The sequence below is a fragment of the Vicugna pacos genome, unplaced genomic scaffold, assembly GCF_048564905.1.
Source record: "Vicugna pacos unplaced genomic scaffold, VicPac4 scaffold_228, whole genome shotgun sequence".
Classification (NCBI taxonomy): Eukaryota; Metazoa; Chordata; class Mammalia; order Artiodactyla; family Camelidae; genus Vicugna; species Vicugna pacos.
The window spans coordinates 1-126,162 of record NW_027328907.1 but is presented as its reverse complement, the minus strand read 5'-3'; the positions used below and the strand labels follow the sequence as shown (position 1 = coordinate 126,162).

Genomic DNA, 126,162 nt, shown 5'->3' with positions numbered 1-126,162 from the left:
GAATATTTACTCAGTATGTGCAACTGCTCTGTTTCTTGTTTTATGAGGGATCAAAAATATAATACAGGGAGGGTTTCTAGAGTTAGACTGGTTGAACATTTGAAATTACTTTTAAGGAATCATTTATTTATTTAATCATTAATTTCCTAATTTTGTGACTCATACTACTATAAATACATTTTTTACTTGTCCATTTCTAAATGGGCTTCTGGAATTTATTTCTGTACTTAATTATGTTCACCTCAGATGCTGTCTTTTTACTTGTAGAGAAACAGAGGTTAGTGCTGGACCCACCAGAAAAAAACACCTACTCCAGCAGTACCAAAGCGCTCATTGTTTTCCACAAACCTGTGTTTTGATTTATATTTTAATTCTGTTAAAATGTTAAGACTACCATAAATTTGAACAGCTGCTATGGAAAACAGTATGGAGTTTCCTCAAAAAATTAAAAATAGAACCAACATATGAGCCAGTAATTCCGCCCTGGGTGTATATTTGAAGGAAACGAAATCACTGTGTGAAAGACATCACTGCACCTTGCTGTGTATTGCAGCATTATTTATAATAACTGAGACATGGAAACAACCTAAGTGTCCATTGATGGATGAGTGGATAAAGAAAATATGATGTTATACATGCAGTGGAATACGATACAGCCATGAAAATAAAGGAAATCCTGCCATTTGCAACAATGCTTATGGACCTTGAAGACATTTTGCTACGTGAATCATACAGAGACAAATACTGTGTGACCTCACTTATATATGCAATCCAAATATCCACACTCATAGAAAAAGAAATCAGATGTCTGGTTGCCACAGGTGGGAGCTGAGAAGTAGTGAAATAATTAGGGGACAGTGGCCAAAAGGTACAAACTTCTAGTTATCAGATAAACAAGTACTAGGATATAGTGTACATAGTGACTATAATTAGAATGCTGTATTGTATGCCGCTGACACTCTGTATTTGGCAGTTCCGCATCCCTGGATCCGAAGGGCCAGCTGTACTGTGCTGCATTATACAAGGGAATTGAGCGTTTAGATTTTTATTTCAGGGAAAGGGGGTGGGGATCTGGAACCAGTCTTCCTCGCATATCAAAGGATGACTGCACTGGAAAGTTGCTAATAGTTTAGGTCTTAAATATTCTGATAATAAGAAGAAAAAGTGGGGGGTAACTATATGAGATGATAGATGTTAAAAAGTTTATTGTGGTAATCATTTCACAATATATATATTATCAAATCATGCTGGACACTTTGTACTTTCACACTGTTATGCAGGTGTACCTCGTTTTGTTGTTCTCCCCTTTACTGTGTCACATTTTGGTAATTCTTGCAATATTTCAAACTTTTGAAATGGTTATTCTTTTTGTTATGGTGATGTGTGTTCAGTTATCTTTCCCGTCACTGCTACAACTTGCTGAAGGCTCAGATGATGGCTAGCATCTTTTAGCAATAAGATATTTTTAAATTAAGGTATATACATTTTTTAGACATAATGCTATTGCACACTTAACAGACTTCAGGCTAGTGTAAATATAACTTTTATATGCACTGGAAAACCAAACAGTTCCTGTGACTCACTTTGTTGCAATGCCTACTTTAATGGGATGGTCTGGAATCAAACCTGCAATGTCTCTGGGGTATGCCTGTATGTCAACTATGTCCCGATGAAACCAGAAAGATAAAAGGGGTCTATAAAAGTTATTGTCTAGTTTCCATCACTCTCATGAATGCAACTGTAAAGTCATAATGCTAACATTTTACTGCAGCGTGAATGTAGTCGCCCTTCTTTATGTTTTTCTGAAACAGGAATTTGGGATTGAATATCTTGCCTGTTTTTCATTAAGTAACACTTGCTTATAGAGGGCGGGTCAAGTCATTCTCCCTGAATCTCTGGTAATATTAAGGTTGGAAATGTTTTGGTTTTTTTTTTAATAAAATCTCTAAACTCAGAGAAATATAACTCAAAATGATTAAATTTTCTTTGTAGAGGAAGGGACTTTGAAATCTTTTCTGTTTAAAGATTAAAGCCAACTCTTAAAATTCATTCAACAACCACAAAATGTGTTTTATATATTGTTTATCATAAGAAGCTTTTACAAATCTGTGTATACTACTTTGGCCCTGAGTCATTAAAAACAAGAACAATGAATACTGAGAATTTGAACTAGTTTGACTTCTTTAAGAGAATTACTGGAAAATACTCTCAAAGTTAATAGGGTAAAATAGTATTCTTAAGTTATTTGTCACTCCTTGATGATTTAGAGAAGCTATAAAGTTTATGTCCGGCCTTGTTCTTCATCTCTTTTCATAACGATAAGCCAGTCTGAGAAATCAAGAAGAATTCAGCCTCAGTTGCCTGCTTCTGTGAAAAGTGAGGCTCTCACACACATAACAGGAAGGCCAGCTCAGTGAGACGTGAACACTGTGGCCTTGTAGTCTTCTTAAAAAGAATTCCCCTCTTTAAGAGAATTAGAATCCACGCTGAATTCTGGCTCTAGGTCGTTTTCTCTCTCTTCTTGAGTAAGGAGATGTCAAACCCATCATCTGACGGTAGGCGGTTTTGTGGGGAGTAATTCATCAGGTAACCTCAAGTTGCATCAGGATCTTTGTCTCCGTGGCCACCTCTCCTCATCTGTAAAGGGCAGAGTAAAGATTCAGCCACGTATTTCAGAAAAGCAAACTTAACTTTGTGGACTTGCTGTTGGTCATACAAAAGGAAGGAAAGAGGAACAGCTCAGGTAGCTCTTTATCTCAGGTGGGGCAGCTCCCAGCCCCTTCTCAGTCCTCACACCAGGCAGGGCCTCTTTCCAGTGGTCAAAGAGGAGGGGCTGCCCTCTGCCCCAAATAACATTTGTACAGGTTTTGATGTACAGTTTTAGAGTTAGTAGCACAAATTGGGGCAAAGAAACATTGCCTTGAGAAGGATATGAGTGGATCAAGGGTGAACTAGAGTAAACAGTTTTACTCCCTAAGGACCTGTTTATAAGGTCCTGTAAGTGTCCCTTCCCTTTGTAATCTCTGGTGAGGCACTTTAGGAAGACAAGTTTGAACAAAAATTAACAGGAATTCTGAATTAAATTAGAGTTGAAGTTTTACTTACCCATTTTCATATAATTGTCAAGAACGTAGCACTTGCTTAGAAGAAGGGGGTGACTAAATCCTTATTTTTAAAATCTCTCAAGTAAGTATTTCAACCATAGATTATTCTGCTTGCCAAAATAAACCAACTCATAGTTGTTTCCTCTTCAGGTTTAGTTTTTCCAATGTAATATATTTATATGTGAGGTCGAAATATATGTGCAAATGTAAATGATCTTCTGTTAAAGAATTTGTCAAGTATATAGGGAAACCATCTTTCTCTAGAAATGTTTAAATGAGAGAGAAAAAAAGTATATATGAATTTGAAGGTTTCTTAAAACAGCAAGAATATGCTTTCAATAGAATGAGATGTCCCATGTCTTAATTGTTCATTTTCTGAAAATTGGATCTCCCAATCTGATGAAAAATAATAAAATAAAATGTAGTTTTGGAAAAAAATTTTTATTCATGATGATGCATTTATTTCCGTGTGTTTTATCTCAAATCAGAGCATGCTCCTAATTGGGGTCCCTCTTCTGGAAGGACTCTCCTCCCACAATCATCACTCCTATCCTCCACGTCTGAGCCTTAACTGTGTCCAGGCATCTCCCCTCCCAGCCCGTCCTGTGCCTCCCCTGCTCAAAGGTGTTCCGTCCACCACGTTACCTACAGCATGAAGTCCACATTTCTTTCATGATACTTAAAGGCTTTGTACCATTGTCCCCTTTTCTTCCCAAACCTTCTCTTTCTGCTTTACTTCAGAAAACCTGACCTGTGCTCTCTGCTGAACTCACTGTTGCCCGAAGCGCCTCTGGTCCTACCCGATCCTGGGCATCTTCCAAGGTCCATTCCGTGCAGCATTTCCTGATGTCTGCCCAGGGCTCACACCCTCGTTATCCCCTGGCCTTGAGTGGACCACATGTATAAGTGCCTACATACACGTGTGTGGTAGAAGACATGCCTGTAATGCATGGGTGTGGCTGAGTCATTGAAAACCCAAGTCCCAACCATGAAAGTGTAACATTTGATCTACGTAACTAATAAAAGGGTTCTTTATGCAGAAAAAAAATTCTTGCTGTTTGCAGATTTGTATTAAATAAGGTTGCTAAACCTCTGAGATCAGGCCTCATGGGGTTTCTGAACCATCGCTGCACACTGGGACCCCTCAGGAGTTTCATTGATGCCTGGGTCCCACCCCCCAGAGACGTGTCTTGTTGTTGACCTGGGGTGTGACCTGGGCATCAGGATTCTTTAAAGCTTCCCAGGTGATTCTAAGATGCAGCTAAGGTTGCAAACATCTGCATTACTGGTTATCAAGCCCCAGAGTCCACTTCTACATATGAACTGAAAAAGACAGAAGTAATGCCTATATTTACAAGAGAAAATTGTGGTTTTGTAATTCAGGCTATTAAAGAAATCAGAAAATGTCTGAGACTTGAATTAAGGTCTTATTGTTTGGATGACCAAACAAAGCTATCTGTGGTTTAAGAGAAAGAAACAGGAGCAAACTTTCTAGTGACAACACTGGGTGAAAATCAGGTTGGCTGTAAGAAAGAAAACATTTTATCAAATTTTATTTGACTTGAACTTGAGACTGTTTACTTTTTTCTAATGGTCATAAACTAAACCGAGCTTTTAAGATGATAATGAACGGCTTCTGCAAGAATACTGAGGATACCTGGGATAGGTAGGAAGCTGAATTTGCAGTGTTAAAGCAGATTCTAGGGTTATGGGAAATAGACAGTCTCATAGAGTACTCTAAAGCTTAGTAATGTCTCACAGCTAGTATTTTAAAAAAGAATGAAATGATACACGTATTTTTAAAAATTGCATATTTGTGTTCAAGAGCAAAACTTGACATAAACAGTTTCTTAACTTCCAGAAATGATACAAAATTGATCTGCACACAAAGATATATTTTCTTCCATTAAGTACTGCTTTCATCATTTCCAGTCTTATCCAGAAAAAGATCCCCTAGAATGAAGTGGTCAGCCTTTATAAATCATAGCACTACTGCCCTCCTGTGGACAGTTAGGGCATTTGACAGTCCCTTTCATAGTTGTTGAAACTGTCATAATTCAGAGGTTTCAGTCATTGCTGGGACTCCCAGAAGCCATTTTTAATTTCATTTTAATTAACTAGCTCTTTTCTGCTTCCCTTCTAGGAAATTAACTTTTGCCAAAGGGTTAACCTCTGTCCCTTACAGCTCACGTATGGGGGAAGCATGAAGTTGGGTTATGTGGTCAGTAAACTATTTTTCCTTCCCTCTTAAGAACAGCAGAAGGTGGACAAATTGCCTTGAGTATGAATCACATTGAGAAAGTTACCCACCAGGATTTCTCACTTGCTGGCCCAAGAAAACCTGTATGGGGTGGTAAACATATCGTAAAACTTAGGTAAGCCGGATCCACACCCGACAAAGCATTTTCTGTGTAGATGGGAAGAACAGCCTCGAAAACCAGACTCAAGATGTCTGCAGAAAAAGCATTCTGCTTAACAAGTTATTAGGGAAAACCACATGGAATGGCCGTTTTAGGTAAAGAACTGTCAGCCTCCAGATAAATAAAGAAATATAACCATGCGGAGCAGCACCTCAGTTACTTCGGGGGTGCATTTTGCTCCGCATGACCTACCCATGTGCACTGTGTAAAGTTAAGCATTCATGGGAGCACCAGAAACTACTTTTATGGAAAAGGGGTCCCAAGTCATTGTTTTTATGTGTTGACACTGAACTCCATCTTCTAGCACTTTCTCATTTGGGGGCTGGAGTCAGAGCAACCTGCTAGCAGAATCCGTGCCTTACTCACTTTGTTGGAAATTCCTAGGCTGGAGCCTGGGACACGTAGATGCATCAAAAGTTGATCAGTTTGTTACATCTGACCCAAAGCGGTTATGCCAACAGGTCTACATTTACCTCAGTGGAGAAGTGATAAAACAGTTCAGGGTCCTAACTATTCCCACCGCCACATCCTGGGGACATGTGACTCTTCAGACAACAGCCTGAAATAGCGCTGCGGCTGCAGTGTTGAGGGGGTCCCATTCACTGGGGAGCTTAACCAACAGTGCTTCACCCGTCCCACCCTCACTGCACCAGGCAGGGCAGGCATCTGGGAAGACTGGCAGGATATGGACTCAGACAGGCTTCCCAGGTGGCTGAGATGCCACCACTTATGAAGAAGCACTGGCGTGAAATAAAAGTCCTGCAGGTGCTCAGAGGTGGCCACACATCTCCTGTGCAAAAAGCTCAGTCAAGGGGACATAGAGTCCCCAAGTTTACTCCCCTGAGAAGTCGACTTTGGCTACTCTCTGAATACCTTTACTGAACTGATTTGCTTTGACTTCTAGGGTTGATAGAAACTAAGAACCAAAGTAGGGCTCCTGCATCTCCTGTTGCACCTGAATTCGTCAGTGTTCCTCCCTCTAAGAGCCGCGCAAGCACAGGTTCAGTTAAGCCCACGTTCCTGAAGGAGCGCTGACCACGGAGGTGTCCGGGCTGCAGCCCACTGAGCACCCAGGTCCGTTTCCTCATCAGCAAGTAGCCTCTTTCCCCCAGGTCTGCAGCCCTGCTCTCTTCTGTGATCTCTTCTCATTCTGTTTCATGGCTCAGAGAATTCATTCTCATCTTAAAGGGCTACATTTTTAATACCTATCTGCTGAAACTTCAGATTCTTTATGAAGTAGGTAAATCTGCACAGCAAATTAACTTTTCAGCACTCCTCTGTTCATCATCATGGAATGATGAATAGAAAATAATAAATGAAAAACAAAGACATGATAAATTGATTACAGTAAAACATTTATTAAACTTAGGATGCATGAAGTCTTCTCTTAACAGAAAGATATTTCAACATCAACCAATTTTTAGAGTTTGCAGCACTATCATATTTCAACAAAATGCATGTGAGGATAAATTACAGTGATTTTTTAAAATCCGTTAAATGATCTATTACCTGTGCATAACGTATCATGAATGCAGCTAAGGAAGTTCATAGGAAAAGCGTGATCCCCTCCCCTCTCTCTGCCCATCCATCTTCCAGGAAGCCACAGGCTGTTGCTCACCACACTTAGCATGAGACCTCGACGCTGCTGCTTTTCCCCCTACATCACAACCGATTTCAAGTGGCGCTAGACAAAAACAGACTCTGAACACCAGGAGAAATCGGTCAGCCTGTGTAAGAGATGGGTCCAGTGGTGCTCCAGGGGGTCCTGCACCTTGGCGTGCAGGTGGCAAGTCTGACTTCAGCTGCGCGGCACCTGCAGCTGAAAATTCCAGGGCATCTAGGAGCAGGCAGACGGCGCTGATGTGGGGAGACAGTCCTCCCGGGACACATACCTCCCCCTTCCCTACTGCAATCCAGTACCCAACCCAGCATTGCCCAGTCACGCGCTCAAAGCCCTGCCAAAGCCCCACCAGGTTACTGCTGGTGGCTGCTCCTACCTCTTCACAGAAAGACTATCACAATGCCCTGCTCAATCTACTCAGTTCATTTTGGACACAACCCAGTCCCTGCACTGTCGCCTCCACAACCCAACACACTCAAGAATGACTTTGCTTTTCAAGTTCATCCTTTCTTGATCCAGCTCAGGTGATAGGAGAAGGAGAGCCAGTCCCACAAGTGGCAGCTCCTCTGCAGTCGGCCCTTGGCTGTGCTGCAATTCTACTCTTAAAACACTGATTTCAAATGGTGCTAGATACAAAGATGGAAAAATCTAAGCTACCATGTGAAACCAGCTTCCAGAAGAAGAGGATCTCACTGAAGAAAGAAGGGAGTTGTGATTAGAAGACTCAGCCTCTGCCCCGAGCATAAATGTCTTCTGGCAGTTCCACTTGTGATGGGACATAATATACGGACCGATTAGAAAGCCATGGGGAGTTGCACAGAGATGTTCAAAGAACATGAAAGTTAAAGCTGCTAATTCACCTATACAGTCAAAAATACCAAAAAATCATGAATTCTAAGTTAATTTATTTAACTTCACAATGAACCTCTACAAATTATCACATATACAATGAAATAAAATAGCTAAAGCTATTATTAAACTGTGTTGATATTTACCGTAGTATTCCCTTGCTTTGTAAAATATTTCACAGTATGCAAAGCATTTTCCCATATTATCTCACTTTATCAAGAAAAAGCACCCTCCTCATGTTACACCTAAAGCAATTAGAGAAAGAAGCACAAAGCCCAAAGTTAGCAGAAGGAAAGAAATCACAAAGATCAGAGCAGAAATAAATGATATAGAGACTAAAACAACAACAGAAAAGATCAATGAAAGTAAAAGCTAGTTTCTTGAAAAGATAAACAAAATTGATAAAGCTTTAGCCAGACTCATCAAGAAAGAAAAAGAGAGGGCCCAAATTAATAAAATCAGAGATAAAAAAGAAGTTACAGCCAACACTAAAGAAATACAAAAGCTCATAAGAGGTCACCACGAGCAATTATACACCAACAAAATGGACAACCTAGAAGACATGGACAAATTCTTAGGAAGACACAATCTTCTAAGAGTGAACCAGGAAGAAACAGAAAATATGAACAGATCAATTACCAGTAGTGATATTGAATCAGTAATTTAAAAACTCCCAACAAACAGAAGTCCAGGACCAGATAAATGCTACAAAACATCTAGAGAAGAGCTAACGCCTATCCTTCTGAAACTATTCCAAAAAAGTGCAGAGGAAGGAACACTTTCAAACTCATTCTATGAGGCCCCACCACCACTCTGATTCCAAAATCAGACAAAGATATCACCAAAAAAGAAAATTACAGGCCAATATCACTAAAGAATAGTGATGCAAAATTCCTCAACAAACTAGAAAATTGAATCCAACTGCACATTAAAAGGATCAAACACCATGGCCAAGTGGGATTTATCCCAGGAGTGCAAGGATTTTTCAATATCCACAAGTCAATGTGATAATGTGATACACCATATTAACAAACTGAGGAATAAAAACCATATGAACATCTCAATAGATGCAACAAAAAAAAGCTTTTGATAAAATTCAACATACATTTATGATAGGAACTCTCTAGAAAGTGGGCATAGAGGGAGCATACCTCAACATAATAAAAGTCATAAATGATAAACCCACAGCTAACCTAAGACTCAATGGTGAAAAACTGAAAGCGTTTCCTCTAAGATCAAGAACAAGACAAGGATGCCCACGCTGGCCACTTTGATTCAACATAGTTTTGGAAGTCGTAGCCACAGCAATCAGAGAAGAAAAGGAAATAAAAGGGATCCAAATTGGAAAAGAAGTAAAACTGTCACTGTTTGCAGATGACATGATACTATAGGTACAGAATACTTAAGGCACTACCAGAAAACTATTAAAGCTCAAAAATGAATTCAGTTAAGTTGTGGGATACAAAATTAATATACAGAAATCTATTGCATTTTTATACACTAACTATGAAATACCAGAAAAAGAAATTAAGGAAATAATTCCATTTACCATTGCATCAAAGAGAATAAAATAGCTAGGAAAAAACCTACATAAGGAGTCTAAAGACTTATACTCTGAAAACTATAAGATGCTGATGAAGGAAATTGAAGATGACACAAATACATGGAAAGATACCATGTTCTAGGGCTGGAAGAATAAACATTGTTAAAATGGCCATACTACGCTAAGGAATCTACAGCCTTGATGCAATCACTATCAAGTTCCCATGGCATTTTCTACAGAACTGGAACAAAAAAAAATAGTTTATATAGAAATACAAAAGACCCCAAATAGCCAAAACAATCTTGAGAAAGAAGAATGAAGCTGGAGGAATCACCCTCCTTTGCTTGACACTGTACTACATAGTTACAGTGATCAAAACAATATGATACTGGCACAAAAACAGATATACAGATCCATGGAACAGGACAGAAAGCCCCAAAATAAACCCATGCACTTATGGTCAATTGATCTATGACAAATTGATCTATGACAAAGGAGGCAAAAATATACAATGGAGAAAAGACAGTCTCTTCAATAAGTGGTGTTGGGAAAACTGAACAACTACGTGTAAAAGAATGAAATTAGAACATTCTCTAGCACCATATACAAAGATAAACTCAAAATGGAGTAAAGACCTAAATATAAGACTGGATACTGTAAGACTTCAAGAGGAAAACATATGCATAACACTCTTTGACAGAAATTGCAGCAATATTTTTTTTCAAAGCAGCTCCTAGAATAATGGAAATGAAAACAAAAGTAATGGGACCTAATCTAACTTAAAAGCTTTTGCACAGCAAAGGAAACCACAAACAAAACAAAAAGACAAACTACAGAACAGGAGAAAATATTTGCAAACAATGCGACCGACAAGGGATTAATTTCCAAAATATACAAAGAGTTCATACAGCTTAACACCAAAAAAACAAACAAACTACACAAAACATGGGCAGAAGACCTAAACAGACATTTTTCCAAAGGAGACATCCAGATGGCCAAGGCACATGAAAAGATGCTCAATATAGCTAACTGTTAGAGAAATGCAAATCAAAATTACAGTGAGTTAGCACCTCACGCCAGTCAGAATGGTCATCATTGAAAAAGTCCACAAACAATAAATGCTGGGGAGGATCTGGAAAAAAAGGAACCCTCCTACACTGTTGGTGGGAGTGTAAATTACTGCAGCTATTAGGGGGGACAGTATGGAGGCTCCTTAAAAACTAAAAATAGAATTACCATATGATCCAGCAATGTCACTCCTGGGCATATACCCAGAGAAAACTCTAATTGGAAAAAGTACAAGCACCCCACTGTTTATAGCAGCACTATTTACAATAGCCAAGACATGGAAAAAACCTAAGTGTCCATAGACAGATGAATGGATAAAGAAGATACCTGATTTATATATACATATATAATGAAATAGTATTACTCAACTATTGAAAAGAATGAAATAACGCCATTTGCAGCAACATGGATGAACCCAGAGATTATCATGTTAAGCGGAGTAAATCAGACAGAGAAAGACAAATATCATATGATATCACTTACATGTGGAATATTAAAAAAAAAAAAGATACAAATGGACTTATTTACAAACCAGAAATAGACTCACTGACATAGAAAACAAACTTATTGTTACCAAAGGGGAAAGGTCGGGGAGGGAAAAATTAGAAGTTTGGAGTTAACATGTACACACTACTATATATAAAATAGATAAACAAGGATACAACAACTCTACAGCACAGGGAACTATATTCAATAGCTTGTAATAACCTATAATGGAAAAGAATGTGAAAAAGAATACATGTATGTATATAATCTAAAGATGTATGTGTGTCTATCTGAGTCACTTTGCTGTACACCTGGAACTTGACACAACATTGCAAACAACTATACTTCAATTTAAAAAGAAAGAAAAAAAGAACAAGCACCCCATCTGCCCGGGAGGCTCCAGCCTCTCCGCCAAGGCCGGCTGCACCTGAACAGGGCAACTCCTCCACGTGCTCTTCTGGGGAAGAGCGTGGGCCCCTCCTTCCCAGCCACAGGGAAGCGTCAGGACATCCCGGTATCACCCCATGAGCTGGCAATCTTATTCATCCTCTACTGTGACACAGAAAATTAGTGTCCTAACTTGTATTGAGCAGATAATCCTCCAATACAAGAATGGAGTTTTGTTTTGTTCTGTGTTCAAGTTTTGCCTGAAACTGAGATTGGCAAAGAGTGCTCAAATGAGATTTCCCGTCTCCTAATTGCACCATTTCTTCTGGCTGTTTGAAGCTAAGAAGACATGTCTGCATTTCCTCTGATTCCCTAACCAAGAGAAAGAAGATTCCCTACCAATTCTTCAGGCCTCTAGATTAAGTCCTGTATTTTTTATGCCTCCTGGAAATAACATTACTTGCTGCTCTACGGAAGAGAAGGAAATAAAATTTGAATACCAAGCTGTGCTCTTTAATTCTCACAACAGCCCTGTGAAGCAGGTGTTATTTTCACTTTTGAAGAAGAGGAAACTGATCTCTAGTGTGGTTCAAAAACTTGCCCACAGTCACAGGACTGGTGAGCGGTGCTGATCCCAGTGTAACTCTGACGTCCGTGTTCCTGCCCCTCTGCCCACTGCCATTTGCTCTGCAGCTGGACCATCGTCTCATTTTGTTTTTGAACTTAATTATGAGCAAGAATGAGGGCAGGTGGGAATCCCAGGCAGTATTTCTGCATGGAAGGGGGCCGTTACTGACTGTACAACATGTAAAACTTGGGTGGAGATGAGAGCACACCTGCTCTGCAAGAGGATGGGTGCTTTGGTACATGCTTTGTTCTCCTGCACCTCCGGTGCTTTCAGGGTCTCCATGGAGTGGGAGTGGGGTGGGGGGAAGCTGGGGATGAACGACTCTGCAATGCATGTGCTGATCATCTGAGTGATTCTGACACCAGCACCATGCTCTGCAGCCCATGGAATGAGAAAACAACTCTTTAGCCGTGAATGACCTTTATTTGGAGATGCAGGGTAGTCTTTTACTAAGTGGTGCTCCATTTCTGCTTGATTCTGAGGTTGTATGGCATCTCCTCAAAGGGGTCAATTATGTGGAACAATCAGAAGTATCCAGGCTGTTCAGTATGCTACACTCCAGTCCGAATCTTAGAAACAAACCCGTTTGAACTCTACACCCAGTCTGCATCTTTCATGAGAAAATCATGTGGAAACCTCCAAAACTCTTCAGTGGCATGGTGCATGTAAACACAGATACCCAGTTTGGATCAACAGTTAATTATGCTTATTATGAATGGTGAATTGGGAGCGCTATCTCTGGAATGTGAGTTCCAGAACAGCAGTGCCAACCTCCCACTCAATCTTAGATAGGCAAACCAGGCTATCAATGTCTGTACTTCAAAAAGTAAGCAATAGGAGTTCTGGGCAGGGATGGTAGCTTTAACATAAGCTTATGACCAAGGAATCTAGAAAAGGAGCAATCTGTATCTGTATTATAAACTAGGGGAGGGCACCATGCTTCTGCTGAATACGGTACATGTAAAACCTAAAAACAGATATTCATTGGATAAAAAGGACCAGCCCGCCAAATCAGTAAAAGGAAAAATGCTGGTTGAACCAGCAAACATCCTTAACTGAGATTAATGTGTGTACATCCGGGGCAGGGCTTGGGAGGGTAAACCCTAAATGTAACAGCAGCTCTAGGAAATGGATTAAAATGTACACAGAGTGGGGACTTTAATGAAGTTCTTGCTCTTGACTCTTCCCTGGGTCAGGGAACCATGCTGGAAGCCATTGCCTCAACTTGGTGAGCAGTTAAAGAATGCATACTAATTTTCAGTTATTGCTGCAATAAATTCAGGGGGGAAAAAAAGACATCTATATTAAATCTTCCTGCAAAAGTTACATCCTGATCATTGGCCCCATCCTATTCTACCAAGCTCTTGTACCTATGATTCAGCAAGTTTAAACTAAGATAAATCATTATTTGCCCCTCCTCTCTTTGTCTGAGATTAGGAGATTTTAAAGTTTTCCACAATCCCTTCTCACCTCTCATTGTGAATAAGCCTAAAGCTCTCCCTGTGGTGAGCAAACAAAACATTGCCAACCACAAGGGAAGATATAGCAACTGAAAACTTAAAAAGACAAATCTAAGAAATCAGAGACAATATTCCTCTACAAATCAGTGTTCTCCTACAAACAAAGGAATAACAAGTCCAAAACAGGATGTTAAAAATCTCTTGTTTTTTTAACATAGAATCTATGAAGCAATAAGAGGCACTTGTAAGATTTAATGACCTGATATCAATACATTTTACATATGAATATGTACATAGGGGAGTCTAAAAAGCATTAATAATCCAGAAAAAAATAAATCTAGAAAAAACCCTCAAAGAGATCGTGAGAAAATAGGATTAAATTCTCCAGAATTAACCAAAGACAAAATTGTAAATTGTACACATGCACACACACGCACACACATGCACTCACATGTGTACACACGTCTAGACATGATAAAAATAAAAGAAAGAAGGAAGAGATAAAGCATTAATTAGCATATAATGAAGACAGTTTCCCAGGCCAGAGAGAAAAAACTAGGTTGTTAGAATCTTGAAGGTTTACCAAACAAACGCAAGGTTAATGATAAGAGGCCCTGGCCGTACATGGAGGAAACTTATGAAATTCAGATACTGAAAAAATACTGTAGCTATCCAGAGATAAAATAAACAGAAAAAGAAAAGAATTCATATTTGCCACAAGTGTCTCTTCTAAACATTAAATAGCAGAGATTAGTGTTTTGAAAAAAAAGATTACGCCATACAATTTCTATATTCATACAAGGCACAGATATAAAGTCCTACATGAGCAAAAACCCAAAACATACACCAATTAGATATACTTCCTAGAAAAAGAATAATTCTTACAAACCTGTGAGTAAATTTTTAAAGAAGAAATGGATAAAATAGTAATGGGGCACAAAATTAGTTAAATAGTGTCACCAAAACTATATTTTAATATAGATCTGAAACTAAATATAATGGCAGGAATAATTCTTAGAAAAGAGAACCCATGGACTGTGGAAAGAAGAATAATAAACTTGATGTAAAATAATAGATTTTGTCACTACACGTAGGAAGTTGGGAATGAAGTAAAGAAAAAAACTAGGCTCAACCTGTAATACACAGGGGATAAGTAGATTAATATATATTATTGACATAATAAATAACAAGAAACAGTGTTCCATACTAGTATAAAATTGAAAAATGTAACTTTAAAACCCCAAGGGCAATCAAAAAAGCAAAATCACCTGGTTCCTACAACAGAAGAGAAGTGAGAGAAGGAAGAGCAAGGAAACTTCCTCCTCTCTTGCTGGAAGCAGCAGTAGCATAGCAAGAACGGAACTGGTCTGGTTCAGTGCTGGGTCCCAGCCCCTGGTATTGTTCAATAAATAAAAGGGAAAGGACACTACGAGCAAGATCAAATTCGTCAGTTACAACAGCACACGTGAATGGCTTAAATTCCCCTTTTGAAGGACAATGCTTTCTGAATACAGTCAATAAAAACTTCAAACCACGTCATATTTGAAGACACATTTCTTTAAAAATGACACAGAAAAATTCCATTTATAACACTATCAAAAAGAATAAAAGTGTTAGGGGGAACGTAGAGCTCAGTGGTAAGAGTGCGTGCTTAGCATGTATGAGGTCGTGGGATCAATCCCCCAGTGGCTAATTTCCTATAAGACCTCATTTACAAATGCACGTTGTGGGATATGTGGGGCCTGCGGAACTTAGGGAATGTACTGTGCCAACCCTGGAGAGGTGAAGGGATTATGAGCATTCTTTGTCCTCGATTCCTGTTGTTAATCAAATCAGAGAAGTTTTAGCAAGAACTACAAAGATAAATTAATAAAATAATAATAATAGTTGAAAACACCAGATTGGATAAGCAAAGGTATCAAATGTAAGATGTGGATGGATAAGGACACTTTGGGACATGTGTTTTGAACTTTGTACCTTAGAGAGAATGTAAATTCTCTCTCTCAGAACCATTTATAAGAGTTGATATCATACCACTCCGCAGCGTGTACCTCAATAAATCTGAACATAGAAGAAAACAAAAGAGCGACATACTCTCATTATAATCCAATATTACTAGGAATTACTAACAGAAGAATACATAAAAATTCAAAGTTTTGGATACTGGTCAAAGAGAAAATGAAAACCACCACTGCAGATGACCTATCGAATGACAACAAGGAATGACTGTTGAGTGCAGGCGCCCCAAGCACTCTTCTCATGCTTTACATGAATTAACTTACTTAACCTTAAAAAGTCACTCTTTGAAGTGAAAATTACAAGTAGCCTTATTTTACAGAAGAAAGAAATCAAGACAGAGAAGAACCAATTTGCCGGAATGCCCAGGCCAAAGGCTGAGGTTAGAATTTAACTGGAGGCCAGTCTGCCTCAACAGCCTGTGTTGGTTAACCTTCCATTATTCAGCTTGCTCATTATCAATGCGATGCCAACATTACTCATGAAAATTTCTGGGATACTGATGCCAAAACTGTCCTTAGAGAAATAGCCAGTACTTTGGTTATTTGATAAGAAAATTTTCAAAATACATGAACAAAACGTTTTACTTAAGAATGTTCAAATGACTTAAAACGGTAACATATAAGGGAAGCTGGATCAAGGAATTAATAAAGAAGAGAAATTAATAACAGGGAAATAAAATGAATAGAAATAATAAATAAATCTAAGATTAGTTTCTTTAAAGGAGCCAATTAAACAAGCAGAGCTTGGCCAGTTGTAATGTCACAAAATAACAAATCTGCAGTTACACATGAATTAGAAAGGAGATTTCATCATAGATACTGAAGAGACTCAATACTTTTTAAAAATAGTATACCCTCTCTATTGTATTGAAATTGAGAACATCCATCAAATATACCATTTGATAGGAAAAAATACAATTTATCAGGTTGTACTTAAAACTAGGTCAATCAGGTGATTTATCCATCTCTGTAAGTCTCTGTTTTCAATCCTTTTCAATATATAGCTAGGAATGGAAGTACTGAGTGATATGGTAATGTTACCGAGTCCAAGCTCTCACTGCTCGTCATATGATAGGCCGATAAATCGAGAGAGTTGTTAAAGCAAAGAAGTGAGTTTATTCAGAAAGCCAGCTGACGGAGAAACTGGTAGACTACTGCCCCCGAAGAACCTTCTTACCCAAGTCAGCATACATGCTTCTTTTATGCTAAAAAGGGGAGGGTATGTGGTTGATTGTTGCAAACTTCTTGACGTCAGAATCTTTTGTTCTTGCAGCTGTCCGTGTAGGTCAGGTAGGGTCAAGTCACGATGTTCCTAAAAACCTCCAAGACAAACGTTATTCTCTGTTCTGCAACTTTTTATCTCTATGGAAGTGAAAATGCATTATACTCTTAAAGGTCAAAGCCTTGAGAATGGGCTGTCCTAGACATTTCAGGCCATATGCAACATTCTTAACTTGTAGCAAAAAGAGTAGAATACAAAGGTCAAAAAAAAAAAATCTAATGTAGAATCAGACTTGTTCTTCCCCACGACAGTAATTCTATGTTTAATTTTCAAGGAATTGTCAAGCTGCTTTCCACAATGGCTTTTATGGCCTCACTAGCAATGTTCAAGGGTTCCATTTTCTCCACGTTCTCACCAACATTTTATTTTCTATTCAAGAAATACTATTATAGCCATCCTATGTGTTGTGAAGTGGGTTTGATTTGCATTTCCCTAATGACTAGTGATGTTTAGGATCTTTTCATGTGTTTATTGGCCATTCCTATGTCCTCCTTGGATAATGTAGCCTATTCAAGAACTATGGCCTTTTTAAAAATTGGGTTGTTTGTCTTTGTGTTACTGAGTTGCAGGACTTCCTTCTGTAGTCTATGTATTAAACACTGACCAGGTACTTAATATGCAAATATTTTCTCCCAGTCTGTGGGTTGTCTTTTCCCTCTCTTGATAGTGTCTTTCATGTTGATGAGGACTGTGGTCATCTAAAGGTTTGACTGGGCTGGAAGATCAACTTTCAAGAAGGCTCACTCACAGGGCTTTTAGGGAGAGACTTCAGCTCCTCACCTCATGGACCTCTCCTAAGGGCAGGTGGCTTCTAGAATGAACAGTCAGAAAGGCAGAGGAAGACATCACAGTGCCTTTTCTGATCTAATTTCTGAAGTTCCACACTATCCCTTACACTTTTATTTTATTCATTAGAATCAAGTCACTAAGCTGAATCTGTATTGAAATGGAGAGGAATCAGTTTCCACCACTTGAAGGGAGATGCATCAAAGAATTTGTGGGTATATTTAAAAGTACCACAAACAAATGCCTCCAAATAAAGAAAATAGCCTAGTTTTGTAACTTCTTTTTAACCTCAAGAATAGATAATAAAAATATTATTTAAACTGTTACAGAGTGCAGAGATAAAATTATGCCCATTCTAAAATTTGACAAAAATGGCAAATGAAAAGAAAATTTATTTCTGGCTCATTTCCTAAAATAAATGATAAATCTTAAATGAAATATTAAGTAAATGCAATATAAAAAGAATTATGCAAAATGAGTAAGTAGGACTACTCCAGAAATAGTTCAAAACTAGGAAATCCATAAATTTATCTTATAATAGTATAGAAAACCCTATCTTTCTTTAAATGTCATGTAAATATAGTCCAAGATACTACTCCCCAAAAAGCAACATTATAATCAATGGCTAAAATCTAGAGGCAAGTTTGAGGCATATATTTAAGCTAGGAGAAAGAAAAAAACACTTGACATCCTTCCTATTTTGTTAAGTTGTTGTTGAAATTCAAATCAATAAAATGATTGATCTCCTCCATATACAGATAGTGAGAGAGAGAAGAAAAACTTATTAGCTGATGAATGTTTACCCCAAAACCTAAAGGAATTAACTAAACAGTTATCAGACCTGATTGGAGATATTAGTAAGATGTCTAGTAAAAAGTAAATATTTATTAGTTAGTTACTTTCTTTATATAAGTAACAACCAAGTGGGACAAAGTGGGGGGAAAAAGTGTCACAATAGTGACAAAGTCATCTAGAAACAAATTTAATAAGAAGGATGTAGTATGTATAGTTAGAAGACTTTGGGGAGAGACAAAAATATCCTTGAAGAAATAAAGAATAAGAATTTTATTTAAAAGAGGATTTAATGTTATGGAGATGTTATCTCTGAATTAGTATGCAAATTTAATGTAATTCCAATCAGAGTTCCAACAGCATTTTCTTATAACTTGATGAGATAATTGTAAATGTCATGAAACTGACCAATAGAAATTCCTGAAATAGTAAAAGAGGGGTGTTTAGTACCAGAATAAAACAGAAGTGACTTTAAAATTAATTTAAAAGAATAAAATAATTGATATACAGAAATAGAGACATAGATCCACAGAACAGATCAGAGTCCTAGAAATAGCACAAGTTTTTGTACGAATTTGGCAGTGATAAACATGGCATTTCAAGGCATGAAAAACTGGAATGATTAATAAGGTGGCTATCTGAAAAGACAAGTTAGATCACTGCATCATGTCATTTGCCACAGTAAAGTCCATATGGATTAAAGATTAAATATTAAAAATAAGACCATAACAGAACTAGATGAATATCTAGGCAAATATGTTTCTGATTTGAGACCTCTACAGGTTTATATTTAGAAAAATTCTACTGTAAGATTGACAAAATTGAGTATCAAAAAAAACCTTTGTACATACAGAAATAATTTAACGATAATCAAGTCAGAAAAGATAAAAACACACAAGTAGAAAAATGGTAAATAATTAAGAACAAATAATTTATAAAAGAAAAATGGAAATAATAAAAATAAAAAAATTTAGCTTCACTTATAATGTGAGAAATATACTTTAAAATCAAAATGAAATGCATGCTTGCTTATTACATTGGCAAACTGACAAAATCTAGTAGTAATATAGGCTCAGGAAAGTGGGCACTGTCATGATTTACTAGTAGATCATGGTCAAAGTTTTGTGGAGGACAATTTGGAAACATGTACCAAAAGCCCTTTTAAACCTAGGCATAGCCCAAATCTATAACTCTTCTCTCTTGGGTAGTCTTTAAGATCTGAGTCCTCAAGCTTTCTTTGAGGTCTTTTAAGTTTCCATCTCATTTCTTTTCCTGGCACTTATTCTAAAGGTCGAAATGAGAAATTAATTTCCAACAATAGGAAATTAGATTATGGTTTATCCGAGTAATAACCAATCAACAGCCACTATTAGATGATATTGTGCATAATAATGGGGAAAATTTTCAAAATACAGTTCATAATGAAGATTATAAAATCATATAAGGTATGAGTGTAAAGATTTGCTTTAAATTATAACGATATATAAAAGCTAATTTTTTTGCTGAAGTATAGTCAGTTACAATGTGTCAGTTTCTAGTGTACAGCACGTCCCAGTCATGTTTAAAGAGATTAAAATTTGACCCATCATCTCTAGGTATGGAACTGAATTTGTTTTAGAAACTGCTGGAAGAAAAGGCAGAGACTAAACATAGGGAGGTCAACTCTGTTAAAGATAGGTGTGAGATATGTATTATTCCAGAGAGAGGGGCTTAAAAGAGCCAAAAAGATGGCTGGAGATGCTCTTCTGTTGCAGAAAAATGTGTTACAGCTTGGTGTTAAAGCTCAGTGTTACAAGCTCAGTTGTGACAGCAACCTGGATCCGGGCGAGAGACCAAGCAGCACTCAGAGGGTTGGAGAACTAAGGTTTATTATGCCACCCGAACCAGAGGAGTTAACACTCCAAGCTCTGGACCCCACCTGGAGGTTTACACAGGCTTTTATAGGCTGCCAGTTTTACACTTTGCAACATCATATGCAAATAAAGTATAACAGAAGTTGACCAACCAGGAACAAGCATTGTAGAAATAGCCCATTCAGGAGGGAGAGAAATAACCAATCAGGAGTGAGAGAAATAGCCAATAGGAGTGAGCTCCATGCAAATAAAGTACTACAAATGGACCAATCAGAAGTGAGAGTAATAGCCAATCAGGAGTGAAGGAAATAACCAATCAGAAGTGAGCTCAGTGAACCAATAGAATTTTAGGGGTAAGTAAGCCATTTCAGAGGCAAAAAATGAGACAGAGCTTCTGGGCCAGGGAGCTGGACGGTGCCAGCAGGAGAGTAGTGGCCCTGCTTCGGGGTCCTGCCAGTCTTTTTATGGGGCTTTCCACCTCACTTCAAAATGAGACCCCTTCAAGACCTCAGTGAAGTTAATAAAGTTATAAAGTAATTAGATGCAAGTGACTCTTTCATGAAAGTTCAAAAAGGACTTTGGCTTTGCAGGTGAATATTGTACATTGGACCCTGAGTCAGCAGATATGGACACAGAGGCATAGAAACAGAGAGGACCATGAGGAAGTAAGCCCTAGGAAATCTGAGAACTCGTGGCTGGGGGCAGGGGGGTGGGGTGGTGACGGCACCTGGGAATCTGTACTTTATAGATGTGGAGTTAGTGTTTGCGTCCAATTTAACCAGCCTCACTGTAATGGTAACTGAGCCCAGTTGACATCTGGGCAAAAGGGCTAGAAGGATTCATAGAAAAACGTTGACTATCATGAGTGGTAGAATTATGGATGGTGATCATTTTAATCTTTGGGTTATGCGTGACTTCCAAATATGTCTACAATGAATATATATCAACTTTTACAATCCAATAAAATTCTATGTTTAATTTCTTTTTTTAAAAAAAAGAGGTCTGCTACAGAATCATATCTGTGAACTGCCCTTCATAATTTTCAGCCTACCGAATATCTCTGTAGATTCCCTCTGCTGCTAAATAGTTCAAAGCACATGAACCAATAGGAAAAGATAAAAATGACACCATATCCCAGCCCTTAATTCTCCCGTCCCTGGCCTTACTTAACGGGCTCTCCAGTGCCTCAGCGTGCTTCTCCACAGTGTGCATGATGCTTATGGGGAAAGTTGTCTCATGGCTTTTCTTGCACGATGGTTTAGACTCGTGGGTAGATACTCAAATTTTTACCCAGGAGAGTGAAGTGGGTTCCAATAAAAGAACTTCACAGAGCTGGGAAATCAGGTCAGGAAAAATTACAACATAATCACTATTGCGGCATATTAGTTTCTTACAATGTATTAAAAAATAATCACTTTTTTACAGTCGTACCGATTCTGAAACCTGCTTCACATTTTCACTCCAACACTTTAGCTTAGCCATAGCAAGCACGTTAAGAGTAACCTTTATTAGGTCAAAAGTCCCTATGCTCCTAACTCAACTTTGAAATGTATTATAGGAGACAGGCAGAAGGAAACACATGCAGTGGAGGAATTATTATCTTCTTTCCTTAATCAAGTGGCTCTCAAAATGTTTGTTTGCAGAAATTTCGAAGATTAAATATTTGTTGGCACACTTAAAAGATTTTAAAACATAGCCAACTAAAAATAACAAAAACAACAATAATAAATAAAATTCAATCACTGCTTAAACATAAAAGTGACTAACTGCAAAAATATTCACTGTCACTGCGAAACCCCTATGATTCCCATCATGTTTACATATCACTGTTTGGGGAAGAGCTGGTCTATCTATTAAGATTAGATTAAGCTGTAAAAGACCAAAAAAAAAAAAAAAAACCACGAATAACAGGAGTTTCAACAAAATAGCAATTTACTTTTTCTCTCAGGTTAAGAACCATGGGCAGCCCGGGACTCGTCCAGTGGCTCCATGATCCACAGAAACCTGGGATCCTGCCGTTAGAGATCCCATCTCAACTCATGGTCCAAACTCCATTCAGCAAAGAGGAAGAATGGAGGAAAGGAACACATATGCCCATGAAGTCACTTTCCTGAAATTCCACTTTCATCCCTCTAGCCAGAAGGTAGTCACATGGCTGTAAGGGAAGCTGAGAAACAAAGTCTTCATTGAAGGTGGCCAATGGCCCAGTTCAAAATACAGGGTCCTGTTACTAACGAAGAAGAGAAAAGTGGATGCTGGAGATTCCAGCAGTCTCTGTTATGAATGGGTACATGTCTTAGGTAATAAAGAGGCAAAGTTCTCTGCTGTTCCAGTAACTATCTCACTGTTATATAACATTGCATTGTACCCTTTATCTTTTACTTTATCAGCTTTAGCCTTGCTGTATATTGGAACACATGAATAGCTTGGCTGAGTATCTTTTGTGACATTTCTCACAGTAATTGCACTGAGAGATTTAATATGTGGAAAATAAATGATGATGAAATGGTGAAATTTTGTGACCCACTCTAAATGATTTTGTGGCACAGTAAGTACTCCTGTTTTTCACATTCAAAGTGTGAAGACGGTTAGCTGTTTCCTCTGGTTCTCATCTACTGAGTCTTCAGGGTTAAGGCATCATTCTTTCCTTCAATCAACAAATATTTTTTGAGCATCCCAAGCTTAACAGTCTTTAGGCTAGCTGCTGGAGAGTGTACATCTTTCAATAAGACCCTTAAATCAAGGAGATTATAATTCCCTGGATGGAAGTACCCATGAGTAAAATAATTCTGTGAAATTGCCTAAAGACAAGTACAAAAATGTCCTGTGATGAATAAGGAAAACATTGCATTAAGCACTTAAGAGGCCAGGAAAGAAGATGAATTAAAAGAGGTGAGAATTTAAGCCTGTCCTTAGAAATAAAGGACTAATTTGCTGAGGGAGATGTGTTTTCTTCTTTGAGGTCTCCCATGTTTAAATCAGTCATTTGTAACATCCTCCTATTATTTTTCTCATGATGACTTAAGCAGGAAATATGTATAGAGTATAATCATTTTTCCTTCTTTGCTTCTAGGTGTTGACTCATTTGTCTCCCTTCTGCTGCTTGTCTCCTCTCAGGCAATGATGTCATTTGGGATAAGGAGATACCTATTTGTGAATCAGTTAAAATTTTCCCATAATTTCTTCCACATGATCCTGATTGTTCCTGGAGCTACAAAGAAAAAAAATCTAATCTGTCTCGCACAGAATAGTCTGTCAGATATTTGAAAACTGGAGTCAGGTGCTGATGGTCCTCCTGGTTTTTCTTTATTTTTAGGAGGATATTTATCTCAAAGTGGGGACTTAAACTTAGGTAAAACTGCCCAATTTCCCTACTGTGATTGTAAACCCTTCCCAGTATAAAGATCATTCTCCTTAGTGACTAAACTTAAAAGACTGAGGAAATTAAATGTGTCAGTTCTTGACATATAATCCCAGGAAGTAGATTACTTCATTCCTTATTATTCTCCTCTAAACAATGAAAGAATTTCCCCAAAGCTCAGATCATTCTGTGCTGTTTTCATTTTTCAGATTCTTATTTGGGCTCATAAGGACTCAATGCCCTTAGTTGTATTTGTTGTTGACTAGTAGACAGTCCTTCTCATCTTTTTATTTTTAATCAAAGTATATTGATTTATAATATTAACAGTTTGGGTGTACAACATTATGATTCTATGTTATAAATTATTTTATATAATTTATAAATGATTTTATATTTATAAATTATTATTTATATAGTTATTATTTTATTTATAATTTTTATAATTTATAAATTATATACACTTAGCAATATTTTGGGGATGTCTCTTCAGGTAAAGGCAACAAAAACAAAAATAAACAAATGGGACTTACACCAAACTAAAAAAGCTTTTACACAGTGAAGGAAACCAGCAACAAAACAAAAAGGCACCCTACTGTAAGCGAGAAAATATCTGCAAATCATATATATTCAATAAAGTGTTAATATCCAGACTATATGAAGAATTCACACCACTTAATATCAAAAGAACAAACAATCTGATTTTTAAAATGGGCAGAGAACCTGAACATTCTCCCAAAGAAGACAGATAGCCAGCATGAAAGATGGTCAATGTCACTAATCATCAGGGAAATGCAAATCAAAACCACTGTGCGATAGCACTTCACACTTGTCAGAATGGCTGTTACCAAAAAGACAACAAATATAGTTGGTGAGGATATGGAGAAAAAGGACGCCTCACTCACCGGTGGTGGCAGTATAAATTGGCATAGCCACCATGGAAAACCGTATGGATGTTTTTCAAAAAATTTGAAATAGAACTACCATATGATCTAGCCATTCCACTTCTGGGTATTTTCTGAAAGGAAACTAAGAACACTAGAAAAGATAAACGTACCCTATATTTACTGAAGTACTATCTGTATTAGCCCAGATATGGAAGCAACCTAAGTGTCTATCGTAGATGAACAGATAAAGATGTGATATACATGTACAATGGAATATTACTCAGTCATAAAAAATGAAATCTTGCCATTTGTGATGACATGAATGGACCTAGAGGGGATTATGCTAAGTGAAGTAAGTCAATCAGAGATTATACATAGCATATGATTTCACTTATGTGTGCAATCTTAAAAACAAAATAAGTGAACAAACAAAACAGAAATAGACTCCTAGATACAGAGAAAACTCCAGGTTGCTAGCGGGCAGGGGATTGAGGGAATGAGCAAAGTGGGTGAAGGGGATTAGGAGGTACAAACGTTCAGTAATAAAATAAATGTCACTGTGATGTCATGTACAGCATAGAGAATAAGTCAACAGTACTGTAATAAGTTGCATGGTGGCAGATGGTAAAGAGAATTTTTGTGTTGTGTATAATGTACAGCTTCCAGCCTCTGTATGATTGTAAAAAAGTGAATATTTTTTAATATATTGTAAGAAACTAATATGCCGCAATAGTGATTATGTTGTAATTTTTCCTGACCTGATTTCCCAGCTCTGTGAGGTTCTTTTATTGGAACCCACTTCACTCTCCTGGGTAAAAATTTGAGTATCTACCCACGAGTCTAAACCATCGTTCAAGAAAAGCCATGAGACAACTTTCCCCATAAGCATCATGCACACTGTGGAGAAGCACGCTGAGGCACTGGAGAGCCCGTTAAGTAAGGCCAGGGATGGGAGAATTAAGGGCTGGGATATGGTGTCATTTTTATCTTTTCCTATTGGTTCACGTGCTTTGAACTATCTAGCAGCAGGGGGAATCTACAGAGATATTCGGTAGGCTGCAAATTATGAAGGGCAGTTCACAGATAGGATTCTGTAGCAGGCCTCACTTTTTAAAAAAAAGAAATTAAACATAGAATTTTATTGGATTGTAAAAGTTGATATATATTCATTGTAGACATATTTGGAAGTCACGCATAACCCAAAGATTAAAATGATCACCATCCATAATTCTACCACTCATGATAGTTAACGTTTTTCTGTGAATCCTTCTAGCCCTTTTGCCCAGATGTCAACTGCGCTCAGTTACCATTATAGTGATAATGTAGGAAGTCATTTGATTCTTTTTATTTGTTATTTAAATTCGTAGTAAAATAATTCAGAGTTTAAAAAATTAATTATAGAAAAGGCAAAACTATGGTGATAATGAAAACCTCAGTGGTGCCCAGGGGTTAGGTAGGAGGTGGGATTAACAGGCAGAGCACTGAGGAATTTTAGGAAAATGAAAATATTCTTCCTGATCCCATAATATTGCATACATGTCATTATGTATTTGTCAAAACCCATAAAATTTGCAACACCAAGAGTGAAACCTCATATAAACCATAACTTTGAGTGATTATGACAAAGGCATAGGTTGTTTCAGGGAAATAAAAAGCAATCAACAGTGGAATTAGTATAGTGCATGGATAAGTATTTTTAATTCTGTTGTGCACCTTTGCATCAGTACCTGACATTGGGGTCATAGTGGCCAATGTCCCTGTTTCAGGTTGTATTATTAGCTGTTCATATGGCTCTAGTACTCCCGGTAGTATGCACTGTCTGTCTGTGGGAGGTGGCAAACCGAGTAATATAGTAGGGTTTTGTTTGTTTGTTTGTTTTGTTTTTGTTTTTGTTTTTGTTTTGAGCAGAGAAAGTTTTATTGCAGGGCCAAGCAAGGAGTATGTGTGGCTTGTGCACAAAAGAGCCAAACTCCTAGTTGTTTTTAATAATTTCCAGGAATCTTTGACCTTACGAAGTCTACCACCTAGAAATGATCAGCAGATTTCAAAGGGGCAACAGGATCCAATAATAATCTGGTCATTCCAGGGTGGCAGAGACTTGTATGAGCCTCTTTCTGGCCATTACAACTGCAGTGGCAAGAACAATGCCAGGTCTCTTTCCGGGTGTTCTCTGCTTTGCTCACCCAGATCAGAAGCTCTTCTTCCTCGAGACCCACTAAGGAGGATAAGAGGGATGGCAGAGGGCTGTCTGAGGGATGCGGTGTGAGTCTAGAGCACAGGGGAGAGTCCAGCTCAGTGTTCAGGGACTTCTGAGGTGACACTATAATGGCTGCTTGACTATGCAGTATGTAAGTTCTGATTGCTCTGTCTGCCACGGGATACTGTAATACTTAAGAATAATCTAGCTTCTGAGTGTCTTCCAGTTATTGAATTCAGGTCCCCAGTGAACTGAGACTTTTAGCTTGTTCTGAACCTAAGAACCAAATGGTATTTAGGCTGAAGTGAAAAAGTTGAGCATGTATCAATGAAAAGATAAAGGGAGAGATGGGCATCACTCACCCATTTGTTACCCTTTTCTACTTAGGTTCCAATTAAAAGGCAGCTCTGCTAGGCAACTGTGTCTTGGCTGGAGTGAAAAGCCTTTGGAAAAGCAATGTGTCTGTGTGTGAAGGTGACTAGAAAGAGTAACTCTGCAGCCTGGATGTCTTCCCTTATTTTTTTTCCTAGTGTGTTTCACATGTCATTTAACTAAATTATTGGTAAATGGTCCTTTGTTGGAAGAATTTTTTAAAGGTCTAACAGGTCTTATACATCATGTATTCACGTTACTTAATCTATAAGTAATTAGTTTAATGGTGGTGTTGAATTTTGTGGGGAAGATGTGGGGAGAAAGTAGATGACATACAGTTACACCAAAATGTATTTATTTATTTACTTTTTTATTTCACCATTTAGGAGTAATTTCTCTTAAAGTTTTATTCCCTCATATTTCTGAACTATTTATTCAGCATGTTATTTACTCCATAGTATTTACTGAGGAAGGTTTCCCATGTGCCAGGACGTTCCACGCAGGGAGAGGGCTCAGTAGAGAAGTCTTGTCTCTGCTCTCATGGAGTTCATTTTGTACTTGGGTAGGCAGACAATAAACAAGAAAATAAATCAGTAAACAAATTAAAAATAGAATATACAAAATAGCATGTTAAAAAGTGATTTGTTACAGAGAACAAAAACATTTCTATGATAAATTATTATGGCACAGTGAGGTGAGTCAATATTTGAAATGATGAGGTGAGGTGCCATAAATTTCCAAACTACCCATTTAAATAAAGTACACCAAAGATTCAGAAATTGATAAATAGAGAAAAATATTTTATATACCAAGACATCACTCATGTATCCTACTCTATTTACTAAGGCAAGGCAAGATTTTTTAAATTCCCTTTTTCTAATAATTAGAAAATATTTTACTTTGGATTTCATTAAATTAATTTGTTGGAAATCTATTTTGACATCTTATGGAATTAAGATGGAACTTTAAGAACACTAATACATATAAAATTCATATATACAACAAACTCAGCCTTCCCAAGACACAAAAAGTTGAAAATAAATATAGGTAAACTTTGGAAAAACATAAACACATCGCTAAAATCGAGGTAGGAGAATTTAATCATTATTTGACATACTAAGGTCCTCATTTTTTTATATACACATTGACAAGCTTGGGTATCTTCCTAAATTATTATCAGATTACAAGCATCAGATTAGTTTTAGGGAAAGAACTGCTAGAAAGAGATACACTAAAAGCAGCAAGATGTGACAGCTGATAGCTTGGAAGAATTAAAAAACAAAAGAAGAAGAAAAAAAGGCATTCCCTGGAGCTTTTAATCTGGCTACGAAGTGTCCTACGGGAATCAATGTGTTCTGGTGACACTATTGTATGTTTTGTATTGGTCCTGATGGTAATGATCTTGAGTCATCAAGAAACATTTATATCAGCTGAAAATGATAGTTCACGTTTAATAAACTTCACAAAGATTTACCTGGAACTTCAAATCTTTGAGTGCCAAAACCCTGTCTGTCCTGTTCCTCACTATCAACCCAAGACTCTTATGACGCCTGACATAAAAATAGGCAATCAAACTGTTGCTGAAAAACGAACCTAATTGCATTCCAAACTGATTAAAAACTTACCTAGCTGGAGGGTAGTTTTTACTTTTGCAATAAACTGTAATTTAAGTCTCACCCAAGTGAGTTCCCTCCCTGAAAAAGCCTTGCATATTTAAATTCCATCTACTTATGTTCTTATAGAAAAAAAAACACTATTCATAACACAGTTACAGGGCACAATTATTGTATAACCATTTTGACTGAAACTCTAAGGGAACCTAAATTTCTTGTGTTCTTTTCAGAAATTTTTTGTCCAAACCCTCAACTGTTCTTATCGGGAACCACACAGGAGCTTCTCTGAAGACCTTCCCTATGGAAAAAAGTACAACGGGCTGTCTGTATCTACAGATCCCACATCCAAGGATTCAACCAACTGAGGATTCAACCAACTAGGGATCAAAAAATTAAAAAATAAAAAAACCTCCAGAAAGCTCCAAAAGGCACAACTTGAATTTACCCCAGGCTGGCAACTATTTACACAGCATTTACATTATATTAGGTATGACAAGTAATCTAGAGATAACTTAAAGTATACAGGAAGATATGCTAGGTTACATGCAAACGCTATATAACCCATTTTATATAAGGGACTTGAGTATCCATGGATTTTGGTATCCACAGGGATTCAGGAACCAATCCCATGTGGATACCGAAGGCAACTGTATCTTACCAATGTGACCCCCACCCAGATAGAGAGATGACCTTCAGCCTCACTGGGGAGAGCACCCAGTGCGTGCTGCACAAGTGCCTGTCAAGGGAACTGGTTTTGGAGCAGCCCTGCAAATGCAAACATTCTGGTCCTGCTGGTCAGTGTACCCAACTCCCTAGAAGGATCAGCACATCTAGGTGAAAAACCTGCATATTTCTACAGTGACAGTCACTTTTGCTTGTGAACGTGACCTTGTTATGAATGTCAGAGGCAAAACTACCTGGTTCCAAATGTGCCACACTATCCTGAGATTGGCGATATTGTGATGACCCTTCCTTCTGGAGTGAGGAGTGTGGGATGGTGAGGAGAGGAGGGGGCAGAGAGTGGGGAGAATCAGTGAAGCCCAGCTTTTATACAGCATAGTTTCAAAGCACTGAAAACAAATGCCACAGAAAATGCTCTGCTTGTGCCATCTCCTTTCCTGGTTGTCTTTATACTAGATGGATGGGTGTGCAGAGCAAAAAGCCCAAGTTGATGTCAGTAATTTACTTCAGAATTGATGACATTATTGAGTGTAGGAGATGGCAGCGTAGGAAGACCCAAGGCCTATCTCCATTCACGGGCACATGAAAATTACAACTATTTACAGAGAAACTATTGATGAGAATGACCAGAACCTACCAAAAAAGACCTTCCACAACTAAAGATATAAAGAAGGAATCACAACAAGATGGGTAGGTGGGGCAGAGTTGTGATAAATTCAAGACCCACACCCCTGTGTGGTGACCCCCACAGATGCCAGAATAACTACAATTGCAGGGGTTGTCTAAGGAGTGAGGGGTCTCTTCCCACACTGGGCTCTCCAGCCTGCAGGTCCTGCACCAGGAAAACTAGCACCCAGAATGTTTGGCTTTGAAGGCCAGTGAAGTTTACTTTTGGTAGAGCCAGAGGGCTGTGGGAAACAGACTCCACTCTCAAAGGGCGCACATAAAATCTCACACCCAAGGACCCAGGGCAGAAGCAGTCGTTTGAAAGGAACTTGGGTCAGACCCACCTGCTGATCTTGGAGACTCTCCTGGAGAGGCAGGAAGCAACTGGATTCACCCTGGGGACACAGACACTGACAGTGGCCATTTTGAGGAGCTCATTCTGACACGTGGACACTGGTGCTGGCAGGTACCACGCTGGACTCCCTTACTCTAGCTTACTGGCCTCAGGACCCAACCCTGCATCCACCCACTGGCCTGCAGGCATTACTGCTGGGAGGCCTGAGGCCAAGCAACTAGCTGGGTGTGGACACAGCCCCACCCCCCAGTAGGCTGCCTGAAGATCCCCTAAACCCACATGGCCCTTGCATGCAGCCAGAGACCCGAGGACTCAGCGACACCCACCAGTGTGTGGACACCAGCCCCAGGACAGCTGCAGCCCCACAGTCTACCATGGCATGACTCAGTCTACCCACCAATAAGCTGGCACCATCCCTGGAAACCTCTGGGCCCCAGTCCTACCCACTATAATTGGCAAAAACCCTTTGAAAAACATTTATGCAATGTATGCAGAGAATAATACAAATACTCATGCCAACTAGTGCTCCTAGGAATCCAGCCGAATGAGATAATGCAAAATACAAAAATACTGCATGCATTTTGACCTAGGGTTTCATTACAAATAAAACTTGAAACAGGTTAACTCTACAGTAGAAATCTTGGGGTACACTAGGTTACACCCACTAGAATAATTTATATTAGTTTGCTTCTGTCATAATATTTATTTCTATTGTATAACTATGTAAACCTTAGATGCATGGAAAAAAGTACTGGAAGGCAAAAAAGTACCCAGCATTTATGAGTAGTAGCATTATGGATAACATTTGTCTTTTATTCTGTTTTATAGTCTTCTGTAATTATGTTATTTTTATGACAAAAATATTACAGTTTAAAGAAAAAACAGACTTATCTGAATACACAAAATGAGATTGTATAAATAAAACCAGTGACTTTTTATATTAGAAAAAAATTAAGATTGCATACAGAAAAAAATCAGGATGAACTGTCACAGCGTGAGAGCTCCTGTTTGATCATGTTGTGTGACAGACTAATGTATTTGTGGCTTTTTTCTTCCTTTTGGGAACACGTGATGGTCTCACAGTTAATAAGTTTTATGAAGGGTTTGCGAAGGAACCCTAGCATCCTTAACAGTAAGCCTCCACTTATAATAAATGAAATGTAAAAAGAGAGATTAAAACATCTTACACTGTAATTTCAATTAGAAAGAAAATAATAGTGAATTCAGGCCATAGTACAAAGTTTCTGTACTTTGAACCATTACAAAAAAGAATCATTCCTCCTGTTTTAATGTGGCTGGAGGACTAAAGTTCCCCTTTCGTTTATAACGTAATAGTCTTCAGGATGGTGGTTGTGACCATCTACAGAAATTGAAAGCCACAAAGAACAGTTTTCGAAGCCTGTTTTTGTGATCTACCTGTGTGAGGGGAATAGAGTCGGCCATGTGCCTCACACAAGAGACATGTGCAGGACCATGGAGGGCTGAGCCCAGGGCTCCAGGGCTTGTTCTGGGCAAAGGTTACAAACTGCTGTCTCCCTGCTTATTTATAACCCTGTGGTAGAAAGACTACTGCGCTAGATAGATTAAATCAGGAGCAGAGGGGAAATTGAAAGATAAGCCTGTGGGGGTGTTTTTAACAGCAGAATTTATAGTTATATTAAAAAACCTCATTGGCATCCTCTAATGGGACTAGATATTAAGAGGAGAGTTTAAAACCTGTAGGTTGGATTTTTCATGCATTCAGTGACCTTGTTTTACCACCTAGGCATGTTCTTTGCTGTGGTCTTTATCTTACCCCTCACTGTTCCCTGTTGGATAATTCTAAAGCCCCCTAAAAGGGTTAACTACAGCCTTATTCTCCTAGAAAATGTTAAAAACTGTACTTGCCTCTTCTTGGAAGCCAAAGATCAGTAAAAGAAAGCCTCCAAAAAAACCAAAAAACAAAAAACAAAAAACAAAAAGCAAAAAAACCCCGTAACTGATGGAGTCATTTTTATAAAGAAGAGCTTTGACATACATTATGGATAGAAAAGTATTTACAGTAAAATAAATATATAGGACATTAAGAACTTTGTTTTTAAAGAAGTTTAGAATTTTAAGGACTCAAGTTTTACAAAAGAAAAAGGAGGAGGAAGGGATTTTTCCGAAGCTATTAATGAGAACACTGGTATCCCAGAGTTTTGCTGGGACACTTCAGATGCTGCCCTCTATAAACTGACCCTCTAAGGGCACTAAAAGTACATAGTGTGTCCCACTGGTACACATACCACAGGCAGCCACCGTGGAAGAACTGAGACTTTGCTTTGGCTGTTTAAAAAGTAATACATCTTTTATAAACATCATTTACTAAATCAACATCTTGACTGGGAAGAGAACACACACAGCTTCTATATCAGTTGATTTAATAATAACAAAACCAGTGAAGTCGGTGTTAATGAGATCAATCAATCAAATCAATCAATCAAAAAGCTTGCGGGGCAAACTCTATACTCATGAGAAACAGCTTTTAACTTTAGATGAACAGTTTTCTAGAGCAAACATTCCCAACAAATACAGTCTCCTAGAGAGGCTTTATGGAAATTGAAGTTTTGAATTTTCACAGAGGATGCCAACATAAACTTCAAAAAAAAAAAGGCAGAATATCACAGGAGAACTTCTCACAATCTAGTCAGGAACTCAATTTCAAGGTAAAATAATGAGTAGAGAATTAAAATTAAATTAAATCTTTATCCTTCCTAATTAATGTCCTCTGTATTGTGGCTTGACACATAAATACACTATGCCCTCTTCCATTTCAAAAAAAAGTATTTTGATGCTTTATTTGGCCAAAGTCCTCATGTCAATAATCTGTTCCCCTTAATGTTCTTCATTGATGTAGGTTATTTTTTTTTTAATTTTAGGCTTTTTGAAAAATTAAGACTGAATTAAATTAGTTGAGACTTTTCATTTTCTATTTCTGTGCTAGTCTGCAGTTAATATGATCCAGGGCAAATGATTCTCTCTTCGTCTGAGAGACAGTCAAATGATCCTCCCACTCCTCCCCTTCAGCTACTTCATTCCTCATCCTTACGGACTAGACTTTGCTCGTCAACTGGATGATCAAATTCCCAAGTCTAACTATTGATTTGTTTCACCCACGGGATGCTCACATTAGTCATCCTCAAGCATAAATAGGATTCAATAACCATTTTATAAAAAATTTCTTTAGAAATTTTTATCTTGCCTAATCTGAACAATCTCAGATCATACATCATTTCTTCATGTGTTATATCTCTTAAAACCTGCCTCTTGTTTTTTCCACATTCTATAAAAGTATAATGTCCATGGCAGGAACATTTTCTCTAACTAACAGCAACCAGGGGTGTGGCTGGAAAAAGGAAAAGATCACGGTCCTCTTTCATTTTAAAGGTCAGGGAGCAAATGTTCCAAACAGGTAAGCAACTTATAATGAAACCTCTTATGTAGGTATAATTCATAAAAATTTCAAAACATTAAAAAAATTTTTATTTTTGGCTTGATTCACTTCTTGAGGTAACAAAATGCCATTTATTTGCATGTTAGAAATAATGCGTCACTAAAATTAGAGGGAAGTACTAAGTTTAAATTATCAGAATGCAGAGTCCCTCCTTTTAGAAACAATGGGGCCGAGGAATCCTTCAGTCACACTGTCCACGGGAGTGAAGCTGACAGTCAGCTAAGTAAGTGTGGTTACATACGGCGGGCTGATTATTTTTATCTGCAGCTCAAGATTTCCTCACAGAACAGAAAGACCCAAAGGTCCTTACGGTAAAGAAGAAAAAGCCATGTGAGAGACTTAGTGGTCATTTAGCCAGAAGAGCAGTTTATCTCAGAGCCAACAAGACTGATAAGAGATGGCATCGTGTGGAACAAAGTGGCCTGCTCTGTGGGAGACGCAGGACCAAGCCAAGCCTGGAAGGGCGTAGGCTGAGTCAACCTCTGATCCGGGAGACAATTCAGAAACTACTGAAGCTGTGCGTTGTGGTAACACTCTTAAGTGGTGTTCAGCACACCTTTCATTTAGTAAATATTTACGGAGCACCTCTCTGGACCAGGGGCAGTTCTAAGGCTTGCTATGTGTCCATCAGTGAAGATGGACAGAAATCCCTGCCTTGATGGAGTTTGCTTTCTAGTGAAGGAAGAGACTAGAAATAAGATAATTAATAAATTATATCACAGGGGATAAAGGCTATGAATAAATAGAGCAGAGTAAGAGCGATCAGGCATGCGGATGTGAGGGAGATACCATCTTTAACACGGTGGTTAGAGTAGGCCTCGTTGAGGAGTGTTTTTAAAGTGAGATCTTTTCTGTGTGTGTAATCTTTCTATTTTCGTCTCATTTTAATTTCCTAGTAAGTCTGCAAACTGCTTATGCTTTTTCAAAAAAAAAGAGGAGATTCTTTTTTTATGCCCTGGTTAGAGAGGGAAGTTGGAATGGGGTGGCCTGACAGTGAGACTAGCAGGGGAAGGACTAGCTAGAAATACTAGTGAAAGCGCTGAGGTGACGGTCAGTATCCAGCAGAAAGCAGCGTTGTGATCAGTTAGTGATGCCTTCCAGGGATTTTGCTGCATCAGGAAAAAGAAGGATTTTGTTGGGTAAAACTGCTGCTCGTCTCCCTCAGGGAATGCTGCCCCAGCTCTCTACCAAGTTAGATGGTGCGTCTTCACCTTGCCCTAAACTCACCCCAGGTTTCACAGTTTTAACCTCCTAACACTGAACTTGGTGAGCAAATCTGTCTTAGACTTTTATCACATAACTGATGATTTCATATGCCTCCTCAATCCTCAGCTTTCCCAAGTGCAGGATGTCTAGTTACCACATGCCTTTCCTCCCTCCCCCCACATTGTGTGCGCTTTCCCCACGCTCATTAAATCCTGTCTCATCTTGTCCTCTGAGTCTCCGCTACCTTCCTCATCACCTCCCTCCTCCAGGACAATGAGCCCACTGTGAGCAGGGACCACCTACAGGCACACAAAATAATTTGCATTGAATGATTTTTGATCCCCACTTGTACAGTAGTCAAGATTAATAATAAGAAGAGCAAGAGTCAACATGTTTGTTTGCAAAATGCTTTACCATTTACTGTCTTCTTTGTTCCCCAAAGCAACTCTGTGCAGTAGAGAGGCCCAACAGTTTTGTTTTCCCAAAGCCGAGAAGAATTTGAGGTATAGAGAAATTCAGTGACTTGCTTAAACACGTGAGTACGATGTCATTAAGAGTTAGGGCTTTAGTCCCAATTATCTAACTCAAAATTTTGAAACCACCTGCATATTCCATTGATAATTGTAGTTGCCCATTTCGGAACCTGATTCTGTATCACTAAAATTCAGGATCCAGAACTGTATAGTACAAAGCTGAAACATTTCCTTTTTCTCTTTCAATATTCCTTTTTTCTCTATTTTATTGGATTTGTTTTAGCTCCTCTGGTATATTGAGCCAGTATCCTAGAGAACAGTACGCAATCTCTCCTCTTTCACTCTGTTCTGAGTTATTAGCCTATAAGAAAATGACAATATTTCTGTAACGGTATCCGTCCATATTAAGGTTTTACGAAAACTTTCTGGTTCATTCACAAGACTTGTAAGTTTTTTCTCCAATTTAACCTCCCCAGCTTGACAACTCACGAGTGAAAAAAATATCATCTGCACATTTGATATTTTACTATGTATTTACTGCATCAATAATTGGTGATGAATGTTAAACAAGAAAGTCGTGATCACTGAGGAATAATACTGACTCCTCCCTTCAGAGCCCATTAATCCTTGCCTACTGTTTCTGCTTCTAATCCGTTCCCATTTTTGTACAGAAAGCCTCCTTGTCCACAGTCAGATAAAACCTTAAATCTTCATTGGAATTATGCATGGAGTTCAAAGCTATTAAGGCCACTCTGCTTCCTGCATTACCCTATGTTCACATTAACCACCATCAACCAACAGCACAACCGTTTCTTGCCCATATACTCACTAAGGTTGCATCCTCTCACACCCCATGGACCACTCATCATCCAAGACCACTTTCAGGCCATTAGTCATGGAACCACTTAGTCACTTTTCCTTGGAGGCCCATATCACGTGGCTGTACAACCCTCTACTCTTCCTCATGCATGAGTCTCAATGTTGCCCTTCCTCATGCTGTGAAACTTTGGTTCTGACTCAGTCTCCTCTTTGTCTCAAGTGAGGCCATCAGCTAACTTCCATGAGAAGGTAAAGACTACCTGAGGAATGAGGAAGTACTGGTAAGTGTGGAGTGAGTGAATAACCTGTGTTCCGATCTTAAATCCCTAACGCCAGCCTGTACTTGAAACCTGAAGGAACTGGTATGGTGTGACTGATCATCTCATTCACGGAAAAGAAAGTGCTCATTAAATAACCCACAAAGAGGCAGAGGCGCACTCCAGGTAAAGATCCTGGGCTTTGTAATTAGTAAGACCTGTGTCCACACTCACTTACTAGCTATGGGACCCTCAGCAAAATACTTACCCTACCGAAACTTTATTTTCCTTCTGTGTAAAATAGGGAAAATAGTAGCTTCTACCTCACTTAACACAGCACCTGATGATGAATGTCAGAAAATGTTAATTATTGTTATTTATACATGGTTATTATTTCTGACATTTAAAAGTGATTAAATACTTCTGCTTATTGTCAGGTTTCATATACTCTCCTGGGAACTACTGCTGCTCCTAATTGTGAGCATTCGCTGAACAGAAAACAGAACTTATACCTTCACTGCAGGGGAAGAAGGAAGCCTTGTGTAAGGCTGCAGTGCAAAGCTGCTCACATTGTGAAGCCTAAATGTCTCAAGGTTGTGGCAAATGATATTTACTAATCAGAATTACCAACAGGATACAGAAGTCATGAAGTAAAAATTGCATTGCTTTCTAGACTATTTTTCTCATGTTATTTCAATAGTTCAAATGGAAAACAGCAGTATTTCTGTATTAAACACAAATACATATGTGAAGAACCAGAAGCCAAACGAAGCAGGATATTTTAAGATAAATAAGACAGAGAATATTGTGCTTTCAGGGATACTTTAAGTTGTGCCTCCAAGGCTCCTGAGTGATGCATTCCTTTTCCTTTGCTATTGGGGTACGAGGATGGAAAAGTTGTACAAAACTGATTCATAGCCATTCGTGCTGCCCCCAAATATAAACAGACAAAACAATGGCAGAATGTGAAGTCAAATGGTTGTCTTTACAAGAGTTCATTTAAAAAATATTCTACAAAGTGCTTAAAATATCATTTGATGTGGCCTCATTCCTGCCAGGTTTCCTGCCTAAAACATGGTTCCACCTTTCTCCCGGTCTAGGTTGCATTCACCCAGCTGAGAATTCACTCACCCAAGAAGCTTCAGTCCAAAGTGATGTCTTTCTTTGGAACCCACAGCAGCTTCCTTTCTATGCCATTAAAAAAAATCAAATTGTTTTCTTTAAAACTAACATGAGCTCATTATTGAAAACATATGAAATACAGAAAGATATAAAGAATATTAAAATTGCCTATAAGAGCCTCAACAGTAGTTAGTATTTTACATTTGCAAGAATATACTTTGAAATTCTATTGACCATATAACATTGAATTCTGATTTTTTTCTCACCAAATGACAACCATCTCTCCCATCATTTCCCCCAAGTTTTATCTAAACACATCCCATTGTATTTGACATCTCATGTCTTGTTTTTTATCTATTAACTCTATTACATTCGTTCTCTTGCTCATTCATTCATTCTTCAAACACTGAGTAGTCACTTGTAAGGTACCAAACTTTGTGCTTATGTGTTTTCTTTCCCATACTAAATTCACTTATGAGTAAAGGCCACTTTTTAAATTCTCCCCAAATTTCTGAGTATAGACTTTATCAAATGAGAAGTATACACTAAGTATTTGAGAATGAATATCAGAATTTCATTTTTCAACTTTTTGGAAACCATATTTTACATCAAGGTGCATCTCGAATTGTGCACATTGACTACCTTCCCCCTTTTAATAAAAAAAGTAGTAAGTCTTTAAGAAATTGTCTCAAATTTTCCTTTTAAAATTGGAAGTTTGGCCACACTGTGCCACAGGAGCAAAGTTAATCATTTGTGGCAACATGTGGTAGAAACAAGAAGTCAGTTAGAGTCTGTACCGAGCTTAACAGGTGTGTACCCAGGCCAGGTGCAGGGGCAGAGAGGGCAATACAGGTAAAGAAGCAGACTCCGAAGACACAGCCCCATGCTGAAGGACATGAGAGTGTTCAAAGGTGATGCAGGTAACACGTGATGTTGGGAAGTCTTGTGAGGTAGGAGAACAATGATGAGGGATGTGGGGGTGTCAGGCGAGCAGATGAGCCTCATCAGGGTTTGTCCATTGGTGGAAGGACAGTGTTCCTATCCTTAAAAATAAAGCAGCGGCCTCAGTGTGGCCAAGGGAGCCACACTGATATCCTGGATTATACAGTAGCTTCTTTCAATCTTGACTGTGAGTAGGGAAGGAGGATATGGTATTTGAAGCTGACTCACCTCCAAACTACCAAGATCCTGTTTACTTTCTTCTGATAAAACCATCATTAAGAAAAAGAGGCTCAAGGAAATAATCTCTGTGTTATGAGAGACTTGTACGTGTTCTGAAATGAGGCTCTTTTTATTTAGTTGCTCAGCTCTGAGAACACTCTTCCTTTGATGAAGAAGCAACATGGAAAGGTCAAGTCATTCATTATTCTCACTCTTATCTACTCGGTATCTCAATTTATGCCATACTTTCTTGTGTGCAACATAGCAACCACAACAGAGGGCAATAAACACTTCTTTGGAACTTGTAATTTATGTGAAATGCTGGCATTGTGATTATCAACAAATAAATTCCGGGGAATTCAGTAATCAACCATGCTGTCATCTAAATAAAAATATCCTGTTAGTTCAGTGTCCTTCCTTGACAAAGTTACTGTAAACCTGGAGAACACCTCAATTAAAATCTTGTCTGGAAAAGGGCCAATTCATTTCAACAGAATAAGAGCTGAGACTCATAAAATCTGTCAAGTGACTTCACAGAGATTCAAACACGTGCACTTGAAGATGCTGAAGCTCCCCCAGTATCTAGCGAAGCTCCTTTCTCTTGGTTGGATTGCTGTTATTCTTACATTCTCTTCTCTTGTGCTGAAAGCACACATTATCTAGTTGGGAAAAATACACTTAGGATATATAAATAGTCTCGATTACTTAAAGAAGGAAGTTGTCACACAGTATTTCTGTTTCCAAGTTTGTCATTTTTCTTTCTTATTTTCAAATGTTTATGATATGGAACGGGCTCATTGAGGAGAATTTGGAAAATGTAGGAGGAAGATACGAAAAACTAATCAGTCACATATAATTATACTGCCTAGTGATAACTACTGTTAATATTTTAATTCTTTTTCTGCTAATCTTTCTTCATATATATTTCTATATACACACAGATAGCTTTCTTTTAAAAACACCTTCTTCTTTTATAGAACAGACCCCACTCCTTAGAGACAGACTGGAATAAAATGTATGCTATATCAGTTTTTACTTTCTCCAGGAAAAAAAATTAATTTCTGTTTATTAAAAAGGCATCAAATGACGACAGAAAGAGGGGTCAAGGGAAATGTCTAGAAGAAAATTAAGGAAATTAATATTTCCTAATCTCTATTTCCAAAAAATTTTATATTATGATCTATACAAAAAACACGCTAAAATGTAAATAAAAGAATAATTTTTATCATAGAAGTAGCTAGCTTATTTTTATATGGATTCAGAATACACTAAATGAACTAAGAAAGCACGGCTTTTAAGAATTTGTCAAATTAATAAACATATATTGATAGTTTCTAAATAAGTGGCCCTGGAGTCTCAATGGGTCCACATCTTTGTAGATCAAAAATGTATTTGGTATGATATTACGTGCCTTGCTCATGATCTCTAGAAAAATAACAGGACATTTCTGGATGTTGCACAACAGATTCACAGATGACTGTGTAATTCTGGATTTTAATAGTTGTTTTTAGATTGTATTCTGCCATATTTACCCTGATAAATATGAAGAGTAAGCTGGACATCGATTTGAATTTCAATTTAAAACCATGCAACAAAGAGGAAGAAAACAAACAAAAGCAACTGACAAACTGGGACAAATAATTGTAACTTCTATCACAAACAAGGGTAGTTGGCTTCTTTAGAATTTAAAATTCAAAGACTAACCCTCCCCTAATCACATCTCAGCTGTGAGTTTACTTTCCTGTTTAATGAAGGTATGGAACTCACAGCTCCACTACTGGCATTTATTGTGTTTGTCTTTTTCCTGTTGTCCTACTGTTTTCAAAGATTCAGGGGAATTATTCATATTAACAGGGTTACTAGAGCACCTGTTAAGAAATGCTGTAAAGCTGGTACCCCGTATCGCCCTAGAGTACCGTGGTGAGTTGAGGGCTGTGAAGATTCAGGGGGACAGACATGATTTTGTTGGATGATACATAAAGAAGTTATACCCAATCAGAAAAGGATACAAACTATCGAGTATACTACTGCTAGAAGAGCTCTTAAACACACTTAGTTTTAGGATTTATACTTGACTACTAGGATTTCCATTGTAAACTACAGTGTTGTGTTGTACATTTTATGCATTCATCCTTACCTACGTGTAAAAATGTATATTTAGACTGAATTCCTGGGAGTAAACTTGCAATCTTCTGGGTGTATGTGGACTTTTATTTTGCGAAACAATCAGTCTTTTTCTAAATCAAGCAAAAAAATGAAAGCCATAATTTTGTATTGATAAGGCTGGTGCATTGATTCAAATTTATTTCTGCAGGTAACAAGCCTCCCGCTTCAGCCAATCCTGCAGGTCCAAACTATTCAGGTACAGTATCCTTTTATCCTAATATTGTTCAGAACTTTATACGTGATGGCTACCTAATCATGCCTTATTTTAATTTGCATTTCTTCGGTTATCAGTGAGATTCAACTTTTTCTTCTCTGTATTTCTTTATATCTTATATTCTTTCTTCCTTTTTCTACTGGCTTTCTAAAATAGTTTTTTGGTGATCTGAAACTATAAAACGAAGCCCTAGTACCATGAACTGAACTTTTTTCCGACTTTTTTTTTTTGCCTTATTTTCACTAGTCAGTTTTATCTTTAAGATTTTTATACTATGCTATAAGATGTAGGTTGCTTTGTATAAAATGCAGCTACATGAGGGGTACACAAATAGAATTTTGTAAGTATTCGATCATTGCAAAAGCACGCAGAGTCAGATTAGATCCCCTGATCTTTCTCTAGCCTATTACCTCAGTTAATCACTGTTAACATTTAAGTGTCTCTATATATTTCTGTAGATCAAAATTCTTATATGTGCACATGTAGTTTGATGGATTTTTCCTCTCTTTTTCTAACACTGAAATGGTATCATTCTGTTCATGTATTTCTACAACTTACACTCTTTGAATTTAGTGTCTTCTTTGGAATTGTATTTTGATTTATTCTTATCTTTACTCAAGATGACTTCAATATACGTCGTCGTATTCGAACTCTTCTCCAATCAGCGGTCCTTCTATGTGCTAAAGTTTCACATTAACAGATAGTTGCGTGTATCAATCTGTTCCCTCCTGGCTGTGAGTGTTGTGTCCTTCTTATTAAAGCTTCTGGACTTCCCCATGCTGAAATCATAGAAACATTGCAACCATGCATCCTGATTGCGTTGCTTGCATTTAAATCTTTGGTACATTTGAAATCGTTCAGGTATGTGGGACGACCTTGTGTTCCTCTTCACTCCACCCACCCCCAGCCAATGTCAAAATAGTATCATTTGTTGAGTAAATTGTCCTCTCTCCAACACCTTTGAGGGGCCAGTTGTTGTCACCCGTTAAATCCATTGGCGTTCTCGTCTTCTGTAAGCTCCCTTGAACACTGTCCCAGTCTGTGCCAACAGGAAATCATTCTTTTCACTCTACTTGTAGAATAGGTCGTAATGTCTGGCAGGACGCTTTTGCCCTGAAATGTACAGACTACGCTAATCTTAATGTCTCCAGGTCAACTTTTATTTTCTTTTTCGGACCATCTCAGCTAATTAAGCAGCACTGGGTCCATGCACGTTCACGTCCAAGACTGTGCTCCATGTCCCAGACTGCAACCAGTTGCCTTCATTTTGCAAACTGAGACATTTCTGTTGTCCCCCCATTAAGACCAGTATTCCTACCACCCGCACCATTCTCCACCGCATAGAGTTATTATTTTTCTCTCTCCTGAGCATTCTTATTTGGCAACAGAAAGGAAACCTCATAGCCACTGAAAGGCAGGAAAAGTCTTTATCTATTGAAATGAACTGGGTGATTGCTGGCCGGGACTACTGATCAGCTGCTCTGCTTAAGTCTTGAGAGACTATTTGAATGTGATGGAAGGAATTATCTTCCTGATTTTAGGGATTGCACGTCTGGCTTCTCTTTACAGCAGCAGAAGCACGAGACAAGAGCAAGAATGGGTAGAGCACGAGCCTGGGCAGAGGGTACTCAGGGTGCTGGGGGGGCTCTGCTCACTCAAGTTAACAACACTGCTGTGAGTTTACTTTCCTGTTTAATGAAGGTGTGGAAGTCAAAGCTCCATGACTGGCCTCTGTTGTGTTTGTCTTTTTCCTTTTGAACTTATATTTCCAAAGATAGAGGGGAATTATTCATATTAACATGGTAATTAGAGCTCCTGTTTGGAAATGCTTTAAAGCTGGTACCCCGTTTCGCCCTAGAGTACCGGGGTGAGGTGAGGGCTGTGAAGATTCGGGGGACAGAGGTGATTTTGTTGGATGATACGTGAAGAAGTTGTACTCATTGGCCCATCCCTGTTTAGTCACAAGGTCCTAGTGAAAATACACACTGTGACTATGTTTGCTGGTATGCTACATTGAAACAGTGGACCGTAAACACTTCTTAAGGACTGAGAAAACATTGGTTCTTTTTCATCTTGGAAGACGAGGGGAATTAATTGTTTGTAAGACAAAGCTTACGTGGAGAAGAAACTACCGGGATTAAAAGAAACATGAAAATCAACTCTCCTTATGGGATTGTTAATCATTTTTTTATCATCAGTTTCAGATACACTATACCAAAAGCACCAGGAGCAACATAAATGATGTTAAGTGAGGTTTAAATGTGCTAATGTGAAAGAATGTCCAAGACATACTATGCCGACCAGAAAAAGATACAAACTATGCAATATACTACTACTTGAAGAGCTTTTAAACCACACTAAGTTTTAGGATTTATACTTGACTCCTACATTTCCATTATAAACTACAGATTTGTGTTGTACAACTTATGCATACCTCCTCACCTACGTGTAAAAATGTATATTTAGACTGAATTCCTGGGAGTAAACTTGCAATCTTCTGGGTGTATGTGGATTTTTATTTTGAGAAACAATCAGTCTTTTCCTAAATCAAGCAAAAAAATGAAATGCATACTTTTGTATTGATAAGGCTGGTGCATTGTTTCAAATTTCTTTCTGCAGGTACCAAGCCTCCCGCTTCAGCCAATCCTGCAGGTCCAACCTATCCAGGTACAGTAACCTTTTATCCCTCTAACATTGTTCAGAACTTTATACGTGATGGCTACCTAATCATGCCTTATTTTAATTTGCATTTCTTCGGTTCTCAGTAGATTCAACTTTTCCTTCTCTGTATTTCTTTTTTTCTTATATTGTTTCTTCCCTTTTCTACTGGCTTTTTAAAATAGGTTTTCGGTGATGTGACACTATAAAATGAAGCCCTATTACCATAAAGTGAACTTTTCTCCGGCGTTTCTATTTTTGCCTTATTTTCACTAGTCAGGTTTATCTGTAAGATTTTTCTACCATGCTATAAGATGTAGGTTGCTTTGTATAAAATGTAGCTTCATGAAGGGTACACAAATAGAATTTTGTAAGTATTCGATCATTGCAAAAGCACGCAGAGTCAAATTAGATCCCCTGATCTTTCTCTAGCCTATTATCTGAGTTAATCACTGCTAATAGTTTACAGTGTCTCTATATGTTTCTGTAGATCAAAATTCTTACATGTGTAGTTGCACATTTAGTTTGTAGATTTTTCCTCTGTTTTTATTACACAGAAATTGTATCATTATGATCATATGTTTCTAAAAACTTATTCTTTTTGAATTTAATGTCTTGTTTGGAATATAATTTGATTTATTCTTATCCTTACTCATGATGACTTCAATATACATCGTCATATTCAAACTCTTGTCCAATCAGCGGTCCTTCTAAGTGCTAAAGTTTACATCAAGAGATAGTTGTATATATCAGTCTTTTTCCTCCTGGCTATGAGTGTTGTGTCTTTCTTCTAAAATTCTCAAGACTTCCCCATGCTGAAATCATACAAACATTGCAACCATGCATCCTGATTGCATTGTTTGCATTTAAAACTTTGGTACATTTGAAATCGTTCAGGTATGTGGGATGACCATGTGTTCCTCTTCACTCCACAAACCCCCAGCCAATGGCAAAGTGGTATCATTAGTTGAGTAAATTGTCCTCCCTCCAACAGTTTTCAGGGGCCAGTTGTTGTCACCCGTTAAATCCACAGGCATTCTCGTCTTCTGAAAGCTCCCTTGAGCTCTGTCCCAGTCTGTGCCAACAGCAAATCATTCATTTCACTGTACTTCTACAGTAAGTCTTAATGTCTGGCAGAACACTTTTGTCATATATACAGGCTACGCTAATCATAATGTCTCCAGGTTAACTTTTATTTCTTTTCAGACCATTTCAGCTAATTTAGTAGCACTGAGTCCTTTCACTTTCAGGTCCAAGACTGTGCTCCATGTCCCAGACTGCAACCAGTTGGCGTCATTTTACAAACTGGGACATATCTGTTGCCCCCTTTAAGACCAGTATTCCTTCCTCCCGCACCATTCTCCACCGCATAGAGTTATTATTTTTCTCTCTCCTGGGCATTCTTATTTGGCAACAGAAAGGAAACCTCATAGCCACTGAAAGGCAGGAAAAGTCTTTATCTATTGAAATGAACTGGGTGATTGCTGGCCGGGACTACTGATCAGCTGCTCTGCTTAAGTCTTGAGAGACTATTTGAATGTGATGGAAGGAATTATCTTCCTGATTTTAGGGATTGCACGTCTGGCTTCTCTTTACAGCAGCAGAAGCACGAGACAAGAGCAAGAATGGGTAGAGCACGAGCCTGGGCAGAGGGTACTCAGGGTGCTGGGGGGGCTCTGCTCACTCAAGTTAACAACACTGCTGTGAGTTTACTTTCCTGTTTAATGAAGGTGTGGAAGTCAAAGCTCCATGACTGGCCTCTGTTGTGTTTGTCTTTTTCCTTTTGAACTTATATTTCCAAAGATAGAGGGGAATTATTCATATTAACATGGTAATTAGAGCTCCTGTTTGGAAATGCTTTAAAGCTGGTACCCCGTTTCGCCCTAGAGTACCGGGGTGAGGTGAGGGCTGTGAAGATTCGGGGGACAGAGGTGATTTTGTTGGATGATACGTGAAGAAGTTGTACTCATTGGCCCATCCCTGTTTAGTCACAAGGTCCTAGTGAAAATACACACTGTGACTATGTTTGCTGGTATGCTACATTGAAACAGTGGACCGTAAACACTTCTTAAGGACTGAGAAAACATTGATACTCTTTCAGCTTGGGAGACGAGGGGAATTAATTGTTTGTAAGACAAAGCTTATGTGGAGAAGAAACTACTGGGATTAAAAGAAACTTGAAAATCAACTCTCCTTATGCGATTGTTAATCATTGTTTAATCATCAGTTTCTGTAAGAGCATACCAAAAGCTCCAGTACTAACATGAATGTTGTTAAGTCAGGTTAAATGTGCTAATACGAAATAATGTCCAAGACATAGTATGCCAACCAGTAAAATATACAAACTATGGTATATAATACTACTTGAAGCTTTTAACGCCCACTAAGTTTTATGATTTATATTTGACTACTAGTATTTCCACTCTAAACTACAGAGTTTTTTGTACATTGTATGCATACATCCTTACCTACATGTGCAAATATATATTTAGACTGAATTCCTTGTAGTAGACTTACAAAGATGAGTGTATGCGTGTTTTTCACTTGAGTAATAATCATTTCTTTCTTAAGCAAATGATGAAATACATAATTTTGTTTTGATTAGGCTTGTGCTTTGACTCAAATTTTATTGCAGGTAGCAAGACCGCCTCTTCAGCCAATCCTGCAGGTCCGAACTATCCAGGTTCAGTAACTCTTTATCCTTCTTATATTATTAAGAACTTTATAGGTGATGTTCCAAATCATGTTTTATTTTATTTTACATTCCTTTAATATCAGTGAGATTCAACTTTTTCTTCTCTATGTTTATGTATTGTATTTTTTCTTCCTTTTTCTATTGGCTTTCTAAATTACTTTTTCAGTGATTTGACTCTATAAAATGAAGCCCCAATTACCATGAAGTGAACTTTTTTCTGTTGTTTGTATTTTTGCCTTATTTTCACTAGTCAGTTATTTTCTTCAAGTTTTTTATACTATGCTAATAGATGAAGTTTGCTTTGTGTAACATTTAGCTACATGACGGGTACACAAATATAATTTTGTAAGTTTTCAAACATTTTAAAAGTATTCAGAGTCAAATTAGATCCCCTGATCTTTCTCTAGCCTATTATCTGAGTTAATCACTGTTAATTGTTTAGAGTGTCTATATATATTTTTGTAGATCAAAATCCTTATCGTGTAGTTATACATTTAGTTTGGTAGATTTTTCCTCTGTTTTTCTTATACAGAAATTGTGTCATTCTGTTCATATGTTTCTGAAACTTATGCTTTTTCTAATTAACGTCTTGTTTGGAATTGTATTTTGATTTCTTCTTACCCTTATTGTGATGACCTTACTATATGTCGCCTATTTTATCTAACTGTTCTCCAATCAGCGGTCATTATATGTGCTAAAGTTTTACATTAACAGATAGTTGCGTGTATCAATCTGTTCCCTCCTGGCTGTGAGTGTTGTGTCCTTCTTATTAAAGCTTCTGGACTTCCCCATGCTGAAATCATAGAAACTTTGCAACCATGCATCCTGGGATTGCGTTGTTCGCATTTAAATCTTTGGTACATTTGAAATCATTCAGGTATGTGGAATGAGCTTGTGTTCCTCTTCATTCCACCCACCCCCAGCCAATGGCAAAGTAGTACCATTTGTTGAGTAAATTGTCTTCTCTCCAACTGTTTTAAGGGGCCAATTTTTGTCACCCATTAAATCCATAGGCGTTCTAGTCTTCTGTAGGCTCCCTTGAACTCTGTCCCAGTCTGTGCCAACAGCAAATCATTCTTTTCACTCTACTTCTAGAATGTGTTTTAATGTCAGGCAGAATGCTTCCTGTCCACAATTGTACAGGCTACACTCATGTTAATGTTCCCAGATCAACTTTTATTTTCTTTTTCTTACCATTTCAGCTAATTAAGCAGCTTTCAATAAATTCACTTCCAGGTCCAAAACTGTGCTTGATTTCCCAGACTGTAACCAGTTAGCTTCATTTTTCATACTGTGACATTTCTGTCATATTCCAAATAAGGCCAATATTTCCCCTATCTGCACTGTTCCCCACCTCATAGAGTTATTATTTTTCTCTCTCCTGGGCATTCTTATTTGGCAACAGAAAGGAAATCTCACAGCCACTGAAAGGCAGGAAAAGTCTTTATTTACCGAAATGATGTAGGTCCTTTCTGGCTAGGACTACTGATCAGCTCCTCTGCTTAAGTCTTTGGAAACTATTTTGACATGGTAGAAGGAATTATCTTCCTGATTTCAGGGCTTCCACCTCTTGGTTCTCTTTCAAGCAGCAGAAGCAAGAGAGAAAAGGAAGAATTGGTAGAGCCTTAGCCTGGGCAGAGAACACTCAGGGTCCTATGTTGCTACCTAAGAAATGCAGTGACGCTAGTGGGTTAAATAAAAACTTTAAATTTACCAAGGAACTCCCAGCTAACTAAACACATTGTTATAAAACTACTGAAAACAAAGCAAAAGAGAGAAAGAAATGAAGAATGGAAGGAAGGAAAGAGGGATGAAAGAAGGAAGAAAAAGAACAAAGGAAGGAAGAAAGAAAGAAATAAAAGGGAGCCAGCAAGAGTGGTAAAAGATATATTAAAGTCACAGCCACCTAACCACCACCTTACCCAACTTCACTTCTCTTAGGGAACTATAAAAAATAAGTGCTGCTAATGTGTTATAAGAAAAATTAAGCACTTAAACTAGAATTCTTTTCAGGGAGACATCTTTCAAAGCTGAAAGTGAAATAAACAAAACTTGTTTTAGATATACAAAATCTAAGGGAATTTGTTATTAGTGACTTGAACACGAGAATTGATAAACAAAGTTCACATAGTTGAAGAGAAATGATACCTGATGGAAATCTTGATCCAAGGAAAAGGAGGAAGAATACTCTTCAGGTTTAAAAGGCTTTATGTTATCTGGCCATCATCCACTTCTCAGATTTCACCTCATAAGATGTTCTCTGGAACTCACTGCCCAGCCCAGTGTTTTTTAGTTTTGGTTCTTTTTTTCCCAATTCTGCAAAAGTAATCCTGAAGTCAGTCTAGAGGGCATGACCTGTATTTTACTTCTGAACAAGTAGAGTAGAGTGCGGAATACCAGAGTACACCAGCGTGAGGCCTAAGCATTTTGCATGGCTGGACTTTTCAACTTTTAAGTTTGAGTATTTAAAGTATTACCTTCTCCAAAAAGTCTTCGCTACCTTTCTAAAAGAGTGGGGAACTCTAACTAGTGTCACCATGATCTTTAAAAAAAAAACAGTCCTAGAGCTGAAAAGTATCAAAAGTTGCTTTTGAACTCACCTTGAATTTGTATCTGGTAGTGAGATCTTCCTCAAAACTTGTCACTAATGGAAAAAAAAAAATGAAGAAAGCCAATGAACTATAATACATTCTGTTCTAGGTGGAAAAACGTTCTTAGGTTTCTCTAAATCTTTTTGCCTAGAATTCAAATGCACAAATAAAGTCTTTTTGTTTCTTCACTTAACATCTTGCCTTTCATTTCTTGCCTCTTTCCCTCCACTTGAAATTACTACTTCGCGCTAGTTTTTCTGTGTGAATGTAGCTTTCTATTAATTCTGGAATTTCTTCACTTTTCAGAAGTCACATGTAAACCTCCAGTGCTCGAGCATGGAAAAGTGATATCAGAAAGTAGAGAATTATTTTCCTACAGAGACGCGGTGATACTTGAATGCCTCCAGGGCTTTTCCCTTAATGGCAGCCACGCAGTCTTCTGTGGTGGCAACAGTACTTGGGAGCCTGAGATGCCAAAGTGCATTAAAGGTACAAATGTCTTTTCCTTCTGTCTTTTAACTTTCCCTTTTAGTTTTTATTTTTTTCTCAATGAAAAGAATAAAAGAAAAGAAGCACTCTGAGTATTTAATTCAGACTTATATTCATTTCCATGACAGATATTTGACAAAATTTACATAAAATTCTGCTGTTGTGGTTTTGCATGCTTTTAGAGAGTCAGCACATTATGTGCTAGCACATTACACAGGTATACTAATTTCTCTCCTTTGGTATTTTTATGTCTGGAAAGAGGTAAGAATCATTTTTCCGAGTAAATTGAAGCATGGGAATTTTGCCTTGAAATAAGTCAAGAATGAGAGGCACAATTCATATCACTTAAATGAGGGGAAAGCAGTACTCCCAAGTGGTTGATCCTACATTATTTTGTTTTTCAGTGCTGGTTCGTCTCTATAGACTTCCAGTATTAAGCCATTCACATTTAGTAATGTCTTGCTGATAATTTACAAAAGCATCCTTTAAGTTCCTGGGATTTACAGTCACCATTTTTAGTAACAAAAAGAGGAAGAACACACTACAAGTATGTTAGCATGATAATTAGAACACCTTTTTATAATTTCTGTAAAGCTAGTAGCCTGTAGCCTCCTAGAGTAGCTTGGTGAATGCTGGGAATTTTAGGGGGAAAGAGGTGATTTTTGTTCGATGATATGTCAAGACTGCATATAAATTTGTACTTATTGGCCCATCCCTGTTTAGTCACATGGTCCTAGTAAGAATATGCACTGTGGCAGACTATGTTTGTTGATATGCTGTTTTTAAAGGTTTGACCATAAGCATTTTTTAAGGACTTATAAAATAATGATACAGTTGAGCATTTGAAGAAGAGGGGAATTGTTTGTGAGAAAAAGCTCATGGAGAGAAGAAACTGTAGGGATCTTTTTTTTAAAAAATGAATATCAGTTCTCCTATTGGATTGTTAATCAGATTTTATCATCAGTTAGAGAAAGACTATACTAAAAGCATCAGTAGAAACATAAAATGGTGTTAAGTCAGTTTTAAAACTGCTAAGAAAAAATGTCCAAAATACTAAGTGAAATAAAAAGATACAAATTGTGGAATAAAATAGTGCTTGCATCTTTTACTCTTTCAAAAAAACAGCTTTTGGTTTGATTGACTTTTTTCTGTTGTTTTTTTAATCTCTATTTTATTTATTTCCTCCCTGATCTTCATTATTTCCTTCCTTCTGCTGACTTTTGGGTTTTTTGCTCTTCTTTTTCTAATTCTTTTAGCTGCTAGGTTAGATTGTTTATTTGACAATCTAACCCACCTTCCTTTCTTTGAGGAAGGTCTTTTTTAAAAGAATACTAAGTTTTATGATTTATAGTTACTTAACTACTAGGATATCCATTATAAAGTAAAAAGTTGTATCGAACATTTTATGCATACTTCCTTACCTACTCATGCAAATATATGTTTAGACTAAATACTCAAGAGCAGAATTGCAAAGTTCTGAGTGTATCTGTATTACTTATTTTGAGAAATAATTAAACTTTCTCTAAAATATAAAAATTAAATGCATAATTTTATATTGATAAGGCTGGTGCATTGAGTCAAATTTATTTTTTCAGGTTATGATTCTACTGATACAATCAAGGAGCCAGTTTCAAACCATCCAGGTTCAGTAACTCTGTACTTATATTGTTAAGAACTTTATCAGGTGATGGGTACAAAATCATGTCTTATTTAATTTACATTTCTTTAATTATCAATGAGGTTGAACTTTTTCTTGTCTACGTTTATTTATTCATATTCTTTTTTCCTTTTTCTAGTAGGTTTCCAAAATATTTTTCTTGTTGATTTGAATTTATTATAAATTAAACCTTTTTCATGTGAAGTGATCTATTTTCCTAAGTTTTTTTTTTTTGCCTTATTTTCACTATCAGTTTTCTTTTAAGATTTTTATACTATACTATTAGATGTAGGTTGCTTTTTATAAATTTTTGTTATATGATTGGTACACAAATATATTTTTGTAAATTTTCAAACATTGCAAAAGTATACAGAGTGAAATTAGATCCCCTGATCTCTCTCTAGCCTATTACCTGAGTTAATCACTGTTAATAGTTTAGAGTATCTCTATATATTTCTGTAGATCAAAATCCTTTTATGTGTAGTTATATATTTAGTTTGGTGGGGTTTTTTCCTCTTTTTTTCTTATACAGAAATGGTATCACTCTCTTCATATTTTTCTGAAACTTTCACTTTTTATATTTAACGTCTGGTTTGGAATTGTATTTTGATTTATTCGTATCCTTATTCTTGATGACTTTAATATATATCATCACATTTTATCTAACTATCCTCCAATCTGGTCATTTATATGTGCTAAAGTTTTATATTCATAGGGAGTTGGTTGTATCAATCTTTTCCCAAATGGCTGTGAATGTTGTGTCTTTCTTATAAAAGCTTCTGGACTTCCCCATGCTGAAATCATAGAAACATTGCAACCATGCATCCTGATTGCATTGTTTGCATTTAAATCTTTGGTACATTTGAAATCATTAAGGTATGTGGAATGAGCTTGTGTCCCTCTTCACTCCACCTACCCCCATCCAATGGCAAAGTAGTATCATTTGTTGAATAAGTTGTCTTCCCTCCAAACTGTTTTGAAAGGCTAGCTTTTATCACACGTTAAATCCATAGGCATTCTAGCCTTCTATAGGCTCTCTTGAATTCTGTGCCTGTCTGTGCCAAAACCGAATCATTTTTTTGTTGTTCTAGTAACATAATATGTTTTAATGTCTGGCAGAACACTTCTTGTTCAGAAGTGTACAGGCTACACTCATGATAATTTTTCTAGATCAATTTTTATTTAATTTTTCTTATCATTTCAGCCAACTCAGTAGCATTAAGTACATTCACATTGTTGTATAACCATCATTACTATTTATCTTTAAAACTTGTTCATTATCTCAAACTAAAACTTTATACCCATTAAGCAGTAATTCTCCATTCCCAAACCTCTTCCCAGCTTCAGTAACGTCTGTTCTCCTTTCTGTCTCTATGAATTTGACTTACCTAGGTACCTTGTATAAGTGGACTTTTATATGTGTCTTTTGTGTCTAGCTTATTTCACTTAGCATAATGTCTGCAAAGTTCATCCACAAGGTATCATGTATCAGAACTTTATTTCTTTTTATGGCTAAAAATATTCCAGTGTTTGTATATGCAACATTTTGTTTATTCATTCATCTGTTGATAGATACTCTGTTGCTTTTACCTTTTGGCTAATATTCTAAATTCTGCTTCTCAGAATATTGGCATCTAAGTATCTGTTTGAATCTTTATTTTCAACTTTTGGGGGTATATACCTAGGAATGGAATTGTTGAGTTATAGATTAGCACTTGTCTAATTTGGGGAAGGAACAGCCATACTGTCTTCCATTTTAAAAAAAAATGTTTTTAAGTGCCATCATTTTCATTCCCAACAGTGATGCACAAAGTTTCCAATTTCTTGACCTCTTTGCCAATACGTGTTAATTTATGAGTTTTGATAATAGTTATAATCTGTTAGTTAATAAATGTGAAATAGTATCTCATTGTGGCTTTTATTTACATTTCCCTAATAATTAGTGATGTTGAACATCTTTCAAGTGCTTCTTGACTATTTGCATATCTTCTTTGGAGAAATGTTTATTCAAGCCCCTTGCCTATTTGTAAAATATTTTTTGTCATTGTTGTTATTGAGTTTTAGGAGTTTTTTGCATATTTTGGATATTAATACCTTATAAGTGTAAAACTTCACTCTTTTTGATGTGAATATCCAGTTTTCCGAAATTGTTGGTTGAAAAGACCACCCTTTACCCAAGGAATGTTCTTTGCATCCTTGTAAGCAATCATTTTGTTCATATAAGTGAGGGTTTATATATGGGCTCTATATTCTATACCATTGCTCTATATGTCTGTCTTTATGCCAGTAACATTTTGTTTAATTATTGTAGCTTTTTGGTAAATTTTAAAATCAGGAAGTGTGAGTTCTCTCAACTTTTCTTTTTCAAGATTGTCTTGACTGTTAGTCCCTTAAGATTCCATGTGAATTATAGATTACATGTTTCTGTGTCTGCAAAATGCATTTTCAAGATGGTGATGGGGAGTGTAATTAATCCGTAAATAACTTCAAATTGTATATATATGTATTTGATTGAAGTATAGTCAGTTTCAAATGTTGTGTCATTTCTGATGTATAGCATAATGCTTCACTCATAAATGAACATACATGTATTCATTTTCATATTCTTTTTCACCATAAATTACTATAAAATGTTGAATATAGTTCCCTGTGCTATACAGTATGAACTTGTTGTTTATCTATTTTATGTATATTAGTATCTGCAAATCTCAAACTCCCAAATTATCCCTTCCCACCCATTGTCTCCCTGGTAACCATAAGTTTGTTTTCTATGTCTGTGAGACTGTTCCTGTTTTGAAAATAAGTTCATCTGTCCTTTTTCATTTATTTTAAGACTCCACATGTAAGTGATATCATATAGTATTTCTCTTTCTCTCTCTGGCTTACTTCACTTAGAATGATAATCTCTAGGTCCATCTATGTTGCTACAAATAGCAGTATTTTACTATTTTTGGGGGCTGAGTAGAATTTCATTGTATAAATATACTTCTTTATCCAGTCATCTCTCAATGGACATTTAGGTTGTTTCCATGTCTTAACTATTGTAAATAGTGCTGCTGTGAACATTGGGGTGCATGTATCCCAGGAGTGGGATTGCTGGATCATATGGTAAGTCTATTTTTAGTCTTTTCAGGATTCTCCATACTGTCTTCCATAACAGCTGCACCAAACTACATTCCCACCAACAGAGTAGGAGTGCTCCATTTTCTCCATACCCTCTTTGGTATTTATCATTTATGGACTTTTGAATGATGGTCATTCTGACTGGTGTGAGGTGATACCTCCTTGTAGTCTTGATTTGCATTTCTCTGATAATTAGTGATATAGAGCATTTTTTCATGTGCTTATTGGCCATTTGTATATCTTCATTGAAGAATTGCTTGTTTAGGTCTTCTGCCCACTTTTGGATTGGCTGTTTGTTTTTTCTCATTAAGTTGTATGAGCTGTTTATATATTCTGGAGATTAAGCCCTTGTCAGTCTCATCTTTTGCAAATATTTTCTCCAATTCCATAAGTTGTCTCTTTGTTTTGCTTATGATTTCTTTTGCTGTGTAAAATCTTATAAGTTGAATTAGGTCCCATTTGTTTATTTATGCTTTTATTTCTATTGTTTGGGTAGACTTCCCTATGAGAACATTGCTACAACTTATGTCAGATAATGTTTTGCATATGTTTTCTTCCAGAAGATTTATACTGTCTTGTCTTATGTTTAATTCTTTCAGTAATTTTGAGTTTATTTTTGTGTATGGTGTGAGGGAATAGTCTAAATTTATGGATTTACTTGCAGCTGTCCAGTTATACAACACCATTTGCTGAAGAGACTCTCTTTACTCCATTGTATGTTCTTGCCTCCTTTGTCAAAGATGAATTGACCAAAAGTTTGTGGATTTATTTCTGAATTCTCTATTCTATTCCATTGATCCATCTGTCTGTTTTTGTACCAATACCACACTGTTTTGATTACTGTAGCTCTGTAGTATTGTCTGAAGGCCGAGAGGGTTATTCCTCCACTTCAGTCTTTTTCCTCAGTATTGCTTTGGCAATTCTGGGTCTTTTGTTATTCCATATATATTTTAGGATTGTTTGTTCTAGTTCTGTGAAAAATGTCCTGGGTAGTTTGATAGGGATCACCTTAAATCTGTAGATTGCTATGGTAGTATAGCCATTTTAGCAATATTAATTCTTCCAATCCAAGAACATGGGATATCTTTCCATTTCTTTAAGTCATCTTTAATTTCCTTAGTCAATGTTTTGTAGTTCTCCACATATGAGTATTTAACAGCCCTGGTCAGATTTATTCCTAAGTATTTTATTTTTTGGATGCAATTTTAAAAGCAATTGTTTCTTTACTTTCCTTTTCTGATATCTACTTATTAGTGTAAAGAATTGCAACTTATTTCTGTATGTTAATCTTGTTTCCTGCTACCTTGCCAAATTCTCTTATCAGCTCTAGTAGTTTTTGTGTGGAGCCTTTAGGATTTTCTATATAAAGTATCATGTCATCCTCATATAGTGACAATTTTACCTTGTCTCTTCCAGTTTGGGTCCTTTTATTTCTTTTTTTATGTCCAATTGCAAAGGTTAGGACTTCCAGTACTGTACTGAATATTGGGCATCCTTGTCTTACTCCAGATTTTAGCAGGAAAGCTTTCAGCTTTTCACCATTGAGTATTATGCTGGCTGTAGGAGTGTCATAAATAGCTTTCATTATGTTAAGATATGCTGCTTCTATACCCATCTGTTTCCTTCTTTAGGCTTGGAAAGTTTTCAGTCATGATTTCTTTAAATACATTTTCAAATCCCCTTTCTCTTTCTTCTTCTTCTGGGATCCCTATTATGTGCAGGTTGGAATGCTGTATATTATCCTATAAGTCCGTTATATTGCTTTCATTGGTTTTTAATTGCTTTTATGTCTGTTCTGTTTGAGTGACTTCCGTTATCCTGTTTTCTAAGTCACTTATTCATTACTCTGTGTTACCTGATCTGCTTTTGACTGCCTTTAGCTTGGCTCTTACCTCAGCCATTGAGTTTTCTGCTTTTAATTGACTCCTCTTTATAGTTTCTATTTCCTGTTATAGTATTCTCTGTCTCTATCTGTAGTTTCTCTAATTTCCTTAAGTGCTTTTATCACCCCATGATCAAGCATATTGTTGAGATCTGTCTCATTGTTCTTTCAGGGGACTTCCCTTTTTTATTTTTTTTAATTGGGAGTAATTCTTCTGCTTCTTCCTTTTACTTATGTTTCTCTGGATTTATGGATTTAGCAGTATCAGTTATCTACTCTGCTCTTGAAGAGCTGTTTTTTATTTGTTTGTTTTTATTTAAAGTGGGGAAATCCCAGTGTGAGGGTGCCTTTCTTATTTTGCCACTCCCTCCCCACAGGACTGGTCCTACAGCAATTTTCTTTTTTTTTTCTTTTACTGGATTTTGCCTAAATCATCCTGTATTTCAAAGTAAGAGACACTCTGCCAGATTTCAGGAGGTGTTCTGTGTTATACAGAGGGTTTGTAGATGTAATTCTTGGTGTATATGTGGGAGAAGGAGAGCTGTGAGTCTCTTGATTCTGCCATCTTGGCACCTCCCTCCAATCTGTAAATTACTTTGTGTTATATTAACAACTTAACAATATTAAGTCTTCCAGTCCATGAACACAAGATGTCTTTTAATTCATTTATGTCTTCTTCCCTTTCTTTCAGCAATGTTTTATAATTTTTAGAGGACAAGACTTTCCCTTTTTGGTTAAATTTATTTCTGAGAATTTTATTCTTTTTGATGCTATTTCAAATGAAATTTTTTGCTTAATTTTCATTTTGGATTGTTTATTATTAGTGTGCAGAAAGATGACAGATTTTTGTGTGTTGATTTTGTGTCCTTCAATTTTGCTGAAGGTATATATTTGTTATAACAGTTGTGTGTGTGTGGTCTTTATGAATCTTTCTATATAAAAGATCATGTTATCTATAAATAGACATTATTTTAATACTCCTTTCTCATTTGGATATTTTTATTTCTTTTTTACTAAATCTTTCTGACCAAAACTTCCAATATTATGTTGAATTGAAGTGTAGAGGCAAAATTAGGCATCCTGTCTTATTTTTGATCTTATGGGAAAAAAATTTTTAACATTTCAACATTAAGTATAACATTAGCTATAAGTTTTTTACCAATGTCCTGTTTTTTGAAGAGACTTTCTATTCCAGAGTAACCACTAAATCATTTTAAACCTTCCTCTATCATTTAATTTTAAGTAGAATCACATTGAATTCAAGGCTAATTTTAAATATACACTAATGATAAGTTTGCTTATTGTACCACAGAATTTGACACAAGGAATATCAGAGGACAAGAATAAGAGTTTGATAGCATTAAATATAAATTTATATCTTATGTTGCAGATTTTAAAGAGAAATTTTAATATCATTTATAAGGAAAACTAAATTAAAATTATGAACTATAATTATGGATTATAGAAAGGCAAAAAATAAACACCAATGAATGTATAGACCTTTAAGATTTATTTAGTCTTTTTCTTTACCTATTTCCATTTTTTTTCTAGAATATTCCACTCCAAAAGAATTATCATTACTTGGGGACTTTGGCAAACTAGGTATTATTTTAATTATTAATAACCCTACATCATTAGACCTTAGAGTTCTACATGGAAATATCATGTTCCAATCATTTGTAGGTAGGAAAGAAGCAATGTGTCATAAATAATTAGTAATAGCTGACATTTACTGTTATTTTAGTAATGCAGATACCATGACAAATGCAAGTAGTAATTTCTATAGATGCATATATGTAATTTTCTCTAATCTAGTGAATTCTGTCATAGTAACCTGTACTAACTACCATGACATGATAGCTATATCACAAAACAGTGAAAAGTGAGGCTCCTGTTAAGAGCATCACAAGGTGGATCCTAACCCTGAAATCTCTTTAAAGGGGTTCTGTGATCAAAATGACTTGGATGCACTAGCAGTCATGCCAAAAGCACATTAATAAACTTGTTTGCTGTCGTTTTTAGATTCTGATCAAAATTAAAATACAGTAGCTATCTAGGACCCATACATGCTCAATATCTTCAAAATTGTTCATTTTTTTCCTCAGATTCAAGAAGCATTTCTCTGCTTATTCTAATTGCAAGTACGTATCCAAACTTCAATACCTCTTAAATCGCAATGTAGTGTGAATAAGTCCATTATTTTTTTCAGTGATTTTTCAGTTACTGTAGTTTTTTTTAATAGCTTGAAATTAAGTAAAAACAGTCTAGAAAAACCTGATCTTTTATGATATACCACTTCGTGCTGGTACATTGTACAATGTACCACTGTACCTTCTTTTATATTCTGTAACTTCACTTAGTAACAAGCCCTCAATAATAAATGTTTTTTTCAATATGAGTGGTCATATGAGTCTGCTTCTTGAATGCGCTTTGTACTATCTTCAAATTAAACAAGGACTCTGACCTACTGTGAACTGTTTAAGTGACTCCAAGGAGTTGATTTAGATCCTTAAGAGTCTAAATGGAATATAAATGTATATGGGCTTAAATAAAATTACATTTTCTAACTGCAAAAAATGTAACCAACATTTATTTCTTCTGTTAGGTTTGGAATCTTGATAATTAGCTTCAGAGTTACATATCATTTCTTTCTTCTTTTCTTTTAGTTGTTGCCATTTTATTAGTTTACATCTGCCTGTACAGATATCTTTTCACTAAGAAACAGAAGAAGAAAGAAGAGGAGGAGAAAGAGGAGAAAGAGAAGAAAGAGAAGGAAGAGAAGGAGAAGAAAGAGAAGGAAGAGAAGGAGAAGAAAGAGGAGGAGAAGAAAGAGAAGGAAGAGAAAGAGAAGAAAGAGAAGGAAGAGAAGGAGAAGAAAGAGAAAGAAAAGAAAGAGAAAGAGAACAAAGGGTAAATTACAGCTCATTTCCTCTTAGTCTAACCTTTCCACTCTTGACATGCATTTGTGCAGTTGTTTGTAGTCCATGTTGCATGCCATTTTTTTAAAAATGTGCCTGCATGAGAGTGCTGTCTGAATTGCATTTCATTACTGAAAATATTTTTAGCTACTTTTCATGTCATTGAACAGGATAAATTTATGCAGAGTTTCTTCAACTATTACAACTGCAAGAAACATTTCAGTGGCATTAGATGTTTAAGTTCTGCGGTAAACCATGGACTATTATGAGGCCTTCCCTACCCTAGTTGTATCCTACTTCCTAGATTGGGCTAGTAGCCAAGATTAAAGTTTAAATGGTTCACGGCAGAAACTCTGACATTTGCATTCACTTGCATTTTATGATGAAAATCTCCATTTGTCTGCACAGCTTAGGTAGTAGTAAGAAGCTATGTAGCCACAATTTGATTTCATTTCATTTAGAGCTGTTATCTATATAAGTTAAGCTGTGAAATTAAAAGCAGCATTATTTGATTTCCCTTTTATGTTCTCTTAATTTACTAAGCGGCAGTAAAATAGATGGGATTAAAGTTACTGAAAGGGTAATATTTACAAGGCACCTCTTTAATTTTGTCCTTCTCTTTATCTGTAAAAATGAAAAAAGTCAGGGGGGCTTAGAATAGAAAAAAAAGAATAAAAATTCATATCTACTAAGGTAAATTGGGATTTTAAACATTAAACTTAAATTTTAATGAAAAAAATTACAATTTAATAAAAGACTTAAAATAAATCAAGGCCAATAAACATAATGAACATAGACACAAAAGTCCCCCAAAAATGTCATTAATTAAGGAAATTGAGAAAGATACAAATAAATAGAAAGATATTTCATGTTGATGGATTGGAAGAATTCACATTGTTAAAATGCCCATACTACACAGAGTAATCTATGGATTCTACGCAATCCCCATCAAAATTCCATTGGCATTTTTTACAGAAACAAAACAAGCAATCTTAAAAATATCTGTATAGAACCACAAAAGACCCTAAATAGCCAAAGCACCCTTAAACTGTAAACATCATGCTCGCTGGTGTCAAACTATATTATAATGCTCAAGTAATCAAAACCATATGATATTGGCATAAAAACAACACATAGATCAATGGAACAGAATACGGAGCCCAGAAATAAACCTACATGTATAAAGTCAGTTAATTTATGACAAAGGAGGCAAGAATATATGGTGAAGAAAGAAAAGTCTCTTCAATAAATGGTGTAAGGAAAACTAGACGGCTACATGCAAAAGAATGAAAATGGACCACCATCTTACACTATATACAAAATTAACTCAAAATCTGTTGAAGACTTGAGCATAAGACCTGAAATCATAAAACTCCTAGAAGAAAACATAAGCAGAAACTCATTGATATCCATCTTGGCAATTATTATTATTATTATTATTATTATTATTATTATTATTATTATTTGGATTTGGCACCAAAAGCAAAGGCAAGAAAATCGAAAAGAAACAAGTAGCACTATGTCAAACTGAAAAAGCTTCCACACAGCAAAGGAAACCATCAACAAAATAAAAGGGCAATCTACTGAATGGAAGAAAATAATAGCAAACTATGTATTTGATAAAAGATGAATATCCAAAATATGTGACCACTCATACATCTCAATAGCAGAATATCAAACAATTTAATTAACAATGGGCAAAGGATTTAAATGGACACTTTCTAAAGAAGACATAGAGGTCTTCATCCATCAGGTACATGAAAAGATATCCAACAGGTACATGAAATGATGCTCAGCATTACTAATCATCAGGGAAGTGTGATTCAAAACCTCAATATAATATCACCCTGCAGTATTGAGGTTCCTCAAAATATCCAAACTAGAACAACCATACAATCCAGCAATTCCACTTCTGGGTATTTATCCAAAGGAAATGAAAACACTAACTTGAAAAGATATCTGCACTCCCATGTTCATTGTGGCATTATTTATAATAGCCTAAGTATGGAGACAATGTAAGTGTTCATAGTGTGGAGAGAAGGGGACCCTCCCACACAGCTGGTGGGAATGTCGTTTGGTGCAGCCATTATGGAAAACAGTATGGAAATTCCTCAAAAAACTAAAAATAGACTTACCATATGATCCTGCAATCTCACTTCTGGGTATATATATCCAGAGGCAGCTCTAATTTGAAAAGATACATTCACCCTAGTGTGCACAGCAGTGCTATTTACAATAGCCAAGACATGGAAACAACCTAAATGTCCATTGACAGATGACTGGATAAAGAAGATGTGATATATTTATACAATGGAATACTATTCAGCCATAAAATAAGAACTTTTAAGGTAGAAACTCAGCAACTATCAAACATGAAATGCAGTATTAATAATTATACTCACTCTGCTGTGCATTACATCCTCATGACTTATTTAATGAAAGTTTCTAACTTTTGACTCCTTTCACTCCCTATAAGCAATTTCTTGTTAAAAGCAAAGTTATGTCTTGATCACAGGAGTAAAGGGGAAGACAATTTTATACCAACTACAATGAGAGTCTGGGCCTATCCAGCCCAGTGTGTCTGCATGGTTCTCTTAGGATTCCTTTGAGTCTAAAGCCAACTAGGACAGTAGTTTTCAGATAGACATGAACTTCAAAGTGTCTGTAAACATTTGAAGATAACTTAATGAATGCTGAAGGTAATAACATAACTGGAATTAGTCATTCACACTCACATTTTAATCATCTTCGAATAGCTTTTTTGTTATATCTAATGAATGTTTCTTTAAAATTATATTAATGCTTATTTATTTTTCTCATATATTAAATTTCTATTTATAATTCTATTTTTTAAAAGAGTCCAGTACCACTAGAAAAAAATGAACTGATTTCAAAAAGTAGACAAATATAGTGGTTTTGGAGGATTCAGGAGGAGTCGCCCACCACAGTAGTCCTTAGGAAAATGGCTCTGTTACAAGCATAGTGCTGTGACAGTGGTGGTTCAGTGATGCCTCACCCACAGGAGAAATAGTAGAATCTCCAAAATTAACACAGTTAGCTCTGATGTGGGGTCGGCATCCCGAAGTGTTTGCTGGGGCGGGAACGCTCTGAGTAACCGACTGGTCCACATTTGGTTGTGGTCTGTCTACCCTGTTTCCTGAGGAGGAACTGGGACTGCATTTTCCAGCTCCAGACTCCTTAGCCCTGAGTGGCTGCTGTGACTTCAAACATGGCTTATCCTACGTAAGATGAGCTTGAGTGCAAAGTACACACCAGATTCAAAGACTTAGTGCAAAGAAATGTATAGTATAAGGGTACTAGGTTAAATTAAATATATTAAAACTAATCCTGCTTCTTTTCATATTTTAATGTGATGACTTCCAGAAAATTCAAAATTACCTGTGTGATGCACCTTATATTTCTTTGCATAGCACTGATTTGAATAATAGGTTTTAGAAAGATGTCTGCTTTTACAATAAAAGTGTGATGTGGATTTTACTTATTTAGGAGTCTCTCTTATTGCAACACATCATTTCCTTGACAGTGAGGGGTAAATGAGGCATTATTAAACTTGAACACTCCTGGAATTATTGTCTTTTTAAAGGTTTTATCTCAGAGCCAGATTTAAAACTCCATTATTAGGGAAAATGCATGTTTCTATTTAATCTTTCTCACTGACCCCAAACTAAAATATTTACTAAGTATATGCAACTGCTCTGTTTTTCATTTTGGGGGGCATCAAAAATATAACACAGGGTTAGAAAAAGGGTTTCTGGAGTGAGACTAGTTGAACATTTGAAATTACTTGAAAAGAATCATTTCCTAGTTATGTGACTCTTACTACTATAAATATGCTTTTAATTGTCCATTTTCTAAATAAGCTTCTGGAATTTAATTTCTGTACTTATGTTTACTGCTGATGCTATCTTTTTTGCCTTGTCTTGTAGGAAAAGAGAAGTTACTGCTAGACCCACAGCTCACCAGATAAAACCGACCAGCCCATCAGTACGGAAGCACTAATTGTTTTCTACAAACCCACATATTAATTTATCTTTTGAGTCTGTTAATATATTAATATCTACAGTAAATTCATACAACTATGGAAAATAGTATGCAGATTCCTCAAAAATTAAAAATAGAATTACCGTATGATCCAGCAATTCCAGTATAGGTATATACTGAGAGGAAACAAAATCTTCCATGTGGAAGAGATCACTGCACCTCCCTGTGTATGGCAGCATTACTTACAATAACTGAGACTACCTCCATCGACAGATGAATAGATAAAAAAATGTGAAATATATTTATATATAAGCACACACACACACACATGCATACATAGAGTGGAATACTATTCAGCCATGAAAAAGAGGGAATACCTTCCATTTGTGACAACACTTATGCATCTTCATGGCTTTTGTCTAAGTGAATGAGGCATACATGAAGAGACAAATACTGCAGTCTCACTTATATGTGGACTCCAACAATCCACATTCATAGAAAAAAAAATCAGATTTCTGGTTACCAGAGGTAGGGGAGTTCTGAGAAGGTGGAGGAATTGAGTAAAGAGGTTCAAAAGGCACAAACTTCTAGTTATCAGATAAGTAAAGACTAGTATGTAATGCACAGCATGGTGACTGTAATTAGAATGCTGTATTGCATACCTCTGACACCCTGTACCCAACAGTTCTGCATCCTTGGATAAGGAGGGCTGGCTGTGGTATGCCTTATACAAGGGACTTGAGCATTTAGATTTTTATTTGTAGGGGAAGTGGGTAGGGATCTGGAACCAATCCCCCTCAGATGTCAGGGGATAACTGTATTGGCAAGTTGCTAAGAAAGTAAGTCTTAAAAATTCTGATCACAAAGAAGAAAATAAATTTGGGGGGTAACTATGTGAGATGATAGATGTTAAGAAATTTAGTGCAGTAATCATTTCACAATATATACATTACCAAGTCATGTTGGGCACTTTGAACTTACACAGTGTTATTCAGGCATACTTTGTTTTTTTTGTTTGTTTGTTTGTTTTTGTTTGTTTGTTTGGAAATTATAGGTTTGTGTCAGTCTTACATCAGCAAGTTTATTGGTGCCAACATTTGCTCCTTTCATGTCTCTGTATGACATTTTGGTCATTCTTTCAGTATTCAATTTTTTATTATTATTCTATTTGTTACGATGATCTGTTTTCAGTTATCTTTCATGTCACTGCCAGGACTCACTGAAGGCTCAGATAATGGTTAGAAGTTTTAGCAATAAATTATTTTTTCATCAAGAAATCTACCTTGTTTTTTTAGACATAATGGTTTTGCGCATTTAATAGACTACAGGACAGTGGTCACATAAAACTGGGAAACCAAACAATTCATATGATTTGCTTTATTGCAATGTCTGTTTTAATGCAGTGATCTAGAATCAAACCCACAGTGTCTCTGAGGTATATCCGGATGTCAATTATGTCTCAATGAAAACAGAAGGAAAAGAGAGATCTACAAAGATAATTCTCTAGATTCTTTCACTCTCATAAATGCTAGTGTAAAGTCTCCATGTTACTGAGTCCAATCTCATTCTGCTTGTCACACCACAAGCCAATAAATTAGGAAACAAGGTGTTGGGGCAAGGAATAGCTACTTTATTTGGAAAGCCAGCAAATGGAGAAGATGGCAAACTAACGTCCTGGAGAACCATCTTCCCAAAGTCAGAATTCAGGCTCCTTTTATACTAAAAGGGGGAGAGTGTATGCTTGGTTGTTAGAAAAATCTTGGTGTAAGAAATCTTTGTTCTTGGAATCCTTTCTTCTTGCAACTGTCCACATGGGTCAGGTTATGCTGTCCCTGTAAAACCTCCAATAAAACAAATGTTATTTTCTATTCTGCATCTTGTTGTCTTTATATGAAAGAAAAAGTGTTAGTATCCTTAAAGGTTTAGCGCTGAGAATAGGCTATCCTGTATATTTCAGGGTACAGGCAACATTCCTTTACAAAAGCTGCAGAACTAGCAAGACTGAGCCTAGGAAGTACAGCACAGGGTTAAAGCCAAAGGAACAGATCTAATATTGGAGTCGGATTAGTTATTTTCTATTATAATAATGCTAACATTTTACTATTGTTTGAATGTAGCCACTGTCCTTTAATCTTCTCTGAAACATGTAGGAATTTGGGATTGAACATCTTGCCTGTTTTCCCTTAAATAACACTTATATTTATAGGGCAAGTCAGCTCCCTGGATCTCTCGTAGTATTAAGGTTGGAAATACGTTTTTTTGATAAAATTTCCAAACTCAGAGAAATATTCCTCAAATGATTAAATTTTATTTGTAAAGAAAGGGACTTTGAAACCCCTCTGTTTAAAGATTAAAGCCAACTCTTAAGATTCATTCAACAACCACAAAATGTGTTTTATATATTATTTATTACTAAAAGCCTTTACAAATATGTGAACACTATCTCAGCCCATATTCATTAAAAGTAAGAGCACCGAATATTGGGAATTTGAACAAGTTTGTCTTAACTAAGAATATTACCAGAAAAATATTCTTAAAGTAATAGGGGAAAGTTTTATTTTTAAAAATTATTTGTAACTCCTTGGTGATTTAGAAAAGCTATGAAGTTTATGTCTAGCACTTGTTCTTCACCTCTTTTAATAAAAATAAGCCAACCTGAGAAATCAAAAAGAATTCAGCCTCAGTTGCCTGCTTCTGTAAAAAATTAGAGGCTTTCACAGCCATAACAGGAGTGTCAGCTCAGTAAGGTGTGAACACTGTGGCCTCGCAGTTTTCCTAAAAAGAATTCCCCTCTTTAAGACAATTAGAATCACTCTAAATTCTGGCTCTAGGTGTTTTTTTCTCCCTACTTGAATGACAGGATGTCTTACTTTAAACATGTCATCTGAAGGTATTAGAGCAGACAGATAGCTAGATATGAGCAGAGAAAAAGGGACACAGGCCAAACACAGGAAAACATATATCACGTAAGCACTAGGGGTCCCTGGGCAGACAAAGAAAAGCAGGAACCTCTGGGCTGATAAGTGGTCACACCTTTTGGGGTGATGAGCAGCCTGGAAGCTAGCAAGGAAAGGTGGGAAAAGGTAGGAATCTCCAGTGTTCAAATGTAAACTTTAGCTCATTATGCCCTCATTTCAATAAAACTATCCTTGCAGATTAGAAATACCCATCATGCACTGATGTCATGACACTTTCAATCCAGACTAAATAAGAACACCTTCTCTTCCGGAAGGTGGAGTTGGGATGAAAATCAGGGAATACAACCAAAAACCTTCCCTCCTCAATGAATATTCTGCCCATTCATTTTTACACTCTATGTAACCAACTTGCCAAAAAAACTCAGGGCAGTCACGTGCCTGAGCCTGTCCATTCTCCCCTTGAGAGTGTACCATCCATCCCTTAATAAACCCGCACTTTACTTTCTTAAGCTCTGTGTCTCAGCTCAATTCTTCGTGGGATGTGAAAAGAATCCGGACACCAGCTACATCTACCAGCAATGAAGGTAGGCAATTTTGTGGGGGGAAGACATCTATCAGATAATATCAAGTTGCATCAGAATCTTTGTCTTTGTGGGCACCTCACCTCATCTGTAAAAAGGCAGCATAAAGACTCAGCCACGTATTTCAGAAAAGCAAACTTTGTGGATTTGCTGTCAGTCATACAAAGGGACAAAAAGAGAAACAGCTCAGGTAGCTCTTTATCTCAGGTGGGGCAGTTCCCAGCCCCTTCTCAGTCCTCACACCAGGCAGGGCAGCTTTAAAGGAGCCAGTGGTCAAAGAGGAGGGGCTGCCCTCTACCCCAAAGATTTGTACAGGTTTTGATGTACAATTTTCCAATTAGTAGCACAAATTGGGCCAAAGAAATGTTGCCTTGAGAAGGATATGAGTGGATCTAGAGTGAACCAGAGTAAATAGTTTTACTCCCTAAGGACTTCTTTATAGAGCCCTGTAAGTGTTCCTTCCTTTTATAATCTCTGATGAGTCACCTTAGAAAGATAAGTTTGAGCAAAAGTTAACACAAATTCTGAATTAAATTAGAGTTGAAGTTTTACTGTACCCATTTTTATATAGTTTTCAAAAATGAAGCACTTGCTTAGAAACAAGGGATGACTGTACTTTTTTTATGCTAATTGAAGAATTTTTGAACCAAAGATATTACGCTTATTGAAATAAACTGACTTATAATTATTTCTGCTTCAAATTTAGTGTTTTCAATTCAATATATTTATATGTGAGATTGAAATATGTGTATAGATATAAATTAAGTTCTATTCATTAAATAATTTGTTAAGTTACCTAAATAATGGGGAAACCATTTCTTCTCTAGAAAAATAGGTTCAAGTGAGAGAGAAAATGTACGTTTGGATTTAAACATTTCTTAAAAGTGCAGGAATGTACTCTCAGTGGAATGAAAAGTCTCTTGTCTTTATAGTTCATTTTTTGAGATTTGAATTTTCAAATCTGTTTTAAAAATAAAATGTAGATTTGGAGAAGTTTTATTCATGAGGATGCATTTACTTCCATGTGTTTTATCTCAAATCAGAGCATACTCCTAATTGAGGTCCCTCTTCTGGAAGGACTCCCCTCCTACAATCACCACTCCTCCCCTCACATCTCAGAGCCCTAACTGTGTCCAGTCTCCTCCCCTCCCAGCCCGTCCTGTGCCTCCCCTGCTCAAAGGTGTTCTGTCCACCACATTACCTACAGCATGAAGTCCACATTTCTTTCACGATAATTGAAGGCTTTGTACCATTGTCCTCGTTTCTTCCCAAGCCTTCTCTTTCTGCTACACTTCAGAAAACCTGCCCTCAGTCAAGCCAGACCATCCGCCCTGTGCTCTCTGCTGAACTCCTAGCTCACTGTTGTCCAGAAGTGCCTCTGGTCCTGTCTGATCCTGGGCATCTTTCAAAGCCCAGCTCACAGTGCCCTGGGGAGTACGGTCATTTTAACAACAGTAGTTCTTCCAGTCCATGAGCATATTATATCTTTCCATTTGTTTGTGTCATCTTCAGTTTTTTCATCAATGTCATACAGTTTTCCAAGAACAGGTCTTTTACCTCCTTAATTAGATTTATTCCTAGGCATTTTGTTGATTTTGATTCAATTGTAAATGAGATTGTTTTCTTAATTTCTCTTTCTTATTGTTCATTGTTAGTGGACAGAATCACATCGGATTTTTGTATATTAATTTTGAATCCTGCAACTTTACTGAATTCATTGTTGAGTAATAACAGCTTGTGATGGCTTCTTTAGGATGTTCTATATATAAAACATATCATGTCATCTGCAAGCAGTAACACTTTTGATTCTTCCTTTCTAATTTGGATTTCTTCTCTTTTTTTTTTTCTGATTCCTGTGGTTAGAACTTCCAATATTAATGCTGAATAAAACTGGCAACATCCTTGTCTTGTTCATGATCTTAGAAGAAATGCTTTAAGTTTTTCATCATTGAGTATAATGTTAGCTGTGGATTTGTCATATGTGACTTTTATTACACTGAGATAACTTCTCTCCATACCCACGTTGTTGACATTTTTTATCATAAATGGATGTTGAAATTTATCAAAAAATGTATGCATCTATTAAGATAATCATATGATTTTTATCCTTTATGTTATTAATTTGGTGTATCATGTTGGTTGATTTTCAGATGTTGAATCATCCTTGCATCCCTGGAATAAATTCCACTTTCTCAAGATGTATGATCCACTTATTGTACTGTTGAATTAGTTTGCTAACATTTTGTTGAGGGTTTTTGCCTTTAATATTCATCAGAGATACTGCCCTGTAATTTTTGTGCCTTCTTCATCTGGTTTTACCATCAAGATAATGCTGGCTTCTTAGAATGAGTTTGAAAGTGTTTCTTCCTCTTCTATTTTTTGGAAAAGTTTGATAAGGATAGTTGTTAATTCTTCTTTAGCTGTTTGGTAGAATTCACCTGTGAAACCAACTTGTCTTGGACTTTTGTTTGTTGAGACTTTTAAATTATTGATTCAGTATCCTTACTAGTAATCATTCTTTTCAGATTTTCTCTTTTACTATGATTAAGTCCTGACAAGTTTTAAATTTCTAGGAATTTACCCACTTCTTCTAGGTTGTCTAATTTTTTAGTGTATAATTATTTATGGTAGTCTTTTATGATCATTTGTATTTCTGTGGTATCATTGTAATACCTCTCTCATTTCTGAAATTATTTGAGTCCTCTTTTTTTCCTTGATGAGTCTAACTAAAGGTTTGTATACTTTGTTTATTTTTTCAAATAATCATTCTTTGTTTCATTGATCTTTTCTATTGTCTTTTAATCCTCTTCTTCATTTATTTCTGCTCTGTTCTTTATTTCCTTCTTTTTACCAACTTTGGATTTTCTTTGTTCTCCTTTTTCTTCTTCCTTCAGGTATCAGATTGGGTTGTTTGAGAATTTTCTTGTTATTGACATAGGCATTTATCAATAAGAATATTATCTTAGAATAGTTTTTGTTGTATCCCATAATTTTTGATATGTTACGTTTCCATTTTCATTTATCTCAATGTGTTTTTTATTTTTTCTCTTACCAATCAACTGATCAGTGGTTTAATCACCACATATTTGTGATTTTTCGAGTTTTCTTCACATAATTAATTTCTTGTTTACTATCATTGTGGTCAGAAAAGATGTTTGCTATGATCCAAATCCTCTTAAATTTACTGAGACTTGTTTTGTGGCCTAAAAAAAGGGTCTAGATTGGAAATTGTTCCATGTGCATTTGAGAAGAATGTGTATTCTGTTCCTTTTAGATCAACTATTTTGTAAATATCTACCTAATCTAATGTGCTGTTTAAAGCGAATGTCTCCTTATTGATTTTCTGTCTAAATGATCTATCCATTTATGTAAGTGCAGCATTGAAGTCCTATACTATTAGTGTATTGCTGTCTACTTCTTCCTTTAGGTTTGTTAATATTTGGTTAATATATTTAGGTCCTCCTTTTTGGGTGCATAAATTTTTACAAATGTTGTATCTTATTTGATTGACCTTATCATGATATAATCCCTTTCTTTATCTCTTATTACAGTTTTGGTTTCAATTTATGTGAAATGCTAGCATCACGATTAACAGCATATAAATTCTGGGGAGTTCAGTTGTCAACCATGCTGTCATCTAAATAAAAATATCCTGTTAGTTCAGTGTCCTCCCTTGACAAAGTTACTATAAGTAAGCTGGAGAACACCTCAATTAAAATTTTGGCTGGAAAAGAGCCAATACACTTCAACAGAATAAGATCTGAGACTCGTAAAATCTTTGAAGTGACTTCACAGAGATGCAAATATGTGCACGTGAAGATGCTGAAGCTCCCCCAGTATCTAGCGAAGCTCTCGTCTCTTGATTTGGATTTCTGTCATTCCTACATCCTCTTCTCTTGTGCTAAAAGCATACATTATCTAGTCAGGGGAAACTACACTTAAGATATATAAATTGTCTCAATTACTTAAAGAAAGAAGATGTCACCCAGGATTTCTTTTTCCAAGTGTGTCATTTTTCTTATTTTAAAAATGATATCATGTAGCATGGGCTTATTAAGGAGAATTTCAAAAACACAGGAGGAAGATATAAAAATATGTGTCACATGAATTATATTACCTGATGAGAACCACAGCTAATACTAATTCATTATTTGCTAATATTTCTTCATATGTTTCTTCATGTCTTTTTTCCTTAGATAGCTATTATTCTTTCATAGATCAGAATATATTCTGGTTAGACAGATTGGTATAATATATATGCTGTATCAGTTTTCACTTTCTCAATGGAAACGTAATTTCAATAAATCCATGGTATTTTTAAACTTCAGTTATCTTTAGGAAATGCTGTATATACTAATGATGCATAAAATTCCATATTGCCTAACTTGTACTATTGAGACTACTCTGTGTACCTCTGGCCTTACATTTTTTATCTGAAAAGTAGGGGCTGGAACAATTGATCTCCAAAGCTGTTCCCAGTGCTAACATTCTAATTTTGTTTTGTTTGCCTTTTTGTACACTTAAGTGTGAGATGTTAAGTTAAAGTCTATGATGTTTAAATGTACTTTTCTATCTCCACCATTACAGTGAGAAAGCAATGAAAGATTTTATCTTTATAAACCTACTTGTGGAATGTGCTTTGTAATATATTTAATTTTTAAAACCTCCAGAAGACAAGAGGAAACAAAATGAATACCTTTCCCATCTGAGAGGTGCCCTCCTTTCTGTACTTGACTGAGTTTAGAACCCCTGTGTTGTATGTGGCATGCCACAGTAATGCCCTTGAAGTAATCGCTAAGTAAGAAGATCAACTGTCTGGCAGTTGTAAGTAAAGGTGGCAGAGCTCCCAGGGCCAACATCAAAACAATGGCTTAACTATCCTCTGCTTGGCCATTCTCTTTCAGAGTTTCACAAATACCTAACCTGTAAGCCACCATGACAGGGAAAGTCTCTTCAGAGAGCATTCACAGGTCCCTTCGGGCTGCTACCCCTGCCTCTGAAAAGCAAAATGTAAATATACCAATTTAGGCACCAAAATACCATCTAACACTGTTTTATTAAACAAAGTTGGCTTCTGTTCAATGACACCCCCAGACACCTACCTCTACCCTGCCACCATTCCTAAAGCTACAAGAGAGTGACCACATAGCTCCAAACCTGGTCTACAAACAAGCATATTCTCCTTTCTCTCCTCATTGTCTCTTGGCAGTTGACAAAATCTTTAGAGGAGTTGGAGGAACCACTGGTGTTTAAGCCCCTACTTCACTCAAAGCCTGAACTCTTGAGTTCTAGTCCTCTCAGGACATTAGGAAGTTCACAGTCTTTGAACTCAGTCACTAAAATGACCTCAAGCTTAGCAAGTAGACAGTAGCTTCACTTCACAGGTCAGCTTGCCATGCCTGATTTAGAAGAGTTTTCTGTGCAGACAGTTGTAGTTTGTTTCTTTCAAAGACAAACCCTACTTTGTTTAGTTAATCAAATTATTAAAATCAAAATCTCTCAGAACTTCCCCAGCATTTGTAAATCCATGCTGGGGGAAGATTGGCAGAGACATGTTAAATGCACTTGAAAGCTACACCCATTTATTTCATTTAGTATTTAATGGGTATTTATTATGCACCTAGTAAAGGCGTAGAACTATCCCAGCACGGGAGATACAGCAAGAAGACTCCATCCCTGGCTTGGATCTTGACCAGAAAAACAAGGAACAAAGCTCAGAACTTTTCAGATGGAGACTCAGTTGGGCTAAATGAACATAAGTTAAAGAAATTTAGTGATAGTCTTCAATTCTATTTAGGATGGTTTGATGAACCCCAGGTATAGAAATTTCACTGATTGAAAGAAAGTTTCATAAAACCCAACCTATGAATCTAATGGAGCACCTGTCACTAGGAAACCAAAAACTAATCATATTTCTTTCCCTATATTTAAATATTGCCATGGGAAAAATAAACTTACTTTCAAGTCTAAAAATAGATGTGAAACTTTTTTCCAGCTTTATTGAGGTATAACTTACACATAATATTGCATACAAATGGCTGCAGAGAACAATAAATAGATTCTTTCTTTTCATAGATAATCGCCAACATTGAGCCGCAGAACATTTCTATCACTCTTCACAACCCTAAGAATGAACAGAAATGACAATTCCCCCTCATTATATTTTCCTTTACTGTCTCCTTAATTACATCTCTTTTAACTGTGTTATCATGGAGTGTTCGGATTTAACAATCCAAGACACTGAGGTGTTTTTATTTTACAGATCACACTTGTACATTGTGTTTTATATGCTTTGCTTTACTAAGAATTCAAAATTTTTTCTTGATCTGGGATGAAGAGGAAATTCTACGGTTTGTTGAACCCAGAATATCTTTGGCACATCTCAAATATAAAATTATTTCAATATATATAAAATTTTGTAATTCCAGGTGATGTATTTGAGGTCTATAAGGAGAATTTCCATTTCCCCACCATCCTCTCATACCTTAATTCTGTGTGATACAGGGGTCTTTCCCCACCATTCTATGAATAAAGTAGTAGTTGAAATACAGGTTGAATGCAAATAACTTTTTTCTACCTGATTCCAAGTATAACATAGGATCAATACAGAAAACTATTAAGAAAGAAATGTCCATAATCCTGTCAAGCATTGGTTAACTGGAGCGTATTTCCAACTGATTTGTTTTATCTGTATCATTTATTACTTTTGTTTTAATAAAAGAAATGGTAAAATGTATATAGTGATTTGGAGTCTGCTTTTTCCACTTAGATATATCATAGTTTCTTACATTGATTTTTTTACACTGCTTGCTGCACTGAATTTCATAAATTCCATAATTTACCTACCATAAGCTCTTACTACTTCTACTACTAGACACATAAGACTTAAATTTCTTCCAAAACTGTACATCTTTGCTCACAGCTTTGATGATTTCTTTATGATAAACTCTAAGTGGTACTGGTGGTTCAAAAGTCATGCCATTTCAAAACTTTTAACCTACAAAAAAGTTACACTAAAAACTAAAAGTATGAGTTTGTTGGTCTTCCAATATGTTTACTCATACTGTTTGGCTTTTTTATTCTTTGGCAACTAATAGGAAGAAAATGTCAACTCTTTTTGTTTGCTCTTTAATACCAGCCCTGTTACTTTTCACTTACTAGTCATACAGATTTACTTACACTTCCACAAATAAATCTTGCTTACTGTTATTTCTCCAGCATTGTTTGAGAGAATGTTTCAACAGAAAAGTTCTCCCCTTTATCCATTTCATCTAACCAATTCCTTACCATCACAACTCTAATGACATTCATTATTTCCAAGAATTTGTAATACACCCGTCCTTACTTGTCTCATGCATGTATATTTCATCTTCAATAAAGTATTTAGTTGCTCAAAAGCAAGGGCCCCATAGAGTTGAGACCCAATATGATAATGACCTGGTGTTGTTTAATAGTTCACTTTCCCAGGGTGCTCTCCTAGGAGTACAGGGGAGACACATTAGCGGCTGGGAGAGCAATGGCCAAACCTCTCATGATCTTGAAATCTATCAGGCCATGAGAGACTTCTGGAGCAGATACTCAACCACGGAAATCTCAACTATTTTCCCGAATTACGCCTGACTAATGCCAAATACTGAGCAGGTGCCCAGGACCAGTGTGGAGTCTTGAGGGGTGTCTGCCCCATGGTGACCCGCTGTCTAGGCCGCAGGTTTCTATTCTCAGGTCGATGCACTTTCTTCTTTAAACCGGCGTTTCGGAAAAGGGACAATGATGACCGTGCCAACCCTAGATTTCTTTCCACCCTTCCTACCTCGGAGGGGGTTAACAGTCTGTTTACAAAGCGGCAGTGAACCCGCCATTAACCTCAAGGTAGGTCTGCAGAGGGAGGAACCAGAGTCAGTCAGGCCTCAAGAAGGAGGCTCAAAGCTGACCTGGCCCAGGGAGGGTTAAACTCCAGCCTGGGCCCGCGCCCCCTCCCCTGGCCTGACAGCCTCCCCGGCGCCGAGGCCCCGCCTTACAGCCCGCCCATTGGCCCCGCCAGACCCTCACTTCCACCCCGGGAGTGGCCCAGGCCACGCCCACCTGCATCAGCGCTAGACACTGAATCCGGGGATTATTGCGTCTGTTAACTGATCTTTAAAAGATCTCCGCTGGGCTGGTCCCCCCTGATCTTCTCGAAAATGGCAGCGTCTTACACATCGCTCGTGGCACCTTCTGGCCGCCCTGAGAGTCCCCTTTTGGCTTGGTGCTTCTTTGGGATTCTTTTGACGGCCCTAGTGCTCCTGCTACCCATATTCTCCGGTATGTGCCTGGAGAGCCTGTGCGCACCAGAGGCAAAGTGGAGCGGGTCAGGGGGCAAGCTTACCAGAGGCGAGGGAAGGGGGAGCTTTGCTTGGTGGCTTGGGTAGGACTGTCGGGGCTGGGTCCACCCGGGGTCTTAAAGAGTTGGGGTAGAAGGCGTGGCCAGAGTGTCCCCGGGTCTGTTGTGCGGGGACCCACGGGAATGGGGACCATCTAATGTCCAAGGAGAAAATTTGCTTGGTGATGGGCACTGAGCAGTGCGGGGTGTTAGGCACCGCCAGGGTTTACTGGGGCCAAGTGGAGTCCCAAGCAAAAGCTTGTAGGGGGTTTCCAGGACTGAGCCAATTCTGGACAGGAACACAGATCTGGTGCTGGTAGTGACTGCTTGCTTTTGAGTACCCAGGTGCTTGGGATATTGTTAGTCTGGTGCTGTGTTGTGGGGAGGGTTTGCCCTGTGTTCTCTGGGAGGGGTGATGCCTTGTGAGTGGAGTGTTTGTGCCCTGCTGAAATTGTCTGGAGGAGACCCTGCAGGATGGCGTCTGGTGTGTTCTTTGTAGAATTGTCCAGCACAGTGGTGCTGGTTGTGGGGCATGAAAGCTTGTGCTTGCTTTGTGTGGGGCTGGGACACTCATGTTTTGCATTTAGCGCTCAGGTGAGAGCAGGCTCTGGGTGGGACTCCAGCTACAACCCCACCCTTCCAGTCCCCCTGCAGTGATGGAGGTGTGACTTAGGATGCCAGATGTGGCAGAAGAACACACCATACCTGTGATCTATGTGGTGATGCCAGTGACACTAGCGGCTGCAAGGCACCAATGATCACAGAGGCATAAGGAGTGATAAGGTTAACACCTTGGACAGAGGCAATAGAGGATGAAAAGTGCCCACTTGCAAATATTACCAGAGGCAGCTCAAGTAATAGAATTCAAAAGCTTGTGCTATAATGCCGCCAACTGGAGAACAAAAGAAAGGCCTCTAATTTCTAACCTGTTGAATCATTAGAATCAAATAGGTGTTCACTACATCAGAGGCACTGACAGAGGAACCATGAAGCATCATCAAGAACTATGAAGAACCACAGTAACACTGTACCAAGAATAAAATGACAACTCCTAGAAACTAAACTTAAAGTCAGGAATTGTGATCTAACTGATAGAGAATTCATTAGCTGTCATGAAGAAACTAACCATAAGAAAACTTTGAAAAGCAGTTCAATGAACTCAGGAATAAAATTAACAAACAGAATTAATACTATACCACAAGGATTAAAATGCTAAAAATAAAAAAAGACCCAAATGGAATTCCTGGAGGTGAAGAATTCAACAAATGAGATGAAGAATGTGTTAGAAAGCATTGGAAATACAGGAAACCATAAGGAATAGAAAATTAGTGAGTTCAAAGATAGAAACCTAAAAACTATACAAGTAAGAGACGAAAGAGAAATAAAATATTTTTTTTAAATGAGAAGATTCTCCAAAAGCTATCCAACTTTTTAAGGTACGGCAACCTTAAGGTAATGGATATCCCAGAAGAGAGGGAGAAGAGGGCAGAGAGTTTACTTAAAGAAATAATAAATAAGAACTTCCTCAACTTGGGAAGGAACTGGATATAGAATTTCATGAAGCTAAGAAGGCATCTAATAACCTCAGTACCTCAATGGAAAAAGACCTTCTCCAAGACACACATTAAAATTGTCCAAAGTCAATGACGAAGAATATTTAAAGCAGCCAGGGGGGAAAAAAAGGATGGTAACCTACAAAGAAACTCTCATTAGACCATCAGCAGATTTTTCAGCAGAAAACCAGTAAGGAACAGAATGACATTCTCAAGAAAATGGAGAGATAAAATTGTCACCCAAGAATACTCTACCCAGCAAAGATATCATTTAGATATGAAGGCAAAATACTTTCCTAGACAAACAAAAGTTGAGGGAGTTCCACACCAGACCTTTCTTACAAGAAATGTTGAAAGGAGCTCTCCGAACGGAAATAAAATACTTAAAATAATTGTTGGCACAGGTAGTGACTGACTTTTCTCTTTCTAAGGTGATTAATACCATCACTATTGTTTTAAGAAACAAGTTCTGGACTCTTTCATTGCCATGTCTAAGGAAAAAAATATAGCCCACAATATTTGGAGTTCACCTTTGATAATGTTAAAATACCATTTCTAATTACAGCAGTAATGGAGAATAGGTTCATAATAAAGTAATAAAACATAAATATTTTAACATGAAAGAGATGAAAGCTCTGATAAAGGGAAATGTCTGTAACTAAACCAAGGAAAAACATTTGAAGAAAGGCACAAACCAGCAGTGAAAAAAATGATGATTTGAAGATATTTCTGAAACAGTTTGGCTGGACAGTAATGAATTTGAATTTTGCTCCAAGAGTGTATAGAACTGATAATAGTGCTCTTTCAGCTCTGGCACAAGACACTAGAAATGCAGTGATGAATGAGACATGGTCCTAAGAAGGTTACAGACTTGTAGGGAGTATAAACAATAAATAATTACAATTTGAAAAGGGCATAAAAGAAGTAAATTGGGACATCATGGGGACACAACCAATTTTTTTGAGTGAGAGCTGTCAAGAGCCTCAAGGAAGAAGTGGCATCTGAGATGAAACTGAAGGATGAGTGGGTGGGAGGAACAGCAGGGTCTGTGGTCAAAGCTGAAGTGACATGGTGCATGGAGGTCGAGCGTGCTGCAGTAAGTTAAGTAATTTAACGGGCACTACACGAAACTGAATATTGTGTACAAGAGTGAGCAGGGTCCTGATAATGATAGATTTTAAAACTCTCATTAGCCATGTCAAGAAACCTTAGACATTATAATGAGAGCATCAGAGAGCCATTGAAAGGTATCTGGAGGACGGAATGGCCAGGATGACATAATACTAAGACTCTGAGCTCACCTCCTCCCAGGGGTACATCAAAATTACAACTATTTACAAAGCGACTACTGATGAGAAAAACCTGAAGACTAATAGAAAAGATCTTCTACAACTAGAGGTGTAAAAAAGGGACCAAAACAAGATGGATAGGTGGGGCAGAGATGTTGTTTAGTCAAGATATCTACCTCTGGATAGGCGACCCATAAATGGACGTTGTCATTACAATTGTCATAATTACAGTTGCAGAAGCTCTCCCCAAGGAGTGAGGCGTCAGTGCTTCACATCAGGCTCCCCAGCACAGAGCAATCGAATACATAGACTCCACACCCTGACATGAGATCAAGGGTGGAGAATGGGATTTGAGAAGCAGCTCTTTTCGGTGGTGATGACATCATGAGAGTATACATTCTCACCTGGAGGAGGAGGGTGCAGAATGCAATCAAGAGAGTTCCTCAAACAACCCATGAGGAACATCACAGTATCCAATCGAGGAGAGAAGGGAGAGTAGACAGAAGACAGGATGAAAACGAGGTGGTGGTTTGCTACCTGGAAACTAAGGAGAGAGACAGCTTTTCAGGCAGGAGAGAGTGATCAATAGCTCCAGGTGTTAAGAGTCAGGGTAACTAAAATTACTGAGGGAGAAAGTGTTAGAATGAATTTACCAAAAAGGAAGCTACTTAATGACTTTGAAAGTAATTTAAGTGGCCTATAAATGAGTGGGAATTGAGAAATAAAATTGATAGGCTAGATGCAAGAGTTCGTGTTTTGAGAAAGCAAAGAAAGTTTTAAAATGGGTTATGCAGACTGTGGAGAAGCAGCAGAATGGTCAGGTTTTGCTGAGGTTCCATTTTGGGTCAGAGACCATGATTCTCTGAAGGTACCAGCTGGGCAGGGGTGTGGGTGTGTGTTTGTGTCAGAGTTATTTTTAGTATTTGCATGCAAGTAGTGTGCTTGCACAATTTTTGCAGACGTATAGAAAACAAACAGTCCTTTTGATTCATAGCAGAGCACTATTTCACCTTCCTCAATCTCACCTGTAACATTGGGGAATTTCCTGAATGCAGCCGATCATATTATGTAACAGCATCTATTGTTAAAGTAGAGCATTGCAGCTTAATAATAATGTGTAAAGTGTCTTAAAAATAAAAACTCAGTGAGGAGACTATTTTTCTGGAATTAGGAATGTTTAGTTTGAAAGTCTCCACAGGAAGACAATTCAATGTTCTGAGAAAGAGAAGAAATTTGATTATAAAAAATGTGTGATATGAGACGCAATTATTACAGTGTATAAAGCACATAATCAACTGGTTGCCAAAGCAAACATTCTAAACTGCACATTGTTGAAAGCATGTCTTTCATGATGCATGTTACTGGGAAGAAATATTTCCAGTTATTTGAATGGGTTAAACCATCCAACTGACATTTCTTTCTCCATACAGAGCACTATATATGAGAGTCATATTAGAAATTCTTTCTTTATTATATGCTTTCAAGATAGTTACTGAAACTGAATGCATAAAACAAAGGACATTTGTATAATTTAATTATGAGCATGCTGTTAATTTGATTTCTTTCTTGATGCTTCCAGGAAATTCTAGAACGATGTTATATATTTATATCTAGAACGGAATTATGTAGTATTTCTAGCCCATGTTTTTTCCAATTGTAAAATGAGGATGTCTGATTCAGGGTATTCAGTAAATGTAATGTTATTAATAAAATTCAACTCTATGCTAATCTTCTCTTTAAACAATGTTTTTAATAACTATACCTTTTTGTTTGTTTTCTTTGGGGACAGTTGATTGAGGAATATTCATGTATCAAGCTCAGCACAGTGGAAATGTTGAAAACACTTGCTAACTGTTGAAACAATTTCAGGACCTGATGCAATGAAATGTACAGTGTTTGGAGAGAGAAGTTCAAAACTTAGAATATGATAGGAAAGGAGGGTAACATGTCACTTGTTTTAGAGTTCTCTCTTGATTGATCTTTAAGTCTAAAGACAGAGATCCAGGGAGTAAGAAAGAAAGTGTTCCTCAGGCATCAAAACAGGTCTACGTCCTTTCTCCTTAGGTCCTTAGCCTTACGGGAGAGTCCCTCTGCATTCTTTAAGCCCTTTAGGGACTTGATGTGTCTCCATCATATTATTTAACCTAATTCTCTAGCAGTTTTATAAGGTTTTCAAGTGGACAGATAATTAAAGGGAAGAGGACTTGCTGAAGTAGGAATGAAATTATTCTAGGGGTGAACCCCCCAAAAAAAGACCAGAAGTTTAAAATTCTAAAAGCATAGCAATATAGCAGCCTTACTGTTAAGATATATTGGATGAACAGCCCAAACAGCTACTTCAGGGAGCTTCTAAGAGAATACATGATCCATTAATCAGTGAAGGAAGATTAAATTATGTTTACAGTAATGTTCAAGAAAGCAATTTTTTTCATGCAAGGCTATTCAAAGTAGTAAAATTTTATGTTTAAAGAGTGTCCATTTATTTATAAAATGTTCAATTTACTAATGTGAAACAAATGAAAGGAAATTATATTTTTAAAATACTTTGGCCCATATTGATTTTGATCTATGAAATCCACAATGCTCATTTGACATTTACCTCTTACCACAGCATTTCTTGAGTATCAACTGACTACAGAACGTAGTAGAAAAAGAAAACATACGATCCCTGACCTCTAAGACGTTGTATTCCTAGAGGAAACTGAGCCTGAAGTGATAAGTGATCATATGCTTTTGTTTAAAATTATGGAATAGTAATTCGAACAGAGTGCTGTATACTATAAGAAAATAATGCAGTTTTGAGATGAATTTAGAAAGAAGTGGAAAGGATGCATACCTGTAGCTATGTATATTTGAAAAACAAAAGCACTGATGCCTCTCTTCAATTTACTGTTGAATGAAAGTTCACCTTGTTCCCCAACAAACCAAAAGCTAATAGGTTGTTCTTTAAAGTAAGCAAGGCACATACTCCACTGCTGCCACCACTTGGGTAAAAGCATGGGACCCAAAAGAATTTAAAATCTTGCCAAGTGCCTTTCTATGTATTCCACACTACCTAACTGATGCCAGGGCCGCAGTCCCTGACTGGTGAATGAGATGAAGTACTTCATTTTCATGTTCTTACTCTCTTATACCTAGATGCCTGTGATAGTCCAAGATTTCAAACTATGAAGCTCCAAGGTGCAGCTAAACCCAGCTACCGTTCTGGAGAAACTGTAAAATATGAGTGTCGCCCAGGTTACAAGCCCATTTTTCCTCCTCTTCCCACCTTTACAGTTTGTCGGGATGATAATACATGGGCACAACTAATGGAGGCTTGTACACGTAAGTAAACAAAAATTTTTTGTATTGCTCTGGAGAATTCCACACATCTTAGCATGCGTATTCTACTACTGCAGTAATGCTTTTCTCGTGTGAATGTAGGTTTTAGATGGCAATGCAATTGTTTAGGCTAAAAAATCCCCAAGGAATCTTCTTTGCAATTGGTTGCCTGGGTAAGTGTGAATCATGTTTGGCCATATAGTAAAGAAGGAAAATCATATTTAAGTAAATAATAAGATTCCCATGAATTCAAGCAAGCAATGTAGAATTCTGAATTTGACTCAAATCTATTTTGAAATTGGTATAAAACAACAAATTTGAATATTTTCTTTTAGGAAAATTATGTCCTAATCTAGGAGATCCTGTTAATGGCCAAGTTATCTACGTAAATGAAAGCTTTGCATTTGGTACACAAGCTCATTTTGTTTGTAATGAGGGGTAAGTAAGATGCTCCTTAGAGGAAATAAGGTTGAATGTGACTAATTCCATTTTTGTATTGCTATTCTTCTTAAGCATTTCCTGTAAAGTTGATTTCATTTTGCTTTCTATGTGATGTCACACTTGTAGCCAAACAACTCTTGCTAATTTATGAAGACTGAAAAGGTGGGTAATTAGAAAGAAATTTAAATTGAAGGAAAGCAAAACTGTATAATACTTACCATATGTAATAATAAGCCTATTTTAAGCATTAAAATGTAGTAATTATGGTAACTTTATTCTTGGCAATAAAGTGTACCCTGTATAAATGGCCAATTCTCAGAGTTGAAGTGGGGCTTATGGAAATGGGAGGTAGAATTGCCAACCAAAGATATTCTTATATTGAGATAATCTGTAAAGTTTTACCAGATCTAAATTGACCTGCTTAGCCCAGACCATAATGTTGATGATAATCTCTTAGTTGGAAAACCTTATTTTTTGAGACTGCTACAAAGGAATGAAGCATCTCAGAAAGAAGTACTGAGTATTTAATAATAGCTTTTGTTCTACAAAGTTTCTTTAATAATACATATTGGGGATCCTGGGCATATATTTTAAATATTAATTTAGAGGGTAAATGTAATACAGTGTGGAAATGAAACAGGTTTTTAAATATTTGCTTTAATCATACTTTGTTGAATTCATTTAATAGTTCTAATATTTTTGTGTATGTGAGGAATCTTCCAAGTTTTATAAATATAAAATTATATCATCTGCAAAAGGTGATAATTTTAATTCTTCCCTTTCAAGTTGGATGCTTTTTATTTCTTTTTCTTGTTTAATTGCTCTAGCCAGAACTTCCAGTACCATATTGAATAGAAGTGGTAAAAGTGGCCATCCTTGCCTTTTCTCATCTTGGAGAAAAAGTTTTTAGCTTTTCCCCATTAAGTGTGGTATTTGCTATGTGTTCCATGTATTGCATTTATTATTTTGAGACAGTTTCCATCTTCTCCTAGTTTGCTGGATATTTTTATCATGAAATATGTTGAATTTTGTCAAATGCTCTTTCTGCATCAATTGAGATGATCATGTTGGGTTTTTGTTTCTCTTCATGCTGTTGATGTGGCATATTAATTACAATGATTGACTTTCATATGTTAAGCCATCTTGGCACTCCAGAAATAATTCTCAATTGGTCACAGTTTTTAATCGTTTTTATACATTGATGAACTGCTTGCCAGCATTATGTTGAGGATTTTTGTATCAGTGTTTATAAGTGATGTTATTTTGTAGCTTGCTTTCTTGTAGTATCTTTATCTGGTTTTGGTATCATGGTAATACTGGTCTCAGAATAGGTTTGGAAGACTTTAATTCCCTCTGCTAGTTTTGAGTTTAGTTTATCTTTCTCTGGTTCCTTAAGTTGTAAAGTTAGGTTGTTTATTTTCTTCCATTTTATTGAAGTACAGTCGATTTACAGTGTTGTGTTAATTTCTGGTGTATAGCATAGTGTTTCATTTATACATATATATGTACATATATACACATATATATTTCTTTTCATAATCTTTTTCATTATAGGCCATTACAAGGTATTGAATATAGTTCCCTGAGCTATACTGTAGGACTTCCTTGCTTATTTATTTTATATATAGTAGTTATGTTGTTTATTTTATGTCTTCTTACTTTCAATTGAAGAATAATTTACCTACAAATTATGTTAGTTCCAGGTGCATCACATAGGATTTTGATATTTTTATACATTTCAAAACGATCACAATAAGTCTAGTTACCATCTGTCATCATACAAAGTTACTACAATTTATTGACTATTTCTCCCATACTGTACATTTCATCTTTGTGACTTATTTCTTTTGTAACTAGGAGTTTGTGCCTCTTAATTCCCCTCACCCTCTTCACTCCTCCCTCCACCCCTTCCCTCTGCCAACCACCCTTTTGTTCTCTGTAACAGGAGTCTGTTTCCATTTCTTTGTATTTCTTCATTTGTTTTGTGTTTAAATTGAGCATGTAGGTGAAATAATACAGTATTTGTATTTTTCTGTCAGACTTATCTCACTTAGCATAATATTCTTTTGAGCCCATCCATGTTGTTGCAAATGGCAAGATTTCCCTGTTTTATGACTGCTAGATTCCAGTGTGTGTGTGTATCACATCTTCTTAATCCAGTCATTCTGTTGAAGGGCACATAGTTTGCTACCATATATATTTTGGCTGTTTTAAAGAATGTTGAAATGAACGTACGGGTGCATATACTTTTTTGAATTAATGGTTTTCGAATGAATGGTTTTCTTATCTTCAGAAAGATACCCAGAAGTGAAATTGATGGATCATATGGAGGCTCTATTTTTATCTTTTTCAGGAGCCTCCATAGTGTTTTCCAAAATGGCTGTATCAACTTACGTGATTTTTCTTTTTCCCCACATCTTGACCAACACTTGTTATTTGTTGTCTTTTTGATCACAGTCATTCTGATAAGTGTGAGATGATTGATCATTGTGGTTTTGTTTTGCATTTCCCTGATGACCAGATGTTGATCATCTTTTCATATGCCTGGTGGCCATCTGTGGGTCTTCTCTGGAAAAATGTCTATTCAAGTGCTCTGCCCATTTTTTTTAACATTTTTTATTGATTTATAATCATTTTACAATGTTGTGTCAAATTCCAGTGTTCAGCACAATTTTTCAGTCATTCATAGACATATACACATTCATTGTCACATTTTTTTCTCTGTGATTTATCATAACATTTTGTGTATATTTCCCTGTGCTATACAGTGTAATCTTGTTTATCTATTCTACAATTTTGAAATCCCAGTCTATCCCTTCCCATCCTCCACCCCCCTGGTAACCACAAGTCTGTATTCTCTGCCCATGAGTCTATTTCTGTCCTGTATTTATGCTTTGTTTTTGTTTGTTTGTTTGTTTTTGTTTTTGTTTTTTAGATTCCACATATGAGTGATCTCATATGGTATTTTTCTTTCTCTTTCTGGCTTACTTCACTTAGAATGACATTCCCCAGGAGCATCCATGTTGCTGCAAATGGCATTATGTTGTCGGTTTTTATGGCTGAGTAGTATTCCATTGTATAAATATACTACATCTTCTTTATCCAGTCACCTGTTGATGGACATTTAGGCTGTTTCCATGTCTTGGCTATTGTAAATAGTGCTGCTATGAACACTGGGGTGCAGGTGTCATCCTGAAGTAGGGTTCCTTCTGGATACAAGCCCAGGAGTGGGATTCCTGGGTCATATGGTAAGTCTATTCTTAGTCTTTTGAGGAATCTCCACACTGTTTTCCATAGTGGCTGCACCAAACTGCATTCCCACCAGCAGTGTAGGAGGGTTCCCCTTTCTCCACAGCCTCTCCACAAACTTTTGGTCAACTCATCTTCGACAAAGGAGGCAAGAATATACAATGGAATAAAGACAGTCTCTTCAGCAAATGGTGTTGGGAAAACTGGACAGCAGCATGAAAAACAATGAAGCTAGAACACTCTCTTACACCATATACAAAAATCAACTCAAAATGGATTAAAGACTTAAACAAGACAAGATACAATAAACCTCCTAGAGGAAAACATAGGCAAAACATTATCTGACATACATTTCAAAAAGTTTCTCCTAGAAGAAATAAAAGCAAGAATAAACAAATGGGACCTAATGAAACTTACAAGCTTCTGCACAGCAAAGGAAACCAGAAGTAAAACAAGAAGAAAACCTACGGAATGGGAGAAAATTTTTGCAAGTGAAACCGACGAAGGCTTGATCTTCAGAATATATAAGCAGCTCATACGACTCAATAAGAAAAAAATAAACAACCCAATCCAAAAATGGGCGGAAGACCTAAACAAGCAATTCTCCAAGGAAGACATACAAATGATCCAAAAGCACATGAAAAAATGCTCTGCCCATTTTTTTATGTTGAGTTGTATAAGTTGTATATTTTGAATATAGCATTCTATTAGATATATCATTTAGAAATATCTTCTCCCAGTTCATTTGTTGATAATTTCCTTTGCTGTGTGAAAATGTTTAGTCTGAGGTAGTCCCATTTGTTTATGTTTGCTTTTGCTTCCCTTACAGAGGAGACATATCTGAAAAAATATTTCTAAGACTGGTATCAAAGAACATATTACCTGTGTTTTCTGCCAAAAGTTGTACAGTTTCAGTCTTATATTTAAGCCTTCAATCTATTTGTATTTTATTTTTGCTTATGGTTTAAGAAAGTAGTCCAGTTTGATTCTTTTGCATGTATCTATCCATTTTTCCCAGAACTATTTATTCAAGAGATTATCTTTGCCCCATTGTATATTCTTGCCTCTTTTGCCCTAGATTGACCATATAAGCATGGGTATATTTCTGGTCTCTCTATTCTGTTTCATTGATCTGTGTGTTTGGTTTTTATAACACGTTGTTTTGATTACTGTAGCTTCAAAGTGTGCTTTGAAATAAGGGAGTGTTATACCTCCAGCTTTGTTCTTTCTCAAGATTATTTTGGTTACCTGGAGTTTATCATGTTTTCATACAAATTTTAGAATTCGTTCCAATGCTGTGAAAAATGCCGTTAGTATTTTAATAGGAATTGCAGTGAATCTGTAGATTGTCTTGGGGAATATGGCCATTTTAACAATATTTATTCTTCTAATTCATGAGTGTGGTATACCATTCCATTTTTTTCTGTCATCTTCAATTTCTCTCATCACAGTGTGTAGTTTTCTAAGTACAGGTCCTTTACCTCCTTGGTTAGGTTTATTCCTGTGTGCTTTATTCTTTTGATGCAGTTATAAATGGAATTGTTTTATTAATTTATCTTGCTGATTGTTTATTGTTAGTATATAGAAACACAACCAACTTCTGTATATTAATTTTGTATCCTGCAACTTTACTGAATTTATTTTTTAGTTCTGGGAGTTTTGACAGCATCTTTAGGATTTTCTGTATGGCAGTTTTAGTTCCTCCTTTCCAATATGGATTCCTTTTATGTCTTTTTCTTGTTTGATGGCTGTGGCAATGGCTTCTAATACTATGTTGAATAAAAGTGGCAAGAGTGTGAATCCCTGCCTTGTTCCTTTCTTAGAGGAAAAGTTTTCATATTCTTACTGGTGGTTATGATATTAGCTGTAAGCTTGTCATATATGGCCTTTATTATGTTAAGGTATATTCCCTCTATATTCACATTGTTGAGAATTTTCATCATAAATAAAAGTCGAGTTTGTTGAAAAGCTTTCTCTGCAATCTGTGTGATAATCTGTGATTTTTACCCTTTAACTTGTTAATGTTATATCACATTGATTTGCAATATTGAACCATTCATGCATCCCTAGGATAAATCTCACTTGCTTGTGGTGTATGATACTTTTCAAATATTTTTAATTTGTTTGCTAGTATTTTGTTAAGGATTTTTGCATCTATGTTCATAAGGATGTTGGTCTGTAATTTTCTTTTGTTGTGGCATCTTTGTATGGTTTTTAGTATCAGGGTAATGCTAGTCTTGTAAAATGCTTTGGAAGCATTCCTTCCACTTCAATGTTTTGGAATAGTTTGATACAGATAGGTGTTAACTCTTTTTTTTTAAATGAGTTATAGTTGATTTACAATATTATATTAGTTTCAGATGTACAACATAGTGAATCAAAATTTTAATAGATGATACTCCATTTATAGTTATCATAAAATATTGGCAATATTCCCTGTGCTGTGAAATATAGTTTGAGAAGGATAGATGTCAACTCTTCTCTAAATATTTGCTTGAACTCCCCTGTGTGAAGCCATCTGATTCTGGAATTTTGTTTATTGAGAGTATTTTTATTAGTAATTTAATTTAATTACTGATATTTGGTCAATTTGTATTTTCTATTTCTTCCTTGTTCAATCTTAGGAGATTTACATTTCTAGGAATTTGAGCATTTCTTCTAGGTTATTCATTTTATTGCCATATAGTTTTCATAGAAATCTTTTATGATCCTTTGTATTTCTGGGATGTTGGTTGTAAGTTCTCATTTTTGACTTCAGATTATCTTGATTTGGGTCCTTTTTTTTTTTTTTTGATGAGTCTGGCTAAAGGTTTATCACTTTTGCTTATCTTTTCAAAGTACCAGCTCTTTGTTTCATTGATCATTTCTATTTGTTTTAGTCTCATTTATTTCTGCCTTGATCTTTATGATTTCTTTCCTTCTACTAACTTTGGGTTTTCTTTGTTCTTTTTCTAGTTTCATTAGGTGTAAGATTATGTTGTTTAATTGAGATTTTTCTTACTTCCTGAGGTAAGACTGTATTGCTATAAACTATCCTCATAGAAATGCCTTTGGTGTGTCCCATAGATTTCGGATCATTGTGTTTTTGTTTCATTTGTCTCCAGGTTTTTTTTTTAATTTCTTCTTTGATTACATTAGTGACCCATTGGTTGTTTAGTAGCACATTGTTTAGCCTCCATGTGTTTCTGTTTCTAGTTGATTTCTAGTCTCATGCCATGTTTTCCAGGTTAGGGAAGTTTTCAGCTACTCTTTTTAAAAATAAGTTCCCTGCTCCTTTCTCTCTTTCTTCTTTTTCTGGGGTGTCTATCATGTGAATTATTTAGTATACTTTTTTTATTGTCCCAGAGGTCTCTTAAACCATCCTCACATTTTCAAATTCTTTTTTTTTCTAATCAGCTTGAGTGATTTTCACTATTCTGTCTCCCAGTTGCTAATCCATTATTCAGTATTATCTAATCTGCTGTTGAATCCTTCTAGTTTATTTTTTATTTCAATCATCATATTCTTCAGGTCTGTTTAGGTCTTGAAATATGTAAGATTTACCAAAATGTGACACAGCAACACAAAGTGAGCAAACATTGTTGGAAAAATGGTGCCAATTGACTTGTTCAGTGCAGGACTGCCACAAAACTTCAGTTTGTTAGAAATTTAATAAAGTGAAGAACAATAAGATCAGATATGCCTGTATCCTGATCTAAAGAGTATTAATAAGAGCTTAAATTTACCTAGTACTCACTATGTGCCAGATGCTAACTTACCCAGTCCTCAAAACAGTCACATGAGGTATGTACTATTATTCTCCTTTTCATAGATGAGGAAACCGAGCAAAAGAAACATTAAGGGACTCATCCAAGTTCAAATAAGAAGTGAGTCTCAGAGCTGGAACCTGGATGCAGGCAGGCAAGCTCTAGGGCCTGATCTCTCTACTCAGTCCCCACTGAGCAGAATGGTGTGAGCAAAAGCACAGAAGTGAATGTGTGATGCGTTTGCCTGAGACAGCAAAGAGGGCCAGACTGACAGGCATTACAGAGCAATTTGGATATCTTGCTGTAGGCCAATGTGTATTCACATGCAGAATCTCTTTATTTGATTAAGTTGCAAATTTAGCACTTCCATTTATATTTTTAAAGAAACTTCTCCCTCAAATTACTATAGTGCAGAAAAATAGCCATATACAAATGTTTTCCTTATTAAGTGTATCTTGCATTTGCTAAAGAACATAGTAACTTTTCTTTTCTCATATAGTTTTTACATAATTGGAGAAAAAATTCTACATTGTGAAATTTCTGAAAATACTGTGGCCTGGAATGATAATCCCCCAATATGTGAAAGTAAGCATGTTCTCTTTTTAAACTATAGCGCAGAAGTTCTCAGATTTTTTTTGGCCTGGGGACCCCTTTAAGCTTTTAAATTAACATAGACACCAAAGAACTTTACTTTATGTGGGTTATATCTCTTAATATTTATTATACTGCAGTTAAAACTGAAAAGATTTTTAAATAACTATTTATTAGTTCATTTTTAAGAAGAGTAAACTTAATACATGCTAACACACGCAATATATTTTTATAAAAAAATCAAAATTTTCCAAAGCCAAAAGTGAGAATAGTGACATTGTTCTACAGCTTTCCAACTTTCTTTAATATCTGGACTCACTCTGCGGCAAAATCACACAATTTGTAGCCTCTAGAAAATTTCACCATATGCTTATAAGAATGGCAGTGAAAAATGACAGTAATACTTCGTGCTAAAATGAACTACCAATTTAGTGAGTGGATATTTATAAACCATAAAGCATTTCTCAACTAGCACTGAGTTGTGCTTTTAATCACAAGTGTATTTTAGCATTATATTGTCAGCACCTTTTATGATGATAGCAAAACTTAGCATACCCTTGCAGGTAAATAGATGTATTTCATATTTTGTAGAAGTATTTAAGAAAACAAGTTTTACTCTAAAAGTTAATTTCTATATTAACGATTTAAACTTAGGATAATACATTTTCACATAGAGACTTTCTTCTAAATGGATGTTGGATTCACAACTAGCTTATAGATCATATGTAAGTAAATTTTTTAAAGGCAATTCATGAGACTTCACTAATACCATCGATCTTTTCCCTTGACCTTATGCCCTTTTCCCCCCTTTTCAAGAGATTAAGTGTTCACGACCTACAGAAATAGAAAATGGAAGATACACCAATAGCCACAAGGATATTTTTGAATATAATGAAGCAGTAACTTATATTTGTGATCCTTCGAGTGGACCAGATGAATACTCACTTGTTGGAGAGAGCAGGCTTGTTTGTGTTGGGAGTGACACATGGAGTAGTGACGCTCCTCAGTGTAAAGGTAATAATTTCCATTTATTCCCTTCTTCATGTGTAAATACTGCGGAAACACTTTGTAAATAGTTTTACCAACAAGTAAATGAAATAGCCATATGTACTTGCTCCTCCTGCTAAATTGACTTCCAAGTTAATCTAATATAGGCCAAATCAAATAAAAAATAGTTCTAGTTGTAGAGTTCCCCACCTGTCACCCCACGTCCTTCACTTTCCAATTTACACATCATGAACTACTGCAATACGTATGAGTTAGGATTTTTGTTTGTTTGAAAGCATCAGAAAACTCAGCACATACTGGCTTTAAAAATTAGAAAGTTTTATCATGTATTACAAGACCTCTGAAAGTTCTGGGCACAGGAAATGGTAAATTGTAAAAGACGAATAAGATTGTTAAACTCTAGACGAAACTTACTTAAACAACAATGTCTAATGATTACACAGTGATCAAAAGCAGGGAGACACTGAAGGGGCTTTGACTCTTAAAGAAGGATCCACAAAATAATAATAAAATATTTATTCCTTTCAAGTGTACATGGAACATTCTCTAACACCATATTTTAGGTAGTAATTTTAACACATTTCTAAAAAATTGAAACTATTACCAGTACATTTTCTGATCATAATAGAATGAATGTAGAACTCAAAAGAAGGTATATGTTAGACATCCAAATATTTGAAAAGTGTGCAAGACACTTCCAAGTAACCCATGATTCAAAGAAGCAGTCTCATGGAAATTAGGAAGTGTTTTGAATTAAATAAAAATGAAAACACAACATATTAATATATCAAAATTGTGGGACAGCAAAAGCAGCATTGTTTAGAAGGATACCTGTAGTATGAAATGCATATATTAGAAAAAGAGAAAAATCTCAAATCAATAATCTAAGCTTCCCCCTTAAGATACTAAAAAAGAAAAGCAAATTAGACCCCAAACAGGAAAACACAAGGGAATAATACAGAGAAAAATTTATAAAATTGAAAAAGAAACAAAATAGAGATAATTAAAGAAATAAACACCTGGTTCTTGGAGAAGGTGGTAAAAAAGATAAACCTACAGACAATCTGACAGAAAAAAGAAGATAGAAGTTACCAATATTAAGAGTGAAAAAGAGGGCATTACTGTATATCCTGAAGACGTTTTAAGAATAAATGAGAATAAAACAAACCACTTTATGCCTATAAATTTGACAACTTAAACCTTTTCACAACATATTCAAATAGACTTATTTCACCAAAGAAGATATGTGGGTGCCAAAAAAGTATATGAAAATTTTCAATATCATTAGTAAGTAATAACATAAATGTAATTTAACAACACAATGAGATACCACTAAACGCCTATTCGAATGGCTGAAATTAAAAAGAAAAACTAATACCACATTTTGATGAAGTTTAAGTATTTGGAACTCTAATACATTGCTATAAGAATGCAAAGTAATATGACCATTTTGGAACACAGTTTGGCGATTTCTTATAGAGTGAAGCATATATTTAAGGCACTACTCAGAAATTCCAGTGAAATGAAAACATTTACATATAGAAACCTGCATGAGAATTTTCATAGCATCCTTAGTCATTGTCATCCTACTACAGAAACAAGCCACATGTCCTTCAACTGGTGAATGGAGGAACAACCTTGGTATATCCATACAATATAATATATAACACTCTGCAGTAAAAATGAATGAGCTTTTAATCCATGCAACAACAGGAATGAATAAAGCACCTAGAATTCCCTATCAAAGAGGAGTCTTTCAGCTGAAGGTGAAATAAATAAAAACAGTTTCAGATAAACAAAAGTTAAGAGAACTTGTGATAAGCTGACCTGAACACATGAATTGATAAGGAAGTTCTGGTGGAAGAGAAATGATACCTGATGGAAATTCAGATCCACAGGAAAGGAGGAGGAACACTTCTGGTTTAAAAGGCTTTCTGCTATCTGGCCCTCAGTTATTTCTCAGATTTACTCTCATAAGATGTCCTCTGAACTCCCTGCCCAGCCCAGCACTTTTTGGTTTTGGTTTCTTTTTTTTTTTTTTCCAGATTCTGCAAAACATAATCTTGAAGTCAATCTAGAGGGCATGACCTGTGTTTTACTTCTGAAGAAGTAGAGTAGAGTGGGGAATACCAGAGTACATCAGCCTGAAGACTAAACATTTTGCATGGCTGGATTTTTCAACTTTTAAGTTTGAGTATTTAAAGTATTACCTTCTCCAAAAAGTCTTCACTACCTTTTTAAAAGATCAGGGAACTCTAACTAGTGTCACCATGATCTTTAAAAAAACAGTCCCAGAGCTAAATGGTATCAAAAGTTGCTTTTGAATTTAACCTGAATTTGTATCTGGTAGTCAGACCTTTCTCAAAACTCTATAGTAATGGGGAAAAAATTAGGAAAGCCAATAAACTGTAATGGCAGTCTGTTCTAGGTGGAAAAACGTTCTTAGATTTCTCTAAATCTGTTTGCTTGGAAATCAAATGCACAAATATAAAGTCTTTTGTTTTTTCAGTTAACATCTTGCCTTTCATTTCTTGCCTCTTTCTTCCCACTGGAAGTTACTGCTTTGTGCTATGTGAAAGTAACTTTCCATTAATTTTGGAATTTTTTCACTCTTCAGTGGTCAAATGTATCTACCCAATTGTCGATCATGGAACCATGGTATCAGGATTTAGAGCAAAATATTACTACAAAGCAGAAGTTGTATTTGAATGTGACAAGGGTTTTAGCCTTCGTGGCAAAAGCAGAATTGTCTGTGGCGCAGACAGTACTTGGGAGCCTGAGTTGCCAACATGTGTTAAAGGTACAAAGAGTATCTTTTTCCTTCTTGTTTTTTTTTTTCAAGATTTTTATTTTTTTGACATTAGACATCAATGATACAGACTAATTGAAAAGCAACAACTTTAGTAATTATCTTTCTTGTATTCATTTCCACGATAGATGCATGACTTCAAATTAACAAAGAAATCTGGCATGATGTTTTTATTTTTTTATAGGCTATTTACATCACACAGGCATATAAATGTATCTTGTTGAGTGTTTTTACATGTAAAGGGGATAGCAATCATTTTTCAGAATAAATTAAAGTATGTGCATGTTTACCTAAATAAGCACAAAAGGCATAATTCATATAAATGAAAAGAAAGCAATAAATTCCAAATATTTTAACAAATTCACGTTTTTTTTTTTTGTTTTCCAGCATTGATTCCTGCCACTACAAAACATCCATATTCCAGTGTTTCAGGTTTCACAAAGTCCTGCTTATATTTTTCAATGTCCTTTGAATTCTTTGTGATTTTTCAAAACCTTTAAATGTCTGATGATTTACACTCATCCATCATTTTTATAATAAAAGGAGGAAGAACATATTTATAGCCATTTTAGTTGTTATATTTAGTGATTCTAAAATTATTCGCCATAGTCCACAGATATAAACAAGTGTGCAAACTTGGGCAAGTTATGTACACTTCAAACGTGTTTACTTACATGTATAATGAATTAATGCTTTCCTCACTGTGTGATAGTAAAGTTACAATGGGATTCATTTAAAGCACGTAGACCAGTGCGCAGCATCAAGAAAGCTCTTAAGGGTGGCTCATCTGATTTACGGTTTCACTTGAATTAGTGTTAGTATAGAGGAAGGTCCATGGCTTCTTTTTTTTTAACATGTGTATTTTCTGTGTCATCAACATTGCTATTTTTATTCATTTTAAAAGTGATCTGTTGATACCTTTTCAGGGTATCATCCGGGTCCAGGACTGTGTTTCATTTTCCAGACAACAACAAGTTTTGTTCTTTTTATATAGTACCATTTTAACTGGGAAATTTCTGCTGTCTCCAGAACAGAATGGTATTTGTACTCACCCCATTCCTGCCACCTCATATTATTATTTTTCTCTCTCCTGGACATTTTCATTTGGCAACAGAAAGGAAATCTCACAGCAACTGAAAGGCAGGGAAAGTCCTTATTTATTGAAATGAAGTGGGTGATTGCTGGCCGCAACTACTGATCAGCTGTTCTGCTTAAGTCTTGAGAGGCTATTTTGATATGGTGGAAGGAATTATCTTCCTGATTTCAGGGCTGCCACCTCTGGCTTCTCCTCAGTGCAGCAGAAGCAAGAGACAAGAGGAAGAATGGGTAGAGCATGAGCCTGGGCAGAGGGTGCTCAGGGTGCTAGGGAGGTTCTGCTCAGTCAAGGAACATCATTTCTGTGGGCTCTAGTTTCCTGTTTAATGAAGGTGTGGAACTCAAAGCTCCATTACTGGCTTCTAATTTATTTGCCTATTTCCTATTGTCCTAATATCTTAAAGGATTGAGGGGGATTATTCATGTTAATATGGTAATTAGAACTTCTTCCTGTAATTCCTGTAAGGCTGGTACCCAGTAGCTGCCTAGAGTACCTTAGTGAGTGCTATGTAGTTTTGGGGGAAGAGTTGTTTTGGTGGATGATATATAAAGATTACATATGAAATTTATACTCATTGACCCATCCATCTTTACTTACATGGTCTTAGTGGCAATATTCACTGTGTATACTATGTTAATATGCTTTTTGAAAGAGTTGACTACAAGCATTTCATAAAGGGTTTCTAAAACACTGATACATTTTAGTGTTTGAAAGAAAAGAGAATTGATTGTGAGGACAAGTTTATAAAGAAGATAAACTACAGGGATTATTTTTAAATATCAAAAATCAAAATTCCTCATGAGACTGTCATTTTTATCATCAGTTAGAGAAAGATTGTGAAATGGATCATCTCCGACATATAATGTGATAAGGTAGATCTGATTGTGTGAATATGAAAAAATATGAGTAAAAATGCTGAGTGGAAAATTATGTAATATAATACTATGTGGATGGTATTTTTAAAAGATTCATATTTATTCTAAACAGTATTTTTATGATTTGTTATTAACTTCTAGGATTTCCATTATGTATACAAAGTCATAGTGAACATTCTTATGCATACATTCTTTTGTACCTGTGTTAAATATATATTTAGGTTAACTTCCCAGAAGTAGAGTAGCAAAGTTTGGAAAGTATGTATGTTTTTCATTTTGAGAAATAATCTTTTCTAAAAATAAAAAAAATCAAAATTAATTTTATAATTTTGTGTTGATGAGGCTGGTGAGTTGAATCAAATTTATTTTTCCAGGTTCTCAACCTTCTTCTTGTCCACCTACGACTCCAGTATCAAGTTCTACAGGTTTAGTACCTCTTTATCCTGCTTATATTGTTTAGAACTTAATAAGGTGATGGGTGAAAAATGATCTCATGTACTAATTTGCATTTCTTTAATTATCAATGGAGCTGAATTTGGGGAAGTATACATTTATTTTTGTCCTTTGTTCATTTTTCTTATATGATTTCTAAATATTTTCTTGTTGATTTATCAGAACTCATTTTAAATTCAGCCCTTTAAACATGGAGTAAATTTTTCTTCTAGGTTTGTTTTTTTTTTTTTGCCTTATTTTTACTAGTCAGTTTTCTTTTAAGATTTTGTACGATTGGATATAGATTACTTTCTATAACTTTTAATTATATAAGTAGTATACTAAGATGAATTTGTAAAGTTTGAAACATTAGAAAATCACACAGAATAAGAGATTAGTTTTCTGTCTCTTTCTCTGGTCCATTACCAAAGTTAATCTCTTAATAGTTCAGGATGTCTTTTTATCTATTTCTATACATCAGCATTCTTATATATTGTAGATATACATATTTTGGCATTTTGTCTTTTTATTAACCAAAAATAGCATCATGCTGTTCATATTCTTCTGTAACTTAGTTTTTCCACTTAATGTCTTGAATTGGGTTGTATTTAGATTTGTTCTCATCTTTTTTAATGATGATTTTAACATATACCATATTTCATCTAACTTTTCTCCTATCAGTGGTCATTTATATGTACAGAAGTTTTACATTAATAGGTAACTGGATATGTTGATCTTTACCCTAATGGTTATGAGTACTGTGTCCTTCTTATAAAAGCTTCCCCATGCTGAAATTATATAAACATTCCAACCATGTGATTGCATAATTGCATTAAATCCTTGATTTATCTCAAATTCATTATTGTCTATGGAATGAGATTGTGTTCCCCCACACTCCACCTATCTTTATCCAATAGTTGAAGTAGCACCATTTGTTGAATAAGTTGTCTTCTCTCCCACTGTGTTGAAGTGTCAGTTTTTATCACACATTAAACTCACAGGTGTTCTAGTCTTCTTTCTGTCCCCTTGAACTCTGTACATTCCTGTACCGGCACGAAATCAATTTTTTACTGCATTACTATGATATGTTTTCATATCTGGCAAAACACTTCCCTTTCAGAAATGCTCAGGCTAGTCTCTTAATTTTTCTAGATCAACTATTATTTTGTTTTTTGACAATTTTGACTATTTTACATGTACATTTCAGTAGCTTTAATTACATTCACATTTTTGTGCAACCATTACTACTATCTATCTCTAAAAGGTGTTCATATCTCAAAATGAAACATCATACCTATTAAACAATAATTCTCTATTCCCCCTCCCCCTAGCCCTGTTAACCACTATTTTCTTTGTCTATGAATTTGACTATTCTAGATACCTCATAGAATTGGAATCATTTCTGGCTTATTTCACTTAGCATAATGTTTTCAAGGTTCATCCACTTTGTAGCGAGTATCAGAAGTTTATTCCTTTTTATGACTTAATATTATTCCATTGTACATACCACATCTCCTTTGTCCATTCATTTGTTGATAGACTCTTGGTTTGTTTCCACCATTTCACTATTCTGAATAATGCTGCTCTGAACATTGGCATTCAAGTATCTGAGTCCCTGTTTTCCATTTGGGTGGGTATATACCTAAGACTAGAATATTAGTTCTAGATTTACTTTTTTGAGGAACGACAATAATGTCTTCCACAGCAGTTGAACCATTTTACATTCCCTCCAGTGATGCACAAATGTTGCAATTTCTTCACCTATTTGCCAGGACTTGTTATTTCCTGTTTTTTGGTAATAGCCATCTCAAAATATATGAACTAGTATCTCACTGTGGTTTTTATTTGCATTTCTATAATGATTAGTGATTGTTCATCTTTTTATGTGCATATTGATCTTTTGTATACTTTCGTTGGAAACTATCCATTCAAGTCTTTTGCTCATTTTTGAATTGGGTTTTTTTTTAATTTTTAGAAGTTCATTATGTATTTTGAATATTAATCCATTATCAGATATATAATTTGCTGATGTTTCCTTTCATTAAGAGGATTACCTTTTCCTTTTTTCTAGTTTCTTTTTAAAAATTTTTTTAATTTTTAAGGTTTTTTATTAATGCACAGTCAGTTACAATGTGTCAGTTTCTGGTGTACAGCACAATGTCCTAGTCATGCATATACATATATTCATTTACATATTCTTTTGCATTAAAGCCTATTACAAGATATTGAATCTAGTTCCCCATGCTATACAGAAGATACTTAATTTTAATCTATTTTTATATATAGTGACTAACATTTGCAAATCTCAAAATTCCAAATTTATCCCTTCCCACTTCCTTTCCCCAGACACCATAAGATTGTTCACTATGTCTGCGAATCTGTTTCTGTTTTGTAGATGAGTTCATAGTGTCCTTTATTTCTTTTTACTTTTTTTTAATATTCCACATGAGTGATATTGTATGGTATTTCTCTTTCTCTTTCTGGCTTACTTCACTTAGAATGACGATCTCTAGGTCCATCTATGTTGCTGCAGATAGTATTATTTTATTCTTTTTTATGGCTGAGTAGTATTTCATTGTGCAAATATACCACACCTTCTTTATCCAGTCATCTGTCAATGGACATTTAGGTTGCTTCCATATCTTGGTTGTTGTATATAGTGCTGTTATGAACACTGGGGTGCATGTATCTTTTCAAATTTAGAGTTCCCTCAAGAGATATACCCAGGAGTGGGATTGCTGGATCATATGGTAAATCTATTTTTAGTTTTTCAAGGAATCTCCATACTGTTTTCCATAATGGCTGCATCAAACTACATTCCCACCAGCAGTGTAAGAGAGTTCCCTTTTCTCCACACCTTCCTCAGCATTTACTGTTTATGGACTTTTGAATGATGGCCATTCTGACAGTGTGAGATGATACCTCATTGTAGTTTTGTTGGCATTTATTTCTCTGATAATTAGCTATACTGAGCATTTTTCATGAGCCTGTTGGCCATTATAGGCAGCATATTGTAGGTTCTTGTTTTATTATCCAATCTTCTACTCTGTCTTTTGATTAGAACATTTAGTCCTTTGACATTTATGGTAATTTTTGACAGATGTGTGTTTATTGCCAGTTTGAACTTAGTTTTCTAGTTGATTTGGTATTTCCTCTTTGTTCCTTTCTTTTTCTTTTTGTGATTTCTTCTTGGTTATTTGATTCGATCGCATGCTTTTGAATTGTGGTTACCTTCTTTTTCGAGTGTATTAACCCATTACTATATCTGTTTGCTTTAAATGGATAGTCATACAAGCTCAAACACATCCTAAAAAGATCAAAAAAAGAAAAAAAAGAAAAAAATCTATATTTTTTTGCTCCCTTCTCCCACCTTTAATGATTTTGATATCCTCTTTTACATCTTCATGTTTATTCTGTTGCAACTCATTGTAGTTATCTCATTTCCAATTACAGTTTTCTCCTTTCTGTAGCATCCTACTTCTTTTCTATTTAGAGTAGACTTTTCAAAATTTCTTTTAGCATAGGTTTAGTATTGCTGAATTCCTTTAGTTTTCACTTGTCAGTGAAATTCTTTATCTCTCCTTCTACTCTAAAGGAGAGTCTTGCCAGATAGAGTACCTTAGGTTGCAGCTTTTTCTCATTCAGAATATATACTTTGAATATATCTTGCCACTCCCTTCCAGCCTGCAGTGTTTGTATAGAGAAATCAGCTGAAAGCCTTATGGGGGTTCCCTTATAACTATTTGTTTTCCTCTTGCTACCTTTAGAATCATTTCTTTAAGTTTGGCCATCTTAATTATAATATGTCTTGATGTAGGTGTGTTTGGGTTCTTCTTGTTGGGGACCCTCTGTGCTTCCTGTACTTGGATATCTATTTGTTTCCTTCTTTAGGTTTGGGAAGTTTTCAGTCATGATTTCTTCAAATACTTTTTCAGTCCTCTTTTCTCTTTCTTCTCCTTCTGGGATCCCTATTATGCGTAGGTTGTCACACTTTATATTATCCCATAGGTCCCTTTTATTGCTTTCATTAGTTTTTACTTGCTTTTATGTGTGCTGTTCTAATTGGGTGATTTCTGTTTTCCTGTCTTCTAAGTCACTTATTTGTTCCTCTGCATTGTCTAATTTGCTTTTGACTGCCTTTAACTTGGCTCTTATCTCAGCCATTGGGTTTTCTGTTTTTAACTGACTCCTCTTTATAGTTTTAATTTCCTTCTTATAATATTCTCTGTCTATTGTCATAGTCTCTTTTATTTATTTCAGTGCTTTGATCACTCCCTTTTTGAAGTCATGATCTAATAGATTATCGAGATCTACTTCTTGATCATTCTTTCAGGGAATTTCTCCTGTTCCTTTAATGGGGAGTAGCTCTTCTGCTTCTTCATTTTACTTATATCTCTCTGGCACTATGGATTATGGAATATCAGTTATCTAATGTGGTCTTGAATGAATTTTTTTTAAGAAGATGTGTTCCTGTGTAGACTGTGTTCCCCTAATAATTTTGTTGTGAGGTCTGTTTTCAGTTTGGATGGTTGCCACGTCTTTCTTCCATGTGTGTTATCTCTTATCCTTTTGATTGGGGGTGTGGTGGGTGTTGTAGTGATCAGAGCCTGCCCTGGTTGTTGAGCGGGGCCTGCTTTTTGTTCTGCGGTTGTCACAGCCCTGACAGGGGCCCAACCTGTTCTCCTTTTGTTGGGATGGAGGCTTCCAGGTGTGTTTCTGAGCTATGGTGTATAGTAGGTGGGGTTGGAGCGCTTTAAGTACTCTTCATTGACTCTTCCCTTGTTCTGCTTTAGTTGCGGGAATGTCAGTGCACTGCTGGTGTCCCCCAGGTTCTCTGTCCTCAGAGCTACCAATGCAGTTCCGCGAATCTCTGGGTCGCACACCTAGATCATGGTGCACTATCAGATCAGTGCCTTCCCCAGTACCAAAAGCTGCTCCTGCACTGGCCCCACTGCACCAGCTCTGCTAGCTCATCCCAGAGGCCCATGCCAGCAGGGCCCCAAGCCCTGCAGTGACTGCATAGTCACATCACCAGGTCAGCACTGTTCCCAGCGCCACATTTACACATGGCAGTCGGGCTTGCAGAAAATTGCTGCATTAGCACTCGTCCTCACTGTGTGCCAGAATTCTGCCTCTTGCTCAGTTGTCTCAGTTGTTTGCCTCTTGTCTCATTTGTGGCACAGGTCCACAAAACAGTGTCCTCTGCCTGGGGCTATAAACAAATCTCATTCCTGCCTATGAATTTGCAGAGTCCTTGGGTACAGATTCAGATTTCAGCCCCACCTCTGCCTGGGAGCCGCATACCAGCAGATATGTGGCTATGGCCAAGCCCCGCATCTCTACTCCCCAGAATGTGCCAGAGATGGTGCCAAGGGCCTGCGGAGACAAGGCTACAGCCCAGCTGCATTGCCGTGTTATGTCACTCCCCACGATGTGCACCAGCAGTGTTGCTTGTTAGCTTGCTTCCTTTTCTTTTTTTATGGGGAACCCAGTCTATTCTGTTCTGTATACACTCCTAGCCACAGCACACAGCACACTTCAGTCCCCTGAGGCTGCCTCTGTGCAGTCAGCCCCAGTCCTCTGCCTGGCTCAGGCAGCCAGTACTGTCCACCCCTGTCAGCTCACATCTAGGGCTAAGGATTGCAGGGACCCTTTGTGTCTGTTTCACTTAGTTCTGTCTGCCAAGGACTGCTATGCACAGATCCGAGCCTCGGAGGTTCCCTCTCCATCCGAACTGACCTCTCCATTGGAGAGGGGGTGTCCCAGTGTAAGAGCGCTATTCCTCCTTTGCAGTTCTCCCCCCGCAGGACATGTCCTGCACTAATTTACTTTTTCTTCTTCTTCTTCTTCTTCTGTTTTTCTCTTACAAGATTTGTGAGAAATTTTGTCTTTTGAAGAAGACGATATTCTGTCAAAGTTCAGCAGGTGTTCTGAGTCAGTGGGTGGGTCCATGGATGTCTCTTTTGGTGTATTTGTGGGAGAGGGTGAGCTAAGAGCATCCTTTTACTCCGCCATTTTGGTCACTCACCCTGCCTTTTCACTCTATTGATAAGTGTCCATTGTTAAACAAAAGTTTTTAATATTGATGGAATTCAATTTATCTATTTGTTCTTTTGTTGCACTGCTTTTGGTGTCATATCCAAAAAAAAATCACTGCCAGATCCAATACCATGAAATTTTTCCTCCATATTTTCTTCTTAGAGTTCTCTAGTTTTAGCTCTTAAGTTAATAGTCATTTTTGTTGCTTTCTTGTTTTGCTCTCTTTCCTTGTAATTTGATGGTTATCTTTAGTGTTATGGTTGGATTTCTTTCTCTTTTGTGTGTGTGTGTCATAGATTTTTGTTTTATGGTTTTCAGGAGGTTTATTTATACCGCTATATATATATATATATATATATGATTATTTGAAGTTGCCTGTTTCTTATATGTGAATACATTCTAACAACCCTGTAGTTTTACTCCATCCTGCCACTTTTAATGTTTTCAACATCATATTTTACATATTTTTATTTTGTGCATCCCTTAACTACTTATTGTGGATAAAGATGATTTTACTACTACTAGGGTTAGTACTGGCCCACTGGTTGGTTGAGCCAGATAATAGGGCAGCAGGCTGTGGAGCTGGGGATCCTAGAGCAAGTGTTGGCCTACTAGTGCATGGAGGTATGGTCGGGAGTCTTGGGGCTGGTGTCAGCCTGCTGGTAAGTGAAGCCATTTCCTAACTTGGCTGCCTGTAGTGTTCAGGGTGTCCTAGAGCTGGTGTTGGCCCACTGGTGGGTGGGGTCTGATCCTGCGGAAGCTAGCTGAGGAGCCCAAAGTTCCTAGAGCTGGTATCAGATTGCTGGTGGGTGGGGCTTGGTCCCATGGAGTTCTGGGGCTTGTGCTGTCCCACTGGTGGGCAGAGCCAAGACCTGGGGTCTCTGGCTACTGGGTTCTGAAGGTCCTGGAGTTGGTGTTGACCTGCTGGTGGGTGAGGCTGGCCCATGGGGTCCCAGGTCTAGTGCTGGCCCACTGGTGAGCAGAGCTGGGTCCTGGTGTCTGACTGCGGTGTTGGGCCAGGTCCTGGGCCCTCTGGTGGTCAGGGATGGGTCCCAGGGCAGTGGGAAGATAAGGAATCCTAAGGCAGCCAGGCTGCTTGAGAGTGGGGCTGTTACCACACTCCACTAACTGCTTGGCCTGGGGTGTACCAGAACTGGTGCCCACATGTTGGAGGAAGAGGCCAGATCAGGGTGCTAATAAGCTAGAAGGAGGATTCCAAAATGGCACTTGCCAGCACCAGAGCCCTTGTGATATGAGCTCCTAACAATGGCTGCTGCCAACATCTGTGTCCCCAGGGTGAGTCCCAGTTGCCTCCTGCCTCTCCAAGAGGCTCTCCAAGATTAGTAAGGAGGTCTGACCCAGGCTTCTTTCAAATTACTCCTTCTGCCTGGGTCTCAAAAGCATGTGATATTTTGTGTTTTCCCTGTAAGAGTAGAGTCTTTATTTCCTATAGCCCCCTGGATCCCCCAAAAGCAAGCCCCAGTGGCCTTCAAAGACAAACATTCTGGGGGCTCATCTTTCTGGTGCAGGACCCCTAGGCTGGGGATCATGATATGAGGCTCAGACCCCTCTCTCTTTGGGGAGAGATTCTGCAACTGCAATTTTCCTCCTAGTTTGTGAGTTGCCTGCCATGGGGTATGGATCTTGATTGTACCATGTCTCTGGCCCTCTTTCTTATCTCATTGTGGTTTCTTCTTTATATCTTTAGTTGTAGAAGATCATTTCTGCTAATCTTCAGGTCACTCTCCTCCATAGTTGTTCTGTAAATAGTTGTAATGTTCATGCACCCAAGGAAGGAGGCGAGCTCGGAGTCTTCCTACTCCACTGTCTTCCTTAGCTCTGAAGTTTAGTTCTTTTATCCTTTTTTAATTAATTTTTTTGTATATATCATAAGGTAGGTGTCAAACTTCATTCTTTTGCATGTGGATACCCAGTTTTCCAAGAACAATTTGTTGAAAAGATTGCTCTTTCCCCATTAAATGTTCTCAGCACCCTTGTGACAATCATTTGACCATGTAAGTGAGAGTTTATTTCTTGGCTTTCTGTTCCTTTTTTAATTAAATTACAGTTGATTTAAAAGATTATATTAGTTTCAGGTGTACAGCATAGTGATTCAATATTTTTTAAGTTATATTCCATTTAAAGTTATTACAAAGCAGAGCCTTAGTGCAAGATTCTTGGAACACAGCCCTGTTACCTCACCACCAACCAATCAGAAGAAAGACACACAGCCTGCAGCCTTCACCCCAGATTTTGCCTGTGAAAACTTCTTCCCCAAAACCATCAGGGAGTTCGGGGATTTTGAGCACAAGCCACCAGTTCTCCTTGCTTGGCCCTTCAATAAACCCTTCTAGGCGCCAATAAATAAATAAATAAACAAACATAGAAAAAACAGTTATTATGAAATAATAGCATATTTCCCTGTGCTGCACAATATATCATTGTTGCTTCTGGGTTCTCTGTTCTATTCCATTGGTCTGTGTGTCTGTCTCTATGCTAATACAACTGTGTTTTGATTATTGTAGCTTTTTAATAAGTTTTGGAATTGGGACATGTCAGCCAACTTTGTATTTCTTTATCAAGATTTTCTTGGCTACTTCTAAGTCATTTGAGATTCCATAGGAATTATAGGTTGAATTTGTCTATTTCTGCAAAATGCATTTTCAAGATGGTCATAGGATTTGCATTTAATCTGTAGATTGCTTTGTGTGGAATTAACATCTTAACAATATTGTCTTCCAGTCTATGAACACAGGGTGTCCTTTCATTGTTTTTTGTCTTCTTCAATTTCTTTAAGCAATGTTTTATAGTTTTCAGTGTACAAGTCTTTCACCTCCTTGGTTATGTTTATTCCTAAGTATTTTATTCTTTCTGATGCTATTGAAATGGAGGAGTTTGGGGAATTTTATCTATGGATTGTGTAAAGAAATGCAATTGATTCTTGTTTGTTGATTTTGTTGCCTCCAACTTTGTTGAATTAATTTATTAATTCTAACATGTTTGTGTGTATGTGTGTGTGTGATCTTTAGAGTTTTCCACTTAAAAGATTATGTAATCTGGAACAGAGATCATTTTATTCTTCTTTCCCAGTTTGGATGCTTCTTGGTTCTTTTTCTTGATGAATTGCTCTGAATAGGCGAGAAAAATAAATAAAAATATTTTTACTTTGTAGAAGTGATAAAAGTGGGCATTCTACATCATTCCTGACCTAAACAAAAATTTTTCAGTCTTTCACTATTGAGTATGATGTTAGCTATGGGTTTTTATTAATGGCCTTTATTATGTTGAAATTTCATTCTATTGTAGATCAACTTTTAAACTGCTTGCCCTCCTATGTCTTCTAATTTTAAGTAGAACCCCATTGAATCCATAGGCTAATTTTGACAATACCCTAATGATAAACTTGCTTGCTGTATCACAGAATATTGTGCCAGGAAATGTTAATGGGCAAGAAGAAAAATGTTTTGACATGGTATAAATTTATAATATTTTATAATACTACTTTTAAAGAGAGGCACTAATACAATTCATGTTACAGAGAATGAAATTATCAGGGGTTTTGTACAAAGGCAAATAAATTTATAGGTCTGTAAAGCTTTATTATTTTCTTCTACCTTTTTTTTCCTTATTTCTGTTTTTTCTTTTTTCAGGACATCCCAGTCTACCTGATGATTTACACTCGGAGGATTTAGGTATTATGTTGGTTACAAATAACCCTGAATTATGAAATCCTAGAGTTCTACATAGAACTATTTCAATTACCTGTTTAGAGAAGAAACAATATGTCACAAACTGGTGACAATTGACATTTGTAGTTATTTTTATAGTGCAGATCCCATGACAAATATAGCTTTTAATAGGTGCCCAACTTAGGATCCCTAGTCGGGTAAGGTAACTTTTTCAAATGCTATGATCATATGTAGGTTAAAATATATAAACTTTCCCTTGCTTCCTGTGTAATAGTGTTATTTTGTGATGGCAACTTGCAGATAAGTTTTCTTTCTATTTGTGCCTTGTGGACATAAACCTGAAAGTACTGCTAGCTGGGTTAGTTTCTCTGTAACAAACACATGCAGGTTCACACAAGATATGTTAAAGAACTTGATGAAGTAAATATGTGACAGTTAAATAAAGTATAAAGATTTCTTGATAAGAAAATGAAGGAAAGTAGCTCTTACTTTTCTTTGCATCAAACTGCTTTAGTAAAGTTAATGTATTTTATAAAATGCACTTTAGGCTTGCTACGTTTTCCTTCTGAACACTGTGATCAAACTGCCACTGAGCCAAGTAAACTCAGTGCCATCTTAAGATGTTTTCACTTGATAATATTTATGAAATAAAGAAGCAGAGATGAGCATGACATTTTATATTCTGAGTCATAGATATTAAAACTAATAACAGAAGTAGAGGTACTACTGACAAATATTCTAAGAATTAAGATTTGGTGATATTATTTACTGCTCTCCAGATGGTCAGAAATCCAAGTGTATGTTTCTATGCATAATTTTTATGCATGTGCCCCAGTATTTCATTTACATTGTTAGAGAAAATTTCCTTGTAATTAGGAGTACTTCTTAATTTAGGGGAGGGGAAATAAGGAGGGGTGATGACAAGATAAAGCATTGTTTATAAAGACTGCAAATAGCATGTGTGTAATAGATTAATAGAGCTTTCTTATGACTTCTTCTACAATCATACTTTTGGGGGATAAGTTAAATTCCTAACAAAATCATAAGAAATAAATTGAATAGAAAACTGAACCAACTATAATGGGATAATATGTTTTAAAACAATTTTCTTCTAATCTAGTGAATCTAACTGTCCTAGTAACAGGTGCTAAATAACTTGGTGTGGTAGCTAGAGCATACAATGATAAAAAGAAAGGCTTCTGTTAAGAGTTTCACAAGCTGGGTCCTAACCCTGGGATCTGTTTAGCTGAGTTCTGTGATCAGAATGACTAGCAGCTATGCTAAACCCAAATTGATATAATCTTTTTTCTTTGCTGTACTTAGAGCTGATCTGATCAAATTAAAATGCAATAGCTATTTGGAGACACCTATGGGCTCAATTTTCTTCAAACTGTGGTCATTTTTTTCTCAGATGTAGGACTCATTGCTGTGATTGTTCTTACTGTAGGTAAGTATCTCAAACTTCGCTACCGCTTAAATCAAGACATTACTCTGAAGAAGCACATTTCTTGTTAGTCACTTTTTCAGCTTCCTTAATTTTTATAGTGTGAAATAAAGTAAACCAGTTTAGGAAAACCTTTGATATAATACACTACCTTGTGTTGGTGACTGTACATTCTTTTACATCCACTTACTAACAAGCCCTAAATAATACATGTTTTTTCGAGATGATTAGTCATACAGGTTTGCATCTCAGATAGAGTTTGGGTAGTTTTCTAAATTAATCAAGAATTCGTCTGACTTACTGTGAGCTGTTTAAATGATTCCCGGGAATTGGATTTAGATCAGGAAGAGACCAGGTAGAATATAAACGTGTATGTGCTTAGATAAAATAACATTTTCTGACCATGAAAATCTAACCACCATTTGTCTCTTCTGCTAGATTTCGAATCTTGGTGATGGTATTTCGCAGTTACATGTCATTTGTTTCCTGGTTTCTTGTAGTTGCCGCCATCACGGTATCTGCTGCCTGCTTGTACAAATGTTTCATGCGGAGACAGGAAGAAAATTAAAGCATGTTTCTTTAATTTATTGGTCCTTCTCACTCTTAACATACTTTCGTGCAGTTCATTTGTACTCTGTGTTACATACTATTTTTTAAATAGGCTTACATGAGTATGTTGTTTGGATTTCACTTATTTACTAAAAATATTTTTAGCTGCTTTTACTGATGTGCCATGTCCTTTATATGTGAGATGCACCAGCAAGCTTACTGGGAAATGTCTCACCTGCTTAAGGTAATTGGATTCTTTAAAGACTCCCCATTTATGCGTATGCTTTTTAAAAGGATGTGGGGTAATTCTTGGCTTTAGTTTGCTCTTCTTTCAAGATAATTTTCTTTCATTATATTCTTTGTACTGTTTAATGTCCATATTTTCCCCCGCCCCAATTTCTTTTGTTACTTAGGAACTTCTTTGCAAGACTGTAAAATGCATTCAGTTACTTCTCTGTTTCTAGGGATAACTCTGGAAGCAGGATGCCAGGCATGGATAAACCAAAATTGCTTTTAAAACTTAGTACAAAACAGATTTGATGTAGATTTCCATTTATGATGATTTGGCCTTCTACAAACTTCACACCAAGTCACAAAAATAGTCAAAGTCATTTAACGTTTAAGATCATTAAACATCATTTAAATTATGATGAAAAATGGCTACAAGGTTAGAGTATTCTGCTACAGTTTTCTGTGTGTTAGTTCTCAACTGAGAACAGACTAGGACCCCAGTTGGTCTGATGGGATCATTACACTCTCCTTCCTTTTCCCTCCAGTCTCCTTTCTTAGCAGTTCTTCTGCCACACCTTGCAGACTTGGAGTCTAGCCCTTGCCCTCTCTTTTGCTACTGCTTGAGTCCTGTTTTGCATGCCCTAACTGTGTGGTTCCAAAAAACAAATGCCTTTTGTTTACTTTAATGTTTTCAACTATTTGTTGTAAATACTGTTTTCATAAATGAATGCCTTTCTCTACTCACATTAAATCATCACTGGATAAGTAAGAGTTTGCTAAGGTCATTAGAATTATTGCATAATTTATGTATTTTAGTAACTGTAACTAGATTCTTTTTTTCCATTCAGGATATTTTTTATTCTTTGTAATTTTAAACTATTTTAATGTTTATATTAATAATGACTGATCCAAAAATTTTGTGATTTTTAAGCAGTCTGTTTAAATGAATCTTACTAAAGTCTTTGGCTTTAATATAAATAGTAAGTTTAGTCAAGTGATGGGATGTATAATGACACGGGGCAAAAACTTAAAAGGATCAGCTTAACTTGAACATGTATCTACTTCATTCTCAAGTTCTTCAGCATTCATCAAAGCTTCCAAAAATTTTAAACAGAAACTAGTAAGTAACAGATTTCTGAGTAGTTGAGAGAGCACATTTACAAAGTTTAGATCCGTCAACAGAAAAACAGGAGGTTATATAATAAATAAGTTTTACAGAGATCTTCCCTAGGGTGAAAACAATTGTGCCACAGGAAGAAACTGTCTTCAGTGCAAAAGATTCATCTGAAAATGTACATCATAAAATGGATTTCTGAGACAGTATTATAATGAAATTGACACAAGCTCTGTGTATTGATTGCCTCATATTCTACAGTGTGGGGGACCAGGACTGTTGCTCCTCATACAATCTTGTTCTGTGAAAGAGTTTTACCTTATTCACTTTAGGCTAAGTGGATTCAGAGGTAGACAGACTGTATAGAAATTTAGACTCTATCTGCTGGATGATCTAAGGTTTCAAAATTAAAGTTGCTTCTTGAAAAATATTCAATGACTATTTAGATATGGATGACCTGAGCTCAGATGTGTGAGCAGTAAACACCCCAGAGGACACTAGGATTCCTGCTCCCTTTGCCAGATTATTGATGTTTTCTCAAGCCTTCCCTATTTAATATAAAATAATGTGCACTGACAGGCTTTGGCTTTGATGCCAGTAGAGCAGTGTCCCCTCATCCTTTCATCACACTGTCTGCCTTCCTCTGCCTTCTAGCAGCTGCGAGTCCAAAACTCAGGGAATTTTTAGCCCAATGGTAAGTAATCACAGAATGTGTTCATTTTAAGTGCAGGGAGGAAAAATGTTCTCTTCGTATTTTAATTTTGTGAAGCTATTCATTTTCACCTTGTAAATAACTCTGTAAAGGTACTTACGTGTTTCCCTTGACCAGAATATTTTTAGCATATGAAAGAGAAACCAACTAAAAATATGCTCAGATTTTGAAAATCATGAAATGCATTGCCTTAAGTCACTAAACCTGTCCACCTTCGGTCTTTGAATGAGATGAACTGGAAGTTTTTTGTGCCAGAATGTGTGTTTGTGTAGCTGGTAAGAGAGGAGATATGTTTCCATGACTTATAATCTAAGGCTCTACCCTAGGTTACAGTCATGAGTTTGGGAGCAGATTCTACAAAGGCCAACAGGAAGAGGAGGGGCAATTTCTTGTTAAAAGCAAAGTGGTGTCTTTGATCACAGGAGTAAACGGGAAGACAAAACATACCAACTAGAATGGCAGTCTATAATGGTTAGCCCTGTGTGTCTGCGTGGTTCTCCTAGGGTTCTTTTGAGGCTAAAGCCAACTAGGAAGGTAGTTTTCAGACAGACATGAACTTCAAAGTGTCTGTAAACATCTGAAGATAACTTAATGAATGCTGAAGGTAATAACATAACTGGAATTAGTCATTCACACTCACATTTTAATCATCTTCGAATAGCTTTTCTGTTATATCAGATGTTTCATTCAGTTTATATTAATACTTATTTATCTTTGTCAAATATTGGACTTCTATTTAAAATTTTACTTAAAGAAAAGAGTTTTACTACAACAAAGAAAAATGTACTGACTTCAAAAAATAGACAAATATAGTGGTTTTGGAGGATTCAGGAGGAGTCGCCCACCACAGTAGTCCTTAGGAAAACGGCTCTGTTACAAGCACAGTGCTGTGACAGTGGTGGTTCAGTGAAGCCTCGCCCACCAGGAGAAATAGCAGAATCTCCAAAATTAACACCGTTAGCTCTGATGTGGGGTCGGCATCCCGAAGTGCTTGCTGGGGTGGGCACACTCTGAGTAACCGACTGGTCCACGTTTGGTTGTGGTCTGTCTACTCCACCCTGTTTCCTGAGGAGGGACTGGGACTGCGTTTTCCAGCTCCAGACTCCGTAGCCCTGAGTGGCTTCTGTGATGGCAAACGAGGCTTATCCTACGTAAGATGAGCTTGAGTGCAAAGTACACACCAGATTCAGAGACTTAGTACAAAGGAATGTATAGTACATGAGTACTGGGTTAAGCGAGCTATATTAAAACTAATCTTGCTTCTTTTCCTTTTTTTAATGTGACTTCTAGAAAATTCAAAATTACCTGTGTGACTTGGATTATATTTCTTTGGACAAGGCTGGACTTGACTGATAGCTTTTGGAAAGATGTCTGTTTTTACAAAAAAAGTGCGTTGTGAGTTTTAGTCACTTAGGAGATTCTCTTACCAGAACACATCATTTCCTTGACAGTGAGAGGTAAATAAAGCATTACTGAACTTGAACACAGCTGGAATCATTACTTTTTAAAGGTTTCACCTCAGAGCCAGGTTTTAAATAGCAATATTAAGAAAGTGTGTGTTTCTCTCTAGTGTTTCCGCCCCCTCCCCAATCTAAACTAGAATAAGAGAATATTTACTCAGTATGTGCAACTGCTCTGTTTCTTGTTTTATGAGGGATCAAAAATATAATACAGGGAGGGTTTCTAGAGTTAGACTGGTTGAACATTTGAAATTACTTTTAAGGAATCATTTATTTATTTAATCATTAATTTCCTAATTTTGTGACTCATACTACTATAAATACATTTTTTACTTGTCCATTTCTAAATGGGCTTCTGGAATTTATTTCTGTACTTAATTATGTTCACCTCAGATGCTGTCTTTTTACTTGTAGAGAAACAGAGGTTAGTGCTGGACCCACCAGAAAAAAACACCTACTCCAGCAGTACCAAAGCGCTCATTGTTTTCCACAAACCTGTGTTTTGATTTATATTTTAATTCTGTTAAAATGTTAAGACTACCATAAATTTGAACAGCTGCTATGGAAAACAGTATGGAGTTTCCTCAAAAAATTAAAAATAGAACCAACATATGAGCCAGTAATTCCGCCCTGGGTGTATATTTGAAGGAAACGAAATCACTGTGTGAAAGACATCACTGCACCTTGCTGTGTATTGCAGCATTATTTATAATAACTGAGACATGGAAACAACCTAAGTGTCCATTGATGGATGAGTGGATAAAGAAAATATGATGTTATACATGCAGTGGAATACGATACAGCCATGAAAATAAAGGAAATCCTGCCATTTGCAACAATGCTTATGGACCTTGAAGACATTTTGCTACGTGAATCATACAGAGACAAATACTGTGTGACCTCACTTATATATGCAATCCAAATATCCACACTCATAGAAAAAGAAATCAGATGTCTGGTTGCCACAGGTGGGAGCTGAGAAGTAGTGAAATAATTAGGGGACAGTGGCCAAAAGGTACAAACTTCTAGTTATCAGATAAACAAGTACTAGGATATAGTGTACATAGTGACTATAATTAGAATGCTGTATTGTATGCCGCTGACACTCTGTATTTGGCAGTTCCGCATCCCTGGATCCGAAGGGCCAGCTGTACTGTGCTGCATTATACAAGGGAATTGAGCGTTTAGATTTTTATTTCAGGGAAAGGGGGTGGGGATCTGGAACCAGTCTTCCTCGCATATCAAAGGATGACTGCACTGGAAAGTTGCTAATAGTTTAGGTCTTAAATATTCTGATAATAAGAAGAAAAAGTGGGGGGTAACTATATGAGATGATAGATGTTAAAAAGTTTATTGTGGTAATCATTTCACAATATATATATTATCAAATCATGCTGGACACTTTGTACTTTCACACTGTTATGCAGGTGTACCTCGTTTTGTTGTTCTCCCCTTTACTGTGTCACATTTTGGTAATTCTTGCAATATTTCAAACTTTTGAAATGGTTATTCTTTTTGTTATGGTGATGTGTGTTCAGTTATCTTTCCCGTCACTGCTACAACTTGCTGAAGGCTCAGATGATGGCTAGCATCTTTTAGCAATAAGATATTTTTAAATTAAGGTATATACATTTTTTAGACATAATGCTATTGCACACTTAACAGACTTCAGGCTAGTGTAAATATAACTTTTATATGCACTGGAAAACCAAACAGTTCCTGTGACTCACTTTGTTGCAATGCCTACTTTAATGGGATGGTCTGGAATCAAACCTGCAATGTCTCTGGGGTATGCCTGTATGTCAACTATGTCCCGATGAAACCAGAAAGATAAAAGGGGTCTATAAAAGTTATTGTCTAGTTTCCATCACTCTCATGAATGCAACTGTAAAGTCATAATGCTAACATTTTACTGCAGCGTGAATGTAGTCGCCCTTCTTTATGTTTTTCTGAAACAGGAATTTGGGATTGAATATCTTGCCTGTTTTTCATTAAGTAACACTTGCTTATAGAGGGCGGGTCAAGTCATTCTCCCTGAATCTCTGGTAATATTAAGGTTGGAAATGTTTTGGTTTTTTTTTTAATAAAATCTCTAAACTCAGAGAAATATAACTCAAAATGATTAAATTTTCTTTGTAGAGGAAGGGACTTTGAAATCTTTTCTGTTTAAAGATTAAAGCCAACTCTTAAAATTCATTCAACAACCACAAAATGTGTTTTATATATTGTTTATCATAAGAAGCTTTTACAAATCTGTGTATACTACTTTGGCCCTGAGTCATTAAAAACAAGAACAATGAATACTGAGAATTTGAACTAGTTTGACTTCTTTAAGAGAATTACTGGAAAATACTCTCAAAGTTAATAGGGTAAAATAGTATTCTTAAGTTATTTGTCACTCCTTGATGATTTAGAGAAGCTATAAAGTTTATGTCCGGCCTTGTTCTTCATCTCTTTTCATAACGATAAGCCAGTCTGAGAAATCAAGAAGAATTCAGCCTCAGTTGCCTGCTTCTGTGAAAAGTGAGGCTCTCACACACATAACAGGAAGGCCAGCTCAGTGAGACGTGAACACTGTGGCCTTGTAGTCTTCTTAAAAAGAATTCCCCTCTTTAAGAGAATTAGAATCCACGCTGAATTCTGGCTCTAGGTCGTTTTCTCTCTCTTCTTGAGTAAGGAGATGTCAAACCCATCATCTGACGGTAGGCGGTTTTGTGGGGAGTAATTCATCAGGTAACCTCAAGTTGCATCAGGATCTTTGTCTCCGTGGCCACCTCTCCTCATCTGTAAAGGGCAGAGTAAAGATTCAGCCACGTATTTCAGAAAAGCAAACTTAACTTTGTGGACTTGCTGTTGGTCATACAAAAGGAAGGAAAGAGGAACAGCTCAGGTAGCTCTTTATCTCAGGTGGGGCAGCTCCCAGCCCCTTCTCAGTCCTCACACCAGGCAGGGCCTCTTTCCAGTGGTCAAAGAGGAGGGGCTGCCCTCTGCCCCAAATAACATTTGTACAGGTTTTGATGTACAGTTTTAGAGTTAGTAGCACAAATTGGGGCAAAGAAACATTGCCTTGAGAAGGATATGAGTGGATCAAGGGTGAACTAGAGTAAACAGTTTTACTCCCTAAGGACCTGTTTATAAGGTCCTGTAAGTGTCCCTTCCCTTTGTAATCTCTGGTGAGGCACTTTAGGAAGACAAGTTTGAACAAAAATTAACAGGAATTCTGAATTAAATTAGAGTTGAAGTTTTACTTACCCATTTTCATATAATTGTCAAGAACGTAGCACTTGCTTAGAAGAAGGGGGTGACTAAATCCTTATTTTTAAAATCTCTCAAGTAAGTATTTCAACCATAGATTATTCTGCTTGCCAAAATAAACCAACTCATAGTTGTTTCCTCTTCAGGTTTAGTTTTTCCAATGTAATATATTTATATGTGAGGTCGAAATATATGTGCAAATGTAAATGATCTTCTGTTAAAGAATTTGTCAAGTATATAGGGAAACCATCTTTCTCTAGAAATGTTTAAATGAGAGAGAAAAAAAGTATATATGAATTTGAAGGTTTCTTAAAACAGCAAGAATATGCTTTCAATAGAATGAGATGTCCCATGTCTTAATTGTTCATTTTCTGAAAATTGGATCTCCCAATCTGATGAAAAATAATAAAATAAAATGTAGTTTTGGAAAAAAATTTTTATTCATGATGATGCATTTATTTCCGTGTGTTTTATCTCAAATCAGAGCATGCTCCTAATTGGGGTCCCTCTTCTGGAAGGACTCTCCTCCCACAATCATCACTCCTATCCTCCACGTCTGAGCCTTAACTGTGTCCAGGCATCTCCCCTCCCAGCCCGTCCTGTGCCTCCCCTGCTCAAAGGTGTTCCGTCCACCACGTTACCTACAGCATGAAGTCCACATTTCTTTCATGATACTTAAAGGCTTTGTACCATTGTCCCCTTTTCTTCCCAAACCTTCTCTTTCTGCTTTACTTCAGAAAACCTGACCTGTGCTCTCTGCTGAACTCACTGTTGCCCGAAGCGCCTCTGGTCCTACCCGATCCTGGGCATCTTCCAAGGTCCATTCCGTGCAGCATTTCCTGATGTCTGCCCAGGGCTCACACCCTCGTTATCCCCTGGCCTTGAGTGGACCACATGTATAAGTGCCTACATACACGTGTGTGGTAGAAGACATGCCTGTAATGCATGGGTGTGGCTGAGTCATTGAAAACCCAAGTCCCAACCATGAAAGTGTAACATTTGATCTACGTAACTAATAAAAGGGTTCTTTATGCAGAAAAAAAATTCTTGCTGTTTGCAGATTTGTATTAAATAAGGTTGCTAAACCTCTGAGATCAGGCCTCATGGGGTTTCTGAACCATCGCTGCACACTGGGACCCCTCAGGAGTTTCATTGATGCCTGGGTCCCACCCCCCAGAGACGTGTCTTGTTGTTGACCTGGGGTGTGACCTGGGCATCAGGATTCTTTAAAGCTTCCCAGGTGATTCTAAGATGCAGCTAAGGTTGCAAACATCTGCATTACTGGTTATCAAGCCCCAGAGTCCACTTCTACATATGAACTGAAAAAGACAGAAGTAATGCCTATATTTACAAGAGAAAATTGTGGTTTTGTAATTCAGGCTATTAAAGAAATCAGAAAATGTCTGAGACTTGAATTAAGGTCTTATTGTTTGGATGACCAAACAAAGCTATCTGTGGTTTAAGAGAAAGAAACAGGAGCAAACTTTCTAGTGACAACACTGGGTGAAAATCAGGTTGGCTGTAAGAAAGAAAACATTTTATCAAATTTTATTTGACTTGAACTTGAGACTGTTTACTTTTTTCTAATGGTCATAAACTAAACCGAGCTTTTAAGATGATAATGAACGGCTTCTGCAAGAATACTGAGGATACCTGGGATAGGTAGGAAGCTGAATTTGCAGTGTTAAAGCAGATTCTAGGGTTATGGGAAATAGACAGTCTCATAGAGTACTCTAAAGCTTAGTAATGTCTCACAGCTAGTATTTTAAAAAAGAATGAAATGATACACGTATTTTTAAAAATTGCATATTTGTGTTCAAGAGCAAAACTTGACATAAACAGTTTCTTAACTTCCAGAAATGATACAAAATTGATCTGCACACAAAGATATATTTTCTTCCATTAAGTACTGCTTTCATCATTTCCAGTCTTATCCAGAAAAAGATCCCCTAGAATGAAGTGGTCAGCCTTTATAAATCATAGCACTACTGCCCTCCTGTGGACAGTTAGGGCATTTGACAGTCCCTTTCATAGTTGTTGAAACTGTCATAATTCAGAGGTTTCAGTCATTGCTGGGACTCCCAGAAGCCATTTTTAATTTCATTTTAATTAACTAGCTCTTTTCTGCTTCCCTTCTAGGAAATTAACTTTTGCCAAAGGGTTAACCTCTGTCCCTTACAGCTCACGTATGGGGGAAGCATGAAGTTGGGTTATGTGGTCAGTAAACTATTTTTCCTTCCCTCTTAAGAACAGCAGAAGGTGGACAAATTGCCTTGAGTATGAATCACATTGAGAAAGTTACCCACCAGGATTTCTCACTTGCTGGCCCAAGAAAACCTGTATGGGGTGGTAAACATATCGTAAAACTTAGGTAAGCCGGATCCACACCCGACAAAGCATTTTCTGTGTAGATGGGAAGAACAGCCTCGAAAACCAGACTCAAGATGTCTGCAGAAAAAGCATTCTGCTTAACAAGTTATTAGGGAAAACCACATGGAATGGCCGTTTTAGGTAAAGAACTGTCAGCCTCCAGATAAATAAAGAAATATAACCATGCGGAGCAGCACCTCAGTTACTTCGGGGGTGCATTTTGCTCCGCATGACCTACCCATGTGCACTGTGTAAAGTTAAGCATTCATGGGAGCACCAGAAACTACTTTTATGGAAAAGGGGTCCCAAGTCATTGTTTTTATGTGTTGACACTGAACTCCATCTTCTAGCACTTTCTCATTTGGGGGCTGGAGTCAGAGCAACCTGCTAGCAGAATCCGTGCCTTACTCACTTTGTTGGAAATTCCTAGGCTGGAGCCTGGGACACGTAGATGCATCAAAAGTTGATCAGTTTGTTACATCTGACCCAAAGCGGTTATGCCAACAGGTCTACATTTACCTCAGTGGAGAAGTGATAAAACAGTTCAGGGTCCTAACTATTCCCACCGCCACATCCTGGGGACATGTGACTCTTCAGACAACAGCCTGAAATAGCGCTGCGGCTGCAGTGTTGAGGGGGTCCCATTCACTGGGGAGCTTAACCAACAGTGCTTCACCCGTCCCACCCTCACTGCACCAGGCAGGGCAGGCATCTGGGAAGACTGGCAGGATATGGACTCAGACAGGCTTCCCAGGTGGCTGAGATGCCACCACTTATGAAGAAGCACTGGCGTGAAATAAAAGTCCTGCAGGTGCTCAGAGGTGGCCACACATCTCCTGTGCAAAAAGCTCAGTCAAGGGGACATAGAGTCCCCAAGTTTACTCCCCTGAGAAGTCGACTTTGGCTACTCTCTGAATACCTTTACTGAACTGATTTGCTTTGACTTCTAGGGTTGATAGAAACTAAGAACCAAAGTAGGGCTCCTGCATCTCCTGTTGCACCTGAATTCGTCAGTGTTCCTCCCTCTAAGAGCCGCGCAAGCACAGGTTCAGTTAAGCCCACGTTCCTGAAGGAGCGCTGACCACGGAGGTGTCCGGGCTGCAGCCCACTGAGCACCCAGGTCCGTTTCCTCATCAGCAAGTAGCCTCTTTCCCCCAGGTCTGCAGCCCTGCTCTCTTCTGTGATCTCTTCTCATTCTGTTTCATGGCTCAGAGAATTCATTCTCATCTTAAAGGGCTACATTTTTAATACCTATCTGCTGAAACTTCAGATTCTTTATGAAGTAGGTAAATCTGCACAGCAAATTAACTTTTCAGCACTCCTCTGTTCATCATCATGGAATGATGAATAGAAAATAATAAATGAAAAACAAAGACATGATAAATTGATTACAGTAAAACATTTATTAAACTTAGGATGCATGAAGTCTTCTCTTAACAGAAAGATATTTCAACATCAACCAATTTTTAGAGTTTGCAGCACTATCATATTTCAACAAAATGCATGTGAGGATAAATTACAGTGATTTTTTAAAATCCGTTAAATGATCTATTACCTGTGCATAACGTATCATGAATGCAGCTAAGGAAGTTCATAGGAAAAGCGTGATCCCCTCCCCTCTCTCTGCCCATCCATCTTCCAGGAAGCCACAGGCTGTTGCTCACCACACTTAGCATGAGACCTCGACGCTGCTGCTTTTCCCCCTACATCACAACCGATTTCAAGTGGCGCTAGACAAAAACAGACTCTGAACACCAGGAGAAATCGGTCAGCCTGTGTAAGAGATGGGTCCAGTGGTGCTCCAGGGGGTCCTGCACCTTGGCGTGCAGGTGGCAAGTCTGACTTCAGCTGCGCGGCACCTGCAGCTGAAAATTCCAGGGCATCTAGGAGCAGGCAGACGGCGCTGATGTGGGGAGACAGTCCTCCCGGGACACATACCTCCCCCTTCCCTACTGCAATCCAGTACCCAACCCAGCATTGCCCAGTCACGCGCTCAAAGCCCTGCCAAAGCCCCACCAGGTTACTGCTGGTGGCTGCTCCTACCTCTTCACAGAAAGACTATCACAATGCCCTGCTCAATCTACTCAGTTCATTTTGGACACAACCCAGTCCCTGCACTGTCGCCTCCACAACCCAACACACTCAAGAATGACTTTGCTTTTCAAGTTCATCCTTTCTTGATCCAGCTCAGGTGATAGGAGAAGGAGAGCCAGTCCCACAAGTGGCAGCTCCTCTGCAGTCGGCCCTTGGCTGTGCTGCAATTCTACTCTTAAAACACTGATTTCAAATGGTGCTAGATACAAAGATGGAAAAATCTAAGCTACCATGTGAAACCAGCTTCCAGAAGAAGAGGATCTCACTGAAGAAAGAAGGGAGTTGTGATTAGAAGACTCAGCCTCTGCCCCGAGCATAAATGTCTTCTGGCAGTTCCACTTGTGATGGGACATAATATACGGACCGATTAGAAAGCCATGGGGAGTTGCACAGAGATGTTCAAAGAACATGAAAGTTAAAGCTGCTAATTCACCTATACAGTCAAAAATACCAAAAAATCATGAATTCTAAGTTAATTTATTTAACTTCACAATGAACCTCTACAAATTATCACATATACAATGAAATAAAATAGCTAAAGCTATTATTAAACTGTGTTGATATTTACCGTAGTATTCCCTTGCTTTGTAAAATATTTCACAGTATGCAAAGCATTTTCCCATATTATCTCACTTTATCAAGAAAAAGCACCCTCCTCATGTTACACCTAAAGCAATTAGAGAAAGAAGCACAAAGCCCAAAGTTAGCAGAAGGAAAGAAATCACAAAGATCAGAGCAGAAATAAATGATATAGAGACTAAAACAACAACAGAAAAGATCAATGAAAGTAAAAGCTAGTTTCTTGAAAAGATAAACAAAATTGATAAAGCTTTAGCCAGACTCATCAAGAAAGAAAAAGAGAGGGCCCAAATTAATAAAATCAGAGATAAAAAAGAAGTTACAGCCAACACTAAAGAAATACAAAAGCTCATAAGAGGTCACCACGAGCAATTATACACCAACAAAATGGACAACCTAGAAGACATGGACAAATTCTTAGGAAGACACAATCTTCTAAGAGTGAACCAGGAAGAAACAGAAAATATGAACAGATCAATTACCAGTAGTGATATTGAATCAGTAATTTAAAAACTCCCAACAAACAGAAGTCCAGGACCAGATAAATGCTACAAAACATCTAGAGAAGAGCTAACGCCTATCCTTCTGAAACTATTCCAAAAAAGTGCAGAGGAAGGAACACTTTCAAACTCATTCTATGAGGCCCCACCACCACTCTGATTCCAAAATCAGACAAAGATATCACCAAAAAAGAAAATTACAGGCCAATATCACTAAAGAATAGTGATGCAAAATTCCTCAACAAACTAGAAAATTGAATCCAACTGCACATTAAAAGGATCAAACACCATGGCCAAGTGGGATTTATCCCAGGAGTGCAAGGATTTTTCAATATCCACAAGTCAATGTGATAATGTGATACACCATATTAACAAACTGAGGAATAAAAACCATATGAACATCTCAATAGATGCAACAAAAAAAAGCTTTTGATAAAATTCAACATACATTTATGATAGGAACTCTCTAGAAAGTGGGCATAGAGGGAGCATACCTCAACATAATAAAAGTCATAAATGATAAACCCACAGCTAACCTAAGACTCAATGGTGAAAAACTGAAAGCGTTTCCTCTAAGATCAAGAACAAGACAAGGATGCCCACGCTGGCCACTTTGATTCAACATAGTTTTGGAAGTCGTAGCCACAGCAATCAGAGAAGAAAAGGAAATAAAAGGGATCCAAATTGGAAAAGAAGTAAAACTGTCACTGTTTGCAGATGACATGATACTATAGGTACAGAATACTTAAGGCACTACCAGAAAACTATTAAAGCTCAAAAATGAATTCAGTTAAGTTGTGGGATACAAAATTAATATACAGAAATCTATTGCATTTTTATACACTAACTATGAAATACCAGAAAAAGAAATTAAGGAAATAATTCCATTTACCATTGCATCAAAGAGAATAAAATAGCTAGGAAAAAACCTACATAAGGAGTCTAAAGACTTATACTCTGAAAACTATAAGATGCTGATGAAGGAAATTGAAGATGACACAAATACATGGAAAGATACCATGTTCTAGGGCTGGAAGAATAAACATTGTTAAAATGGCCATACTACGCTAAGGAATCTACAGCCTTGATGCAATCACTATCAAGTTCCCATGGCATTTTCTACAGAACTGGAACAAAAAAAAATAGTTTATATAGAAATACAAAAGACCCCAAATAGCCAAAACAATCTTGAGAAAGAAGAATGAAGCTGGAGGAATCACCCTCCTTTGCTTGACACTGTACTACATAGTTACAGTGATCAAAACAATATGATACTGGCACAAAAACAGATATACAGATCCATGGAACAGGACAGAAAGCCCCAAAATAAACCCATGCACTTATGGTCAATTGATCTATGACAAATTGATCTATGACAAAGGAGGCAAAAATATACAATGGAGAAAAGACAGTCTCTTCAATAAGTGGTGTTGGGAAAACTGAACAACTACGTGTAAAAGAATGAAATTAGAACATTCTCTAGCACCATATACAAAGATAAACTCAAAATGGAGTAAAGACCTAAATATAAGACTGGATACTGTAAGACTTCAAGAGGAAAACATATGCATAACACTCTTTGACAGAAATTGCAGCAATATTTTTTTTCAAAGCAGCTCCTAGAATAATGGAAATGAAAACAAAAGTAATGGGACCTAATCTAACTTAAAAGCTTTTGCACAGCAAAGGAAACCACAAACAAAACAAAAAGACAAACTACAGAACAGGAGAAAATATTTGCAAACAATGCGACCGACAAGGGATTAATTTCCAAAATATACAAAGAGTTCATACAGCTTAACACCAAAAAAACAAACAAACTACACAAAACATGGGCAGAAGACCTAAACAGACATTTTTCCAAAGGAGACATCCAGATGGCCAAGGCACATGAAAAGATGCTCAATATAGCTAACTGTTAGAGAAATGCAAATCAAAATTACAGTGAGTTAGCACCTCACGCCAGTCAGAATGGTCATCATTGAAAAAGTCCACAAACAATAAATGCTGGGGAGGATCTGGAAAAAAAGGAACCCTCCTACACTGTTGGTGGGAGTGTAAATTACTGCAGCTATTAGGGGGGACAGTATGGAGGCTCCTTAAAAACTAAAAATAGAATTACCATATGATCCAGCAATGTCACTCCTGGGCATATACCCAGAGAAAACTCTAATTGGAAAAAGTACAAGCACCCCACTGTTTATAGCAGCACTATTTACAATAGCCAAGACATGGAAAAAACCTAAGTGTCCATAGACAGATGAATGGATAAAGAAGATACCTGATTTATATATACATATATAATGAAATAGTATTACTCAACTATTGAAAAGAATGAAATAACGCCATTTGCAGCAACATGGATGAACCCAGAGATTATCATGTTAAGCGGAGTAAATCAGACAGAGAAAGACAAATATCATATGATATCACTTACATGTGGAATATTAAAAAAAAAAAAGATACAAATGGACTTATTTACAAACCAGAAATAGACTCACTGACATAGAAAACAAACTTATTGTTACCAAAGGGGAAAGGTCGGGGAGGGAAAAATTAGAAGTTTGGAGTTAACATGTACACACTACTATATATAAAATAGATAAACAAGGATACAACAACTCTACAGCACAGGGAACTATATTCAATAGCTTGTAATAACCTATAATGGAAAAGAATGTGAAAAAGAATACATGTATGTATATAATCTAAAGATGTATGTGTGTCTATCTGAGTCACTTTGCTGTACACCTGGAACTTGACACAACATTGCAAACAACTATACTTCAATTTAAAAAGAAAGAAAAAAAGAACAAGCACCCCATCTGCCCGGGAGGCTCCAGCCTCTCCGCCAAGGCCGGCTGCACCTGAACAGGGCAACTCCTCCACGTGCTCTTCTGGGGAAGAGCGTGGGCCCCTCCTTCCCAGCCACAGGGAAGCGTCAGGACATCCCGGTATCACCCCATGAGCTGGCAATCTTATTCATCCTCTACTGTGACACAGAAAATTAGTGTCCTAACTTGTATTGAGCAGATAATCCTCCAATACAAGAATGGAGTTTTGTTTTGTTCTGTGTTCAAGTTTTGCCTGAAACTGAGATTGGCAAAGAGTGCTCAAATGAGATTTCCCGTCTCCTAATTGCACCATTTCTTCTGGCTGTTTGAAGCTAAGAAGACATGTCTGCATTTCCTCTGATTCCCTAACCAAGAGAAAGAAGATTCCCTACCAATTCTTCAGGCCTCTAGATTAAGTCCTGTATTTTTTATGCCTCCTGGAAATAACATTACTTGCTGCTCTACGGAAGAGAAGGAAATAAAATTTGAATACCAAGCTGTGCTCTTTAATTCTCACAACAGCCCTGTGAAGCAGGTGTTATTTTCACTTTTGAAGAAGAGGAAACTGATCTCTAGTGTGGTTCAAAAACTTGCCCACAGTCACAGGACTGGTGAGCGGTGCTGATCCCAGTGTAACTCTGACGTCCGTGTTCCTGCCCCTCTGCCCACTGCCATTTGCTCTGCAGCTGGACCATCGTCTCATTTTGTTTTTGAACTTAATTATGAGCAAGAATGAGGGCAGGTGGGAATCCCAGGCAGTATTTCTGCATGGAAGGGGGCCGTTACTGACTGTACAACATGTAAAACTTGGGTGGAGATGAGAGCACACCTGCTCTGCAAGAGGATGGGTGCTTTGGTACATGCTTTGTTCTCCTGCACCTCCGGTGCTTTCAGGGTCTCCATGGAGTGGGAGTGGGGTGGGGGGAAGCTGGGGATGAACGACTCTGCAATGCATGTGCTGATCATCTGAGTGATTCTGACACCAGCACCATGCTCTGCAGCCCATGGAATGAGAAAACAACTCTTTAGCCGTGAATGACCTTTATTTGGAGATGCAGGGTAGTCTTTTACTAAGTGGTGCTCCATTTCTGCTTGATTCTGAGGTTGTATGGCATCTCCTCAAAGGGGTCAATTATGTGGAACAATCAGAAGTATCCAGGCTGTTCAGTATGCTACACTCCAGTCCGAATCTTAGAAACAAACCCGTTTGAACTCTACACCCAGTCTGCATCTTTCATGAGAAAATCATGTGGAAACCTCCAAAACTCTTCAGTGGCATGGTGCATGTAAACACAGATACCCAGTTTGGATCAACAGTTAATTATGCTTATTATGAATGGTGAATTGGGAGCGCTATCTCTGGAATGTGAGTTCCAGAACAGCAGTGCCAACCTCCCACTCAATCTTAGATAGGCAAACCAGGCTATCAATGTCTGTACTTCAAAAAGTAAGCAATAGGAGTTCTGGGCAGGGATGGTAGCTTTAACATAAGCTTATGACCAAGGAATCTAGAAAAGGAGCAATCTGTATCTGTATTATAAACTAGGGGAGGGCACCATGCTTCTGCTGAATACGGTACATGTAAAACCTAAAAACAGATATTCATTGGATAAAAAGGACCAGCCCGCCAAATCAGTAAAAGGAAAAATGCTGGTTGAACCAGCAAACATCCTTAACTGAGATTAATGTGTGTACATCCGGGGCAGGGCTTGGGAGGGTAAACCCTAAATGTAACAGCAGCTCTAGGAAATGGATTAAAATGTACACAGAGTGGGGACTTTAATGAAGTTCTTGCTCTTGACTCTTCCCTGGGTCAGGGAACCATGCTGGAAGCCATTGCCTCAACTTGGTGAGCAGTTAAAGAATGCATACTAATTTTCAGTTATTGCTGCAATAAATTCAGGGGGGAAAAAAAGACATCTATATTAAATCTTCCTGCAAAAGTTACATCCTGATCATTGGCCCCATCCTATTCTACCAAGCTCTTGTACCTATGATTCAGCAAGTTTAAACTAAGATAAATCATTATTTGCCCCTCCTCTCTTTGTCTGAGATTAGGAGATTTTAAAGTTTTCCACAATCCCTTCTCACCTCTCATTGTGAATAAGCCTAAAGCTCTCCCTGTGGTGAGCAAACAAAACATTGCCAACCACAAGGGAAGATATAGCAACTGAAAACTTAAAAAGACAAATCTAAGAAATCAGAGACAATATTCCTCTACAAATCAGTGTTCTCCTACAAACAAAGGAATAACAAGTCCAAAACAGGATGTTAAAAATCTCTTGTTTTTTTAACATAGAATCTATGAAGCAATAAGAGGCACTTGTAAGATTTAATGACCTGATATCAATACATTTTACATATGAATATGTACATAGGGGAGTCTAAAAAGCATTAATAATCCAGAAAAAAATAAATCTAGAAAAAACCCTCAAAGAGATCGTGAGAAAATAGGATTAAATTCTCCAGAATTAACCAAAGACAAAATTGTAAATTGTACACATGCACACACACGCACACACATGCACTCACATGTGTACACACGTCTAGACATGATAAAAATAAAAGAAAGAAGGAAGAGATAAAGCATTAATTAGCATATAATGAAGACAGTTTCCCAGGCCAGAGAGAAAAAACTAGGTTGTTAGAATCTTGAAGGTTTACCAAACAAACGCAAGGTTAATGATAAGAGGCCCTGGCCGTACATGGAGGAAACTTATGAAATTCAGATACTGAAAAAATACTGTAGCTATCCAGAGATAAAATAAACAGAAAAAGAAAAGAATTCATATTTGCCACAAGTGTCTCTTCTAAACATTAAATAGCAGAGATTAGTGTTTTGAAAAAAAAGATTACGCCATACAATTTCTATATTCATACAAGGCACAGATATAAAGTCCTACATGAGCAAAAACCCAAAACATACACCAATTAGATATACTTCCTAGAAAAAGAATAATTCTTACAAACCTGTGAGTAAATTTTTAAAGAAGAAATGGATAAAATAGTAATGGGGCACAAAATTAGTTAAATAGTGTCACCAAAACTATATTTTAATATAGATCTGAAACTAAATATAATGGCAGGAATAATTCTTAGAAAAGAGAACCCATGGACTGTGGAAAGAAGAATAATAAACTTGATGTAAAATAATAGATTTTGTCACTACACGTAGGAAGTTGGGAATGAAGTAAAGAAAAAAACTAGGCTCAACCTGTAATACACAGGGGATAAGTAGATTAATATATATTATTGACATAATAAATAACAAGAAACAGTGTTCCATACTAGTATAAAATTGAAAAATGTAACTTTAAAACCCCAAGGGCAATCAAAAAAGCAAAATCACCTGGTTCCTACAACAGAAGAGAAGTGAGAGAAGGAAGAGCAAGGAAACTTCCTCCTCTCTTGCTGGAAGCAGCAGTAGCATAGCAAGAACGGAACTGGTCTGGTTCAGTGCTGGGTCCCAGCCCCTGGTATTGTTCAATAAATAAAAGGGAAAGGACACTACGAGCAAGATCAAATTCGTCAGTTACAACAGCACACGTGAATGGCTTAAATTCCCCTTTTGAAGGACAATGCTTTCTGAATACAGTCAATAAAAACTTCAAACCACGTCATATTTGAAGACACATTTCTTTAAAAATGACACAGAAAAATTCCATTTATAACACTATCAAAAAGAATAAA

The 126,162-nt window shown here is 36.9% G+C and overlaps 2 protein-coding genes and 2 long non-coding RNA genes across 9 annotated transcripts; 2 read left to right on the top strand and 2 right to left on the bottom strand.

Annotated features, from left to right (window-relative positions):
* Window positions 1-27,449: 27,449 nt before the first annotated feature.
* On the bottom strand, window positions 27,450-37,813 carry LOC140695475 (uncharacterized). The gene is made up of 3 exons (XR_012071155.1): window positions 37,788-37,813; window positions 36,925-36,996; window positions 27,450-27,668 (listed from the first exon to the last, which is right to left on the bottom strand). It is a non-coding gene; the product is annotated as an uncharacterized lncRNA (long non-coding RNA).
* Window positions 37,814-38,673: 860 nt separating this feature from the next.
* Window positions 38,674-63,439, top strand: LOC107033056 (uncharacterized). Its single transcript, XM_072958206.1, has 11 exons — window positions 38,674-38,698; window positions 40,794-40,859; window positions 41,254-41,301; window positions 43,939-43,986; window positions 46,613-46,660; window positions 49,570-49,752; window positions 51,348-51,395; window positions 57,966-58,016; window positions 58,520-58,555; window positions 59,081-59,324; window positions 63,280-63,439. The coding sequence occupies exons 1-11, from the start codon at window positions 38,674-38,676 to the stop codon at window positions 63,350-63,352; spliced, it is 870 nt and encodes a 289-aa protein (XP_072814307.1). The 3' UTR covers window positions 63,353-63,439.
* An 8,102-nt stretch (window positions 63,440-71,541) lies between these two features.
* LOC140695474 (uncharacterized) lies at window positions 71,542-74,789 on the bottom strand. Of its 3 annotated transcripts, XR_012071153.1 has the most exons (3): window positions 74,644-74,789; window positions 72,850-72,957; window positions 71,542-71,829 (listed from the first exon to the last, which is right to left on the bottom strand). It is a non-coding gene; the product is annotated as an uncharacterized lncRNA (long non-coding RNA). The 3 variants fall into 3 exon arrangements; XR_012071154.1 differs by lacking the exon at window positions 71,542-71,829 and having other exon boundaries at window positions 72,807-72,957; window positions 74,179-74,789; XR_012071152.1 differs by lacking the exon at window positions 71,542-71,829 and having other exon boundaries at window positions 72,807-72,957.
* A 152-nt stretch (window positions 74,790-74,941) lies between these two features.
* Window positions 74,942-107,497, top strand: LOC102537934 (membrane cofactor protein). 4 transcript variants are annotated; one of them, XM_015234714.3, is made up of 11 exons: window positions 74,942-75,134; window positions 81,173-81,358; window positions 81,691-81,793; window positions 89,291-89,376; window positions 90,199-90,396; window positions 93,008-93,190; window positions 93,587-93,631; window positions 95,545-95,595; window positions 105,292-105,333; window positions 106,742-106,777; window positions 107,275-107,497. In XM_015234714.3, the coding sequence occupies exons 1-11, from the start codon at window positions 75,014-75,016 to the stop codon at window positions 107,340-107,342; spliced, it is 1,119 nt and encodes a 372-aa protein (XP_015090200.2). In that variant the 5' UTR covers window positions 74,942-75,013; the 3' UTR covers window positions 107,343-107,497. The 4 variants fall into 4 exon arrangements, with proteins under 4 accessions (XP_015090200.2, XP_072814309.1, XP_072814308.1 ...); XM_072958208.1 differs by having other exon boundaries at window positions 107,213-107,357; XM_072958207.1 differs by lacking the exon at window positions 93,587-93,631.
* Window positions 107,498-126,162: the final 18,665 nt, after the last annotated feature.

What these genes read in the sequence shown, in the direction of transcription:
- LOC107033056 (XM_072958206.1), top strand. Translation starts at nt 38,674, where the DNA reads ATGAGAGTGTTCAAAGGTGATGCAG. An exon ending in AGTGTTCAAAGGTGATGCAG is followed by an intron (nt 38,699 to 40,793) that starts GTAACACGTGAT and finishes TCATATTAACAG; the next exon opens with GGTTACTAGAGCACCTGTTA. An exon ending in TGCAGGTCCGAACTATCCAG is followed by an intron (nt 46,661 to 49,569) that starts GTTCAGTAACTC and finishes TTCACTTTTCAG; the next exon opens with AAGTCACATGTAAACCTCCA.
- LOC102537934 (XM_015234714.3), top strand. Translation starts at nt 75,014, where the DNA reads ATGGCAGCGTCTTACACATCGCTCGTGGCACCTTCTGGCCGCCCTGAG. An exon ending in CCTGCTACCCATATTCTCCG is followed by an intron (nt 75,135 to 81,172) that starts GTATGTGCCTGG and finishes TCTTATACCTAG; the next exon opens with ATGCCTGTGATAGTCCAAGA. An exon ending in TCCAGTATCAAGTTCTACAG is followed by an intron (nt 95,596 to 105,291) that starts GTTTAGTACCTC and finishes TTCTTTTTTCAG; the next exon opens with GACATCCCAGTCTACCTGAT.